The sequence below is a fragment of the Eretmochelys imbricata genome, chromosome 10, assembly GCF_965152235.1.
Source record: "Eretmochelys imbricata isolate rEreImb1 chromosome 10, rEreImb1.hap1, whole genome shotgun sequence".
Classification (NCBI taxonomy): domain Eukaryota; kingdom Metazoa; phylum Chordata; order Testudines; family Cheloniidae; genus Eretmochelys; species Eretmochelys imbricata.
In genome coordinates, this window is record NC_135581.1 from 50,768,167 (window position 1) to 50,912,203 (window position 144,037).

Below are 144,037 nucleotides of genomic sequence, written 5' to 3' on the forward strand. Positions count from 1 at the left end.
TACGCCCTGAATATATTTGGACATTGGACTATAACCTATGAACTATTTCTGAAAGAACTCTTTGCAACTCCAAAGCTCGCCATTTCTGCTATGAACCTGCACCTACATGAACTGAACTCATGTCTATATGTATTGTGATACAGTATGGCCAGAGGGCAGCAGGAGAGTGTTTTTTTTTTGTTTTTTTTGTTTTTTTTTAAAGCAGAAAAGAATTTTATTTGTGTAACACTTACAAGGAATCACCGAAAAGGATAAAGCAAAACTATGCAACAAAACAAAAGCAAACACAAGGTATAACACAGCAGCCTTCAGGAGGGAGAAGTATTCAGGCTAGCCTGGGCCCAAGCGGGGGGGCTTCCTCGACACTCGTGGTCTTCCACCGTCCTGAGTTACCTGGTGGCCTAGAGTGGGAGGGCTTCCTCGACACTCATGGTCTTCCACCGCCTCGAGTTACCTAGTGCTACGCCCAGTGTCACCGATTATCCCTCTCCTGAGAGTGCCCGACAAGATGGGCACGGCTGCGGGGTGGGCAGTTTGGAGGTGGGGGGGACGTACACCACGTGTGATAAGACCCCTCCTAGGTGACAGTGATGATGGTATCCACAGCGGCAACGGCTGGGGCTGGGGTCTCTCGCTCTTCCCCTCAATCAAAGGGTCAGATGGAGAGAACCGGATGGGGTCACTGAGCAGAGAACCTCGGACAGCGCCCACTGCTCCTCGAAGGTGTCAAGGGAGTCGGTGGACGCCGTCCAGAGGAACTCCGCCCGGATACGTGAATGTACTGAGGATCGGAAAATGGCCCTACAATCGCAGGACGCTTCATTAGCCAACCTCCTCTGTCTGGTTTTATAAATGGCTGTTTTAGCTAGGGCTAGGAGGAGGTTAACCAGGAGATCTCGCGATTTTGTGGGGCCACGGATGGGGAGTGTGTAGATAAAGAGGTGAGGGGAAAAGTGTAGCCAAAAGCGTAATAAAATATTCGTGAGGAGCCGGAAAAGGGGCTGCAGCCTGGCACACTCCAAATATACGTGCGCCAGGGTTTCCCTCACATTGCAAAATGGGCAAGTATCCGGGATGGGGGTGAACCGTTTCAAAAACACGCCCATGCTCACAGCTCCGTGAAGGAGCCACCAACTAATGTCCCCGACGGGCCTTGGGACCAAGGTGGAATACAGGCTGGCCCACCGGGGTTGCTCACCCTCTAAAGGTGGCAGGAGGTCCCGCCACTTTGTATCGGGGCGGGACACCAGGGTGTGGGCATGAAGAGTGTGAAGCGTGAGTGTGTATAGATATTTCCGTGGTGCGATTTGGAAGCTGACCGGCTGCAGTTCATGCAGCCGGCTCTCAGTGAAAGGGTGAGGGGTTTGTTGGGATCTACGGGGTAGGGGCCCAATTGAAAGGTCCGGCGGGCCTGGAGTAGAGGGTGGGCGGGGTGCACCCTCGCGCAGGACTCGGTTGAGATAAGCCCGAGCAGCGGGTGTCAAGGCGGCCTTCACCTCCTGAAGTACGTGCCTGGGGGTACGAGGTCTGGAGAGCCCCATGCGCCGAGCGAGCATCACGGGATCCAGCCAGTCTCCCTGGTCGTAGTCCAGGAGGTCTCCGACTCTCGTGACTTCCGCCAGGACCAAACTCTGGCGCACCAAGCGGGACTCTGCCGCCTGCACACGGAGCTGGGGGTTGTGTAGCAGGGGCTCCACGAGAAGATCTGCTCCCACGGTGGCCGCCACGGACCTGGCCATTGAAAACAGTTTCCAGGTCCGGAGGAGGTCCTGGTAGAAGACCGGCAGCCCGGAGAGGTCTCGCAGAAAACCTCTCAGACAAAGATAAAGGAGCCGCCGGTCGTATCGGAGCCCTTGGAAGCGGCGCAGGAAGGCGTGCGCCAATATGCTCCACGTCGAACTACCTGCACTATAAAGGAGCCTCTGCAGGGCCTGGAGGTGGAAGACACGGACCTGAGTGTGCAGACACTTCAGGCCCTGCCCTCTTTCCTTCAGGGGTAGATGAAGAACCTCAACAGGGGCCCAGTGCATTCCTGACCAAAGAACTGTATAATCGATGTCCGGAGGTCGGTCAGGAAACCTGGCGCTGGGACCAGGGTGTTGAGCCGTTACCAGAGTGTGGATAGGACTAGTTGGTTAAGCACCAGTGCTCTCCCTCGGAAGGGGAGACATTGGAGTTGCCTCGTCCATTTCCGGAGCCGCTCTATCACCCCGCCTTCTAAATTTTGCCAGTTCTCCGGCGGAGAAGGGTGCATGGCAGAAAGGTAAACGCCTAGGTAGAGCAGTGGGCCCGCGCTCCACCGGATGGTCTGAAGCGCGGGAGGGAGGGAGCTCACCTGCCGCCAGTCCCCCACCGCCAAGCCAGAGCTCTTGACCCAGTTGACACGGGCAGAGGAGGCTGCCAAATAGATGGCCTGGCAAGTCTCCACCCGCGCCAAGTCCCCCGGGTCCTGGACCATGAGGAGCACGTCATCGGCGTACGCTGACAGGACCAGCCACAGCTCCGGCTCCCTCAGCACCAACCCCGTCAACCTCCTGCGGAGGAGACAGAGGAAGGGCTCGATTGCCAGAGCGTACAGCTGGCCCGAGAGGGGGCACCCCTGCTGTACTCCTCGCCCAAAGCTGACCGGTTCGGTCAGGGTCCAGTTGAGCCTAACCAGACACTCCGTGGAAGCGTACAGCACCTGGAGAAAACTCAAACTGAGGTCTGAATCCAAACGCCTGCAGAGTGCCCAGGAGGTACCCATGGTCCACTCTATCGAACGTCTTCTCCTGATCAAGAGACAGGAGGGTGAACGACAAACCGTCTCTACGCCCGAGTTCCAAAAGATCTCGGACTAGAAATAGGTTGTCAAAAATGCTGTGATCCTGGACAGTATAGGTCTGGTCTGGGTGGATCATGTCCGCCATCACGGACCTTAGCCGCAGCGAGATTGCTTTCGCTATGATTTTGTAATCCGTGCTAAGGAGCGAGACGGGACGCCAGTTTCGTAAATCGTGGCACTCCCCCTTCTTCGGCACGAAAGGGGGAGGACCCTGCTCTGTAAAGACTCAGCCCAGACAGTGGCAAGGTCTGGGCCAAGGATGTCCCAGAACACGCGGTAGAACTCCACGGTCAGCCCGTCCATGCCCGGAGATTTATTGGTGGGCATGCGACAGAGGGCTTCCGAGAACTCGGCCAGGGTGAGAGGCAGCTCTAGCCGGTCTCGGTCGCTCACGCTGACCATGGGAAGTTTCTCCCAGAGCATCCTGCAAGTGCCAGGATCGGTCGGATCCGGGGAGAAAAGGCTTGTGTAGAAGTCACGGGCCCTCCCACACATCTCCACCGGATCCGTGAGGGGGGCGCCGTCTTCTGCTAGAAGGCAGGTGACGTGTTTCTTGGCCCCCCTCGTTTTCTCCAGGGTGTAGAAGAAACAGGAGCCGCGATCCATCTCCCGAAGGAGGCGGATGCAGGATCGAACAAAAGCACCTCGGGCCCGATGGTCCTCGAGGGCCCGGAGCTCCTCCCGCTTCTCCCAGCACACTCCGCAGAGGAACGGGTCCTCAGGGCTGGCGGCCAGACGCCTCTCCATCTCTAAGACCTCCCGTGTAGTCATGGCAGAAGAGCTTGGCGCGCACCTTCCCTAGATCCCACCATCGCCGCACCGAGGGAAAGGCATGCCGCTGCTCTCGCCAGGCCAGCCAAAACTCCCGGAAGGACGTCACAAAGTCCTCATCCTCCAACAGGCTGTTGTTAAAATGCCAATTGGCTGGCCCCGGCCTCTCTGCACGGAGAGAGGCTGTTATAGTGGCTAGATGATGGTCGGAGAATGGGATCGGCCGAATGTTGGAGGAGTGGGCCTGTGAAAGATGGAAACGGGATAAATAAATACGGTCCAACCGAGAGTGGTGTGACCGATGGGCCTCCATCCAGATAAAGGTGAACGTGGAAGTGTCATGTGGGTGGTGGTCACGCCAGACGTCTACTAGGGAGTGATGTTTGACTATTTCTCGGAGAATGTTCGCAGCGGCCGGGCTCAGCTTGGCCCCTGAGAGGTCCTGTTCCTCGAGGGTGGTGTTAAAGTCCCCTCCCAGGACTAAGCACTCGTGAGAATCAAGGGTGCTGAGGAAGTTGGACACCCGCTGATAGAATTGCGGCCGCTTCGGGCTCATTGCCGGGGCATAGATGTTGACGAGGTTGACCACGAGCCCTTCCATATGGACTTGGAGATGCAGCAGGTGGCCCGGCACGGCCTCAGTGACCCCTAGCACCTCGGGCCGTAGGTTGGGGGAGAACAGGGTCACCACTCCAGCTTGTCGAATCATGAAGTGGCTGAAGTAGACCCCGTCCCCCCACTCCAGCCGCCAGCTGTCCTCAGCGGTCAGATCCGTATGGGTCTCCTGCAGGAAAACCACAGAGTACCCCTCTTCCCGAAGGTAAGAGAGCACCTGGGACCTGCGGAGAGCCATCCTACAGCCCCTGGTGTTCAAAGTTGCAATAATGGGGGGCGTCATGCAGAAGGCGGGGGGGGTGGGGGTTCCTTGTTGGCGGGGGTGTTCGCAGCCCCCGGCGGGTCGCGCAACAATCCATGACCCATCCCGTAAGTGAGTCAATCGTCATGGAAGCTGCGGGCCCGCCCGTAGGCCGCGGCACCATGCCTTCCTTTCCCTTTACCCTCCTTTATAAGGGCCCTTGTGGCCTGGAGGATTTGATCAAAGTCCCCCCATAGCTGGAGAGCTAGCTGTACCCTGTTGCGGGAGCCACGGATGTCTTCTAAAAACTGTCGCAACGCTTTTCGCAGGTCCTGGGGGGGTGGGGTTGCGATTTCCGGGTTATTCCCTGGTGGGGCTCTTGGTGCAGCCTCGTGGTCCGCTGAGGCGGGCAGGCAGGGTGCAGACCACCGAAGGGGCGTCTGACAGGCTAAAGTTATTAGGTCCGTCTCAAGCCTTGGGGTAGAAGAGGATGGCGGAGGGAAAATTGCAGCTCCTAATGGGTCGCGGCAGGAAAATGCAAAGGCTGCTCCTTGTGGGGGGATCCGCAAAAAACAGAAAAGAAATAACCCCAGGGGCGGCAATAGCATTGCAGGAGGAGGTGGATTGGGCAGGGACAGGAGCGGGGGTGGGGGCGGGGGCGAGGCTCTGGGCTTTGGGAGGCAAGCAGCTAAGAGGTGGTGCCTCCCGAACAGATTCGAGGGTTAAGGGGGTGGGGAGGGGGCTCCCAGTGATGCTAGGCGCAGGCTCCGTGGTGGATTTGGCAGCCATGGCTTCAGGTGGTGGACCACCTTCTGCAGGGTGCTCGCCCAGGAAGGCGGTAGGGGGAGGGAGCATGGGGAAAGGGGGACTGGGGTAAGGTTGCCCAGATTGAGGCCAGCCGGCAGTAGGTCATTCTCTCCCTGGGTGACCGGGGTCAAACCTAGGGCCTCGATCTCCTCATACATGGAGGAAATGTCGTCTTCTGCCACCCCGGGGGACTCCCCTCTGGCGCCCGCTACGACGGTCGCTTTGGGGTTTGCGGGGGGTTCGGGTGATATTCGGGCAGAAGGGGCTTCCTCAGGGGTCTCGGAGGGGAGGGTCTCCCGTGGAGGAGAGATTCTACCTTCCAGGGCTATTTTGTCTTCCCCTCCTGACACCGGCGGATGGATCTCACTCGTGGGCATAGCAGAAGGCTCAGTGTCAGTGCCTCCCTTCCTGGTCTTCCGGGGGGTCGCCGCATCGGATGGGTGCAGCGGAGCTCGAGCCTTCCCCTGGTCTTGCTTTCCCTGGACTAGGGTCCAGCCCTCCATAGCATCGTCTGGGGGCTGGTTAGCAGGGGTCGTGTCTGGGGGCAGAGGCGATGGTTCACGGGCTCGGGGGGGTAACGGTGAGGCAACATGGGGGGGGGGTCTCCTTAGGGCGGGCCTTCTCCTATCCCCTGTAATATCTTTGCTGCACCCTCCTCCATAGGCTCTGCTGGATTGTTAACAGCAAGGGCGGGGCTCCCTCGCTCGTCTGGGTGTTGTAGGGGAGGTGTCTCTTGGGCTCGGGCAGGAGCAGCGGTGGATTGAGCAGGAGGAGAGGTGGTTTCAGATCTCGGGCAGACAGGGGCGTCGGCAACGACGGAGCCGATGTCCTGCCGGGTCTCGGGGGTCTCGGGTGCCCCTCCCCGCCGGGCCAAGGGGCAGTCTCTTCGGACATGCCCTGCTGATCGGCAGAGGTAGCACCGGGCCTCTCCTGTGGAATAGTGGACCCGATAGTGGGCTCCCTGGTCGGGGACTAGGAAGGACCCCTCGAGCGCCTCTCCATCACGTGCAGCCGGCGGTGGTAGAAGCTGCACTTGCCGGCAGAACGAAAGGACGTGACGGAGGGTGGGGTCCTTGCAACCCAACGGGAGAGGGCTGATGATGGAAACGGGTTTCCCCAGGGTGGAGAGAGCGGGTAACAGGGTGGCATTAGGTAGAAAAGGAGGGATGGAGGTCAGGACTAGGCAGACGCCCAGGTCTTCTAGCGGCTCCAGGGGGACAAACACCCCACTGGGCAGCAGCCTCCAATGCTAAGAAAAAGATGACCTTCCCGTACATTTTGGAGGCCGCCACAATGGCCGTGGGTCCTACCACCCTCGCCAACGCCTGCACGTATGTCTCCACGTGGGGCGAGGCAGGCACCAGGAGGCAACGGACGCCATGCTTCCTGGTCATGGTGGGAAAGGGGCCTTGGCCGCTATTGATGGTAGCGGAGGCGGTGGGTGGGCAAGATGACGAGGCGGCAGGCTGGGGAGAGGCTGCCACCGCCTGGGCATATGCCCTGGGGGCTGGGGGAGGGACACTTGCAGAGCTGGTGGAGGGGACAGCGGGGAGGGATGCCATGGTCGATGATGAGGCCACCGCGGTGGGGGCAGCCTCTGCCATGGAGGGCTTGGTGGTTGTGGCGGGACCCTTCCCCTTCTTCGCACCCTAGCCTTTCCGGCTAACTGGGGGGGCTTTCCTAGAATCTGGGGGGGCGGCGGGCGTAGCAGCGGTAATATTCGCCCCGGAGCCTCCGGCTGCTGATGCCTCAGCAGGGACGGTGGCAGGTGTTTTGGCAGCAGTGGTGGGGAGGGGGGCTTGAGGGTTTGGCAGGGGGTGGGTGGGGGAGAGGCAACTAAGGTTGTTAGAAGGGCCTCACCCCTCTCATTCCCCACCATCGTGAGCAGGGAGAGATGGGGAGACACCAGAAGGAGGAGGGGGGAGGGGGAAGCAGATTAACCACTTCTTCCTGTTGGGCTGCAAGCCGGGGTGGGGCAAATGGGTCGGACTGGACAGGGGAAGGAAACAGGAGTTGGGGTCGGGTAGTAGGGGCAAACTGTGGGGTGGGCAGTCTGGGGGTGTGTGGGGGGAACACGGACCCACGCGCGTTTATCCAAAGAATCTCGTTTGGTCGGCTGTTGTGTCTGGTCCGGATGATGGAATTCAAAGCAAGCAGTTGAGGCTAGACGCAGACGGCAGGTTGCCAGCAGGGACGGACGGCGGGGGGGCCGTGACGGTTGTAGTAGTGTTGGGGGGGGCACCGATGGATTGGGGGGCAGCTCCATGCCACACCCCCTGTGCCCCTACAAACGCAGTTAAGACACAGTCAACCTCCCCCCACATGAGAGTACAGTTCAAAAGTTACTCAGTCTTACGGCCCCCTCCACAATGATTTGCAGCTTCTCTGGGCGATGTCTCCGTCAGCTGTCTTCTCTCCCGGTCTTTGTGGAGCATTCCAAAAATGCCAAGCAAAGATAAGAAGATGATTAATTGCGCGTCCACAAACAAACAGCAAAACGGTTGGGTCTGGGGGCGTCCACTCCCCTCCTCCGGGGAGCAGGTTGGCAGTCCTCCCTCCCCTTCTCCAGGGGTTGCAGCTGAAGCAATAGCAGCGTCCGAGGGCAGGCGTGGGGGGGCTGGCAGGCGAGCTGGCAGCCAACCAGCACTCGAACGGCAGCAAAAAAAAAAAGAAAACAGCAAAAAAAAAAACAAAATGAAGAAAAAGCGTCTGGCCCGGTCACGGGGGGAGGGCGGGGACTGAAGCAGGGGCAAAAAGCAAGGAAAGCCCAGGCCAGAGGGCAGCAGGAGAGTGTAAGAAGGGAGCCTTCTTCCCTGGAGAGGGAAGAAAGTTTGCTATAGATTAATTAAAGCACCTGAAGCCCGTCACCCGGTAAAAACCCCCTGCTTCAATCAGACAGGAGGAGGAGTTGAAGCAGAGTGGATTGGCGTTGGAGCAAAGAGCAATTTGGAGGAGTTGAAACAGAGTGGGTTGGTGTTGGAGCAGAGAGAAGTTTGGAGAGAAGCAGAGGAGAGTTTGGAGAAGTGCTGCAGTGGGCTAAGAAAACCAAGACCCTAGGTAAAGGGACACCTGGTTTGTGCAGAGGGAGGGGCAGGAAGGCCCACAAGCTGAAGGGCAGGAGAGGGAAGTAGCCCAGAGGAAGGAACCACTAGTTCAATGCTATCCCTAGGGCCCCTGGGCTGGGACCCAGAGTAGAGGGCGGGCCCGGGTCCCTCCCTCTCCACTCCCCTTCTCTAGGACACTAGTGGGGCAGTGAATACCCCAGTTCAGGGGCAAGAAACAGTGCCCTGACCCCCCCGCACAAGAGGAGAAAGCGCAAGACTCATCATAGTGGTGCTGGCAATTTGCCACAGTATATTGATCTTTTAACCATACTCTCTTGTTTTTTAATTAATTTTAGCTTAGTTAATAAGAACTGCCTGTAGTGTGTATTTGGTGAAGATCTGAAATATTTAATAACCTGGGAGGTAATGTGTCCGATCCTTTGGGATTGGTAGAATCTTTTATTTTATATGATGAAATAAGATTTACAGAAATTGTCATCATACTTGATGTGGGTACCTGGATGGAGGCCTGAGGCTGGATCACTTTAAGGGAACTTCTGAGTAACCAGTAAAATAATAAAGAAGCTGTTTTATGCTGGCTTGGTAAATCTAAGTATTGGAATATCCACCAGCTTTAAGGGGATTGTCTGCCCCATTCTTTGCAGTTCACCCTATTGAGTGACCAGAGCTAGCTCCCCACTAAGACCCCCCTCACAGACATCATACATGAGTAGTTCATCATGGGTATGGAGTTTCCTAATTTTGTCAGTTATCAGATTCCTGAAAGGCTCTGAGTTCATTTCCTGGATGTTAACATACAGGCAGGAAGTATGGGTTTATGGAGATCAAATACCCTGTGTTGAATCCAGGGGATTTGGGAGATAGGGTTTCCTAAGCCCCTACAGACTACTTGTAACAGAACCTCGGGCAAGCTACTTAAGTCTCTCTCTGCCTGTTTCTGTTCTGTACAATGGGGATAACAGCACTTTCCTACCACCCAGGGGCATTAGGAGGACAACTACATTAAAGATCACGATACTGCAGTAACGGGGGCTACATACCTAACAGCCAGACTGAGGCACTTACAGGTTCATCCCCTTTTCTAAACTGACTGAAGACTCTGGGGACTCAAACGTCTGTTTCCTTAATTATCTTTCACCAGCCAGTTGGGGGCACAGATCAGCATTCACATCGCACTCCCTGTCAGTACCCAGCTCAGGCCGAGGAAGCTAACGATCCAACCAGCGGACCAAATTCAGTGATGAGTCCTGGTCATGTGCGACCTGAGGCATGTTGTGTGTACGCTAAAACCAGCCAGTTGTGATGTTGACAGCATAGAATATGGACTTAAGTGATTAATAATACGGTACTTGCCAGTAATCTTGAGCCTACTTGAGGCCCAAGTTTCTAAAAATGTTAGGCAGAATACAGAGCATTTTGCTGAGTAACCCGAACAAGCCAGAAGCTAACTAAGAGGGTAGGCAGATAAACCAGCCCCACTACTATGAGGTGATAAGCAGCACTATGGCTAACTTTTTTTTTCTTTCTTATCACGTGCTCAGTAATTGAGGGTCTATGTAACAAGCAGATTGTTACATTTGATACATCATTACCATTTGTATTAGCAGGTAAAAAGAGAGAATAAATATGATCCAGCTAGTAAGTGACCTACAATTGTGTCTTTTCACATTTGAGGAAGTTTAATTGCCAAAGCAACCTTAAATTACCATGTGTTACAAGTTGCTTGGACAATACCATTTTCAGTAGGAATGTGATCAAGGTCATATACTCAATGGATAATTAAAAGGTATTAAAATATATTTGTTTTATAGTTTTGTTACACTTTGCACATTAATACCCTGAGTTAAATTCATTTTTTAAACTTTATAAGCATCATTAATCATCTTTATTTTGCTTTCTGTTATTTCTTTTATTCTCAAATCTATTGTGGCTAATAAAACCTATACATATATAAATAATTTCACCAGTCTGAATTTTAGACTGAACTTGAAGGTAACTGGTTAATTAAAATTACGTAATCAACAAATCTCACACAATGTTGTTTGCAGGAATACACACACAGTCTCTCTCTCCCCCTCCCAGGAGGATGAAAAAAGGCTAAAAAATGTAGTCGGGATTTTAAAGAGTGCTCAACAAATCCCGCTGACTACAGTGGAAACAGTAATGCCAACACTGCGTGCTTGAAAATCATACCCTTTATGAACGAGGTTAACACAAGTCCCAGAGACAATTCTGTGAATTGGAATATGGTGTCCCTATAACAAATCTGAGGCATCTCGTATGGGATATGTCCTTTAGAGTGCCTAAGTGTTCCAATTCAGAGTACACATCTACTCTAGTTCACGTGACTGGTCATATTTGACCCCACTTATAGGTTTTATGAAAACAAGCTTTAACAATATTTTAAAATTTTACTCACATACCAGACTCTCTCCCTGAAGATGGGTATGTTTTTGCTTTTGAAATCTCAAAGAAATCTTAAATAAAATAAATATTCCCTGCAATGTGTATAACCTCAGTGTTGCAGCATTGAGATTGTGAGAAGAAAGTGAAGTTGATTAGAAACAAAAGTGAAAAGGACTCATAAGGAAAAATGCAACCCCCCCACCCCCCCAAATTAAGAGCATGAATTTTCTAAAGTAAACCAGATTTTAATAATTCTTTCTTTAGGTACTCTGAGGTGTTATTTCTAATGTTAAGGGCATTTATTTTAAAATGTGGTTTTTAATCTGAGTTCCCTCCCTTTAATTTAGGAGAAGGAAAGATGAATCTCAGAGGCATTTGCCATAAGAGAGGGAGGGAAGCAGTCCTTTGTTTATTTTTTACTACTTCTGAGCTGTTCAGTTCACTGCAGACAGAGTACTCCATACATGAAAGTTGCAGTTTGCATTTCCAGTGATTTAATGTATAATGGTTCCCAAATTTTGAGAGAAATATCCTTGCCTCCTTTTTATAAAGAATTATGCTGGCATTTTAAAAACATTTTATGTGATTTGTTTTAAAACAGATTGTTGCATACAAGTAGTGTGATACAATTTTCTTTATTAAAAATAATTTACAACATCAGTAACATTTTATGCACAGTTGTCAGCAAATGACCTTTGTCTCAAGATAATATTTCTATACAATACTTAACATTATTGAACTTAAAACTGTTATACTGTTTTGTTGGCTTTAAACAGCAGACACTGATTTGCAGTTGCTTAAATGTGTTTAATATACATTTTGTTTCATGTCCCTATATGTATGTGTAAAATTTATAAACATCAACACTATCCCAAAGTTCTGGGGGAAAAAATTATAAGTTAAATATGTCTAACACTTGGAGAGTCACTTTATTTTTTTCCTCTTATGCTTTAAAATACAGGAAAGAGAGCTTATTGAACATTGTATTTTATATGGTGAAAGCAGTCCTTTAATTGGACTGTATCCTGCCACTGCTTTGAGATGGATGTCATTTAATCAGGCTATCGCATCTCAAACTACTAGATCCTAGCACTATGTCAAAATTAATTTGTTTCCCCTGCTGCTGTGTTGAGAGGGGGTTATGTAATGCCTGTGATCACATGCACGTGACGGGGGGACAGGGGAAGACAGCCAAGCAAGTTCCTTCATTTCTACAGCAGTTTGCTAACTTGTGACAAGCAAAACAGATAGGTGCCATTTTCCTCAGCATTCACCATGCTTCAAACTTGTGGGCACTGGGGACCTGATCCAAAGTCAACTGAAGTCTAGGAAAAGATTCCCATTGACTTCAATGGGCTTTGGATCGGCCCATGTGAAATAGCAATGACAGGACCTCAACTATGAAAACAGAAGCTTACTTTGAGGTGTTCATAATATTCTTTCAGTGATTTTAAAGCATAAGAGCAGCAGAATTAAAGTAATCACTAGAGGAGAGACATTGGAATGCCTCAACAGAATTTACTGGTTTAATGTTGGAAAAATTGTAGGTTGATAAATGTCTTGTTAAATTGCATTTTCTCTCACAATATTGATTTACTTCTGATGTGTCTTATATCACTTCTCTTGAGTATTTTACTGTTGCAGCAACAAGTGTTTTATTGCAAGACTGCAGAAGTTGGGAGGTTGTGTGCTGAACTCAAGCAATGGTAGTCGGACAAGAGAGATGCTTAAACTAAACTCTTTCGTGCCAAATAACAGGATTTCCACTTACAGTAATCGGCTGGGGGGGACATCTTTATCGGTTAGCATAACTGTTTGCTCCCCAATAATGAACACACATTCCCCTTTACTTGAACCCAGAGAGAATATACCACTCAGCTGAAAAACAGAGTGAGATTAAGATAGGCCAGTTTTATACAATAAACAAGATTGGCTCCTCAATCACAACTGTCATTACAAACATCCAAGATAGAAATGGATCTTTGAATGCTTAATTCACACAGCAGTCATACAGCTGAGTAGTTTTTGTCTTAAATGTATTAAATTAATTTACTGAGCAGCGGCAATTGTCAATGGTTTTTATCTTTGCTAAAAGAAAGCACAGCTCAGCTGGTAAAATGTAGGAAAAGATTACACAGGATTTTGGAATTTGTGTAGAAAAACTTTCCTTCTTCAAAAAGCATATTACACACAAAGGTGTTTAAATGTCACTAGGGTTGTGACATAAAATGAAGTAGCCAAGGAATTCAAAGTTCAGTTTGACAGCTATGTTATCTCACATCATGAAAATTATTACCACCACCTGAAAGAGCTATAAATTTGCCAGTTTTAACCATGTCTTTTCAGGACTTTGTCAAAACTGTAACATGGTTTAAAACAGGATTTTTTAAAAATTACATTTTCATGTAAAAACTTGAAAGGTATTTTTATGCCCTATATTTTTTGACTGAAAGACCACTACAGTCTATTGCCTGAGTATAAGTTAGTAATTTATATTAAAATCCAACCCCCCATCATGCAATAAAGCTGAAATTGTTCTCTCAAGAGTTTAGATATACATGTTATTTGCAGTAGAAATCCTAACGCATAATTATGGAAATAATTTACTGGGCATGTGCAGAGGACTAGCTAATATTTAATGGTAATAAATGTTATTTCTCTCCCAAAGGGAACTATAAACATATAATAGATAATCACAAGCCGATTTTTAAAATGTACTTTGAAAAGAGCTTCAAGAGGGAAAAAAAAAATCAGAAATTGATTTATACAGGTGATTTAAAAATCATTAGTTGTAAAATGGTGTTTTAAACTAATGAAACCAAATAAGTTCCTGTGCTGAGACAGTATATTTCCAATTGTAAACTCATGGAAAACAGGCTTTTATCATGGAAGTGCTGACACCACCAAAACTACAGCAGCTCAAAAGGCAATGCAGTAACAGCTAGCTTTGGTTAGAAAGCGGGGATCTTAAGCAGAGTTCTAGTGTCATGAGAAGAGTATTCAGAGGACACATTAGAAGTTTTAAAAGACAATATGGTTATCTCAGCCTCGTAATGCGTTACAATGTAATTTAAGAGAAAGAAAACACAGTAATCGTAGGCCACACTTAAAAGCAAAGAAGAAAATCTAAAAGCCTAGTACATTTTTTAAAAGTAGGTTTTCACAACTCAGCTTGTCAGTACTTTGGTTAGCGACATTGCAAACAGGACACGTTAACTCCCAGGGTGACATAAGGGGGACAACCGTGCTGCTCCAGTTACAGCAAAGATGGGCAAGCTGCCCACTTGAGGGACACAGGAACTTGCCCCAAGTTTCAGAGCTGCATCTTCCATGAAACAGAATTTATTGCAGCCATCCTCATTTTAAATACAGAGGTGTGGCCCATGGAGACTTCATATCACCAGCATACAATATTTCATCTTACTCTGAGTGATGTTTGATCTGGATCAGACAGAGCACACCATCTCCACAGTGAAGGTAAAGAAAGCCACGGCCTATGTTTACAGAACTCTTTGGGCTTCGTGTGGACCTTCTTTTGGTCAACCCCCAATTTAAAGCATAATGAATTCAAACCTTCGGATCTGGATTCTTAGCTACTACCATGGAAGAATCCATCTCTCTTGCCTCTAACATTCCATATCATCTGCTACCTTTAAACCAACAAATAGCAGTACACAGATTTACAGGTGCAAAACTAAGTGAAAACAACTGCAGGAGGGATCGTCTTAAAGAATAATCTTCAGCACAATTCAGTTTTGGATTTCACATCCTTTATCTACAAAATGGTGTGATAAAATATCCCCCCCCATACTTACAGCTTTCTGCCACAAAACACGTATGTCGATTTTAGCAATGTTAATAGCACCATTTGAATATTATTTAAAATCAGGAAGGATCTTGTTGCGGTCACTACAATGATTCACAATCTTCTACATCCATGGACGAAATAACTTTGAGCGGACTAGGACTGTTGCAGTTCCATAGCATGGATTCCTGGGTTCACACAAGGCATTTTCAGAATTACCAGTTATGCAAGGTATCCATATAGTCAGTAGGTACTATAAGAATCTTCGAGCCACATAGTTTAGAATTCCACCATGTTTATATATTGTTGTTTCCACATCATTTTCAAACGAGGCAATCACCCTGAACACTTTGCCAGTGTTAGTCTTCAAAATAAAAAAGAACAATTAGTGTTAATTACTTTTAAAAACTTGTCTCCAATTTTTGAACTCATACTCTACCCACAAACAATAAATGAGACAGACAAAAACTCAAACTGCATATGCCAACCATTCCAGATGTTCACATTGCTAAGACCATGATTACGTTTTATATTAGTGCACAATTTTAGATAATTTTGGGGAGCATATTGTGCTGCATTCTCTGCTGGAAGTAGGAGTGATTTCCCTGTGGATGTGCAAAGTGTGTCATAGTTGGCATTGAATGCGATGTCTAGGTGGAAAGGAATCATGCAGACTGTTGCTTTAATCCCTTAGAAACAAGGAAATGGCAAGTTATGTGAGTGGGATTTGATTAAACTTTAACTGGCTTTTAACAAAGTTTCTGTGTTGGGGGAAAACTGAAGTGATTAGGGGCTGCACATGCAGACAAATAACGGAACAAGAAGGCAACTAAAATTATATGTACTTTCAAGATATTCTGGCAAATTATGTTCACTAGCAGTTTAAGCAAAAGGCAAGACTATGTTTGCTTTTTCAAGAAAATCAGCATATTACTTCATAATTCCAATGGTCTGCACCTTGAAATAGAGATGATATATTTTAGAAATACCTTAATATCCAATGTGATTCCTGGAAACAGCTCTTGAGGAAAAGATATAGAAAACTGTTCTTTGCCAGTGAGGCCCAAAACGTTTGCATTTTCCCCCGGAAGAAACTGAAGTGGAGCTATGCCAATTCCAATCAAATGACCTTTATGAATCTTTTCGTAGCTTTCAGCTATAACTGCCTTAACACCCTATAAAATGTAAATAAAATAATTGGTTTCCGATTTCAGCCAGCAGTCTGCATAATAATGAAGTTTAATGAAAATAACCATAAAAACTAACACCAAATATTTTTCTGATCAACACAGAGGCAGTGACCTCCAGACTCCTGTATCTTAAGCTGGTGGAAGTCTGGTTCATTGGACATGCCTCGTTATTGGCTCTGCAGTGTTAGCAGGGGTAAAATGCAGTAACAACTTATTTTTGGCAATAAAACAAGCAGATGGCAGTGAATAAACCAAGGAAGCAGACCAGTGCAATAAGGTGGTGTCATTTTTAGTTATTTTTCAGAACATTACTGAAACTGAAATCTATTAGCAATGCAGGACCGAACACTGTCCACCGAGGGCTTCAGAGTCTGTTGTTGTTTTGTAGTAATTAGGGGGATCTTTTGACGTTTGAAGGCAAAAGGAAACACTTCTCTGAGAGTTTTAAAAAAATGTTTATCTGAAGCTGCTGAGGTGGCATGGAATGCTAGATGCTTTCCCAGAGAGATGGAGAGTATAGATGGACAGGGAGCAAGTGACAGACAGAGGTATATGATAAATGCAGTTTATCAGAATAGTCTGCAATGTATCCCATGGCTGTCACCACCACATGCACAAACTAAACAGAGAAAATCTTCATCAAAAATGCAGAGCATTGGTAACGAGAGAGATTAGTTTGTCTGGATGTTTTCCTTTCTTGAGAAAGAGTTGCAGTTTTACAATACTCAGCTGAAAATTGGCAGTGATCTAGCTCACTAGTGAAAAATTCAACCCCAAATAATGGTGTGCAGCTTTTCCACTCACAAGACTGCGAAATGTGGATTGAATTTAAAATTGAAAATCAAACATTTAAAAAATATGAACATAATTTTTAAATAAAGCTTCCAGGGGGAAAAAAAAAAAGGCAGCAAGTTCCTCTTTTTGCTTAAAAAACATTAACAGAGACTAAAATGGGAGAGCAATGATTCTGGGGAAGTGACGGGAGAGAATGAAACTTTTAAAAGTTTAAACTAAATTTAAGAAACTACAAAGGTAAAGGATAATTAGTAGGCTAGCCAACTTCAACATACTTTTTACCCTAGTTACTTATACTGCAGCCAAAGCAAGCACACAAAAATAACTGACTGGCACTTACCTTAGCTACTACAAAGCCTGCCCTTCATTCCCCCTAACCCCTATAGGAGCTGGGGGTATACAGAGCACCCCCACAGGACTGGGGCCCTAGACCAATAGTGTATGTCATTTATCTAGCTAAGTCTAGAACCTCTTATGTTGGATCCCCATTTTGTGGGCCAAACTTGATAAATTATACATTTCTGAAATTTAATAAACTGGCCCTGTAACCACCTGTTCTCTTCTATGCAGATTCTACCAAGGAAAAACTACAGATTATACATTTTCAAGCAAACAATATTTTGCAAATATTTAAATTTAAACTGAAGGCAGTTCAACATGAATTGATGCTTAAAGACATCTTCTTAAAACAATACATTTGAAACTAACTTCATGAGAATATAACAGTACCAGTAAAAAAGGCCCCTTTGCAGTCCAGTCTCTTGAGTTACCCAGTCCATACTTCTTCCCTGCTAAAATAACCAAAGGAATGCCTTCTTTCTGGTACAACTCTGCTGCTTCAAACACATCTAGCTGCAAGAAAAAAGAAAGTGAAATCATTAGACAAGCTCTAATCCATAGCTCTTAGCTAATAGAGTCATTTGAACAAATACATGCTCACCATTTGTCCTGATGGGAAATGAACTGTTTTTGGAGCTGGTTTTCCTATGAATTTATTCAAAAGCTTCATATTTGCAAAGGTACCTCTGGTCATCACAGCATCATTACCTCTTCGAGCTCCATAAGAGTTGAATTCACGAGGTGTGAGGCTACAAATATCATAAGACAGTATTTACTATTCAACAGAAAGTCTACTGATATTGTTTTGGAGGGTTTTTACCATTAGGTGGTATAGAGCACTAGCTAATGAACATTACAACCGTAGCTGAACTGAAGTTTTAAGTGGCTTTTTGGTGACAATCTAGAGGACTAATTTTCTAACAAATGTTGGTTAAGCAGTCTGTAGAAAAAATCAACATGAGTAGTATCTACAAGTTCTAGTCTCATGAGTGAGATAGCTGAGCTGGCATTGAGGGTCAATTCATTTTTACTTCTAGAAAGTACCCTTAATTTAGATTGAGGGAGATAGTCATGGGTAAACAGTGGGCACCGGAAGCCATTATTTTGAGATATTCGGCTGATAAACTGGGGTTTGTTGGTGCAGTACCGTACAATTAGTCCGTGTAAAGTGCTACCAAATGGAAGGTCTGATTCTGTGAGGAGCTCTGCACCTCCTGTGAAAAGCTGGGTACCCTCAGACTTCACTGGGGGTTAAGGGTGTTTAACATCTCATTATATTGGGTCCAGAATTGTTGATTCATCTCTCAAATAAATCTACATCAAACCTTTATCTTTTTACAATGATCTATCTCATTGATGTGATCTTTTAAAATAGATTTCAGCTGTTCACAAGGCAAAAGAGATTTCAAATACATTTCTGGTGATGACCTACAATCACAGTAGTGACAGTTTACATGTTAGCCAGGACATACACAATTAATTTCTCTAATGCATAATGGCATTTACAGAACAAAACAATTTTTGATGATCAGTTGTTTATTTGGTAAATTAAGTTCCCCACTGAGACAAAAACTAAAGCAGATTCATTTGCTTCATAAAATATACGTAAGGCCCTTTGTTTTCAGCTTTTGTTTTTATTTAATTTTTCCTGGGAATTTATCAATGTTTATTACCACCACAACGAAAAAACAGGTGAAAAATCAGTGCAAAAAAATATTATTTTTCTGGGTAAATATAGGGGTTTATTTTGTTGGACAGAAAGACAGGGAAAAAGTATTCAGCAGAATAATTCTTTGAATTCCGTTCATCAGTGTGGTTTGCTGCAGAACTAGAACAGAACTCAAAACACAACTTCACCTCTGAGTTTAAGAAAATAATACATCTCTTATCCCCAAATAAAACTTTTCATTTGAATCAACAGTTTACTTTTGTAGAGTTAGAACTATTACCTATAAATATTTACATTTAATAATTGGGCCACACCATTTGCAGCGCACACACTCGACTTCTTTTCTCCTTTTGAATACTTCCTTGTGTTCTGAAATGTATTCTGACAGATTTTTGTTTTCTTCCCATTTTAGTGTGTCAAATCTTTAAACCATTATCTGCTACCAGCTTGAAATGTGTACGTGGTGGGCGTGAGACTCATCAGTACATTCAGATGCACACACACTTCAGAGCTTGCATGTGTGCCTGTTTGTTTATTATGTGTATCTTCTAGAGTAGACTAATACACAGCCTTACTTCAGTCAGCTTTGCATGTATATACGAACTAATGTATTATTGTAATACGTATATCTCATGCAAGGTATTGTATTTTCCTAATAAAACAAGGGTTTTAAAATATATTTGAAGGATACAAAAGTAGGATGAAAATCAGAAAAAAATGAATAATACTTTTTGTAAAACCCGGGAAATTTTTGGTAAAAATCAGTTAAAAAAATGAAAATGAAGGGGCTTAAATATACGTTACGATCCATACCCTTTGTTTGTCAGATACTTCGCAGCGGCGCTATTCCTTGCAATGCTTCCAGCAGGTGATATGTGATCTGTAGTTACAGAATCTCCCAAATATAGCAAGACATGGGCATTTTCAATTGGTTGTAGTGAAATTGGCTCTTTAGCCTATTAGGGGGGAAAAAAAGAAAAAAAAAATACATACTTTCCCCCCAGGATTCCTAGCACAAATCTTATTTAAACAGGTTTGTTCACGTCAAAAATGGAGCATCCGTCCATGAGCTCCAATCATTCCAATGGTGTGAACACCAGTTAGAGACAGTTAGACATGGTTAATGCTACACAACTTAATCAGATACAACCAAATCTTACTGAAATGCAACTTTCCCCTTACTTTAGTATTCAGCATTTCCCAAAATATTATTTTAGATGGAATCACTGTACTTACAAGCTTATCAAAAAAAGAAGGACATCGGATATATGTGGACTTCAAATCCCATGGAAACAAAACTGACTCTGGTGCTTCCAGAAAATTCCATCGCTTATTGCCTTTCTACAAAAGGAGAGTATATTAGCCAATTAGACTATCAGGGAAACTGATTTACAATTATCTTATACAGTCTTAAAGTTTTTTTTCTGAGGTTGTAATATACTGTGGGAGATACCATCGTAACGTACACTGTTTAAGAACCCCAGTGTAACAGAATACAGGTGGCCATATCTTCGTCACTTAATCTTAGTCATGGTATCAGAACCCTCCATAACGGCTGCTGTTTCAACCAGAAGATACAGCAAAGCTATACAGAAATGCACTGTCTTCTAAACTATTTAAAATGACAGACCTATCTTACCTCAATTTTTTCTTTCAGTTCTTTAAACATGGATGATATCACATACTCCTCCTCAACTTGCTGAAGTTCTTCTCGAGTAGGCCAAACATCATGCAGGTAGATATTTTTGCCATTAGGATCAATGCCTATGTAAAAGGTTTTTTGTAAGCAAAAACAAAAACAAACGAACAAAACCCTCCCACATATGTTGAGACTTTATTCAAAGATGCTACAGCTGATTCCAAAAAAGTAATCGGCTAAGTGATTTTTTATTTCTTTGCTGCTAGGAATGAAAAGCATGGTCATTCTTTGTCTAGTGCTGTAATAATGTAATGCTCTCTGCATGCTTAAATGCCAGTTAAATGAAACAAACGTTGTGAAAAACTGAGGAAATATGTAATTTCCCCCTTCTCTCATGAGACAAAATATCTGAGTATAAATAAAAGAAGAGATGAAGTGGTCTAAGGCTGATAGTCCTGTTTCAAAACAGAAAATGCAAAAGTTGCTGCCATTTAACAGGCAGACATTTTAAGCCAAAGCACCCAAAGAAAACCTGGTACTATTCTGAAATATGAGATATAAAGAAATAGTTACCTAAAGGCTCAGTCTGGAAATCTATATTAACAGTGCCTGCTATAGCATAAGCAACTACTAAAGGTGGAGAAGCAAGGTAGTTGGCACGGACACAATCACAGAGACGGCCTTCAAAGTTTTTGTTTCCCGACAAAACTCCACAAGCAACTAAATCACCCTGAAAGGTAGAAACAAATACATTTCTCAGCACTCCTTACGAACTTATAGGTGCATTAATGACAGTTTGCTTAGATTTCTGTTGTCTTAAAAAAAAAAAAAAAAGCTAAAGGCACCGTAAGTACTTATAGAAGCCCCTAAAAGGAAAGGTCATTTGCTCTCTACCACTACTATTCCCACTCTGTCTCCCCAGTCACAGAACTCCCTCATGTCTCCTCTTAGTCAGCTGGATTAGTTCTCCCCTCCTTTTTTCTCCTACTTCTCCATCACCTTTTCCCAGGCTGATGCCTCTATTACTCCCTCATTGCTAACAGCAGCCTTGAGGATTGAGCTGCTTTTAGCACTGACAAGGCTAAAGGCAGCTTATCATTTAGCTGTCTAAAACTGCTCACTCTCGTGATTTTTTTTTAATATTCCAAAAATCATTTGTGCTTTACAGAGTTACTAGATATACAATAAAGAAAGTATCAACCATTGGCTCATTTCTGTATCATTAACCTTATTTTGCCAATGACAAGAAAATAGCAGAAACTCAGGTTAGCATATGTATATATGATACACAATATGACTAACTCTTGCAAGAATACACAAACTTCATCTTACAGCTGAGATTTGTGTAGTATAAAGTTGTATTTACTATGACTTTATTATTATTTCAGACACCAAATTAGTCACTTTATATACTCCATGTGGCATGCAAAGATGCATCTCCAAATGCACTGCAAAATTCCAGCCAACGACAAAGTATATTATTTTATACAGATTCTTTTATTTCCTGACCATATGAGTAGAAAAGAATCTGCTACATTGTATATGCACTGTCAGAATCTTTAAGCTGTACCTGTTTTATCGCATTCCGAATGGCTTCTGGCAAGGGAGCAGTGTTTCCAACACATGTTGAACATCCATATCCAACAACCTCAAACCTGTATTGAAAAACTGGAGTAAGTAGCACATTCAATTATTTAAAATGAGTGTTGGTGAAATATTTGAAGCTGAGGGAATTTGTTTTGCTAACTGGGCATTTTTTATACTGAGTACACTGAAAAGAGATAATAATCTCATTACTTCTCACTTGTCTTGGTGAATTACAAAAAATAAGTCAGGTCTCCAGAATATCTCCTGATATATTGCCATTACTTAGTGAAACGTAAGCAAGGACAATAAAGTTCATGCATAAAACAAAGCTAATACACAGTGTGATTTGATTATGATTATGATTATTATTGCTACTGAGCAGTCAAAAGTATAGTAGGTGTCTCAGACAAGCAAGCCAGGGCCTGGTTCTTGTCCTGAAAAATTTACAATCCAAGCCACCAGTCCTGTGGAGCTCTGTTAAAGAAAACAGGCTTCTGCTCAGGCACAGGAGATCACCTGCACCTTGTAAATTGTATGTGCAAGGGCCAAGACCTGATCCAACATACACTTATGTGTATGATTAATTTTAAGCATGCAAGTTGTCCCAAAGTCAGTGGGACTATTCACATGCTTAAAGTTAGGCACCTTGCTGAACTGGGGCCATATCTAAGGACTATACATAAATCCACTTACACATGCACCACTTTTCCCTCTGTCAGCATGAATAAAGACGTTAAACTTACCCAAGTTTACTGAGGTATGGTAACACTCCACTTGAACTGAGGTAATGTGTAACCATCCCACTACCCGGAGATAAACTTGTTCTTATATAAGGTTTAACCATCAGTCCAGCTTCGACAGCTTTTCTGGCCAAAAGACCTAAAGAAAAACAAAACAATAGTTAAATAAGACTTGTGCATATTTATTGGAAGAGCAATTGAATTTATAACTACCAAGATGGTGTCAGGTAGGTAAATTACTGTGACGAGGGGAAAATAAGGGAAATCACCATTTACTCTCTCTTAAGGAAACTGTTTAAAAGGAGTATATATTTGTAATATTCCTTAGACAAGTAATATAACAAAGTTGCTTTATCAATAATAAGAAGTCATATTTGTTTTCTTATTCAGATCAAACATATCCATTTTCTTCCCCTTACCTGACAGAAAATCTCTTCTCCGTGTTTTAATGGATGGTCTAGTGGTCAGAGAATGGAAGGGTGGTCTGGTCTGGGTTTTATTTCAAGTTCTGTCACTGACTTTTCAATTCCTGCTGTTAAAGCTCAGCTAGTATCTGATTAAAGGCTAAATTTCACCCTTTCATTCAGGGATCAAAACCTCCTGACACTATCAATGGTTATGTTGATATCCATAGCCTTTTGAAAGGAGCTCTAAACAGACTGGTAATGTCGGATCATAAAGTAAACAAACACAAACTTATTAGACCTACCTTCATAGGCATCTAGTTTTTATAGATGTCTGATAAGGCCACAGAAACTTTGAAATTATACAGCACTATGTACAATAAAGGCCACTTCTCATTAACACAGTTCTCAATACATATAACAGGAATTCAGGCCTAAAAGTACAATGAACAGTCTAACTGAGTTAAAAGGTCTGGACACTGGGAATTCCCTGCACTGAGCATTTGCAGAATTGGACCAAAATTGACGAAGACCATGTAAACACCAGATTGCAATAGTAAACCAAAGTTAGTTGTCACCAGTCACAACATACCTGCGGCAAGCATGACAGATGGATTGCAGTTATTTGTACAACTGATTACTGCAGCAATGACAACAGATCCATGAGACAATCTGTACTCATTTCCTTCATACTCAACAGGCACAATGTCATTTTGTTTCTCAACAGCAATCTGAAACCCTTTAAAGCCAATCTAGATGACAAAATATATAACAAGTCAAGAACAGAAACAATTCAACAACTATAGATCACACTTAAAACAGATATGTACCTCATCATAGCATGATTATGTGAACCCTCACTTAAGACTCATGTACTCCATGAAAGTGCTTATCAGTCATATGAGTACATTGAAATATAATAGGTTTTCAAAGAAGTCTTCAGAGATGCGTGCAAGGACTCATTGCCCTCAAATGAACAGTGATGCGCTCATCCATATACCTTTATAACTGCCATTGTTAATAGTACAAAATGTGTGGCAATAAGTGCCTATGCATCAAAAGCAGGATCAAATCCCTAGAGTATTTTCCCCCTTCTTTTAGGTGAATTCCCTTATTTAAAGGAATAGGCATTCATTCAGGTATATGTAGTTTGCAAAATTAGAAATGTGTGTATCATGTGGCAAGGCTCAAGACTTTTAATATAAACCATAACTGGTCCATTAAAAACAACTCCTCCAGCATCACATACAAGATATTCTACTCACTATCAGGGGTGGGCAAACTATGGAACACGGGCTGGAGCCACTTTAAGCCAGCCCGCGAGCTCCTGCTGGGGAGCAGCGTCGGCGGCCGCACCACACGGCTTGGCCCCACTCCGGCTGGACCACGCAGCTTGGCCCCACTCCAGCCGGGGCGCTGGGTCAGGGCTCGGCCCCGTTCCAGCTCCTACGCACTCTAATACCCCCTCTGGCATGCCAATGGGAGCTGCAGGGACAGTGCCTGCAGATGAGGCAGTGTGCAGAGCCACCTGGCCACGCCTCCACGTAGGAGCCGGAGAAGGGACACGCCACTGCTTCCGGAAGCCGCCTGAGGTAATCACCGCTTGAAGCCTGCACCCCTGAGCCTCTCCCCACACTCCTGCCCCAGCCCGGATGCCCCTCCTCCTCTCCAAACCCCTTGATCCCAGCTCGGAGCACCCTCCTGCACCCCAAACCTCTCATCCCCAGCTGGAACCTGCACCCCTTCCTGCACCCCTGCCCCAGCCCTGATCCCTATCCTGCCCTCTGATCCCATCGGTCCCAGCCCAGAGCACCCTGTTACACCCCAAACTCCTCATCCCAAGCCCTACCCCAGAGCTCACACCCTGAACCCGAGAGCATTCATGGCCTGCCATAGAATTTCTATTCCCTGATGTGGCCCTTGGGCCAAAAAGTTTGCCCATCCCTGCACTAAACCTAATTAATTACATATATTTCTTCAGCACTATTTTATAACTGTCTGAAATATAATAAAGATGAGCTAATCAAACAGGAAGCTGTCAAACCAAGTTTGACTGGGAAAGGATTAAAGATAAACATGGTCTGGATTTGTAACATTTAATCTCCCAGAAGTCTTCATGGCCCACCCAGATACACCATTCCCAGTCAAACAGCTTCCCCGCAAACATCTCTTTTTTTCACTACCGAGTCTTTGATTTTTCTCCCACATAAGGCAAGCCTACCACAGCTGACTGCTACACACTATGGGTCTTATCCAAAGCCCACTGAAGCAGAAGACTCAGAGATTTCAATGGCCTTTGAATCAGACTCTATGCTACTTGCAATTCTACTTCTGACTCGGTGCTGTAACCAGCTCTTCTTGATCACTGAACTTAACAGTACATGTTAGGATTGAAAATTCAGCTCCCATTCAAAAGCATTGGAAATTGGAGGCTCATGGTTGTTAAAAAAAAAAAAACAAAAACAGAACGTGCCTTAAGTTTTGGATAATTTAACAATTGATTAAAATCAACGGTTATATTAAGCTGGACTAAACTGAATTTACCTCCCAACAACACTGAGAATCATCGTTTCAATTTCAAACAATGAAGCTGATTTGGAGGGATTTTTAACTCACTCATAAGAAATGGCACTGTACAATCATTTTTGCCCCACTGTTGTTTTAAAATAGAAATTCTCAAAAAAACCCACCCACTCATGTGCCTAACCAATTTAGCAATTTTAAAAATGACTTAAATGGACAAACTGTAGAAGTTTGGAACATCTGATTGCTTAACTTTTTCACTTTTCTGCTTAGTAGATTCTTAGGTCCATAATATGAATTGAGGCTTTTTGCAATTTTTATTCAAATTTTCTACTGTTTGAGGCCCAGTAACATTCCTGTGATGGTTAGCATACAGAGCTATGCCCAAGGGACACTCATTGAGGTAGTGAGTATTTGTAAAATAAATGCTTCAGATTATGGATTATGACTTTATAAACTATTGTGTTCAGTATGAAAGCCAAAAAATGAGTTACAATACATCTATCTACCAAACCACTAAAAGTAAAGTTGTACAAACCTTCTCATTTAAGCAGGCTTGGAAATCACTCTTCATATTAGTAATAGCCACTCTATCCTGTGGTCTCTTTGGGCCACTGACATATGGCGTTATAGAACTCAGATCTATTTGTATTATCTGGAAAAGAAAAAAAACCCAGTAACACATGCTAGGAAACATTGCCCAATAGGTAAGAGCACATTTAGCCCTAGTTTTTCAAGGCAACTGGGCCCATCTGGTTTAGTAATCTGAATAGTCTGTGGTGTTTTTCCATTAAAAAGTCAGGCTTTCATTTTCAAGATGGAGTATTACTAACAATGCTTTATCATGAACAATCCGTGAGCTTTGACGCCAGATGCCAAAATTTCTCATGAAGTCAGACTTATATGATACTCTGAAAGAGTTGGTTGACGAAAGGGATTCATCAGCCATTCCTACACTCCTACACTTATTATAGTGCTTAAGGTTGTCAGTGGCATAGCCAGGTGGAGAAAACAGGGGGAGCGGAGATTAAAAAAGGCACCGCCCGCTTGTACTCACCTGGCAGTGCTCCGGGTCTTTGGTATCGGGTCCTTCACTCACTCCAGGTCTTCGGTGGCACTTCGGCATTGGGTCCTTCACTCGCTCTGGTCTTTGGCGGCACTGAAGGACCCTCTGCCACCGGAGACCCCGGAGCGAATGAAGAACCCGACGCTGAAGGGCCGCTGAAGACCCGGAGAGCTGCCTGATCCGCTGCCGAAGATCCGGAGAGCCACCAGGTGAGTAAAAATTAAAAAGGCACCACTTCTGCTCAGTGGGAGAGCGGCCGCTGTCTCGCTCCCCACCCTAGCTATGCTACCGAAGGTTGTTGGGTTTTTTCGTGAAGTATCTAACTATCCAAAGCTATGAGTTAAGATATTCATGTACAAATGTCAATTAAAAAGTGGCAACAATTACAATGATAAAAAATAAGTTATGAATAATGAATACAAATAGTTGAAAAAGTAAAAGTCATTTTATAAATACCTGGGTATACTCAGGTTCCTCTGAAGAAATCTGATCATTTCGAAATAACTTCACAGCTTTAAGATATGCTTCCATGAACTCAAGCTTGGCCTTGTCAAAGCCTATGGAAAAAATTTCCAGACATGGGAAAAGGTATGCTACTGAAAAAGAGCATAACTTACTTGTAACTAGGGTTCTCAGAAATAAGTATTGTGACAAATTCACACAATCTGTGTGCCGCCCCATGGATTCCATGAATCAAGCACTATTGAAGTGCATGACAAATCTGACTTTGCACTTTAAGAACTGCCCTGAATATCAGTCTTCTTGCCATATAATTGTCCCTACACATTCTACCTCTGTCCTATTAGCAGTTTGTTGAACCCCCACAAAATCTAAAAGTGATATACTTCAATCTTTGAAACAAGGACTGACAAGCTACATAAACTGAATAGCTTGCTGAAAGCATATGTACTATTAGTTCATAATTAAGAGCTTTTTTCATTTTCATCTGATCACCTCACTGCAGTCTAAGATGGAACTCAGAAAAGGAACATCCATTCTGCAGGTACCCTTCTCATTATGACCTGATCTATGGGGAGCAACAGCAGAAACTTCTTGATCCTCTGAGCCAAATTAGGCAAGAGGAGCGACTGAATCTCACTTTCGTAGGAGGTGAAAAGGCAAAAACCAAAAGGTAACTCAAAAACCAAAGAAGCTGAGATGCACCAAAATAATCCTGCAGAAGACCATTCCCAGCAGCCACCAAACTCTGTCTGAACTTGTTTTCAAATTGTGATAAACCATTTTAAACATGGTTCTCTAACACTGTTTCAAACACTGGTTAGATGAAATAATGGTTTGTGAGGTCCGTAGTTACCAGGCAAATCACATTTAACCCATCCTGGCAGAAACCACTTTAAAAAATATGCTCACAATTTTTTTCCCATAATATAAAAAGAAGATTTCATTAATTGTCAAGAGGAACCACTTTACCATGTTGCCATTCCTGGCCTTATAGAATAACTCATGGGGGGCGGAAAATGGTCTGTCTTGACAAAGAAGACCTCTGCATGCTCAAGAATAAGCTGACCCTGAACAGTGATGGCAATGATCAGACTGATCACAGCAAACATAATATAAAGCTTGTACAGATTTGGTACAAGCTTCAGAGGCACGCCAGCTATTCATCTGTCAAGATTTATTTAAAAAAATTATTTTCTAGCTTAACTAGAAAAACAATAATTAATGAAATGTAGTGCCGTAAGGAAATTTACATGCTAATAAGCTCCAAGGCCCAATGGCCACTTCCACAGAAAAAGGTAGCTGATATTCATTAAAGCAATATAATTTTTATTAAATTTAAAATTCCATTGTGTCCATGAGGCTATTCATGGGCGGGATCTGCAAAGTAGCTCCCCACGACACAGAACGTTATTGCCAGCAGAACTCATTACATTATCTCCATCAAGCAGGTTATAATCCTGAAGAAAAATACTGTCCAAATGTAACGCATGATGCAATTTTAGATAAAAAATACTTTCCATGTGACTTTAAAATGCTAATATGCTGAATCATGTGTGTTACACCTTAATTTCATCCTTACCTGTATGCTTTAAGTGCTTTAGCGTCACATTATCAACAGGGAAAAAGCTCAGAATAGCACCATATTCAGGACACATATTTGCTATTGTGGTTCGGTCAGCTACAGACAGCTGGGAAACACCAGTTCCAAAAAACTCAACAAATTTTCCAGCCACTCCTGCTTGCCTGAGTTGCTATTAAAAATGAAATACAGAACTATAAAACATCCGGAATATAAGAAGATATACTACAAGGAATGTTTGGTTCAACAGTTTGAAATTAGTAACAATTACTAATTTTACAAAATGAAATACAGTGCAAAACTTCTTTATATCTAAATCATGTCCACAAACTTCAAACGTCAAAACTTTAACACTTAAACTGGACTCTGACAGAGGTAAAAACCCTCAAGATATGTCTCCCCACCCACTCAGTTCTGCATATTTTCAAGCAGTGACTGTACCATGCTTTTTAAAAAAAGAAAAGGAGTACTTGTGGCACCTTAGAGACTAACCAATTTATTTGAGCATAAGCTTTCGTGAGCTACAGCTCACTTCATCGGATGCGTGCATCCGATGAAGTGAGCTGTAGCTCACGAAAGCTTATGCTCAAATAAATTGGTTAGTCTCTAAGGTGCCCCAAGTACTCCTTTGCTTTTTGTGAATACAGACTAACATGGCTGTTACTCTGAAACATGCTTTTTAAAGTGTTGCTAGGAGGAGTCAGGAATTCACAAGGCAACAGTGTGGCTTTTCATTTGGTAATCAAGGTGACAAAGATTCAAAGGAAGGAATTTAAAGCTCTACTCTAAGCCCAGTGAGCTAGTGACGGTGCTTTGTACTATCACAAGGAAAGCCTAGTTAGACACTATTCCCTCTCTCTTGTTCCTCAAGGTACCCTAGCTGTGAAGTCAGTGAAATTTTAGAGAACAGCGGATGGCAATGAAAAGAAAGGGATAACTACTTGAAGGAAAAGATATTTGTAGAGGTCAGGATAAGAAGACAAATAAATATCTAAGCAGTAACATATGTCACTGGAACAACTTTTGAAAATAAAACCACCATACTGGAATTAACAGACAGTTAAGCAAAGTGACACTACTGGTTTGTTGGGTGTGGTCACTGAAACCTAAGTGCTGCTTTATCCCTGATGGTCCCCCAATTTCCCTGGAAAACCCCCATACATTCTGAGGCACTGTACACTGCCCCATTGATCCTTCCAGGATGCCTGCACCTGTCCTCCTTAGGCTAGCGTAGCTGCTGGTAAACAGTGTGAAAAATTACACTCTCATCTCTTGGAGCCAAGCAAGAAACCGGGAACAGAAATCTAACAAGACTTTTCTGTGTGATTGTGCAATCCACTGTAACTAGTTCACCGGGCTTAGAGAGTAGGGATTCATTGACATTTACCCCCTCTTACACCTTCTGTTTTATAAGGACAAAACTCCAAGTGCAGTGAAAAACTGAAAAATAGAAACTGATTAAATCTTGCTAAGGGTCTGAACAGAAAGGAAGCATTCACCATACTGACACAAATCACTCTGACACCATTTACCAGAGGCCCAGGAGTGGAGATCCAGAGAGACAGATATCCTCTCACTACATTTCTGTTACACTACTGTAACTACTGACTTCAGTAAAGTTACTCCTGATTTACCCCAGGTTGAGACCAAAAGCAGGGTTTTGTAGGAACACTTTGGAGCAAAGAGTCAAACAAGAGGGTTTTTCCACTGCAGAGACTGTAAGTGCTCTCACTAGGGAACACTGACATTAATTACATTTATAAAATGTCTGTAAATACATAGTTATATGTAAGGCCTCTAAGGGACCATTGGTAAAAAGAAAATAAATAGGACTTAAATGAGCAGTTGCGAACTTAGGCGGTTAATAGAGATGTTGCTGTTTCATATAGCTACAGTTAATGATGCCGCATCAGAGACTGCGAGTGTCATAGAATATCAGGGTTGGAAAGGACCTCAGGAGGTCATCTAGTCCAACCCCCTGCTCAAAGCAGGACCAATCCCCAACTAAATCATCCCAGCCAGGGCTTTGTCAAGCCTGACCTTAAAAATCTCAAAGGAAGGAGATTCCACCACCTCCCTAGGTAACCCATTTCAGTGCTTCACCACCCTCCTAGTGAAAAAGTTTTTCCTGATATCCAACCTAAACCTCCCCCAATGCAATTGGAGACCATTACTCCTTGTTCTGTCATCTGCTACCACTGAGAACAGTCTAGATCCATCCTCTTTGGAACCCCCTTTCAGGTAGTTGAAAGCAGCTATCAAATCCCCCCTCATTCTTCTCTTCTGCAGACTAAACAATCCCAGTTCCCTCAGCCTCTCCTCATAAGTCATGTGTTCCAGTCCCCTAATCATTTTTGTTGCCCTCCGCTGGTTGCTTTCCAATTTTTCCACATCCTTCTTGTAGTGTGGGGCCCAAAACTGGACACAGTACTCCAGATGAGGCCCCATCAATGTCGAATAGAGGGGAATGATCACGTCCCTCAATCTGCTGGCAATGCCCCTACTTATACAGCCCAAAATGCCGTTAGCTTTCTTGGGAACAAGGGCACACTGTTGACTCATATCCAGCTTTTATTTCACTTCCCAAGCATCTCTGGTAGAACTCCCACCATAACAAAGTCTGCTTGATTTAGGATAAACAGAATTCTGAATTACCTTAGTAATGCTTAGAACAACATCTATGGATGTAGCAAGTGGGCTGGCTAAGCCTGTCAGCTCACACCCAACTACCTCAGGCAAAGTGAGTGCAACTGGCATTCCCAGCATTACTGCTTCTGTTTCAATACCGCCAACACCTGGAGGTAGAATATTAAACTGTTTTTATTGTGCTAAGTAATTAACATAATAAACATTTTGAAGTTCATATTAAAGTCTAATGAAGTTCCTCCTATTGAAGCTAAAGGCCATAATAATCTGTACAATAACACATCCTTATTTGTATCTGACTCCAACTGAAAGACAATATGTTCAATATACGTGTCTTCTAATAAAAAGACGGACATGAAAGAATCTTGCAAAACTACTGCTCAAATTATCACATTTTAATCCTACTGGTGTACCATATCTACTACTGATTTTATATAAAGGTGTTAGATTGAAATTTTCTATTCATCCAGAGAACACATGCAGCATGGAAACTTCCTCACACTGCCATGCCAATGTGCATCGAACTACAGTAACAAGAGCTTTGCAATATTATGATTTCCTTCAAATCCCTTCTTAGGATACACAGTTCTTGACTGATTTCCAATGACAACATCAAAACACTCATCTATGCATTATATAAATGTCTTAAAAACCCCACGATTTAGGCTGTGAATCACTATTATCCTGGGAATGAAACTGGCCTTACTATATGGAATCTCTCTAGTTTCTTTTAGAACAAGGGTGGGCAAACTATGGCCTGCGGGCCAGATCTGGCCCCTCGGGGCTTTGGATCCGGCCTGCGGGATTTTCCTGTGGTGATGGAGACCCCCCGCCGCTCTCAGAAGCGACCTGCACCATGTCCCCGGGGGGCAGAGGGCTCAGTGCACTGCCCTTGCCTCCAGGCACCACCCCCACAGCTCCCATTGGCCAGGAACGGGGAACCGTGGCCAATGGGAGGTTCGGGGGAGGTACCTGGAGGCGTGGCAAGGGCAACGCACGGAGCCCTGTGCCCCCCCTCCCCCAGAGGCCGCGCAAGGACGTGGTTCCGGCAGCTTCCTGGAGCGGCACAGCGTGGGGCCAGGGCAGGCACACAGGGAGCCTGCCCTGGCCCCGGTGCGCACTGCTGCCACCCCGGAGCCGATTTAGGTAAGAGCCCAAACCCCTCCTGCACCCTGCCCCCCAACTCCCTGCCCTAAGCCCCCTGCCTGCACCTCGCACCCCAATCCTTGCCCTGAGCCCCATGGCACCCCACACCCAAACCCCCTGCCCTGAGCCCCTTCCCGCAGTCTGCACCCCTCCTGTACCCGCCAAGCCCCCTCCTGCACTCCGCACCCCTCTTTCACCCCAACCCCCTTCCCTGAGTCCCCCCCATACACCCCACACCCCTCCTATGCCCCAATCCTTTGCCCTGAGCCCGTTCCTGCACACCGCACCCCCTCCCACACCTTGCACCCCCCCCCCGCACCCCAACCCCCTGCCCTGCACACAATTTCCCCACCCAGATGTGGCCCTCGGCCCAGAAAGTTTGCCCACCCTTGTTTTAGAAGAACTGCAAACAATTTCAGTCCATTATTCGTATGTCATGAAACTATCTTCAAAATATGTTTCCCCTAAATAAAATTTCAAGTTCTGAAATGCTGTTAGGCTTGAAACAGAGAAATATCCAATATAAAGAAAGTATTAAATAGTAATTATTTTCCATTTATATAGTAAAAAAACCCTTACAATACAATTGAAATTAACAAGTCATGTACAGAATACTTACCCCATCCCAAGATCCCCAAACCATTTACCATAGTTGTATGAGAATCTGTGCCAACTACACTGTCGGGATATAGGAAATCTTTAACTTCAAAAACAACTCTTGATAAATATTCCAAGTTCATTTGATGTGCCATTCCCGTTCCAGGTGGAATTACAGCAACATTCCTAAAAACCTTTGAACCCCACTAAATTTTTTTTGAGAGAGAATAAAAAAAAGGTTATTGCGTTATATTTAAATCAACCAGGGTGTTTTGCATTTGTACAGAAGGTGTGCTAAACTGTGTTTAATGACATAAAGCCACATAACTTTTAAGAACACATAATAAAGAATTAAAAAAATGAACGTCATCATACTTGCTCTTCAGATATGATTGGCTGTTCAAGTAAATTGGGAAATATGCAATTTCAGCATTTATACATGGTTCTACTCTGAAAAGTGACTATGTAAAAATCCACAGATCTGTTTCCTGTGAGTACAGAAAGACATTTTCTGATATTCCTGGCTGTGGTTTTCACTCCTTCTGTTAGTACTGCAAAGTCATCACAGCTATGAGAGAATCAGCTGGAGTCTATTCCTTCTTGTTCATCAACAAAATTTACTAAATTTTTAATCACTTCTATGTACAAACCTAATGAAAGCAACGGGCTCACACAGATGTCACTGAACTGAGACAACGGAGAAGCACAAGTGTAACCAAGGGTAATACTTGGCCAGCAGAACCTTCAGTACTGATTATGTTTTATGAGATTGCAAAAAATACAGCTTGATTCTCACAAACTTGGCTGAGATTGCAAAGCTGACACTTAGAAAAACATCTTTTTACTAGGGCTGTCAAGTGATTAAAAAAATTAATCATGATTAATTGCGCTGTTAAACAATAACAGAATATCATTTAAATATTTTTTGATGTTTTCTACGTTCTCAAATATATTGATTTCAATTACAGCACAGAATACAAAGTGTACAGTGCTCACTTTATATTATTTATCACAAATATTTGCACTCTAAAAATAATAAATTAAAGAAATAGTATTTTTCAATTCAAGTTCTGTAGAGCAGTGGTCTCCAAAGTGGGGTGCACAAGACGATGGATTGGGGGGCGCAGCAGGAGGAGCACCGTCGGAGCAAAAGGGCGGTGTGGCAGGAGGAGCACCGCCGGAAGCGGGGGGAAAGGGGGGGCAGCCCCAAGTCCTCCAGCCTGTGGAGGAGCAGGGGCAGCCGCGCAGCCAGCAGCCGGAAAGAAGTGGCACTTTCCCCTTCAAAGCGGCTGGAGAGAAGCGGTGCTTTGAAGGGAAAGTGCGACTTCTCTCCGGCCGCTGGCTGCACGGCTGCCCCTGCTCCTCCTGAATCCTCCGGCTCGTGCTCACAGGGCCGCATTCCGAAAGGGGCTTTAGAGCTGCAGGCCAGGGCCCCGGGGCCCCCTTAGCCCAAGGCCTTGAAGCCCCTAAAGCCCTTGCGTTCCGGGTGGCCCTGCCTGCTGGGGGGGGTGGGGGTGTGTGGGGCGGCAGCTCCCAGAATCGCGGCCAGGGGGGTGGTGCTGCGCTTCGCAGGGCCACCTGCACACCCCCTGCACCAAACAGGAGCTGCCCCAGGTAAGTGCTCTGCACCTCCTCCCGCACCCTGGCCCTGAGCCTCCTCCCGCACCCTGGCCCTGAGCCTCCTCCCGCACCCTGGCCCTGAGCCTCCTCCCGCACCCTGGCCCTGAGCCTCCTCCCGCACCCTGGCCCTGAGCCTCCTCCCGCACCCTAACTCCCTCCCAGACCCCGCACCCCACGCTGAGCGCCTGCTGTATCACGAAGTGTTAAACCAAGATTTTCAAAAATAATAAAGCATATTCAATCACATTGCTCTCACTAAAATTATTATTAATAATTTTTTTAAAGTGAGAGCAAAAAGGGTTTTTGTACCGTTAATAAAATAAAAAATCTTAAAAATATATCATCTTTATCTCATCGTTTTTTAATTTCTATTTTTTGTGTATGGTTTATAATTTACACAATATATTAGTACAGTAGGACAGATATATAATTTATACATAAATAAATATACATATATTGGGGGGGTGTGCTCAAAAAAGTTTTACTGATAGGGATGCGCGCTCAAAAAAATTTGGAGGCCACTGCTGTAGAGCAATCCCTTCATATGCCCCTTCGTGCTTTGGATACCATTCCAGAGAACATGCTTCCACGCTGATGATACCCATTAAAAAAATGTGTTAATTAAATTTATGACTGAACTCCTTTGGGGGAGAACTGTACGTCTCCTGCTCTGTTTTTTACCCTCATTCTGCCATGTATTTCATGTTATAGCAGTCTTGGATGATGACCCAGCATGTTGTTCATTTTAAGAACACTTTCACAGCAGATTTGACAAAACGCAAAGAAAGTACCAATTTGAGATTTCTAAAGAAAGCTACAACACTTAACCCAAGGTTTAAGAATCTGAAGTGCCTTCCAAAATCTGAGAGGGACAAGGTGTGGAGCATGCTTTCAGAAGTCTTAAAAGAACACCACTCTGATGCGGAAACTACAGAACCCAAAACATTAAAAAAGAAAATCAACCTTCTGCTGGTGGCATCTGACTCAGATAATGAAAACGAACACGCATCAGTTTGCACTGTTTTGGATCGTTATCGAGTAGAACCAGTCATCAGTATGGACACATGTCCTCTGGAATGGTGGTTGCAGCGTGAAGGGACATATGAATCTTTAGCGTATCTGGTACATAAATATCTTGTGATGCCAGCTACAACAGTGTCGTGTGCACACCTATTCTCACTTTCAGGTGACATTGTAAACAAGAAGCGAGCAGCATTATTTCCTGCAAATGTAAACAAACTTGTATGTCTTCACAATTGGCTGAACAAGAAGTAGGACTAAGTGGATTTGTAGGCTCTAAAGTTTTACATTGTTTTGTTTTTGAGTGCAGTTATGTAACAAAAAAGTCTACATTTGTAAGTTGGACTTTCATAATAAAGAGATTCTACTACAGTACTTGTATGAGGTGAACTGAAAAATACTATTTCTTTTGTTTATCATTTTTGGAGTGCAAATATTTGTAATAAAAATAATATAAAGTGAGCACTTTATACTTTGTATTCTGTGTTGTAAATGAAATCAATATATTTGAAAATGCAGAAAAACATCCAAAATATTTAATAAATTTCAATGGTATTCTATTGCTTAGCAGTGCAATTAAAACTGCAATTAATCATGATTAATTTTTTTAATTGCGATTTTTTTTTTTTAGTTCATCGCGTGAGTTAACTGAGATTAATCGACAGCCTTATATTTTACTTGTAAACTCAGATCACAAACATGGAAACCCAATTTTCAGAGTCACTTTTCAGAGGAGAACTGCACTTTAATTGTTAATTTCTTTCTTTCTTTGTTGGTTGTGTTAAATTACAGTAAAAGCGGTTTTATCCAGCATGTTGGGGAAATGGGGGGTGCCAGTAAGTGAAAAATGTGGGTTAACTAAGAGCGAGGGAATTTGGGTGCGGGAGGGGGCTCGGGGCAGCAGGTTGGGGTGCAGGGTGCTGGATCTGGGGGGCGGTCACCTCCCCGCAAGCAGTGACCTGTCCTGGCTGCTCCTAGATGGAGGCGCAGTAGGAGGCTCTGCGCACTGCCTCCGTCCGCAGGCGGTTCCCAGACAACGGGAGCTGTGGAGCTTGTGCTTGGGGTGGGGCAGGGGCAGAGCACGGAGCCGCCTGCCATGCCTCCACCTGGAGTAGCTGGGACAGGTCGCCACTTGCAGGGAGCTGCTTAAGGTGACAGCCCCCCGGATCTGACATCCCTGCCTGCCAACCCGCTGCCCCGAACTCCTCCTGCACCCAAACTCCCTCCCCGAAAGCTCACCCTCCGCACCCCCTCCTGTGCCCCAGCCCAACCAGACTCTCAACCAGAATTTCAAAGAAGATTTTATAGAGCTTTCCGGTTGGTGAAGTGCCAGATAAAACAGCTTTCACTGTTATTATATGTAATGGTAATACAGAAGAAAAATGCCCTAGGCAATCAGCAACATACATAGTTAGGTATCCTGTCTGTTGATTGAATAGCAGCATATCATGCTGCCTTATAGTGATCAGAGTTCAGGTCATAAATTCCTAGACTAGCAGCAAGCACTACAGAAACGCACTGAATCAGAGGAAGGGAGAAATGACTTACATCAGTGAAGCAACCCCAAAACTACCAACTGGTAATCAGAGTGGCATTGACTTGTACCCAAATCCCATTCAGAAGTGGTCCCACTGATTTAAATGGGACTATTGTCTTAAACAAAGATTTGCAGGATCAGGGCTTTGTCTAGGGATAAGGCTGGTGCGAAACTCAGCTGTATTTAGGCTTTGAAATCTCTCATATATGGCACCTCTTTCCAATCCTCTTAAGGCTGAGGATTGTTGATTCAATAGACAGTACCAACTTTTAAGTATATGGGCTCTATTGTCTACCTACTAAAAATTCCTATGACACTTTAGATGAAAACAGTTTTGGACTGAGGAAGCAGTTAACCTGCAGAGATGCAGACAGATAATAATTCTGAGGTGCTGAGTGCTCTCAACGCACTTTCATTTCAATGGAAATTTAGGATGTTTGGCACCTCAAAGTATCAAGTCCTTAGTGTCTGGTCAGTTTCACTTTTGTTTCCAGTTAGCATCACTTCCGGTTCTCAGGTTTGAACACCATACTATTGATATTTGGGTTACAAACACTTGGGAAATGTTTAAATCCAAATAAATACACTGTTTCAGTTAATATTAGCTTATTTACTATTTCTATTAACATTTTGTACCCTTCCTCCTTTAAAAAACCCCCCACACCTTAATTAGGGTTCTACAATGCCTAAGAGTCATTAATTAATTGGGCATTCTTCCAAAAAATTGTATCATCATGTTATGCACTAATCAGCTGTACTAATATACACTCAAAAATTCTGACCTGAAAACCTGAAATTTTGAAAGGGATACAATAACTCCCCCACTACCATCATGAACTGCCAAGGCCATTTGAAAGATTGACAAAACATCAAATCAAATGAAAAATATAGTAAGAGGGCTGTAGAAAAAAAATGGCATACCTTAAAAAACTGAAGCCTCTCTCTATTTCTGCCAAATTCCACCTCTTGGTTTTTTAACACTGTTTCAGGCCTAGAAATTAATTAAAATTAATTGATAAACAACGGCATGTTTTGAATGATAAACAATGAGATTTGGGTTTTGCTTCTATTTGCTGGAACGCTGATTCGTTGCTGCAAATAGCAGAATTCTTTTAAATTCTTTTGGATAAGACTGAGGCAATTTCTTGCAAACAAGGAAGTGAGGAAAGGAGAAGATGCCCTCTGAAAACAGCAGAGAAAGGGACTGGTCTTCTCATCACATACAGCATAAATGAGAGTTTTTAGCTCTAGTTTGCCTGAACCAAGTAACCTCAAAAAACACCGATCAGAAAAAGATACCTCCCCAGCATGTGAGGGACTACAATAACTGCACTGTCAAACAAGAAAGGTATTTCTTCTAACTGATATTTGTAGGAGTTGCTTACCTCAAATAATTTGACGTTGAGAAAGAAATTAGGTGTCTGATTTATGTTATTGCTGGCAAGAGAATTGCTCATTTTCAACTCTGGTCCTCTAACTGCTGACTAGAACACCAATAAGATACTGTACAATCTATTTGTAAATATCTTCCAGGAACTGTATTCATTTACTTATGTATATGCGTTCATCACCACAGTGTCTAAATATAAATGCAGATGACTAACTTTCATATGTGTTTGTTATGAAAAGCATCATTTTATTAAATGAGTGAAATTCATTGCTGGATTGTGTTTTTATAGCTACTGCTTCTCTGGGAGCTTTTTTGTGAGAGAGAGTAATAAAAGCCCTTCTCTAAATGATATTTTAGGGCTGCATTTTACATCATGACCTTTCCCCCTTTCTCTTCTGCAATAGAGAGAGATCATATGGTGTATTGTTTTACAAAGCTCTAAGGGACAGTCAACACTCAAATTGCAGCTTAATGAATGCCACTGCTGGTAGAAAAGGGTGTACTGGTATCAGCAACATCCAGATTGCAGAAAACATTTAGCTTTTCTCATAACATTTCTATTTCTGTGTGGAAAAAGCAAAAGAGGATGGAAATAATTTTTTTAAAATAAAATTTGCAACACAATCAAAATACTGTATGGTTGTGAGTCTCCTCTTCAATATAGCACTGAAATTCTAGATATGTCAGCCATAGAAAGACAGAGATCTAGTCAATCTATCAGAGACAATAGGTGGCAGTTGAAAGATGAGGGTAATTACATGTAATTGTCATAGACAGAGTGCTGCAAAAGGACCTATACATAAATGAATCTTGGGAAAAGGCAAGCAGATGAGGCCTTTGTGGGGTGTCACATACAGCCAAGATGTAATGCTGCATTTCAACTCAGTGACAGATGAATTAGAGGTTATTTGTGGCCTGGGGGATGATACATAGACTGCTTTCTTAGCTGGTATGGGATGTCCAATTCTTATCAGGAAAGAAAAGAGTTTAAACCTTCTGTAAATCATTTAAATGAAATATAAAACAAGAGAGACTTTCAGATGTAAACCAAAGTTTCAGCAGTGCCTTATTACATTAACTAATTTACAGAGCACTGTTCCTATGTATCACTGCCCTTACAAGGAAATGAGGCAAGTCTCCAGCTCAGATTTAAAAAGACAATCAACCACCAGATAAATGACCCTCTACAGAACACCTTACCTAAGTTCTTCTCCTGTTTTAGATCAGTTCAAACACCTGTGGGGTTAGACATCATCCTAAATGCTCCGGCCTGTTTCTGGGTGGAGTGAACGAAGATGCAGAGAGGTACACATAGCATGGAGCAGCATCTCTGTCAGCTGTTGCAGACATTCTGGATGTCAACCAAGAGGCCCCTTCAGTGCAGCTTAAGGAGCATTGCCTGCTTTGCGGACGACAGACAGCTAGCTCACTTTTTTGTATTTTGGAGGCAACATTTAAATTTTACAATTAACTCCAAAAAGCTAGCTGTAATTAGCCAACAGGCTTTCACAAGGCAGGCCAACACTTTAAAAGCTGTACTGTTGCTCTGGGGACAAGCCTGCATCATCTGATAGCATAGTACAATTGTTCTGCTCCACCTTAAATTTAAACCAAAAGCACTGCAAACTAAAAGGAAGTGCTGAACTAGGAGACAGCACACAGAAAGAGCCTGAATTCCAGTCAGTAAAACACAACCATAATTCCCTCTAGCAAAAGACGGATTTGACAATTAAATGCTAAGCAATAAAAGCATTTCATACTCAGGCACTGGTTGAAGATGAAATGGACAGAGGATAGGGGTATTCTCAATCTGCGCAGAAAATTTTCCTGAGTTACGACTTGATTCTCCAGCATCACATGGCCCTTTGCAGCCAGTCTGGCCCCTGCAAGGTACCTTCCGAGGCTGCACTTTAAGTGGAGAAACCTTTGCCAACGGCCTCTGTAAGTCACCACCTCCAGGATTCGGAGCATTCTGTATTGCACTGTCATTTTAAACAGAAAATAAAACAAGTGCATAAAAACATTTTCCTACTGAAAAAACACCCCCAGCAAATGACCAACTGTATCTAAAAGGTCACCATTTTATTACAACCCTGCTGAAAGTAAAGTGTCACTGGGTAAATTTAGTTAATCAAAGAATACAGCACGGTGACCACACCAAAAGAAGTTGTACTGACCTTTTCTAAAAGGAACTATATTATCTGCCATATAAACTACTCACTCATCTGATTGGTCTGCAAAACACCACATTTATTAACAGGACACAGATGGTCCTTGCACTGTTTACTTAAGGTCTGAAGGGAAGGGAAGGGATGTGAGGAAAGTCTTGTCCCAGGGAAGGGCTGGGGATTGTGTTTGGTTTTATTCTCTACTGCAGCACTGTCGACATTTGTTAGATCCCTGGGGAATTGTCTCTTGCTACAGTTTACTCAAAGCAGCAGTTGTGATATTTTATATTTAACTGTGTTTCTGAAATAAGGGCTCAAGCAATAAACACATTTTATTACTACAAATATAAAATTATTATACTTCAGGCTCAAGAAAATAATGTAAGTACATACATAAAACACTGTAGGTAAACATTTTTAAAACCATCTACACGTTTACCATACTACACTCTATTTACACTACATTCAACCTTAACATGAACACACTGCAAAAACCCACTATGAAAGATGATTGACTTTTTACCTCTAATGGTTACATTCAGTAATTTGCCACAATGATAAATACGGCTATCAATGTTTCTGCTGCTCTAAAATAAAAAGAAACATTTCCATTGTCTAGTGGCAGGATACCATACCACCTCACAGGGTATTTTGTCTGAATCGAAGCTCAGTTCACAATCCCTCAGCTAGTGGGATTTGGAAGCTATGCAGAGGCAGTACATGCAGCACCTTAGGGAAGGGCCTCATATCACACTTTAGCAGATGCTGACAGACTCCTGTGGACTTGCCAACAGTGAGCTAGCAGAACTGGATCTATCAGTACAAAGCAGCATGTTGAGATCTCTTGCCAACATTTGGCCTTCCTGATAATTTCAGACTTAACTAATCACAATTTGGGCTTTTCCCTTCAAACAAGGGGAAGGGTAAAAAAAGAACTGGACTGCTGGAGAAGCAGTATCACAAAATAATCTTCATTTCACAGCTATACAGCGGAACCCTGATTATCCAGTCTAATTGGGCCCACAGCCAGACAGGATAACCAAAAAACTGGATAAACTGGAGAATGGGTGGCTGGGACTCAGGCTGACAGCAGGAGCCCCTGCCACTGTCAGCCTGGGGTGGCTGGTGGTTTGGTTAATACTGGAGAGCTGGATGATGGAGGCTCGGTTAACAGGGTTCTACTGTACTTTCTTGTTTTTCATTCTTCTAAATTACTACTGCCAAAATTGGAGTTGAGTATGTATTTAAAAGGTCCGTGCAAATACCAAATATGCACACAAGACTATCTTTCACAGCAGTTCTGAACTTTTTCAGTTCTCCAGAGACTGAAATCACTATTCCACATGTTACACCAGTCAATATGCCCTTTAGGAGGCTACATGCTTTGAAAGAAGAAAAGGAGCTGTAATCACTTAGGGTATGTCTACACAGCGAAATCTGTGCTTGGGCTAGCTTACCCAAGCTAGCTTCCATCCATCTAGCAGGGTGACAAAAGCAGTGAAGACTTCAGCATGGGTAGTACAAGCCTGGAAGGCCCCATGGTACGTACTCTGCTTGCTACCCTTCACAGTGATGTCTTCCCCACTATTGTTAGTCGTGCTAGCTAGACTCAAGCTAGCCTGAGTAGGCTAGCACATGAACAGCTTTTGCTGTGTAACATACCGTTACATGAGTGAGGCAAAAGGTAAGTGTAATTTAAAGATTTTCTTTTCCACACTGTCAAAACTTCCAGACATAAAGGAGAGCCCCAAATTGATCTCATGACATCACTGCCTCGGACCGCTTTTCTAGTCTCTCTGCATGCACCTCCTCAGGTATGAGGTCTTGTCCCTCAACCTGCCTGGGCTGGGATTCTGCCAATCTTATACCGGGCTACAGCCCTGCATACCAACGTGATTTTTCAGCAGGCCCAACTGGGCTCGGCACCTGCAAGTCTGCCCTTCAGGAGGTACGACCCCCAGTCAATACAGGACCAGACAGCTTTCTGAGGGACCAGACAGTATTTCTTCACACAATGAACAGTCAATCTGTGGAACTCTTTGCCATAGGATGTGAAGGCCAAGACTATAACAGGGTTCAAAAACAAATGAGGTAAGTTCATGGAGAATAGGGTCATCAGTGGCTACTAGCCAGGATGGGTAGGGATGCAAAACCATGCTCTGAAGCGTCCCTAGCCTCTGTTTGCCAAAAGCCAGGAATGGGCGCCAGGGGATGGATCATTTGGTGATTACCTGTTCTGTTCATTCCCTCTGAAGCACTGAGCATTGGCCACTGTCAGAAGACAGGATACTGGGCTAGATGGACCATTGGTCTGACCCAGTATGGCCGTTTGTATGTTCTTAAAACAAAGTACTGTTTAAACTTAACCATCACTTGGAAGCTTAAAAAGGTCCAATGGCTTCAGATGACCTCCTTAAAGGTATGTCTGTCAGCCTCTTGCTCCTGAACAGCTCCTGACATCTACTGTCCTCCTCACTTGAGAATGTCTTTTGTCCCCCAGGAAGCCCTTTGTCTTAGGTTTCCATGCATCTACAATCTGTGATCCCCACCCACCCAATAAACTGGTCCATGGAGCATGATATGGGTTTGAGTGGGGGGTTAGAAGCAAATGGGTCTAATATTGTCCCTCAAATGTAGGTAAATAGGTGGCTATCTCAGGCTATTGTCCTCTTTCCTACATATATGCAACTGACCCCTGTCTGAATTCACTTTATAATCATATAGCAAACCCTCTTACATCAAATGTGTAGAACATATGATATTTGTGAATTATTAAATAGTAACTCCATGACGGTTACATAGGCTACCTCTATGCTACCAAAGGAGCAGTGAACAAAGCACAATGGAGAATACTGACCACCCCCTGAAATTTAATTATTAAACAGAACTGGCTTTTGTAGATTACATACCATTTACTGAAGTCAATCTGCAAAGAATGGTCAACAGTGAGATCAGTTGGGCAGGCAGGATGGACTTTCATAGGATCTCCTCCAAGATTTTTCACTGCTTCCCTCATGGCGGCAAAATCCACCATTGCAGGAATTCCACTAACAAAGAACAAAGAAATAGCACTTTACATATATTATGATGCATTGACAATTCTCTAAAATAAAGCTAACTGTAGACGCTTGTTTTTAATTCACCCTCCATAGCAGCCTATTTGAATACCATCTCATAATGCTTGTTTTACTTTGTCTAACATGTTTTAAGGAATATTAAGTATTCATGTGCTGGGTTTGTTTAAATATGTCTAAATAAAAACTGTCTGCCATCCTAACCCCAAGCATAACCACCATCACATTTAAAGTCCGTGTCAACTAGGAATATGCAAAATCCTTGGCCAACTGACTACATTTGGTATTTGCCCTTTTGTCTTGGTATGCTCCTGAACTGTGAGGAAACCTTGGCATAATGCCCACTTCTGGATGTATGCTACTGTACACCACCACTTTGCTATACAAATGAACGTGTATGCTACTTATTCTACTACTACTTTTCAATTTGTATTTTTCACTTATATTATAACAGTATTCATTTCAGGATCTAAAAGTACTGTTATCCCCATTTTACAAATAAAAAACACCTTTAAGGACAACATACAAAACCAAAGGAAAGAATAAGAATACTGATATAAACTGAAATGTTATGAAAATCTTATGATTTGATTTGTTAACTAAGCACTTAAATCACTTCCATATATTTTTATAAAACTAGGATACTTCTTAGAGAGATAAGTTGGGTGAACTAATACCTTTTACTGGACCAGCTTCTGTTTGTCAGAGAGATGAGCTTTTGAATTTACAGAGTTCTTCTCTATTCTGCATGGCTACTTGACAAATAAATGATTGCCTAGCTTGGCAAAATTAAATGTGCCTAGTTTAATATTCTGTAGCTGCTTAATATTCCTTTTAGCCGCCTCACAGCCACAAATCTCAATAATCCATAGGTAACATTCTAATGGACAAATCCTGCTTTTCTTATTCATGAATGTAGTCCCATTGGCTTCAACAGGCTTATATGCACAAGTAAATCAAGCAGGATTTGACCTTAGGTTATCACAAGTAAGATTTCTAAATATTTCATTGCACCATCACACAATCCTACTACAGTTAAAGTGCCACCAAGCTGGTTCTTTGGCCCTTATTCTGCAAGTTACTCCACGCAGACAGAAACCTTCACCCACGTGGAGTCCCACTGAAGTTAGCGAAGTTCCATGTGGGCACAGGCATCTGCCTTCTTGGACCAACTTGCAGGATCAGAGGCTTTATTTACAATGTAGAAACATCACTGAAGGTGCACTAAGAAACAAAAACTATGATTTCCATTCATTAATGGAATGCTTAAACATCACAAGGGCCACCTCATTTTGTTTTCTTTCAGGCCTGATAAAAGATTGGTAACCTCACTAAGCACGGTGAACCAAGACAGATTTTGAAAACGTTGTTAGAAAAATGTAATTAAAAAAAAGAAAGTATCTCACTTACGTAAAGTCTTGAAGAAGAACTCTGGCAGGATAGAAGGGCACTTCAACATTGTTCTGTTTTGTTTTCCAGTCTAAAATATTCATAACATCTTCCTTTTTTACTAAGAAGCCATCACAGTTACGGACAGCAGTTTCCAACAGTACCCGTATGGAATAAGGCAGAGTATCTGGTTATGGGAAAGTAAATGAATTAATCAAGGAAACACTTTTAGCCTATACGTGTTTTAATTAATAGCACCTTACTATACTAAAGATATTTGACAAATTATGCAGGGAAATTCATTCCGACCCCATAAGAGCACAGGAATACAATAAAGTTACAAGAAAACACTAAATCAACGTGCATTTGCTCTCTATTATTATTTTATAGCATTCAGAAGGGTGCAACAGTGTTTCACAGAAGAGAGGAGGACCTGGTCCTTAGTATAAAAGCTTCTGAAAAAAATGGCCTTGATCGTACAATGAGCTTTGAATATGTGAATCCAGGCAGAGCCCCACTGAAGTCAAAGGGATACCACCCAAGTGTAGAGGTCCAATCATACAGAGCTCATTGCAGGGTCAGGACATTATTATAGATGGACCAAAATATGTGAGAGTGACTGTCAAGGTTCCTTTCCCACTCTGAACTCTAGGGTACAGATGTGGGGACCTGCATGAAAACCTCCTAAGCTTACTTTCACCAGCTTAGGTTAAAACTTCCCCAAGGTACAAATTAATTTTATCCTTTGCCCCTGGATTTCCACTGCCATCACCAAACTTTAACTGGGTTTACTGGGAAACGTAGTTTGGACACGTCTTTCCCCCCAAAATCCTCCCAACCCTTGCACCCCACTTCCTGGGGAAGGTTTGGTAAAAATCCTCACCAATTTGCATAGGTGACCACAGACCCAAACCCTTGGATCTTAGAACAATGAAAAAGCATTCAGTTTTCTTACAAGAAGACTTTTAATAGAAGTAAAGGAATCACCTCTGTAAAATCAGGATGGTAGATATCTTACAGGGTAATTAGATTCAAAAACATAGAGAATCCCTCTAGGCAAAACCTTAAGTCACAAAAAAGACACACAGACAGGAATAGTCATTCTATTCAGCACAGTTCTTTTCTCAGCCATTTAAAGAAATCATAATCTAACACATACCTAGCTAGATTACTTACTAAAAGTTCTAAGACTCCATTCCTGTTCTATCCCCGGCAAAAGCAGCATACAGACAGACACAGACCCTTTGTTTCTCTTCCTCCTCCCAGCTTTTGAAAGTATCTTGTCTCCTACTTGGTCATTTTGGTCAGGTGCCAGCGAGGTTACCTGTAGCTTCTTAACCCTTTACAGGTGAGAGGATTTTTCCTCTGGCCAGGAGGGATTTTAAAGGGGTTTACCCTTCCCTTTATATTTATGACAGTGACAAACAGTCAGTTAGGATGAGGGCTACAACAGTATGATTAGGAGTGAGCACATCTGGGAGGGTTGGGGATTTTGTTTTAAATATATAAAAACAAACACTGAATAGTGAGTCACTTATTGTAGGCACTAGAGAAGAGGAGTTTTTAAGAAGGATTTGAATGGAAGAGAATAAGGACTTGATTGAACACAGAAGCAATGATACCCCATGTATAGGATGAAAGAAAGAGAAGGCATGGAGAGACTGGTAGCAGAAATAACTGTAGGGAGTGCCAAAGCTGGTATCATTGACAAAGCAGAAGGTATGACACAATGAGACTATGCTGCTAACTATTAATACAGATAATTTTTAGAAGCCTAAACTTGACCATTTAATTACTTTGTGATATCAAGTCAGAACTGACTTTAATGACAGAATATGGATCGCTATGTGCAGTTTCCCCTTTGTTCACAGAAGGTGACAGTAAGACAAAAAATAATCTCAGTGTGGCTCCAAAAGTGGGAGAAATCTAGACCTAAACTGATTAATATAAAGTAACAGCAAAGCAAATATTGGGAGAAGCTCTCAAGGAAGGGAAAACGTGTGTGTGTGTGTGTGTGTGTGTGTGGGTGGGTGGGGGGGGGAATAGATTAAAAAAAAGAAAGGGCTGCCAGTCACCACTGAAGGCAGTAAAGGAGCTCTTAGGTACTAAATTAAGAGCACTCATTCGCTCACAAACATCATTCCATTCAGCAATAATTCAGGTGGTCAGATGAGAGTACAGTAATAGGGGCAAGTATAAAGGGTGCTAGGTAACTGGTCAAACAGGTTCATGTACTAGTGTTTCAGCTCTGGAGACCAAAGCTCAGATCTGAATAATGTTAACAAACAGATGAGTTTAGCAGTTTCAACCAAGTCCATGGACTTTGTCTTCCTATAAACTATTGCTTCAGGGTTTGGTGGCTTCTGTTACATGAGATACATTTTAAAGGGCAGTCACTGTAATTCTCTAATTAGATGATTCATATAAAAAGCAAATTGTACAGAAATCTGATTAAAATAAATGTGGTGTAATGTCAGCACTAAGTGTGTTTAATATTCAAATTACCAGAACAAAATGACCGTATATCCCTGTCAGTTGTGTTCTTCCCTTTAATGAAGAATAAAGTCATTCCAATGCACTACCACATATCTATATATACACACACACACATATATATATATATAGAGAGAGAGAGAGCGCTGACCAGAAAAGGTCTTTCAGTCTCAGTCACCTAGCTGCAATTTTTTTCATAACTGAATACCTCTGCTCCCACTTTAAATTTTAAGACAATCAGACTCTCTATAGCAATTTGGAACCAAAGAAATCAAATGAACCTTTAAACTGCAGGACAGAGGAGTCACAAAGGAGATCCAGGATGGATGACCTGGAAAGATGCAGGGGCTAGGATTCCTAACAGAATGCTGTCTCGGGGCCCTGCTTTGGAATTCTATCTTTCATAACAATCTCTGTCTGTTTTAATGCATGTTTGATAACTTTGAAGGCATCCATATTTGCTGGAAGAGAGGGTTTTCTCCCTCTCACAACCCAGCACTCTGACTGTTGGAGTCACTATTAGTCTACTCCTCCACAGTCTCCATTTACACAGTCTTTTGCCCTAAATAGCTCCAGTGATTTCTGCTGCTCTTCATAGCTTTCCAAAGCATCCAGACAGAAAGTGAAATAATTATGTTCAATTTCACGGCTGTCCTTAAGGTTCTGAAAAGAACAGGTGAAACTGACTGGTTTTCTTAATTCTACTCTACTGATGCTGCTTGAAAAGCTATGAGTAGAGGCAGAGGAGCAGTCTGTCTGCCATTCACATTTGGAAGATTCTCTTTGCTGCCAATCGAACTAGAGATATTTTTTTAAAGCATAAGTTTAAATACTGCATAAGTTGATGGTCTATGTCTCTCTACCGGGAAGTGAATTTTTTTCAAGCCCTGAAGCTATATTATACATAAACTTCAAACCAAAGAAAAGTAATTGCTTTACTGCTCCCAAACATATATATTGATTTAAATAAAACATCCATTTGAAACAGCGGCAAAGGAGTGCATTAATGGTCCAGTGAGCATATAAGTATAACCCACACCTCCCAAAAAAGTCCCAAAGAGCCTCAAACTCCTCTATTTACTCAGAATTTTGATTTGCCTGGGGAGATCATGATGGAGGTAACTTTTACTTAAATTTTATGGGGAAGTTTATTTCAAGTTGTCACTGATCAACAATATTCTGTATTGTATTTACATTGTGTAAGTGTATTTTTATTTAATTATGCTTCAAGGGGGACAGGCCTAATGGGTTCATTTTAGACATCTAAAAGTACACACAAATAAATATATTTATACAGTAATTTATCTGCTGAGATGAAATATTTGTCTACTTCACAAAAACTTCCATACAGTTCAGTTCAACTGAACCCTCTGCAGCAACTGCAATAGAAATTATGCCCTATCTAGCAACAGGTAGTAAACAGGGCATTTATCCATGGTTTGGAATTCCTGAAGAGGAGAGATATGGGATAGCAAGAAACAGTGCAAAAGAGATAAGGCTAACAGCAGTAGTCCTACTGAATAGAACTGGGCTTTAGGAAAGTCACCAGCAACCAAGACTATTGGACTAAGCCCACGCCCCTGACAAAGTTCACTCCACAAAATACATGAAACCCAAGTGATGTATGTGTAGTTTTCTACTTATTAGATGAACAGGCCGGTGAGCCACAGCTGGAGAGAAGTCAACTGTGTGTCAGGACAAAGGTGTATTTGAAGACCTCTACAAGAAAACTTTCATAAGGCCTCTCTGGCTCTAGCTAGTTTCATCATTTTCATGAACACCAAGTTCACCCAAAAAATTAAAATCAAGATGTGACACTTATGATCGTATTCTGCAATATCATGGACAAATCTTAGGGAATTAAACCTTACTGAACTACATTTAACACCTTTGGGATCCATTATATTGAAAATGCTAATGTTTGCGCACTAGCGTGGAATTGTATGGAAATTCTTTAGGAGGCAGAAGGAAGGATGAGTGCGATCTCCGGGAGATATTAGGAACTTCAAAGGACTTTTTGGAACAATACATGTGAAGTGGATTTCCTAAGAAATACTTGGGAGTGAGAGGACTGCAAATGACCCACTATGAATCCATCCTTTTGAAGCTAAGCCCTGGGGAGAGAAACCAATTGTCTACTGATTACCTGCTCCTGAAAACTTCAGTACAAAGACCTCCAAACTGTACAAAGAGGGCCTAAATTTTTCACGTGTGCACTAGTTTTGAGCTAAGGCTGTTATGAACTTGTGACCACAAAAGAAACCTCTTTGGAGGAGTGCTGAAGGACTCACTTGCCAGAGCCCATACTAAAGACAGCTGCGCTGATCTCTGGTAAGCTTATTAGCATGCATGTAGGTTCTTTTATTTCTTTAATGTTTTCTCTGTAATGTTTATACCCAAAGAATAAATATTCTTGCATAGGAAGTGCTGTTTGATAACTTATGACTGTGGCAACTGCACTGTAAACCATCTCTGAGGAAAAAGGCAAAGCAGGCAGTCTGACTTTGATGGTGAATTCACAGTATAATCAAGGAACTTTTCAGGCAGGAAATACTCGGTCAGGAGGGAGAGGTGGGTCTCCATCCAGGGAAGACAACAGCGAGGGAGCCAGAAGCCTGACAGCAGGTACTCTTGTTGGACCATGCATAGAAATACAGATGCTTTTGGCCCTAAACTGTGACACAAGGAAACCCTCAAAGAAATATGAGATTGTCATTAGAGTAAATGAGTCAATGATGCATAATTCTTCCGCATTTATGTGACCACCATGAATTCATTTCAGTACAAACATTTATTTACATGTAAGGTAACACAGAGTTTATGTTTTTGTCACCGCTTGTTAATTCCATAACAGAAGTGGTGATTTTCTGTAGTGGAAATGTTTTTTATTACTATATTGACTACTATGCCTGTAAAAGGCCAAGAAGTATCCCTCACTTTTCCTTTAGTAGAAAAGTTTGGTTAAGCATCGTTCCTTTAATCTCACTTTGAGCAAGCTATTAATCAATTTAATAAAACAGCATGTTTAGGGTAAAATTACACGCTTTCATACAAACCTACTAAAGACAATGTAGTCACTCCTCCTGCATCACACAACTGGTGCATATTTACTAGTGGAACCATACTACTAAAAAGCTATTAAAAAGTAGCATTACCATACTTAGTGCCTCCAAGTTTAGGGATATTGTAGAACTTCTTCTCTGGATTGTCATTTAATGTTTCAATTAAGTACTGGAACGGGCATTCTGAAAAATAATGCAGCAAAATATTAAGTGGAAAGAAAGGATGGTTCAGGCAGTAGGCTGGGGCTCAAACAAATGCAGTTCTAGTCCCTGTTTCACCACAGATATCCCTGTGTGACCTTGGACAAATCACTCAGGGCCAAATATTTAAAGATATTTAGGTGCCTAAAGATGCAGATAGGTACCTAGTGGGATTTTCAAAACCTCTTAGGGAGTCAGGCACTCAATGGGAGTTAGACACCCAGGAACTTTTGTAAGTCCCACGAGGTACCTAAATACCACTAAAAATCTGGCATCTAGTCTCAGTTCCACATCTGCAAAATGGTTGTTCCCTACCTCCCAGGGGAGTTGTGAGGATAAGTACATTAAAGATTGTGAAGTACTATGGCAATAGGGGCCATATAAGTACCTAAAGATAATAGACAGAAATGCACTTTAATACAGACCTTATTTAAAAAGTATCTGTAGAAAAGAACTGCATATTAATTTGAAATTATTTTCTGAAGTAATGGAATTTACAAAAAGAATATTTATTGCCACTCAAATACTATTAACCTAAATGAACAATGTCAGTAACATCTCTTAGGAAGGCCCAAAGAACTCAATATAGTGCATGTTTAAGAAATTCAAATTTGGTTTTAAAACAAAAGTTAAAACTGTGACACCACCCACTCCCAGTCCTACAAACATTTACAATGAAATTAATGGAACAACTCAGGTGAGTAAAGTTAAGTATATGCATGTTTGCAGGCAGAGGGCCTCTGTTGATTTTAAAAGACTGTATCAGCAATAAAAGCTTATCTTTTTTAGTAGGTTGCCTTGTTTTCATCTCCTACTTTGTTTACATTTTCATTGTAATGTAAATGCAGCATCATTGGTACTTTACAAATTATTTTGCATTTATGGTAAGGCCCTGAATCTGCAAACATGCTCAAGTAGTCCATTTATGCGCATAATGTTACTCATGTGCTTAAATGTTCGCAGGTTAACAAACTTAAAGAAGAACCAGAAATAGTCAACAAAAATAACTGAAGGATTTGGAGATACTAGTTTTAAAAAAGGGAGTGAGATACTGAGTGAGATAGGTTTCAGAGTAACAGCGTAACAGCCGTGTTAGTCTGTATTCGCAAAAAGGAGTAGTTATGGCACCTTAGAGACTAACCAATTTATTTGAGCATAAGCTTTCGTGAGCTACAGTAGCTCACGAAAGCTTATGCTCAAATAAATTGGTTAGTCTCTAAGATGCCACAAGTACTCCTTTTCTTTTTGAGTGAGATAGGGTATCTATTCACAAATATTTAAAGTGAGACAGCTTAATAAATAGTAACACCATAAACCTATGCCCTTCAACCTTCTGAAGTAATGAACTACATAAGCTCAATTATCTACATGGTGGGCTCTTGAATTAAAGGCTAAAAAACAAAGCCCTGTCTGCTCTGTGCCTATCTATTGTAAAAGGTACCCAAGAAGAGTACAAGTATGAGATCCATTGTTTTCAACCCATTTTTGATCCATGACTTGGAAAAGAGCCTACCAAAGATTGAGAGGCTTGGGTCACAGAAAGGTCTGTCCTGAGAAAATTTGGGGCCCACTACATCATGTTCGCTGGGACTCCACCATCCCATTTCACTTCACCTACACAGACATAACAGGTGTTTTGAGGCCCTTCCCAGCTCAGGGTCCGGTATAGCTGTCACCCCCCTCCACCCAAATCACAGGACAGTTTTTTTGGCCATTTTGCTGTGGGAGGCAGCTGCTGCGGGGCGGGGGCCCCCCCTTGGAAGCCCCGGGTCCCCTACCCGGCAGCTGAAAGGTGTGCAGACAACGGGGGGGGGGGGGGGGTGAAGGCTGAGCGCTACCCTGGGATGGGGTGCGGGGCATCAGCAGCAGGAGCCGCTACGCAGCACCGTTAGATCTATACGGAGCGTGCCAGGAGCGAGGGGGCAGCTGCTCTCCGTGCCGCTCAGTGGTGCCCACTGGCGGCTCTCCACGCCGCCTTAGGCTCGGCCTTGGGCCCTGCCCAGCGGACAAGGGATTCGCCCGGACTCGGCCGAGCCCCCGGCCCAGGGGCTGTGAACATGTCAGTGCAAGTCGGTGATACCGGAAAGGGGCTGAACAAAGGACGGCAGACAGTGAAGGCGGCTGCGGAGGGGGGGAAGCGACGGCTCGAAAGCGGAGCCGGTCCGGGGCGCGGGGGGAGGGATGATGAGGCGATAAAGACAGCGGGGGGGTGGGGGGAGATAAACCATCACTCCGGGGGCACCTGTCGCGGCCCCAAGCCAGGGGAGCTGGGGCCCAGGTACAAGCCAGGCCGCTAACTGCAAGGGGGAGGGTCGGCAGAAGCGGGGCCCTTCGGGAGCGGGATCGCCCCTCCCCTACCAAGCCCGGCTCGCACTGACCTGGCCTTGCAGGGTCCATCGCTGGCGACCATATTAACCCTACGTGGGGAGGGGGACGAGGAAGACTCGGGGAGGGGGCCGGGGGGGCGGAGCCAGCACCTAACATCGCGAGACTAGAAATGAGCTCCGCCCTTCCGATTAGCAGCCACAGTTCTCGCGAGATCTTGGGTCATGGCAATAAAGGAAAAATAGAGGGGATCTCGCGAGAATTAGCAGCCGTGCTGGGGGGAGGGTGGTGTGTGTGGCCGCTCTCGCGGCAGTTCCAGACTCAGTAAAGGAGGGGGTGGGGTGTTTGGGGGAAGTGTTTTTACTAGTCGCTGGGAGCCAGGTCGGGTCAGCCTCAGTCTGGGCGTGAGCTCAGCTTCCGGCGACTGTCTTGTTCCGTGCCCTGGGGTCCCCGCCGCACCGTGGTTGTGCGGGGCTCCGCGGGAGAAAGAGGCGGGCGGGAGCAGGCTGTGGGTGACTGGGACTGTCTCGCAGCGGGGCCCACAGGCGCTGGTTGCGAGGCTCGGCGTTGCAGGGCAGGGGCTGCGTGCCACCCCAGGCTGTGCCCCAGGCTGGGAGAGTTGGGGGCACAAGAGGTGGCTGGCCCGGTGGGCAGCACCCAGGTCCTATCTAGCTGAGCCATTCAGATGGGGCAGGGATTCAGATGGTGAAGCATTTCAGGCTTCACTGGGGAAATTGCGTTTTAGTGCCCCTTCGGTCCGGTTCTGATCAATATCGTCATCAATGATTTAGATAATGGTATAGAGAGTACACTCACAAAGTCTGTGACGGATACCAAGCTGGGAGGGGTTGTAAGTGCTTTGCAGGACAGGATTACAATTCAAAATGATCTGCACAAACTGGAGAAATGGTCTGAAGAAAGTAGGCTGACATTCAATAAGGACAGATGCAAAATACTCCATTTAGGAAAGCACAATCAGTTGCATACATACAAAATAGGAAATGACTGCCTAGGAAGGAGAACTGGAAAGAGATGTGGGGGTCATAATGGATCACAAGCTAAATATGAGTCAACAGTGTAACACTGTTGCAAAAAAAAAAAAAAAAACCCTGAAATATTCTGGGATGTTTTAGCAGGAGTGTTATAAGCAAGACACAAGAAGTAATTCTGCTCTACTCTGCATTGATTAGGCCTCAACTGTAATAGTTTACCCAGTTCTGGGTGCCAAATTTCAGGAAAGATGCGGAAAAACTGGAGAAGAGCAACAAAAATGATTAAAGGTCTAGGAAATATGACCTATGAAGGAAGATTGAAAACACTTTGTTTAATCTGGAGAAGAGAAGACTGAGGGGGTCATGATAACAGTTTTCAAGTACATAAAAGGTTCTTTCAAGGAAGACGGAGAAAAATTGTTCTTCCTAACCTCTGAGGATAGGGAAAAAAAGCAATTGGAGAATTGCAGCAAGGGCAGTTTAGGTTGGACATTAGGAGAAACTTCCTAATTGTCAGGGTGGTTAAACACTGGAATAAATTGCCTAGGGAGGTTGTGGAATCTCCGTCATTGGAAATTTTTAAGAGCAGGTTCGCAGGGGACTGGACTAGATGACCTCTCAGGGTCTCTTCCAGTCTTATGATTCTATGATTCCCTTGTCTCTCTGACTGGATGCTTTATTGTTCCTCCAGCACTGAGCATGTTAGCAAACCAAAGAGCTCTGTGCCCTGCTGTCATCTGCTTGAAGAGTGACGCACAAAGTATTGCAATGTGGTTCAAGCACCTGAGATCCCAGATCCGGAGCTGATGCTAAATACAAGTGAAATTGACTAGTCCATTCTCATTGGCCAAGCTGAATTGACTGCGAAAAGTAATCAGAATAGATAATAATTAGTAAATTAGGCTTCGTTAATTCTGTAATTTAATAAAGTGGATTAGTAATGCAGCAGAGGAGAGGGTTTTTTTAAATAAAGGGACACAGCTTGAAATCAAATCAATAAACAAATTTAAAGTAGTTGGTGGTGTTACTTGTAAGGCCAGTAAGAATTGAAATTCAGACTGAAGAGTTTCAGAGTAGCAGCTGTGTTAGTCTGTATTCGCAAAAAGAAAAGGAGGACTTGTGGCACCTTCGAGACTAACAAATTTATTTGAGCATAAGCTTTCTTGAGCTACAACTCACTTTATCCGATGAAGTGAGCTGTAGCTTACGAAAGCGTATGCTCAAATAAATTTGTTAGTCTCTAAGGTGCAGACTAAAGAGTGACATTTTAAAAAAAAGTTGATCATTCATGTCATGCCCACAGCTTCGCGATGTCCAAAATCAAATATTTGACCTAGGTAGAAAAGATTGGGACAGATCTGTTTTTCCTGGAATAGCAGATGTAAATTACACTTCCATGCAACCGCCTGTCCACTGTGCCCCAGCCAAAACTCAGGCAAAGGAGAGCAGGTCACTTGCACTGGTTGGGGTTTCCCTCAGTATATGTAAGTTTCTTTACTTTTCACTGAGGGTCCTACCGAAGTCCTAGCAGCATGTGCTGCAGTTAGGATACACCCTTAGCTACTCTAGTTATGCCCCTTACTAATCAACGTTGCCCATTTTTTGGACATCCTCCCTGACCAACATTGTCCCCTGGCCATTTTGGGTCCTCTGGAGTATGCAAGAGTGTGGGTTCTTTGCACCATTGAAATCTTCCCCAGTGAAATTTTTGTCAATGAAGTCCTTGCACCTGCAGTTATGGAAGGTGGCCCACAGGAGACTATGTACCAGCTACTCCATTGTTAGGCTGCTGAAAAAAATGACTCCTTGTGTTCCTTGTTTGCTGGGTTGTAGGGCACCCTGATGAAATGAACAGACACTTGCTTAAAAGACTTTGCCATCTCCACCCTACTCAGATTCATGTCTTTAGACATTTTATATCTTTAGGACCTCAGATGATTTGCTGCGGGCTTGAAATCCCATTACTGGCTTCTTATCAGAAGAAACACATGACCATTGCCTTTTAATCTTCTTGGTCAGAGTAATTTTGGAGTTTTAGCTCCCGAAGAACAGCAAATATGCTGTAGTAGCACAGACAAAAATGTGTTGCAACTAGGAACTCATCCTCTCCCCCCCTCCACCTTATTTTGACTATTGGGATTTATTTTTTTATTTTCTCTCCCTTTTTTGAACATATTACACAACATGGCTTTTGGTTGTATCTTTATTTCAGGTGTTAATATATGGATACAAGATAGGAATCAGACTCCTCTATTCACAATTTTTTCCCACCTTTTGTTTTCAGTACAAAACTTACTTTAAAAATAGATCTACCCTTGGTTGATAGGTTTGTATGCATTAAACTCCTCCTCCCTCACCTTCTGAAATGTCTGACACAGTTTGCAGAGTGCGGAATTATGTTCAGGAGAAGGGGTCCAAACAAAAGGGTCCCGCTTTTATAGCTCTTATAACTTGTATAGCCCCTTATTTATACTAGTGAATAGTAATTTATGTGAATAATTTCAGTGGAGTTCAAAGTCTGGCCTAAATAGCTGTTGGGAACAATGGAACTAATGTCATGAGTATAAAATACTCCTACATACATCCTATATAGGGCTATTCATCAGTGGATCTCAAAGGACAAAACCATTACCTGCATTTTTCGGAGGGGGAAACTAAGGCACAGAAAGGCATAGTGACTTGCCAAGGTCACCCATAAGGCAGTGGCAGAAATAGAACCTGGTCTCCTGCATCCAAGTCTAGTGCTCTGTCCATTGGGCAACATGGCCTCTCATCCATACTGCTACTTGAAGTTTGCAGTGTTATCCTGGAAAATCTCTTATTCCTGGACCCAAAGTGTGAAAAAACAAGTTCTCTCTACTGGTTACAAGTTTCTGGCAGAAACTTGTATAAGAATCAGTTTACTCAAAGCCATGTAGCTAGTTTGTGCTTTCTAACACAATTCGTCTTGGCACTTGTTCTGACTGCCTCTCAATTCCTCCACCTAACAAAGATTTTTTGTGACAGCCCAGGCTGTTCCAGATTCTGTCACCTGTCCTAAGGTAACACAAAGGCTGATGGTGTTTGTCCACTAAGCAGCCAGACAAATAAGGAGAGGTTTAACCAGAATAGAACGTAGCTGGGAGGGCTGACTACTGGTGGGAGATAAGTGAGATCATACTTTCACAACTCTGCATTCTCAATTTTTTCCAAAGTCTCCCATCACTGTGCTAGCAGCTCCACTGGTGGGAGCACTAGTGTAGATATGGGTCTAGAATTCACCAGCATCATTAAACGTTGGATCACTCGCAGAGCGTTAAAATGCTGGTGCCCAGTCTACACTAGTCCTCCCACCATTGCTTCTAGCACCAGTGGAGTTGCAGCAGTTAGTGCAACAGTGGTAGCCTTTATGGAAAATTCCAGTGCAAATACAGCCTTAGCCCTGGTCTACACTACGAGTTTAGGTCGAATTTAGCAGCGTTAGATCGATTTAACCCTGCACCCGTCCACACAACGAAGCCATTTTTGTCGACTTAAAGGGTTCTTAAAATTGATTTCTGTACTCCTCCCCGACTAGGGGATTAGCACTGAAATCGACATCGCCGGGTCGAATTTGGGGTAGTGTGGACACAATTTGACGGTATTGGCCTCCGGGAGCTATACCAGAGTGCTCCATTGTGACTGCTCTGGACAGCACTTTGAACTCCGATGCTCTAGTCAGGTACACAGGAAAATCCCCGGGAACTTTTGAATTTCATTTCCTGTTTGGTCAGCCTGGCAAACTCAGCAGCACAGGTGACCATGCAGTCCCCCCAGAATCGTAGAGCATAGAATGTTTCTCCGCTCCTCCTGTCATCTCCATCCCTGAGGTTATCGCAGATTAGAAGGCGAAAAAAACGCACTCGTGATGACATGTTTTCCGAGCTCATGCAGTCCTCCCGCACTGATAGGGCACAGCTTAATGCATGGAGACATTCAGTGGCAGAGGCCAGGAAAGAATTGCTGTGTTTGCTTAACAGCAAAAGTATCATGCCTCACTAGTGATCCTGCCCGAGCCAGGTCACTGTGTCACTGTGCACTCCACGCTGTGTCAGCCTTGGGCGGCGGCATGACCACTTTGCGAGCAGGAAGGCCATAGATATAGACATTGCATTGGGTAGCTTCTGTAGCTAGAGTAAACATTTCTGTGCATTCGGAAAGTCTGTGGCAAAAAAAGAGAAGCCCTGTGACATACCAAACTATTAATAATACACAACCACACGTTACATAAAGTATAATAGGGACCACGCGAGGGATACATTCAAGTTGGGTTTCTGTAGTGTAGTGGTTGTCACATTCACCTAACACATGAAAGATCCCCGGTTTGAAACTGGGTGGAAACAGGTCTCTGTTCCTTTTTCTGACTCCCCTTCTGCATTTTTAGTCTTAAAAGAGACCGCGCTGTGAAATTTTACTTTGAATTATATCAATTATGAGTTAAATAATATGGAAGCTCTCTCTAAGTTATAGTCCCGGGTTCCTTACCCTTTCAGCTGCTCTGATAAATTAACATTTTTGTTAGGGGTGGGGGGAAATTTTCATGAAGCCCTTTATAGGGACTAAATGCTATCTAGGACTCTAAAATAATCTTAACGTGGCCCATAGAGTGCAATCCTTCATTCTGGATTTGTCTTTCCACAAGTTGAACTGCTCCTTACTACTGTCCAGGCTTCATGAGCCATGGGAGCAAGGGGCAGGCTGGGGTAGGTGTGACCACACAGTGCTGCTGGCTGGGAGAGCAGCCTGAGGCAGAAGCCTCCAGCTTGCATGATATTCCAGGCAGGACTGAATCTCCATAAGACAAAACTTAAAGAAGAGAATGACCTGGAGTCACTCCCACTCGGTGCTCTAAGAGGAGGATAGCCATGTCTGTCCAGGCGCCTCTGATCGACCTCACCGAGGTCTGCCAGGAGCACCCAGGAGACATACGATGGCTATCAGTCCTACTGCACTGTCTTCTGCAAAGGCAAGGAGCTGCTGCTGTGTAGCAAAGCAGTACCGTGTCTGCCAGCAGCACCCAGGAGACGTACGGCGACGGTGAGCTGAGCAGGCTCCATGCTTGCTGTGGTATGGCAAGCATGGCAGCAGGCTGAGCAGGGCCGGTGGCCAGGACCCCAGCTGGCAGGAGCCGGCAGACGGAGCCCTAGACTGGCAGCGGGCTGAGCCACTCAGCCCGCTGCCGGTCTGGGGCTCCGTCCGCCAGCCCCGCTCAGCCCGCTGCCTGCCTGGGGTTCCAATCATCCAGGTAGGCAGGCAGGCAGCAGGCTGAGTGGGGCCAGCAGACAGGACCCAGGAAAAAAGGCGCAAAACGCTTGTCTGCCGTTGCTTTCACGGAGGGAGGGAGGGGGGCCTGATGACATGTACCCAAAACCACCCGTGACAAAGTTTTTACCCCATCAGGCATTGGGAGCTTAACCCAGAATTTACATGGGCAGCAGAGACTGCGGGAACTGTGGGATAGCTACCCACAATGCACCACTCTGCAAGTCGATGCTAGCCATGGTAGTGAGGACACACTCCGCTGACTTAATGTGCTTAGTGTGGACATACGCAATCGACTGTATAAAATCCAATTCTAAAAATCAACTTCTATAAAATCAACCTAATTTCGTAGTGTAGACATACCCTTAGGGCCTTACTGAGTATGTCTACACAACCTGAGGTAGTGAGCCTTCCAGCCCAGGTTGATAGACTTGGGCTAGTAGGACTCACGCTAGTGCTCGAAAAATAGTTGTATTGACAGCACTTCGAAATTGTGGCTCAGGCTGGAGCTCTGGCTCTGAAGCCAAGTCAAGGCTCCCTAGATTTCAGAGCATGAGCTGCAATAGGTCTACACTAGGGCTATCAAACAATTTAAAAAATTGATTGTGCGATTAATCGCACTGTTAAAACAATAAATAGAATACCATTTATTTAAATATTTTTGGATGTTTTCTACATTTTCAAATATATTGATTTCAATTACAATGCAGAATACAAAGTATACAGTGTTCACTTTATATTTATTTTTGATTACAAGTAGTTGCACTGGAAAAAAAATAGTATTTTTCAATTCACCTAATACAAGAACTGTAGTGCAATCACTTTATCATGAAAGTTGAACTTACAAATGTAGAATTATGTACAAAAATACTGCATTACAAATAAATTATAAAATTTTAGAGCCTACAAGTCCACTCAGTCGTACTTCTTGTTCAGCCAATCGCTCAGACAAACAAGTTTGTTTACATTTGCAGGAGATAATGCTGCCCGCTTCATGTTTACAATGTCACCTGAAAGTGAACAGGCATTCTTAGGGCACTGTTCTAGCCAGTATCGCAAGATATTTACGTGCCAGCTGTGCTAAAGATTCATGTCCTTTCATGCTTCAACCACCATTCCAGGGGACATGGATCCATGTTCTGCTCGATAACAATCCAAAGTAGTGCATACCAACGCATGTTCATTTTCATTATCTTGGGTCAGGTGCCACCAGCAGAAGGTTGATTTTCTTTTTTGGTGGTTTGGGTTTTGTAGTTTCCGCATCAGAGTATTGCTCTTTTAAGACTTCTGAAAGCATGGTCCACACCTCGTCCCTCTCAGATTTTGGAAGGCACTTCAGATTCTTAAACCTTGGGTCGAGTGTTGTAGCTATCTTTAGAAATCTCACATTGGTACCTTCTTTGCATTCTGTGAAATCTGCAGTGAAAGTGTTCTTAAAATGAACAAAATTTGCTGAGTCATCATCTGCTATAACATGAAATATATGGCAGAATGAGGGTAAAACAGAGCAGGGGACATACAATTGTCCCCCAAGGAGTTCAGTCACAAATTTAATTAATGCATTTTTTTTAAACAAGTGTCATCAGCATGGAAGCATGTCCTCTGGAAAGGTGGCCAAACCATGAAGGGGCATACGAATGTTTAGCATATCTGGCATGCAAATACCTTGCAATGCCAGCTACAAAAGTACCATGCAAATGCCTGTTCTCACTTTCTAGTGACATTGTAAATAAGAAGAGGGCAGTATTATATCCTGTAAATGTAAACACACTTGTTTGTCTTAAAGCAACTGGGTGAACAAGAAGTAGGACTGAGTAGACTTGTAGGCTCTGAAGTTTTACATTGTTTTGTTTTTGAGTGCAGTTATATAACAAAAAAACCTACATTTGTAAGTTGCACTTTCACAATAAAGAGATTGCACTACAGTACTTGTATGAGGTGAATTGAAAAATACTATTTCTTTTGTTTCTCACTTTTACAGTGCAAATATTTGTAATAAAAATAATACACACTTTGATTTCAATTACAACACAGAATACAATATATATGAAAAAATAGAAAAACATCCAAAATATTTAACACATTTTAATTGGTATTCTATTGTTTAAAATGAAAAGGAGTCCTTGTGGCACCTTAGAGACTAACCGATTTATTTGAGCATGAGCTTTCGTGAGCTACAGCTCACTTTGAAGTGAGCTGTAGCTCACGAAAGCTCATGCTCAAATAAATCGGTTAGTCTCTAAGGTGCCACAAGGACTCCTTTTCTTTTTGCGAATACAGACTAACACGGCTGTTACTCTGAAACCTATTGTTTAAAATGCTCGTGATTAATTTTTTTGAGTTAATCACGTGAGTTAACTGTGATTAATCAACAGCCCTAGTCTACACAGCTATTTTTAGCATGGTAGCATAAGCTTTGTGAGCCCAAGTCTATCGACCCGGGCTGGGAGGCTTGCTGCTAGGGGCTATGTAGGTGCATAGGCGCCAACTTTCCCCCAGCCCTCTCCTGGCCCCACCTCTGCACCGCCCTTGCCTCACCCCATCCCACCCCTTCCCCAAAGTCCCTGACCCCATTCCACCCCCTTCCCCCAAGTCCCCACCTCGCCTCTTCTCTGCCTCCTCCCCTGAGCGTGCTGCATCCCCGCTCCTCCCCCTCCCTCACGGAAAGTCCTAAGCACCACCAAACAGCTGTTAGGCGGTGGGAAGCACTGGGGGGAGGGGGAGGAGCGGGGACGTGGCACACTTGGGGAAGGTGGGGAGAGAAGGAGGCAAGGAGGGGGGAGCTTGGCTGCCAGTGGGTGCGGAGCACCCGCTAATTTTTCCCCATGGGTGCTCCACCCCTGGAGCACCCACGGAGTTGGCGCCTATGTGTATCTACACTGGCCTGCTTTTACCCTGTAAAGGAGAAGAGAGCACATTAATTCCTCCTGTGCAAACTGGTTATTTACCTGACTCATTAAAAGTGGCCCATCTGTCACCAGGATCAAAGGAATTGTAGAGGAACTCTTCTTCTCCACATCGGTGGGACCCACAGCTGCTAAGTGCTGGAGGCATTCTGCTCCTTTGAGTTGTTCTCTGCTGGGCTTGGTCTCCCTCTGTCCCCACGGTAAGCCCACAGGACTACAATAACCCTTGCAGAATATCTGTTAGAAAATGGTTTCAGGATGACTCCCTGGCTGTAATACTTGTCCCTGACTGTTTGTAATACTTGAAAATCAAACGGACAAAAAGCAGCGAGAAGGCATGAAAATTCAATAGTTTCTGTTCTTTATGCACGCACTTTGTAGTATACTCGTGAACAGGCACAGCACTTGACTCAGCCATCTTTGCTGAAAGGTTGTTGAAGTGGCAGGGTTTTACTTGAATTATAGGATTTGTGGAGTAGCAAAGTGTAAATTAGTAAGGGTCTAACCGTATTAAGCTGGCCACAAGAGGGAGTTCTGTGACTATAATATAAGTAATGTTAGGTTTCAGAGTAGCAGCCGTGTTAGTCTGTATCCGCAAAAAGAAAAGGAGTACTTGTGGCACCTTAGAGACTAACAAATTTATTTGAGCATAAGCTTTCATGAGCTACAGCTCACTTCATCGAATGCATGCAGTGGAAAATAGAGTGGGGAGATTTTATATACACCGAGAACATGAACCAATGGGTGTTACCATGCACACTATAACGAGAGTGATCAGGTAAGGTGAGCTATTACCAGCAGGAGAGAAAAAAAACCTTTTGTAGTGATAATCAAGGTGGGCCATTTCCAGCAGTTGACAAGAACGTCTGAGGAACACTGGGCGGGGGGCGGGGGAGGAGGAGGAGGGAGAATAAACATGGGGAAATAGTTTTACTTTGTGTAATGGCCCATCCACTCCCAGTCTCTATTCAAGCCTAAGTTAATTGTATCCAGTTTGCAAATTAATTCCAATTCAGTAGTCTCTTGCTGGAGTCTGGTTCTGAAGTCTTTTTGTTGTAATATTGCAACCTTTAGGTCTGAAATCGAGTGACCAGAGAGATTGAAGTGTTCTCCGACTGGTTTTTGAATGTTATAATTCTTGACATCTGATTTGTGTCCATTTATTCTTTTACGTAGAGTCTGGTTTGGCCAATGTACATGACAGAGGGGCATTGCTGGCACATGATAGCATATATCACATTGGTAGATGTGCAGGTGAACGAGCCTCTGATAGTTGGCTGATGTGATTAGGCCCTATGATGGTGTCCCCTGAATAGATATGTGGACATGGTTGGCAACGGGCTTTGTTGCAAGGATAGGTTCCTGGGTTAGTGTTCTTGTTGCTTGGTGTGTGGTTGCTGGTGAGTATTTGCTTCAGGTTGGGGGGCTGTCTGTAAGCAAGGACTGGCCTGTCTCCCAAGATCTGAGAGAGTGAGGGATCGTCCTTCAGGATAGGTTGTAGATCCTTGATGATGCGCTTGAGAGGTTTTAGTTGGGGGCTGAAGGTGATGGCTAGTGGCGTTCTGTTATTTTCTTTGTTGGGCCTGTCCTGTAGTAGGTAACTTCTGGGTACTCTTCTGGCTCTGTCAGTCTGTTTCTTCACTTCAGCAGGTGGGTATTGTAGTTGTAAGAATGCTTGATAGAGATCTTGTAGGTGTTTGTCTCTGTCTGAGGGGTTGGAGCAAATGCGGTTGTATCGTAAAGCTTGGCTGTAGACAATGGATCATGTGATGTGGTCTGGATGAAAGCTGGAGGCATGTAGGTAAGTATAGCGGTCAGTAGGTTTCCAGTATAGGGTGGTGTTTATATGACCATCGCTTATTAGCACTGTAGTGTCCAGGAAGTGGATCTCTTGTGTGGACTGGTCCCGGCTGAGGTTGACGGTGGGATGTTGTAGCCGTTTAGAGACACAGGCTGGGTAAGGTAACTTCTAAGTTGGTCCAATAAAAGATTTTACCTCACCCACCTTGTCTCTATAAGCAAACTGACAGTGATCAAATAATAGACAATGACCAGCACAAATGAATGCTGAAACATCGCTAAGTTTCAGAGACTTCAAAGTGCTTTCTTTAGTTCGTAAGAAACTTCATATCTATGTGTACAGAAATCATAAATAATTGATTCTCTTATGTTTCTTCAAATAAAAGCACTAGTAGAAGGAAAGAAAACTGGCTAAATTTTTGTCCAGAAACTTGCACAGCTTTGAAATTAGTTTGTTATATGTAATGTCAGAGTTGGGTTGTATTCAATCATAAGGACTGATTACGATACATAGCAAGGTCTATGTATGACTGCAGCCCCACTTAAGTGCTTAACATAGGGTTTAAAAATTGCACCGAGGTGAGATTTACCCAGTCTCTAGACATGTATACAGTACGAGCGGTAAAAATATCCAGTGTGTTTCCAGCAAACCTACATTAGTTAACCAAACCACCACTCCTCCAATCCAGAAAACAATAAATGGAAGTAAGTATACCCCTTTCCCATAGAGAAACCACTCCAGAGCCTGTCTGTGAGAGTGCCCAGCTAATGTGTGGCTCCTTTAGCACAGCACCCTGGAATTCCCCTTACCTTCAGTGCTGCATGCAGTGATTCTCAGTGTTCTTTCTACACTTGTCTATTGTCACCGCCATGGCTCTCACTGGTAAACAATAGCATCTAGGGAGAGGGTCATGTAATGGCAAACCTCTTTGGGAGGCAGAGTGCTGAAAAAGCCTCAGAGACAATTCCTGATGTGGCTTTCAGAATGGGGGCATGCGGAGTAAGCATTAGCTATACAAATGGTTAGATCGCATGTTCCACAGTTCATCCTCTAGTGTCATTGCTGTTGGGAAGAAAGATTTGCACTCATCGTCATCATTCATCAGAGCTGTTGACATCTTTTAAGTGAGTTTAGTTCCAGTGGAAGATGCTGTACTGACAGCCCTGAGACCGATGACCTTTTTTTGTCCTCAAAACAGGAACAATCAAGTATAAGAAAGTCATTAATTAAGCATGTACAAAGAGGGAAAGTTTATCATACATAATATATTATATAGGGATCTATTTTTGTCATCAGTTCTATTGGGCACTCAATGAATATTCTGAAACATATTGGGTGATATCCTGGCTCCACCGAAGGCAATAGCATAACTCCCAGTGACTTCACTGAGGCCAGGATTTTACCATTATGTTCGTTACCTGAAACTGGGCCAGCTAGTAAGCTTAGGGAGATCTAATGACCTACCAGCGTTTGGCAGAAAGCAGCATGTTTATTATACTGATAGCTAAGCTCAAAAGAAAGGGGGAAGGGGTCACACTCATATACTCGTGCTCCCAGAACAGGCATGGCACTGGAGGTGTCAGGATCCTTCAAGGTAAGTGTCCCACAGCGCAGCGATGGACGGTGCGATGAAGGTAAGTCTTCCCGAGGCACGATGGAATGCAATGCGACAAACCACTGGCCAGGCGGTCTGGGCGAAGGGCCTTCACGGGAGGTACAGTCTTGTGAGTGCACTGCCGAGCACATGGCCCCTTCCCCTTTTAAGGACCTGCTCCTCATGGCCTGCAATTAGAGATGACTTGGCCGCATCAGGTTGGTCACACTCCACCTCCGACAGTGTCCATGCATTGGGTGTGTGATCACTGCCTAATTAGCGTTCCAGACACCTGGTCTACCTGGGAGCTCTTCTGATCTTCCAGCTACTCAAGCAGCCCATTCATTCCACAAGCATTCCAGGAAGGAGGGGGAAAGCCACTTCACAGGTATTCAAAGAGGGAGAGGAGACAAAAGGGGGGTGGGAGGAGGTGTAACAGATCTTTTGAACATACAGGTTATACAGAGCATACAGATCACTGCTGCTCCTACAGCAATGTTTATATATCATTTAAGATTGACAGGGTAGTGTAGATGAAACAATGTGCCTCAACTGTGGTTTGAAGGAGCCATTCTTCAATTCTCTGCTGAGAGTGCTGGTTGTGATGCTGGTTTTTGAAGTATGGACACCTGCCCATGAAAAGCTGAATTGAGACCAGAAATTCATTTCACCAAGGCCTCCAAACCCCTAAGAGTAGCCATTTGCAATCACTGTAATTGTGGGCAGGATTCAAACTGACACCTTACAGCAAAATGCTCAGGTGAGCAGGTACCATTCCCAACCTGCTCTCAAACACAATCCCAGGTCAGCTGACATGGGCCAGCCGCAGGTTTTTTTATTCCTGTGTCGGTGTGCCCAGAGAGATCTAGGCTGCCCACATGTCAGACTGGTCAAAGCCATGTCTCTTTTTTGTATATATTGGCTGTATGCAGTGTCCTGTCCATTGCCTTCACACTGACTGGCTCACTGTGGTAGCTTTTTCTAATAAGCCTCCTCCGAGCATTGTGTGCTGCAGCCAAATAACCTGGGGCAGAGGGTAGGTTATCGCCTTCTGCTCCCTCCATCACACAGGGCAATGTGACACATGCCAGCTAGAAGCAATTTGCTCCAGGAAGTGTCTAGAAGGAGATCCCAGTGTTGATGAAGTGCTGTGTAAATGCTTGGCTGGTGGATGTTACAGAGGTAGTTGCGGACATTCTTTCTAAGTGACAGGTGAGATGTGTCTTCAGAGAGATCCTTTCCTTTCACTCCTAGGTTTCAGAGTAGCAGCCGTATTAGTCTGTATTCGCAAAAAGAAAAGGAGTACTTGTGGCACCTTACAGACGAACAAATTTATTTGAGCATAAGCTTTCGTGAGCTACATCTCCCTTCATCGGATGCATCCGATGAAGGGAGCTGTAGCTCACGAAAGCTCATGCTCAAATAAATTTGTTAGTCTCTAAGGTGCCACAAGTCCTCCTTTTCTTTTCACTCCTAGGAGGTTCTTGCTGACCCTTTTGTTTTGTTTTTCTTTTCTGAAGAAGGCCTAAGGGGCCTCCAGAAGGACAATGTCAGCGTGACTTCTGGTGATCATCTCCGGTTGGCTGAAGGCTGGCTGTGGTGGATGAGGCAAAATGAGTCAGAGGAATTTGTATATGTTTATTTTAAATCTTTTTAGGCCACTTATTTAAATGTTTTTCCAGTGTCACAGAACCTCTGGTTTTCTAATACCCATCACCTAAACAAACAGGCAGTTTTTAAAACCACAAACATCCACATTTTTAACAAGCTGTTTGGGCAGGATAAGGCGTATGGGCTCTTGATGTTAACTCAGGTTGAAAACCTTTCTATTGGTTTGCATAGTAGTTTCCTCCTATTCCGCAGTTCTGCCCTGTGGTTTTCAATGGTTCTATCAGAATCCGAAAGGAGCCTTAGAAATAAATTAATGGATACCTATAGCATGTCTGTATAACGGTCTGAGCATGGTTTGCTGCCTTCAGAGTTCTTCCTAGCTTCCCAGCTAGAGTCCAGTGTCCTAGAGGAAGTTAAATTCAAGGGAGAGTTTACCATGAAGAAAAAGCAAGGTCAGTTGCTTCTGCTTTGTAATCAGAACTGACAGAAGCCCACTGAAGTGTCTCGGTGAAACACAGAAAGCAAAGGCAGGCACTCCAGGGTGCTTGTGCAAAAGCCTGAGTAAGGCTATTACTGTATCTAAATCAATCTAAGGGATTTTAAGAGTACCATTCACCATAGTTTCTAAGTCCCAGACAAGAAGCACAGTTATTACTGGATAAGACTGGGCCACATTACGCCCTCAGGTCTCTGCTCCAAAGAGCTTACACTGTAAATAACGGGGGAAGGGAGAGCAGGGCAGTATGTGAGACTTTTTAACTGTTGCCTATTTGCTCTGGCTGATGAAAGAGTATGGCGTTACCAACCAATCCCTGCATAAAACCACATCCTCCCCTTATAGTCTTCGGAGAGAAAGCATGGCCTAGGACTTAAAGCATAGGACTGTGAGTTGAAGTCCATGTTCTAATCTGGACTGCAGAGACTCCTTGTGTGATCTTGGGGTGCTTAGGTCTCCAATCCAGCACTCCCTCCTTTTACAGCCATCCCATTTAAGTCACTGGGATATCTAAGTGTGGAGTGCTTGCAGAATTGAGCCCTTAACTCTGCGTACCTCGGTTTCCTCATCTATAAAATGGGGGCAATAGGTAAGTATTATTATTCACACAGGGGTCATTGGGAGAGGTATTTCAAGCATGTTTAAGTGTTTTGAGATCCATGAATGGAATGTGCTGTAGGAAGTGCAAAGTATTACTAATAAACATCAGGAAAGATTCCCTCAATTTGAGCTGTATTTTAAAGGAAACCATGTAGCACAGTGGGGTCCTGGTCCCTGAGTGGGGTTTCTAGGCACTACGAAAATACAAATAGTAGTAGTATCTGTGTATCCAGAAGATTATCGATAGTCACTCTTGGGAAATGGCAAAAGCTCCAGTGCTTGAGCCCCATAAAACAAGACTGGACCAAGAACTGGAGAACATGCTATAGAAACCTATCCGCCAATAGTTCCCTGCATAAGGACAAGATGGGACCGAATCACTCTCTTCTATTTCTATTCTTTAGCGACAGTACAGAAATAAAGCAACTGACCTTTTTTTCCACTCACAAGTGAAGTCTGAGAATAAAGGATGACACAGCTTTAAAAACCTTCTGTAGAACATTTATGTAAGAAATTAAGGTCAGTCTAATCTAGCAATGGTCCATCTAAGGCACATGAGCAAATCTACAGAGACAGGCAGGACCAGTAATGTGTGTTTAGAGAAACAATGACACAGACATTGCTCAAAGACATGCTAGTTTAAAAAAGAAGGAAGAGCCGATTTGACAGTGACAGTTAGCCATCAGTAAGATGATCAAGAGTTTTAAGACTCATGTCATTGGACAATAGTAGGAAGAATTAAAGAAAATGAACATGAATGTTCTCTTTGACACTATTGTATGTATTATCTAGTGTGAGGGCAGCTACACAGGTTTAACATTCCCAGTGACATCAGGAAGGCTTCAGAGAGGTTGATTTGAGCCCTTCCCCCCTGCTCCAGGTTGTATAGCTTGTCACATGCTTTCTTTCTCTGTTGTGGGGGAGGGGGGAAGATTAGCCAGGAGTGAAAGATACAGGGGGCTAAATGTGTTTCTGGAAAGAAAAAGCATATTGAAACTGTTGGGATTTTGTGGTCCCCAATAACAACCAAATGAGTCAGATGCTCAGCAGAATCAAGGGTCTTCGATTCAATTCAACAAGACTTTATTCAATGTGCACAAACGGAGAGCCCCGGTACAAAAATCAGCCAGAGTCTCTCCAGCAAGCAGCCCCTCCCACTGCTATTTTATAGCATGTGGCAGTTGCATAACAAATTACATAACACAAACCTCTAACCAATCATATTTAACCTTTCTATATAGGATTTGTTCATCACATGCTTATACTTCTCCACTCCACATGTTGAACCCCTCCCTTTGGCCTTTTCTAGAATGTTCCTAGGGTGGTGAGCCACATCATGCTTTTTATGCTTAAGTACCTTCGAAATCACATTTTGTTTAAAATGAACACAAGCAGACCCTTCAAAACTGTTTGCTAAGTAATATCCAGGAGAAAAGAACACTTAGAATCTAGATGTCCCTCTTCCTGTAACCAATATGTAAAAGAGGGAATTAAGACCCCAGTTAGAAATAACATTTATGACAATTCTGTAGTGTTCTTATTATTGATTAGTTTTATTAACATAGTGCTTGGGGACCTAGTCATAGATCAGGACTCCATTGCACTGGGTGCTATACAAACAGAATAGAAAGATGGTCCCTGCCCCAAGAGCTTTCTCATCCTGTATCTCAGATATCTGTTCCAGGCTTTATTGCTTTGGGTTCAAGTTTAGTACCTGGTTTACTAATAACCTTTCTAGTTATCTTTTTGAACAAAAATATCCAAGGTGTTATTTGGAGGAAAATTCTGTAAAGCATATTCTACCCTGTCCTGATGGTGACCCTTCGTTCAGCAAGTGTACATGATATTTTACAGAGGCTAGAGATGACAGTATTAAAACTGTCCCAGCACACATGGGTGTCTTTGTAAAACATAGAATGGATTCTTGCAGATGGCCCCTTCAGTTGTTCCAAAGTTCTGGTCAGGCATATGCAGGAGATCCAGCCATCTAGGAGACTTTTCTTCACAGCCTCATTTTGGGACTCAGGACATTTTACCTCTTCTCTGCACATAGTAACCACCTCATCCTTAATTTTTTTTTTAAGACAGTTAAATGGGAGGGAAAGCTTGGTGCAGAGAATCTTGCTCAGTCTAGGTCCTAAGAGGGAAGACCAGGGGGGAACACCCCCCCACACACACACCAAGGGATATACAGAGAGACCTTAACTAGTCATTTCTTGGTTTTCGGATGTGTGAGTCTGTGGTTGTGAAGTCCCCCATAATGGAAGGGTACCAGAGGCAGAAGGCACTGATGTGTGCCAAACAAAACTCCACCTTAACAAAGTTTAATCCAGCAATACCCCCTGGCTTTCTTTCCCCAATCCAAAATAGGCTAGGGAAAATACTAATTCTGTTAATGCTGTAAATTTGTTCTCTACAATTTGTCTGAGGCTGAAACCTGAACAGCAGGATGCTGAGTGCCCACTGGTTTATATAGTGGTGAAACAGACAAATCTTCTAATGGATGTGATGAAACTAAAGACTGGAGGGGGTCCTGAAAGAACAGGGTTATGCTGAGACCATGAGGATTCTTACCTGAAATGCCTATAAGTTTTACATAGAGGAGATTGAAGCTGGGTGTCCTTGGGTGAGTCACTGTTTCCCGTCCCAATCTTTGTCTAGTCACCTATTGAGAATGTGAGCTCTGGAGAGCAGTGACTGATTTACTACATTTGTACAATTTCTAGCATATTGGGTCTCTGATCTTGTTTGGAGCCTCTAGGTGTTACTGTCATACAAATAACTGGGCCTGTCACTATCAACATAGGTAGACACTGGATCACTGTGATAGGCAGGGCACACTCAGATTGCAGTAGTCAAGCCAATGCTCCATATTCAAAGCAATACATTTGTTAGACCAAAATTCCATAGCTACTCAGAGGAGCAGATCTTAGAGATGAATGGAAGGGCTAGCATATAAAAGCAAAGCTGGCTTGGATGGAGAGACTGTTCTCTTCTGGGATACTGGAGATTATGGGGGCTGTTGGCAACTACATTACAGAATTAAGATAAAACCAGATGAATTCTCACCTGTAATTAGTGTGTTACTGATCAGACAAATATGTTCCCTAGGAGTAAGCCAAGAGCAAACAACACAATGGCAGCCAAGAGCAGCAGTCAGTCAATCTGTAGAAGATGACAGTTTTATGAGTTAAACCTTAGTAAGGAAGAATATCAGCCCTGCCATTTAAGGACAAGCAGATGAAATATCCACTGCTGATGACTATGGCTCCCATTCATGGTCAGAAAGACTGAAGCCAAGACACAGGGTCTCAGTGAGGAACATTGCCAGGTGGAAGGGGAGTTCTTTAGTGCAGCAGAAGCAAGGAAGAGGACACCTTCCTCTCTGGGGCATTCTAAATCTCTCTTCTCAGGATACAGAAGTGGCCTGGCTGATCTCAACTAAGGAGCCCCTGAGCTCCCTCCTCAGCTCTCTAAGATGCCTCAACACGAGGTTGGTTCTCCACTTGGTCTTCCTGGAGAAATTAATCCCTCAGCACTAGGGTATGTTGAATTTTAATCCCAAAAGTTTTTGTAAGAGAAAAGAACGGTCCCTGGAACCGGCCCCCAAACATGTTAAATACAAAGAGCTCAGGCCATGTGTTATCATTTAATTATCATGTACCTTAAATATGGTACCTTTCATCCTGGAGGACCCGCAGGGGCCTGAACAATCTGATACAGGATGTCCAGAATTTACATTCAGAATGGATGAAATACTCAAGAATATTCCACAAAGAATTGCATTGCATTGCAGCCCAGATGTCATGGAAATGGACCAAATCTCCAACGTCCATGATTCTGTGGCAGTGGGATCTTTTGCCTTCCATGCAAATGCAACCACCTTTTAACTAGTCATTCTGGAGCAGTGACATTCCACAACAGATTGTAACAAAACATCAAGGGAGTGGGGAAGGCGACAGAGCAGCCAGGAAGGAGGAAGGTATGAGATGGGCAAAGGGAGAACTGAGAAAGCCAAGGAAGCAGAAGAGAAGGGATCACAGCTTCACTTACCCTGCCCCCTGTTGGAGAGGATGCCAGCTGATTCACACAGCCTCTCAAGAAAGTTTCACATTTAATCACTAACATGAAATGCCTTCACTCTCTATCTCTCCATAGTTTTAGAATTTCACTCACTTTGTCAGTATGACAAGGAACAATGCAGATATTGTCAGTAATAAAACAGTAGCCAGTCCAGATGCACTAGACTGTTTAGAAGACTACAAGTACTATAGAGAGTATTGATAGATTTTTGTATATACAAGAGAATCTGGCAAACCTTTCCAAATGTCTCAGGTTGCTCAAAAGCAACCAAGTACTGCTCACACCCCCACCTCCTAGCAAGCACTGGGCAAGCTAGAGGCTTTCTGGCCTTACATTCAGGTGTAAGACAAAGGTAGGTAAATGGGTTAGCCCCACTATGACATCACTGCTGCACTGTTGGGACTGTGAGGTGGGGAAGGCAATTTATCTGGGGGGGCTGGTATTTATAAATACTAAAGTGAGAGAACCCCTGAATTCTAGAATTTCCAAAGAAGAGTAATTAATAAACCAGAAAAAATCTCTGGAAAACCTTAAAGGCAGAGACCCATTCCTCAGTAGCAGAAGACCCCATCATGGAAAAGGGCAAAGCAATCCTTCTGTCCCACTCTCAACCAGCATGTTTATGTAGAGAAACCTTTCAGGGAGATGTTGGACCAAGACCAAAATTGATCATTCTCTCAAGAGGGCTTCTTATATTCCAAGGTTCTACAATGACTGAATTTTAATCAGCCTTTGATGGAGGGGTTGGGGGAGGAAGACATCTTGCTGCCCAGTTCTGTGTGTAGCCAAACCTTCATCTCTCTACACAAGAGCGTGGGACAGGCTGAATCAGTCTCAGCCTTGTAATTCAGACCCATCTCCAGGTTTAATAAATTCAACTAGAACTTAAATAACCATCTCAATTATATAAAAACCCAGGGTCAGCTACAATGGGACAGCGGCAAACTGTCTTGATATCATGAACTGCACATATATCCTCTTCTGAAGGTGATCACTGAGGTGGGGGTGGGGATCTTGTTGTTCATAGGACAATAATCTAGGGTGTAAGTCTCTGCACCTTGGGTTGTCCCTTACACTCACTTTGTGGAGGTGTAAAGTGCTATTACTCTGATTCAGTAGTGTTTCACCCTCACTATTGTACAAGGTGTAAGGCTGTGGAGAATCAGGCCCTGAGTGTTTGGTCTCTGGAGTCACAAGTCATTATTACATACACATCTCATTTCAGCAGGTGGCACTGCTCTTCTGTGTAAGAAGGAAGAACCACATGGCTCTGGAAATACCATTATAAAATCTCACTCTGATGAATTCAAATAAAAGAGCAAGAGACAATTCCACCTTGGTCATTTTTCTTTAGAGGCTTCACAATCCCCACTTCCTAAGAATTGGATTGATCCAAACTCCTGAACATTGAAAGACAGTCCCAGGAACTCCAGGAAAGGTTGAGATCACTCTGAGACTGCCCAGCACTGACATCTCTCTGCTGGAAATGTCAAATCCGCTCTCCTCTCTGCTTGGGTAGCAGCCTGTGCTTAGACACTGAGCTTCATATTGTTTTGCATCAAATGCTAGTTGGAGAGAACTCTCATTTTGGAGAGGGCACTAAAGATGCCACTCACACCCCCTGCATGCAAAGGAAAATAAGTCCCAATTTCCTGTAGTAACTCAGCACATTCGCTTTGTGTTATCACTACTACAACTATGATTGCCATCCTTGTCTCTCTTGTACTTAGATCACAAAGTAATCTTAAATGACTTTGCCCCTGTATATATTGTTCACTTCTGCCTCCTATTATGCTATTATCCTTGTTGCAATCGTCATCTACATTTGAGATGACTTCTAGGCTTAGTTCATTTTCAGGCTCTTTTGGTTCTTCATTATTTTCTTGACATTTTCTGGAAAGAGTCTGGCTCTATTATCTGCTGCCATATCTGGAATAATTTTTGGAAGGTACATTAAAGTGCTTGTTTTTATGCATGGGTTTTTGAGGCACCTTCCCACATGAATACTTGGCTTTACGCAAATCCAGAGCCTACCCTTTCATTTACTGAAATGCCAAGAGCCCTCAGTTCCATCTGATATCATTGGGAGCTTTGTAGAATTAGGATTCTGAATCTGTTTACCCTGATGTGAGTTGTTTTTTTTTTCTTTTGCAGCTTCATGGCTCACTCTATTTCCAGTGCATCTGTGTCACAGCTAGCAAACAAATGGTTTTTAGGCAAATGTAGCTCCAAGTATTTATTGTGCTGAATTATTCTACTTTCCCAGATTTGTAAACTCTAATAGCATTACTGTGTATCGTCTTTTGGCTCACAGTCATGGTTTCAGAGGATCTTTGCTTGTTTCAAATGAAGGGAGGAGTTAAATGTTCCACACTGTTGAAACTGGAAAAAAAAAAAGCATAAAAACAAGAGTGAGCTATGATATTCAGTAAAGCACATACCTCTAATTACAATACACTTTTTATTAGATGCTCTCCTGCCTGGTGACATGAAGCAACCCAGTTTTTCCACCTCTGTCTAGTGCCACATTTCTTGCTCCACTGTGTCTGTGAACATGACAGTGACATCTCTCTCAATAGTTTTCTTATGTGTCATCTGTTGTCCTCTTTTCCATTTTCCACCAATTGATACCCAGTTAAGGCTTGTCTAGGAATACTTTTTTGACATCCGTACAAAATGCCCAAACCACTTCAGCCTTCTTTTTCAGATCATTACCCCTACAGTCTGTTGGCCAGTCCTAACGCACCAGCATTAGTGTGTTACATTTCCTATTATGGGTGTCTAGCATTGGCCAAGTTTCAGAAGCATGTAACAAAGTGGGGATCTCAATAATATTGTGAAACTTTATTTTGGTTGTTGTATGAGTCTCATTTTTCCAGATATTTGCCAGTATTGAAACTGCATGAGCTGAAGTGTAGATCTTCTGGTACCAGCACATATTTTATCTGTGCAACTGCAAGGTTATTGTTTAGACACATGCACATTTGGGTTTATCTGGTCACCTTTCCTTCAACTCAGTTACTCATCAGTCAAAGAATGATGAAGGGTTGAGTCAGCTCTGCTGGAGTACAAACTTAGACTCCCAGGGAGTCTAAGTGTTTCAAGCCTGACGCTTAGACTCTGAACCCTACCCCCTCTCCAAACATCTGTCTGATGTATTCCCTTTTGCCTTCAGTTTCTCCCTCAGATAGACTCCCTCCCTGGCTGTGACCTAGATTGTGTTCCCATAATATTATTAGCAAATGGTTTCTCATGACATTTCAGCAGAAACTAATCTAGAGCCTAACCTGTGGCCAGACTGACCTTAGTTTCCACTCATCCCCCAGCTCCTTGATCTGTGCATGAGTGATTCTATTTCTGCCTTGCATGTGTGTCTGTCTTTGAACAGACAACTAATTACTTGTTCTTAGAGACAGACTCATGTGCAAGGCAGAAATCGTGGAGATGAGCCATAATATTCATAGGTCCTTTCTTTCTCCAAGATCATATCTGCCACTGGCTGCAGAGCCATAGATGTATACATGGCTCTTCCAGATTTCCAGAATTTTAAAACATAAATATTGAACCTGCAAGTAGAAAATAAAAATCACAAATACCTGCAAAAACATTACATAGATTGTTAATCATGCCTCAGCAATTACCATGTACCCCAGTTTTACTATGCTAACCAATATGCCAATCCAACCACATATTCTGTGTGGAATGACATATAGTCAATAATAAACCAACCATGCAGAATACAAAATACATGCATTAGTCTCTTCCTTTGAGTTACTTGATGATGATATGGTGGGGAAAAAACATATATAGAAAGAGCCTCAGATTATAAAAAGAAAAGGAGTACTTCTGGCACCTTAGAGACTAACTAATTTATTTGAGCATAAGCTTTCGTGAGCTACAGCTCACTTCATCGGATGCACACAAGTACTCCTTTTCTTTTTGCGAATACAGACTAACACGGGTGCTACTCTGAAATCAGATTATAAAACCATTTTAACCTGATGCAGTCCGTTAGATTTATTCATGGAAATAATGATCTTGAAACAGCCTTTTGGGAAGAACGTGCAGGTATTTAACACAGCTAAATATAGTACTTATACACAGCTATAAGCCACACCTAACATGCCTGGCAATTTGTGCTTTTTGTTTATTCATTTCTCCAAACCAACCCCTCTCCTCACCTATCTAGTGTCCCTCCCAATCAGCTCTGCCACAGTGAGCCCAAAGCCTTTCCTCCCAGCCCTCCACAGCAGTCGTTCCCCTCCTTTAAAGAATGAGCAGAGATTCCCGACATCAGAATTTTCAGTTTGCAAAGTCTCAGACCCTTAATCTCATCAGAAAATGGCTCAATTAAAGACTTGCTGGTACATCTGGGCTCACAAGAGCTATCACCCCATTCCTTGAACCTCTCCAGAGAGAATACAGTTGAACATGGATTTGGAAAACAGCACTCCTACCCATGGGTTAGTAAAGAGAAACATTTCTGTACACCCTACTCCAGGCAGTTCTGCAGGTACATACAAATTCAAAGGTATGTGACACCTCCAAGAGCACAAAAGGTGTATGTTAGTACTATAAAGAAAAAACTAGCATCCAGATCATCTGCTTGTGAGTTCATTGGGTTTATTGCTGCAGAGTAACTTATTCTAGGAGAAAGCTCAATGCAACTCACTAAAGCTAAGGCACAGGGAAACCAACAACAGTAACAATTAGAGCCATTGGGCAGGCGGGGGGGCAGGGAGGGGGGAGCAGCAGAAGCGATAAGCTTCCTTCCAGGGACATCTGGCCATTGACTCTCCTGGGACCAGGGTTTTCAGGTCATTTCATTACAGCCAATAGGCTGTAGAGAAGGGAATCCTAACTTGATGCAGCAGTGTCTTAATCACACCTTTTGGGACTTAAATGTTGGTAGGTATTGATTGAGGTAAGACCGTGATCCTTTCTCTAGCCAGCTGCCCTCACCTTTCATATGGGGGTTGAGGTCCATGGAGACCACAGATTCTAACATGTAATGTTCCATATTGATTCACATGGCCTGGCAATTAAAGATCCCCAATTATTGCTTTAGGCCATTTGCTTTCCACTACATGAAGTGTATCAGGCCTGGCCAGCCAGCCTGGCCACGCAGAAAGGTGGATGCACTCAGCCATACCTTCAGATTAAAGCTGAGTATGGATCCATTCCATGCAAATTAGGTGCTGTCCTCAGACTCCAATCAATCAATCGCATGGAATGGGCCAGGTCTGGGCACCTCTGGACTGAGCCACATCTGTTGAACCCAATAAAGTGAAAGTGGTGTGGAATGGGCCAGAGTCCCAGCTCCACATGAAAAGTTGAGAAGGGAGGCACTGAAATAGTGGGGATGATGAAACTGGTTGTCTCATTGTTGGTTGCAGTTTAGTGCGTGGCTGGGGAGGAGTATTTATAAGATACCCATTGCTCAGCAAGCTCTGTGAGGAATGGACCATTTTCCCTAGGACAGAAATTGTTGTTTCAGGAAAACCACACCCTGTCCTAGATTTGCAGCAACTGGAAGCTTGGGAAATTCACATGCACCCATCAGTTCTGTGGCTCAGAACTGATGCCAGTTTCCCAACCAGGAAATGTACATGTTTCATATAAGCAGGCAGGATTTCTCCCCTGCTCCAAAATATACACTGCTACCCCCACTGTCTTGCAAGGAGGTTTGTTTTTTCAACAAAAGAGAGCAAACAATAAAATAGTCTTAACTCAGTCCTTACTTTCAAATTTCCCCTCAGCTCAGGGGCTTCTAGCATGTTCCCAGCTCTTCTTCCTCTCTAAGGCAGCAACCTCAGGACTGTGTCCTGGAGCATCTAGCCCACTGCTTGAGGGGACCCTCCCCACCACCTGTTTCACTCTATCTCTCCTCTTCCTACCCCCAGCAGCCTTTTATAGGCCTAGGTGTTGCCCAGCCCTTTTTAATTGGTTGGATTGGACACACCTGTTCTGGTCCAGGGCTGCTAGGCCTAGTCTATGAACAGGGACCAGCTAACCTATGACATTTTCCTTCCTCTATTTTCTGTGGTTTGTATTATTCACTGAATATCTGACAACGCTCTCTTTATCTCAGCTGTGAGACTTTTCTATGGCTTCCCCTCAACTCTAGGAATTTCAGAAATAAATCACCCTATTCCCCAAACAATCTGAAGAGAAAAACTAATCCTTTGTTTTCATAGCTACATTCTCAGTAATAGTTATGATTACTTAGTTTATCGTGGTCATGGATGACCAGACAACTGAACAAGACATCCAGATTCCAAGTATTTCCAGAAACAATAGTGTACTGTACTTCATCACATGCTACAGACAATACAAAGTCTGTGTGGCAGGTTTCTTGCAGACTCCAATCAATGCCTTCTGGCTACTGTTGCCACATCCAGAATTGGAGGGAAGCATTTATTATGCAAACATAAGGCAAATATTGTTATTAAAGTCATACACACTTAGCACATTATATTATTATTATTTATTTATTTATTTCTATTACCCCATAGCACTTAGGATTGTTTGTTAATTTTATATGCAATGTTGTTGTAGCTGAGTGGGTCCTAGGATATTGGAGAGACAAGGTGGGTGAGGCAATATCTTTGATTGGATCAATCTCTGTTGGTGAGAGAAATGAGCTTTCAAGCTGTACAGAGATCAAGAAGAGCTCTGTGTAGCTTGAAGGCTCATCTCTCTCACCAGCAGAAGTTGGTCCACTAGAAGAGATTGCCTTACCTACCTTGTCTCTCTGTTACTTTTACAGTCAGACATGTGCATGGCACTTTACAGATATTAGAGATGGATTCTTAACAGACAGATCCCCCCACCCCCATAATATAATGGCCTCATTGTGCAACACTTACTCACTTTGAGTGGCACTTAAGCAAGTTGCCCTAATGTCTTCTGTGGGACTTCTTGTGTGAATAAGTAGTACCCATTGTAAGGGCTGCAGGAAGGAGGCCTTAGTTGGATGGTAATAAACAGGATGCTTGAGAAAAGGATCTAACAAAATTATTACAACAGAACATAGAAATCAATAACCATTTGTTCAAAATAGATTGTCAGGTTTTAGTGGATACACCATGGCACTTGTCAAAAAGGAAGGAGATGCATGAAATTCTCAGCCAGTGACAGGTTTCAGAGTAACAGCCGTGTTAGTCTGTATTCACTGATGAAGTGAGCTGTGGCTCACGAAAGCTCATGCTCAAATAAATTGGTTAGTCTCTAAGGTGCCACAAGTCCTCCTTTTCTTTCAGCCAGTGAGCCTCAGGATATTTCCAGGTTCTCACCCTTTTCTCTAAACAGCAGGCTGATCTCATCTGTTTATGGCCAGCTGATGTGAATTGTCCCGTTTACCAGACATATGCTAGTGAGCTACCATGAGACAGTCATGCTCCATTCCACATGAAAGAATTGCTCCCAACCATTCCAAAGTATCATTTGGTGCTTCTGCTTCTGGTCACCCAGCCGCAGTGAGAACTCTTCAACCATCTCTTTATTTAATCAGCTCCAGGAATTTATTTCATTCACTATTTGCCTGTTGATAAATGTTTTCTAATTCTTATCCCCAAATCCTCTCCTTTCCCAAAATATATCTGGATATTTCTCCCCTAGACATTTCCTTTCACCTTTGGTTTGCAGTAGCACACAAATAAAAACTGGCTAAGTGGTACCTTAATTACTTCAGCATCCCAACAACAAGCTTCAGGCAAAAAGATCATAATTACTTATTCAAAAGTATTCATAAAATTAACATATCCTGAATGAATTCAAACTTCATTTAACAGGCCACTGCACTTATTATGAGCATTTAGTACATGTCATTATTTAAACTTAGTTGAGAGCAACTTGCTCTTTCATAAGATATCAGGGTCAAAAGTAGATGAAGCAGCAGTTCGCCCTAACAAGAGGAAATGTCAAATGGTTTAGGGAGCTATACAGCAATCTGGTCACATGTATGTAATTTTAAGGCAGTCAATGAAGCCATTTCTCAGGCCTTTAATTTATTGCACAGAATTCTAACTGCTCCTAAAACGCTGTTTCTCACCTAATATTTATCAAGAAGGAAAAAAAATCCTGAGGGAAGAAATTATGAACTGTTCTTTTGTGGAGCTGATTAGGGGCTTTGTTCACAAGCAAGACCCTTCTGTGTTTCCAGATATCTGCAGTACCAAATGCACTTAATTCCCACTGTGGCTGTTATTTGGGGAGCGGTATGTATGGATTTTTTTGCACAGAATTGAAGCATATAAAACTGCTTTACAACAATGTTGGTTTTCACAGCCAAATTTAAATGTTTTATGAAAATTACGGGATTACTTGTACATTTCGGCAGTGCTATCCATTGTTAAAATCTGCTGGGCTGTACAGTATTCCACTCTGTTAACAAAATGGTGTCTGTCACAAATCTCTCATCATATTCTTAACTCTTCAGACAGCCAACAATGTGTTGGTAAAATGTACTATGTCAGTGAGGCAGGGACATGCTGGTGCAAGACCTGTTTCAAGGTGATTGCTAGAATCCATTTTAAAGGGAACAAAACTAGTTTGTGGGTGATCTCCCTGGTGAACCATGAAACTAACAAAAAGAAAAGGAGTGCTTGTGGCACCATAGAGACTAACCAATTTATTTGAGCATAAGCTTTCGTGAGCTACAGCTCACTTCATCGGATGCATTCAGTGGAAAAATGGAAACTAACATGAGGCCAGCACAAAGAAAGCTCAATTATAGTTCCATCTATCTCTGGGTATGTCTACACAGCAACAAAACACCCATGTCAGAGACTCTCATGGCCTAGGTCAGCTGACTTGGCCTCATGCTATGGAGCTAAAAATTATAGTTGATCTCCTAGACCAGTGGTGGGGAACCTGCAGCCAGTGGGCCGCATGTGGCCCATCAGGGTGATCCGCTAGCGGGCCACGAGACATTTTGCTGATGTTGACTATCCACAGGCATGGCCCCCTGCCGCCCCACACAGCTCCCCTGGCCGCAGTTCGCCGTTCCTGGCCAATGGGCGCTGCGGGAAGCAGCGGGCCGCAGAGATATGCTGGCCATTGCTTCCCACAGCTCCTGCTGGCTGGGAACAGTGAACAGGGGTCACTGAGAGCTGCGGGGGGTGGTGCCTGCGGACAGTCAACGTCAGCAAAATGTCTCATGGCCCGCAATCAGATTACCCTGATGGGCCGCATGTGGCCCACAGGCTACCCACCACTGTCCTAGATCCTCTCCCCTCTCTGGATCTCAGAGCCTGGTCTCCAGCCTGAGCCTGGATATCTACTCTGCTGTTTTTAGCCCTGCAACATGAGCCCATGACTTGGGCTCTAAGAGTCGCTGCTGTGAGTTATTTGTTTGTTGTGTAGACATACCCTAAAGTGATTATATGGCCTTATTACCATAGTGTCTGAGTGCCTCACAATCTTTAGTGTGCTTATCCTCACAACACTGTGAGGCAGGGCAGTGCTATTCCCCCTCATTTTGCCGATGGGGAACTGAGACACTAAGTAACTTGCCTAAGGTCACAGAAGATGTCTGTGGCAGAGCAGGGAATTCAACCTAAATTTCTTAAATCCCAGTCTGGTGCCTGAACCATCGAACCACCCTTTCTCTACATCTACACTACAAATACTTGTCAGAAACTAGAGACACTACAGGAAGCCCATGAACCTCCTACTCAAAACCACCCTTCCTCTGTTTCCTGTCTGTTACCTTCTTGGAGAAAAGCTCACTGGCCCTGCTACCCCAAACTTGCTCCCTCCTTTGGTGTTTTCATGGAGCATCTTCTCCTCTCAAACACCCCTTAATGTTCCTCACGGTCATGTCCTTCTGCCACCTTTAATGGGTCTCCTCTGCTCTCCCTTCATTGCACACTTTCTCCTCCATTGCTTTGAGGTTCTCCCTTTTCCTGTATTCTCCCACCCACAGTGCAGGGTTTCCTCTTCCCCATCACTGTGGATTTTCCTTCCTACATATCCCTCCTTGCTGTGGGTTCCCCTTTCTCCTCAGTCACAGTAACATTCCCCTTTCTTCTCCGTTTCCTCCCTCTCTATGGAGTTCCCCCTTCCCCTCATTGCTATGCGGTTCCCCATTTCACTTGTGCCCATCCCATCCTCTCCCCAACCCCCCAATGTGCAGTTCCCTTTCCCCTTTTCACTACAGCTGCAATTTAAAGGTCTGTTCTCCGCGTACCTCAGTGCATTTGAGTAGGACTTGTGATGGCCTGATTTCCTCCTAGCCCCTTTGCTGGGCCTATGTGTGACAGCAACCGTGTCAGGTTGAGGCCACCTCACCGTGCTGCGGGAGGGGCTGTCCGGGTGTCTGCTTTTCCACAGCAGGAGCTGGGCCTCTGGTGCCATGTTGCGGAGAGGGAGGTGGCAGCACTTTGGCCAGCTGGCAGTGGCTACAAAAGCAGCTAAGAGTGACCCCCTCCCCCCCCATGTTGGGCCTCCTGCCCAGCCGTAGAGGGTGCTGTGTGGGGCCTGGATGCAGCCAGCTGCAGGCAGTGGAGCAGAGGAGCCGGACAACTCGCAGACACAGCCCTGCCCTCCTCTGCTGGGGATTCTCAGGTATTTTACCCAGCAGAGTGAACTACCAGGAACTATTCACTCTTCTGATACTTCCTACAGTTATTCAAACAATAACATGAAAGAATAGGGCTGTCCATGTAAGTGGTCCATGTACGGCACTCTTAGCATTCCAATGGCTGGACTATATCATGGCCTGTTTTGAAGATTCTAACAGCTGTTGCATGAAGCCATCAACCACAAGGTTTCTGTGGTAATCTGTCCTAAGGGGCCAGTTGCAGACTTTTATTATCCTTCGTGCCGGCACTAAACTGTTGACATCAAATTAGTTACTGGAATTAGGAAGTAAATGACATTTCAGAGGTTATCGTGCCAATCAGCTCCAGATGATTCCAATTTATTTCACTAAACCACAACGTTTTATGTAAGCACGTTGTCTGCTGGCGTGCCTGGAAAGGACTTGGCCTTCAGGCTCTATAATACCTGCAATATGTCCAAGTCCTCCGGCAATGTCCTGCTAAAGAGAGTTTGAACTCAGTGTTAAAACCGATGAAACTAAAATTATTAGATACTCACATTGAATATGTGCAGTCCTGGCTTAAGCAGAAGTGTCATTTAGATCACTGCGAGTTTCATGTGATTATGGGCTGCAAAGTTATGTGCAACTTATCTAATTGTTTGCGAATTGCCCTATTGTAGTCTGATTCACTAATTGTCACTGTGGCACAGTACATATTCTGCACAGATGTTCACACACAGAACATTTTAAAAGTTCCTAAATATAGCAAAAGAAATGGCTTCAATAACCAGCAACCTCCTGGTAATATGAACATCTCTGCATTGACACTGGCAATAAAATACTGGCTAAAGATTGCTATAAGGAATTGCCACTGTAAATCATTTTGTCTTCAGAGGTAGCATGCTAGAGGCAGTGTGATCTAGTGGATACTGGACTGGGCCTCGGAAGACCTAAGTTCTATTTCCACCTCTGCTTATAGCCTGCTGGATGACCTAGTGCAAGTCACGTCCCCTCTCTGTGCATCAGTTTCCCCATATGTGAAATGGGGAAATGATACTGAGCTCAGTTGTAAAGTCCTTTGAGCTATACTGATGAAAAGCACTATATAAGAACTGGATATTATTATTAGATCATAATCCCATTCGTGCAAGGGTGGGCAAACTATGGCCTGTGGGCTGGATCCAGACCACGAGCCGTTTTAAGCCGGCCCCTGACCCATAGCATGCGGCTCGGCCCCGCTGTGGTGCTCTGGCCGGGGCGCTGGGTTGGGGGCCACACCACATGACTCCTGGAAGCCGCGGCATGGCCCTGCTCTGGCTCCTATGCGCTCCAATGGGAGCTGCAGGGACGGTGCCTGTGGATGGGGTGGCATGCAGAGCTGCCTGGCAGCGCCTCCGCATAGGAGCCGGAAAAAGGATATGCTACTGTTTGCGGGAGCCACTTGAGGTAAGTGCCGCTCGGAGCCTGCACCCCCTGAGTCTCTCCACACGCCTGACCCCACTGCTCCAGCCCTGATCCCCCTCCCCAGCGCCAAACCCTTTGATCCCAGCCCAGAGCACCCTCCTGCATCCCAAACCTCTCATCCCCAGCCCCACCCCAGAGCCCACACCCCCTCCTCCACCCCAACCCCAATTTTGTGAGCATTCATGGCCCACCCCTGCATTAAAAAGTTTGTCTGCATTAAAATTTTGCCCACCCCTGCATTAGTGCATGTTTTGGGCCTTCATTGTAATGGAAGAATGAAATCTCAACATGCAAAGAGCATCAGGCCTGTTTTGCTGTTTATTTCACTTATATAAAACTTCACTGACTTCAGTGCTGCTTTCTGTTCTCTAATGCAAAGCCTTGGGAAACTGCCTACAGGAGATTAGAAAGAAAAGCCTTCTCTCTCCCTCAATTCAGCAGCTTGGTTTGGAGATCCTACACAGCTGCTCTTCAGCTAATGCAGCCCCTGGGGATTGTCAGCCAAGTTGAGGGTGGGAAAAGAATGCACCAAATGCACAGGAAGGAGTTGGAGAACTTTTCGGGAGCAGGGAACTCATGTAAATGAGCAGCACTATGTGTATTCTCAACCGGCGTCCTGCTGTACTGTATGCTGTATAAAATGGGCAATCCTGTGAGATCACTTGATATCTGTCATTATTTTATCACCTTTCAGCAATGTAATTTACTGGGGCATGAAAACTCCAGCCCTGGGAAAACTTACTGCAAGATCATCAGACCTGTCCTCCAATCTGTATTCTCCAGTGAATACACACTGAGGTCAAGATCTTGGTCCTTATCTTCAAGGCTCTTAACAATTTGGGTCCAAAGAACCGAAAAGATTATCTCGAGCTTCAAGATCACAAAGAGTGGTATAAAAACCTATGTAGACTAGAATGGAACTGCCAAAGTCAATCCCATTCCTCTAGCACCATGGAGTTGTCTACAGCCAGGGTACTACTCTGTGCAGGAGATGCAAGAGCTGGTCCAAGACTGTGAAACTCACTGGTACAGAACCTAAGAACCACCCCGAACATGCAGTTGGACAGTTTGGCTTCTGTCCAATAGTGGGCGAAAATGCGGTTACTTGTACGCTAACCCAGCGGTTCTCAAACTTTTAGCAACCCGAGGACCTCTCATTTTGATTTAAAATTTTTCACAGAACCCCAAGCTGGCTTCTAATTTTCCCTCGGCGTGCTCAACCCATGCTCAGCCCCAGTCCCTGGCCCCCATGCCACTCCTTCCCCCAATGCCCCCCCACCTCTTCCCACCCCCGCCCCTCCTCTTCCATGTCTTTTTCTGCCCCTTCCCGAGCGCACCCCATCCCCATTCCCCTCCCCCTCCCCCCCCCCGCATCTCCTGTATGTCACTGAACAGCTGTTCTGCGGTGTGCAGGAGGCACTGGGAGGAAGGGGGAGGAATTGGTCAGCGGGGTCAGCAGCCCTGGACATGACTTGCGGATCCCCTGGAGTCAGACATGACTTATGGACTGCCAGAGGTTTGCAGAGCCAGTTTGAGAACTGCTGCACTAACCAATTCATTACAATATCACATCTCTGGCTGAGCTGTTCCTTTTCTCTTTTTGCTTTCCCAGTGTGAATTAGTTTGAATCCAACATCATTGCCTGTTCTGTTTATTGGCTTGTCTTTCTTTGTTTTTGCTGGAGAAAAGAAAACAAAAGTTTTATGAGAACAGCATTATAACAACCAAGTGTAGTGAAATCAGAGAAATATTCCCAATCTGAATTCTTCTCGTCCTGGGGCAGATGATGTGGCCTGATATCCCAGTGTGTCCCAGCCACCTAAGGGTTGAATCATGCAGAACAGATTTTTTGTTGTTGTTGAAGTTACACAAGTTAACTGGAGATCTCTGTAAAGATCAGGATAACCCTTTATAGATGCCTTTATAGCATGTCATTCTCAGTATTCCATGCAATGAGCATGGTGGGCCCAAATGTACAAATATTTACTTGACTCAATGAGTAGTGCCAATGAAATCAGTAGAAGACAGTGTGATGGGTTCGGTCACAGAGACTCCTTTGGGACTGTCACCTTACATGCTGGAATTACCTCTGAGCCTGTCTTCCCTGCCAGCTTGGGACTCCAGAACCCTGTCTTGTTGAGCCAGACATGCAAGCCTGCTGAAACACAGACCCAGGGTCCGAACCATGCCCCCAAAGCTGCAGACTTAACTGAAAACAGCTTAGCAAGTACTCCTGTCTCCAGCACCCAAACCCCAATGGGATCCAAACCCCAAATGAATCTATTTTACTTTGTATAGAGCTTATACAGGGTAAACTCATAAATTGTCTGCCCTCTATAACACTGATAGAGAGATATACACAGCTGTTTTCTCCCCCAGGTATTAATCACTTACTCTGGGTTCAATAATAAACAAAAGTGATTTTATTAAGAATAAGAAGTAGGATTAAAATGGTTCCAAGTAATAACAGACAGAACAAAGTAAGTCACCAAGTAAAATAAAGCAAAAACTCGCAAGTCTAAGCCTAATACATTAAGAAACTGAATACAGGTAAAATCTCACCCTCAGAGATATTCCAATAATCTTATTTCACAGACTAGACTCCTTCCTAGTCTGGGCCCAATCCTTTCCCCTGGTACAGTTCTTGTTAGTTTCAGCTCAGGTGGTAACTAGGGGTTTCTCATGACTGCAGCCTCCTTTGTTCTGTTCCACCCCCTTTTATAGCTTTGGCCCAAGGTGGGAATCCTTTGTCTCTGTGGGTTCCCATCCCTCCTTCTAAATGGAAAAGCATCAGGTTTAAGATGGATTCCAGTATCAGGTGACATGGTCACATGTCACTGTAAGATATTATTCTTCATTACCCACAGGCTGGTTCCCACGTCCACAAGGAGGCTTATAGGTAAATAAACCATCTACAGTAACTCCTCACTTAACATTTAGTTATGTTCCTAAAAAATGCGACCCTAAGCAAAACGATGTTAAGCGAATCCAATTTCCCCATAAGAATGAATGTAAATAGGGGGGTTAGGTTCCAGGAATTTTTTTTTACCAGCAAAAAGGCATTATATACATTTTAAACAATTTTAAACAAGCAATTTAATACAGCTATTAAACAGGCTGGCAGCCCCCCTATCAGCTCCCCTACACACCCCCCCCCAGCACCTCTGGCCCACTGGTGGATGCCGCAGATCAGCACCTTCTGCCTGCTCCCCCTGCCTCCTGCCCACGGCAATCAGCTGCCTTGTGGCATTCAGGAGGCTGGGGGGGAGGAGTGAGGAGGCACTGGGGGGGGGGGGGCGGCAATGTAGTGGGGCTGCAAGCCATGGACAAAGCAGGTGGCCAAACAACGTTATAGGGGAGCATTGCACAACTTTAAACGAGCATGTTCTATAATGGAGCAGGGACGTAACATCGAACGAATGTTAAGCAAGAGGATGTTAAGTGGGGAATTACTGTACGGCCAATTGTCCTAGTCAATGGATGCCATCAAGATTCTAAATCACCATTAATGGCCCACACCTTGCATAATTATAATAGGACCTCAGAGTTAACGTCATGTTTCTAGTTTTAGATAGAAGAATGAGACATTCATACAAATAGGATGAACAAACTCAGTAGATTATAAGATTTGTAACGATACCTTACAAGAGACCTTTCGCATAAAGCATATTCCAGTTACATCATATTCACGTTCCAAGCATCTTTTCATAAAGCATGTGGAGTTCAACATCACAGACTGGTCAAGTGTTTGGAGGATCAGGCCCTTAGATTGCAAGCTCCCCAGGCAGGGATTTTGTCTTTCAGACATGTTTAGGGAACACCTCATTCTCTCTTGGCCCTGTATAAGCAATTCTTATTCAGTAGTAACACCCTAAGTTTGTGTCATCATCAGATGTGACAACTCATGGGAGATTGTTTCCCTCGCACATTCACTTGCATTGTCAGACATTTCCTAGCTACACAAGCAGAAAGCCACTTGGCAACAGGCACTGGTCATCAGATGAGAAGTAGGACTGCCTCAGGCTGAGGTGGATTGGTAAGACAGCAGACACGTCATGAACAGTTATGCTTATTGCAATCATTCAGCCACCAATGTGTCCAGATGGCAGTGGCAAACTGCATGTTTCACCTCAAGTGCTACTAACCCCTTTGACACTCCCTGCCTGCAGAATATAGCTTGGTGATGGCAAAAGTAGCTTCTGCTTTGCAGGAGGGGCATGGCCTGCTGGCTAAAGCACTGAACTGCCTCCTGGTTCTGTCACAGCCTTGCTGTGTGCCTTTGGGCACATCCCTGGGGCCCTGAGCCAAAGCCTATGGAAGTCAGAGTAAATAGAGTCCTTTTGATCTCAGTGGGCTTTGGATCAGACCCTTAATAATGATGCTCTGTAAAGCTGCGATAACGATACCCTCCTGCCTTCACTCACAGAGATGTTCTGAAGGACGTCATTCACTGATGTTTGTACAGCACGCTGAGCTGGAACGTGCCAAAGATATGCAGGTTATTTGTAACTGCTACACTGAAATTGTATAATTCCTAAAAGTGGCCTAACTGCAGCAAATAAAAAAAGCCAGAAGTCTTTTTCCAAGGTTTTTGGCCAATGGTCATTCAAAATCCCTTGCAATTAGATTTAGAATATTGCTGTATTGTAAAGAGTCAGGGGACTCACTAGTGCTGTTTGACTTTTGTGATCTTCCAACTGTTTGTTGTAAGAATAAAACAAACGCCTTGGGTCAGAAGGTACATCTGCACTGCAATCAGAGGTGTGATCTCAACATGGCAGCATGGGCTAGCCACCTGACTCCATACCCAGGACCCCACGTGGGTGTGTATAGCCCATGCTGACACTTGTGCTACTGCAACTTCCCTGCTATTGGTATTTGAGCTGGCTAGAGCAAAGCTAGCTTGGGGATTTGCTGCCGTCGCACCTCTGATTGGAGTGTAGCCAGAGTCTGCTCTCAATTTACACCGGCATAAATCTAATGCAATGCCACACAATAGGATTGTCAACTCTCCAGGATTGTCCTGGAGCCTCCAGGAATTAAAGATTAATCTTTAATTAAAGATTATGTCATGTGATGAAACTTCCAAGAATATGTCCAACCAAAATTGGCAACCCTAAATCGATAAGGTTGCAAAGCTGCTGTGACAGCACTAAGAGAGTAGGGAACTGCTGCAATGTTAAGCTTCAGGCAAAACTTCATTTCTGTGGCTGGTTTCCAGCACTAAAGCAGATAAATTTCCTGTTACACAAAACGATCCCTGTCTCAAGAATCTGCTTTTAATCATAACCTCACAACTCAGATTTATGGCTCGTGCTTTGCTACAGAGCAATTGCCAACTGGATGGATATCTGACCATTTTTGACAATCAACATGAAAACTCTCAAAAGGATAGTTGCTGGAACAGCAGAGTCATTTAGCACTATCCTTTCTAGTCACATGGCTTCCATTAAATACATTCACTTGTTGTAGGAAACGTTAGAGCGATGGCCCTGATCCTTCAGCTGGATCCAATGGCTGGCACCCTGCCCTGGGGAGCAACCCCAGTGGCATAGCTGAGTGCAGGACTAGGAGGTCATGGTTACTCTTCAGATGCATCTATAATGGACCACATTTAAAAACAATTAAGAAGCTCTGGATAAAATATGCCAATTGTCATAATCAACCTCGGGTTCTGCTCTCCCTTCCAGACAAGTGTGTGACTTTTCCATCTGAGCCAAAACGTGCTGGGCCACATTCTGCTGGGCTACATACTGTGGCCACATTTTGTGTGGAGAGAGAGAAAAACGGTCTCTTACAAGGTAGATTCCATTCTGTTCAGGTGTAGGTAGTGTGAGACAAGTCTGGTAAAGGCACCAGAAGACGGACGATCAGGGCCTGGTCTACATTCAAAGCTTTTCCTGGGATAGTAATGTTAGTTAGGGATGCGATTTTGTTTATGCAACATTTCTACTCTGGCAAAAGCCCTAGGCCAAGATCTTCACCCGTGTTTAAGTGCCTAACTCCCCCGATTTAAGCAACGATCTGGGCCCTAACATAGACACAGCTATAACACAAAAAAGTGCTTTTGCCAGTATTGCTTATTTCATTCGTGGGACTCGTATAAGCTAAATCGGCAAAAGCTCCCCTTTTCAGGTATAAGCTGCGTGTACACTGGGAAGGTTCACTGGTATAGCTATACAGGCAAACATTTTCTGGTGCAGATTAGGTCCAAATGTTTCAGATACTGATGGTCTGCCTGTATAAATCTTCTCTCTTATCTTTATGGACCTCTCTATCTGTTTTGCCCCATCACCACAGTATCTAGGTCCCTCACAACACCCTGGTGAACTAGGGCAGCATATTTCCCATTCTACAGATCTAAGGCACTGAGAAATTGGTGGCTTGAGTTTCAAATGTGCCAATCTCTTGGAGCTCCCCCTAGTGACTTCAGCTGGAGACAGGGTGCTCAACATGTCTGAAAAAATCAGATCATGAGTGACTTGCCCAAAAATTCTCACAGCACATCCATGGCAGAACTAGGAATTGAACTCAGCTCTCCTGAATCCTACCCCAGTGCCTTAAAGCCAAGACTATTCTTTCTCCTATGGATTACTGTTGGAATGGACATTGTAGTGGACTAATGCAATTCTTAAAAAATATTTTTTCCCCTCAACAATTTTTCCTCAGCTAAGCAAATTTTCTATTCAGCTTGTAACAGCCCCATGCTGGTAGGATTGTTCTTGCTTGTTATTATTATTAAGCTTATTATAGGCCTGCATCCCCAGTAATTCAAGCCAGTTCAGAACAGCAAGTAAGTGGATGTGCTGTTCTTCACTTCCTGTCTAAGCGGTGTGTATTATTGTCAAAAAAGCCGCGTTTTGATAATTATTACATTGAGGGCAAATGTTTGTTCCATGTAACTGTAAAATGCATTCTCTCCATGTTGCAGGAAGAAAGTTACTCATGCTGCAGTTCATATTATTAGTGAACCTGAAGGAGGATCTTCACAGACAGAGTACCCAGGGATTCCTCATTCAGATACCAGAGGACCATTGAGGACATGGGAGATTCTGTACAGATAGACAGATATTTTTAACCTGGCACATTGTGGGATGCTCTGAAAGCCACACAAGACATGCAAGATTTGCAGCGGTATGTAGCTCTGTACATTTTTGTGGGTATTGGTTGTAGCAGGGTTTACCCACAGATGCATTTCTAAAAGCTACTAATTTTCTTATCCCCATCAGAAAAACACCACGCTAATTAACAGTGTTGGCAGTTTGTTCGCAAGAACTCCCTGGGATAGAAATAGCCAGTTTTTCTATTCCATTTTCCTGGACACTTCATTATATATGTTTTAAAGGGAAAGAGCAACATTTGGTGTGGTAATACCGGAGGGGGAGACTGTGAAGAAAACAGGAGTGCCTGGCTCATTTACATCTTAGTGCCCTGAAGATACTTCCAGCTTGGATCTAAACCGTAACAGTGCTGGTGTCTGAGCTCCACTCAGTAGGCATGGAGATACTTTCCGTGGTTCTCAAGCTATGGTCCACCAAGCCCTTTCTGGCTCTTCACAGGTTGAAATACTGAGTCACACGTAGTGAGCGGGAAGGGGGTGCTGAGAGATGCCGTGGGTCCACAAGAAATTCTCAGCATTATAAGTGACCCACAAAAGGAAAAGTTCAGTGGGGGTGGGGGTCTCAGTAGGCTTTCCTCCGCTCTACCCTTTAAGGATAGTAGGCAAGGTGTGTTGGGTCTGACTGCTCTCTGGGCAGATCCAAGATGTCCTGGTGTGACAGCAATCACTGTGAGAAATTATGAAAACATTGTTTGCCTTTAAATTAAGCTGGGGGTCTTACTGTGAGTGGCTAATGGCTGTCACCACTGGGGAAGGTTGACTGATGCCAGTGTGAAAAGGGTAGTTCCTGCCTAGCTCTATTGTGGAAATGTAGTGGGATGAGCTTTCCCCACACCGCATGGCTTGCAACAGAACGGCAGTCCCTCCACTCAAAGCAGCATAGAGATTGTTCCCTCATAGTGCCCTAGAGGGGGTGTGGAGGGGTAGAGAGTAAGCAGAGCCATGGCTCTGCGGGAGCATGCTGCATCCCTTAAAAAGGGGGAGCAGTTGTGCACTCCCCTTACACATTGGGGAGCTCTGGAAGGCATGCAGAGAGCCTCCAGCACTTCCCAGGGTCAGTGGGACGGTGCACTGCCCCTACATGGGGCTGTGTCCAGTTGGCCCATACTAGCCCTAGATGTTTTGTTGGGCTTTCAATCCAGAACAACTAACAAAACAGCTGTGAGTTATGCCCAATAAATTTAATAACTGATACAAATTTGTAACTACAAAATACAAAGTAGACAGAAAAGTGACGGCATAAGAGTCAAAAGGAACAATGTTTGTTATGCAAAACAAAATCAAAATACACTTAACAGCAGATAGGGATTCTGATATGACACACTTGGTCACATACAACGCTGCATTAGTAACAGTACACATAGATATTCATTATGCAGGATTTCTCACAACGGCTGCCTCTTAATCCTCCACTCCATCCCAGATGACAAGTCAATTGGTGTTCTTCATTCTCTTACATAAATTCTTGTGCACACAACATCATCGGCACCAAAAGTCTTGAAAAGAAACAGAAATCAATTAGCAGAGAGGTAATAGGCAAAAATTACATACAATTTTTCAGGAGTATGTTAATTTTACCATAGTAGCTAGTGGTATAGCAGACATTAAATTGTAACTTTGCCGAAGCAAAGACGTAAGTTTTGAAAGGGTAATATACTGAAGGTGGTTCTCTTTCCCAGACACGAAGTTTGTCAGAGAGATAAATAGCCTGGAACCTCATAATTTTTCTACAGTTTCTTGGCATGCATTTGTGAATGGCAAGAGAAGTTGGAATGTACTAGGCTTTTATATTTGAAAACAGTCACAATCTTTGAATGGCTTTGTCTGAATTAAGGGTGTTTAGGGTGGGATTCAGATCAGATTGACTGCACGTACAAGACTGACTGCTTAGCTGTCCAGTTCCTCAGCTGGTGTAAATCAGTGTAGCACCAGTGCGATCAATGGAGCAATGCTGATTTACACCAGCTGAAGATCTGGTCCATATATACCACTATATATATAAAACCTGTAATTGGATAATGCTGCTGCAAGATGTTGACGTGACAGACCTACAGACTGAAATCCTCTTTTTCCAGCTATAGTGTAGACAGCATCAATGTGAGTATCCCCACACTGCTCTGACGGGGAGTCCTGACCCTGACCTGGAGCTTTCTCCTTTGGGAGTGAGAGGGTAGCTTAGTCTCCTTGCAATGCCCATTCGATCCTCGGCCCCTCTGCTGAGTCTACCAATAAACTTGCCAATTCTGCTGATGTTTTCTGACATGGACACTTATCGACTCGGAATCTGTCTGAGGCAAACTCATTCCCTGCAAATGAGCAGTTAAAGGATTCAACCAGTTCCCCACAGCCATATAATCCAGCATTGCACACTAATACCCCACCAGATTTACCCCACTTTAACATGGCTTCCTGACAACATTTGCAAAAATATGCACACATGCCAGATAACTTAAGCAGGAGCTATGCCAGAAAAAGGAGTGTAGGAATGGTACCCCGAAGGAGTTTTATTACTGTGATGTTTTTAAGCAATTTTATTTTGATTATAAGAGTTTTGAGGCAGGGATTGTCTTTTTATTATGTTTGTACAGTGCCCAACACAATGGGGGTTGGGCCTTTAGGTGCTACTAGAATAAAAATAATACTAATAGAAATAAAACAAAATAAAACTGACTTTGTGCACACATTCTCTGCAAGAGGTAGGGGACAAAAGTCCTATAGACTTCTTCCCTAGCTACACATGCAAAGAGATCAAACACGTTTGCACAGGATTTAGAAGACTACTTGCTAATAGTCACCTATCAGGTGCCATTGACATGACCCTTCAAACAGAGCTAGACATTGTTCCTTTCCTGAAGAGCCAGTCTAGATTATGTGGTTTCTCAGATGCTATAGGAATGTGTTGCATTTTTTAGCTCTGATGTTTTATATTTTATAGGTAAAGTTCATATTTTTAAAACTTGTGTACCTAAAGCTAGCCACCTAAATCCACAGTTGGACACCTAAATAAGTGGTCTGATTTCCAGCCCCTTTGAAAGTAGAGCTACTTATTTAGGTGCCTAAAGTGGATTTAAGTTGTTAACTTTAGGCACCCATGTTGGAAAATTTTGAAAAGCCTAAAAGTTTAGCATAGTAGCATTATTAGTGAAATGGCATTAAAACATATTGTTGAGCAGAGAAAGTTATGTGTTGGAGGGACATGTACTCATACTTTCTGCACTCCTTTTCTTTAAAGTTACACATGACTTTGCTTCACAGATACATGTTAAGGACACAGTTGTACACCTCATACATTGGTGAGCATCTAGTCTTGTGAGAAGTCCCATTAAAATCAACAGGACTGATCATATAAGTGGTCCCCTTCATAAGAATGGCACAATCAAGCCTTAAATCAATTTAACATTCCACTCTAAACTACCAAGAAACTCAGATCTTGAAGCCCTTCCCTACATGTAACGCCCATTGAGTTCTGCACAGTGCTGGTCCATGAGAACAGTTCCTAGACAGAGGAAAATAAACTTTAATGGAGACTCAGAAGAGCTCTGACTAGACTTCTGCACAGTATAGATCCAGACCCACAGATTAGGTACAGATAGATTGAGGGATTGTAATCTCACAACCCCCTGCCCTAAAATTCATTGGATTTAGGGATGGGGAGTGGTTTGAGGAGACAGGAGAGTCTCTCCGTCTGAATCTGCCCCTAAGGTTTTGGTTCTAGTTTGGAAGAGATGTGGAAGAAATCTCATCAGCACAGCAGATCTCATAAGAATGCCATTATGCAAGGGGGTAGAAATCGAGACAGACAGTCCAGCCTGTCTTGGGCTGAAATCTCCAAAAAGCATCTTGGAAGAGTCCAGCACTGTCAAATCTGAAACCAATGCTAATGACAAAGGTGGGATTTTCAAAAGGGCCCATGTGAACATGGCACCTAACACGCATTGTAATCAATGGGAACTGGGCACACAATTCCCTTAGATGTTTTTGATATTCCCATCCTTTCTCATAAACTTCAAACCTAAATTTTCATCTAAACTTAATCTGGATCCAAACCCAAATAATTGCCTTTTAACCAGTCTCTTGCTTCTGTCTAGCAAGTACAAATTTAAAGGAGAGCTATCCTGTGAAACATAGGAATCCAGGAATCAGCTCTGTCGAGACATAACAGCATAATAGGTGGAATTCAAGACTTTGTTTATATAAATATATTCTGCCACTAGCTCACTGTATAACCTGCAAACAGTCATGAGCCTTTTTCTGTCTCATTTTCCCCATCTGTACAATAGGGATAAAACTCGCCTTACAAGGGTGCAGTGAGGCTGAATGTTTGTAAAGTGCTGGGGGAGGTGCTGTATCTAAGTGTAAATTATTATAGTGTCTTAAATTTATTATTTCAGAAATTACAACATAGCCCTGCCAGCCAATCAGATGGAATGGCCAATCAGGCAGCCTGCTGCTGGCCAGCTCTAGTGATGAGGCTGCTTGGAGCCTGGCTCTGCTGCAGGCCCTGATTCCTGCAGAATGAGATAATCCATCAATTCACACTCTGCAATTTCACCCAGGACCTGATCCAGTGCACATCAAAGTCCATGAACGGGCTCCCATTGACATCAGTGGACATTAGCTCAGGTCCCCAGTACTTGAATAGAGAGACTTCCACAGCTTTTTCATAGATTCCAAGGCCAGAAGGGACCATTGTACTCATTTAGTCTGCCCTCCTGCATAACGTGGGCTGTAGAACGTCCCCAGCACAATTTCTGTTTGAACTAGAGCATATCTTTTATAAAACATTCAATTTTGATTTAAAAATGGCCAGTGATGGAGGTTCCAGCACAGCCATTAGTAGATTGTTCTAATGGTTAATTACTCCCACAGTTAAAAATATATAGCTGATTTACGGTCTGAATTTGTCTAGCTTCAGCTTCCAACCACTGGATCTTGTTATATCTTTGATAATGGGCTCTTCCCTCTAGCAGACAAATAGTTTTCCCCAAGAAGGTACTTACAGACTGTGATCACATCACCCCATAATCTCCTCTTTGTTAAGATAAATAGATTGAGCTCCTGGAGTCTATGACTGTGTCACTAACATTAGTTTCTAATCCTTTGATCATTTTTGTGGCTCTTCTCTGAACCCTCTCCAATTTAGCAACGTCCTTTTTGAACTGTGGACACCAGAACCGGACATAGTATTCCAGCAGAGGCTACACCAGTGCCAAATACAAAGATAAAATAACTTCTCTACTCCTACTCAAGATTCCCCTGTTTATGCATCCAAGGATCACATGAGCCCTTTTGACCTGAGCATCACACTGCGAGCTCAAGTTCAGCTGATTATCCACCATGACCTCCAAATATTTTTCAGAGCCACTGCTTCCCAAGACAGAGTCCCCCGCCATGTAAGTATGACCTACATTCTTTGTTCCTAGATATATGCATCTACACTCACCTGTATTAAAAGACATATTATTTGCTTGTTACCAGCTTATCAAGTGAGTCAGATTGCTCTGTATCAGTGACCTGTCCTCTTTACCATTTATAGTGCCCATCAAAGTCAATGCTCAGTACCTCTCAAAATCAGGCCACTTATTTGGGTGCCTAAGTTTAGAATACCCAAGTTTGAAAATTGTTGGCTTGTCCAGTGTCACACAGGAAGTGACAAAGGCAAGAATAGAAGCCAGATCTCCTGACTTGCAGTCCAATGGTCTATCCAATGGATAACTCTATCTCCTAACTTATATGATTAAATACCTGTATCAGTCAGTCAGCTGTATTACAAATGGTATTACAACAGGATGCATATTCAAATAATGCTTTAGGTATCTCCAGTACTTAAACATGGATGGGTACTGGATTCTGGGCTTGATCTTGCTTTTATTGAGGTGAATGGCAAAACCCGCATTGACTTCAGTGGGAGAAGCAATGTTTAATTTGTAATGAAAGAGGTGCTGGGGCTAAAGCAATCTTTTTTACATTCATAACTGATGCAGCAAGCCCAGAGTTGCCGGAGCTATGAACTGCCAAGCCTAGAGGTAGGGGCTCAGCACTGGCAAGCCCCAGCAAAAATTAAGCCCTGGGGAGCAGACCCTCCACTTGATTACTTAAGATCAGACTTTTTTAAAATATAGGAAGCATTAAACCTTTAAGTGGTTTAATTCCAAGGCTTAAACCCACACAGACACACTTTGGCACTCAGCTGTGCGATCTCTCTCCAATCTGGGTTGGACCATCTTACCTGCCATGTTTAATTTCAGAATCCAGAAATATCATTTAAAAAATGTTCAATCATTCATCTATGCTTCACAGTTCACCAGTTTTAATCAACTATAGCATGAATTTTCCAGGGAGAGGAAAGGGAATAGAAACAATGCTTCAGACCCCTCAAACTTCTGATCTTTGACCCTTGCTAAAATTGATTCTGAGAACCCCTGTGTGACATGTGAACTGTGCAAAATTTGGTTTGAAGCTGTTTTTTAAAGCCATGCTTCAGAAATCATCTACTATACAGCATTTGCGATACAGATAAGGGGCTGAGCAGTCATGAAAGAAGCAACACAGAAAAGATAGAAGATAAATTATTTAATTTGAACCGCTAATATTTGAAGGCAGCAACCTTTAATTTTGGGTAAGAGCAGACCCTTTGTCCCTCCTAATTTGCATGAGTGATTGACAGCTCATTAAGGTCACAGAAAAGCGCAATAACAGCAAAAAACAATAGACTCACAATTAGGAAGTAAGGAAAAAAGACCTTATTTTAAAATAACCTCAACCATAAATCTTCATTTTTAGACCTGTACATGAAATACATATGCTGGGTCAGACTCTGGTCCTGATTACACTGATATAAATTCAAAATAACTCTAGTGAATAGTGTTCTCGTGCAAATAAGATCAGAATCTGGCCCTGTATCTGTAGTCTAATTTAAAGTTAAGGATAGTTAAGGATACTCTCCAGGTAAGAAATCTGAACTTTGACAAGTTCCCTCCTCACCTCCCTTTTTGTTTGCACATCCCATGTAATCCTTTATATCCATTTTTATTCAAAAGTATTTAAAATCCAAGTTTTCAATACTTAAAAAACCCAAAACCAAAGAACCCCCCCATGTTAACATTTCTGAGAAACCCTGTACTAATAAGTCTGTGATATAGAATAATAATGCTATTAAATATGAAGGCTCCATTGCCACATTTCCAATGGGATTACTATAAATAATACTGGAGAAAGCATCTTTTAAAAAAGAGTTTTAAAGTGTTAACGTGACCTTTTGCAAAACAGGGGGTTGATCCTGCCTCCATAGACCATCAGGCCTTAGACGAACAAGATTTATTTTTGACGTACCAATAACACCTTTCCCAAGTTAAGATGAACAAAGAGCAAAGATCATTTTTGGGAACACAAAACACAGATGTAAAAGAAAATTCACCTTGGTGTGAAATGTATGATGCTATACCTGAAAAAACTCAGAACTGTGTCTTCTCAAAGGATCAGGCACCAGCCCTGCATGGCTTATACACTACAGCACAGGTTCTGCTCCATGCAAGGCAGCTATCCCAGCTGCAGAGACCCCCAAGGCGCACAGGAATGGGGCTCCCTCCAGCTCTGCTAGAAGGGAGCTGGGATAAACTGACTGGGGAGCTATGGGAAGGATTATAGGAGAAGGGGGTGTTGAAGAGGAGGGAGGCCTGAGAAGAAGGTTGGAGCTGGGATACATTAAGCTTTAAACCGCTGCTTGCAGAAAATTGCACCAGGGCGAATTTCAGCTCCCAGTCATTATGGTTCAAGCAAAAACCTTCAAGAGAGAAAGCCTTTTTAAATCAAGATTGGATATTTTTCTAAAAAATATGCTCTAATTCAGTGGTTTTCAACCTGTGGTCTGCGGACCCCTGGGGGCCTGCAGACTATGTCTAAGATTTCCAAAGGGGTCCGCACCTCCATTTGAAAATTTTTAGGGGTCTGCAAATGAAAAAAGGTTGAAAAACACTGCTCTAGTTGAAACAGGAATTAATTCTGGGGAGTCCTATGGCCTCTGGTTATAGAGGAGGTTAGACTAGCTGAATACAATGGTTCCTTCTAGCCTTATATTCTATGAGTCCATATTGTGTTTCTTAACCTCACTCTCCTTTCCCAGTTGGGTCAGTTTGTGTCGTGGCTGCAGAAGGTGACAGCATTACAATCGGATCTCCTGCTTGTACTGTAAGAGTTGGCCTTGGTTTTGCAAATGCCTCGTGAGTAGGTTGCTTAGATGACAAAATCCAAAAATGCTTTGTTAGAGAGTTGGAAAAATGACAGTTGGAAATAAATTCTGTTTGTATCAGTTAAAAAAAAAGGGAAAAAAAGGTATGAAACAGAGGGTAGAACTCCCCGCTTCCTAAGCTATCTGGGTAACATAAAGGCTTACTAGAGTTGAACAAACAGAAGGATCTGGATATTCATATTTATGGAAACCAGTGTGATTTCACTAATAACATCCACCCCATTCCTAGAAACACTGTTCCTCACTATCTGAAATAACAACTTTAACATTCTAAAAGCTTCTTGTCTACACAGGGTCAGATCTGTTGTTGTTGTTTTTTTCCCCTTTCAGATGAAATCTTAAAAAACAGAGCTTCTGTCTGGATTACATGAAGGTTAGATTGTATTGATATCTTTCGTAAGAGCAGAGGTATGCCCCAGTGTTCTGGACTAAAAATCCCCTCCCCATTGTTGTATGTGCTATAAGTCAGTTGACTGCCTCCATCCCAGACAGCATGTCCTCCAGACACTCTATTCCCTGGCTGAGGTACTGTTCTCTCTATCTAAGATACTTATATAGTCCCCATCACTGTAGTATCTGAGTACCTTACAATCTTTAATGTATATATCCTCACAGCACTCCTGTGAGATAGGGCACTGCTATTAGCCCCATTTTACAGATAGCAAACTGAGGCATAGAGAGGCTAATTGATTTGCCCATGGCTGCACAGGATGTCTGTGTCAGAGCAAGAACTGACCTTGGATCTCCCACAGCGGAGACTAGTGCTCTAACCACTGGACCATCCTTGGGATAGCTTACTGGATTTACCCAGAATGCACTGATACAAACAGGCAATGCAGTGACTCTGGATGTGCAAACTGCTGTTGTGGGGGAAAGGCTACTGTGTGGGCACAAGTTTAACTGTGATACTTGTAATCAAGTTGAAGTGACCATGTCTCTAGCCAGTTACAGATCACAGCTGCAGTTGTAGCAGGGCTGGGCACTGAGGTGAGATTCAGAGAAGGGATATCAGTACCAAGATGACAACTGTAGGAGAAGTAAATAGACTGAATCTGACTGCGGGTACATCTACACCGTACTGCAAGGGTGGAAGGTCCCAGGGCTCAGGCTCGAGCCCGAGCTTGAACATTTACACAGCAATTTTTAACCCCACAGCCTGAGCCCCGCGAATCTAAGTCAGCTGACCCAGTCCAGTTGTGGCTGTGCCTCGGGTCTTTGATGTATCCTATGTAGATGTATCCTCACTGGCTCAGGTGGAGGGATCCAGTTCCAGATACATGAGGCAGAACTGCTGACCTGCTCCTGCCTGAGTGTGGAGTGTTATGTAGGAGTGGACAGAGGGAACACAAGGACTGAAGAAGCAGATTGATTGGAGCTGGACATAGTTGAGCTCAGACATAAGAAAGAGCGATTCCAGGAATCTTGAAAATAGAGGGCAATTCTGAATGGAGTTCAGAGATGAGCAGGGAGTCAGAGGTGATAGAGGATGTGGTGACATATTCCTACTTATCGGAGGGAGGTTATATAGTGCTAACAGTATGCCAGGCACTCCTTTGTCATATACCATGTGATAAGAAGCATGTAATAACACATGTACCAAAAAAAGGAGAAGGAAAAGGATAGATTTCCAGGTAAATCAAAGCAGGCAGTTCTCCAGAAATTAGGTCAAATTCTCTGCTCTCACTTACGTTGATTAAATCTGCAATTACAACTGAAATTACTGGAGTTACTTTGCATTTATAGAATTGGATTTAGCACATTATGGTTATTTTACCACTAAGTGTTTAGAGGCAGTTAAAACAGAAGAACATGATATAATTTGGTAAGTTATCTGAGAACAATGATTTAAAAAAAGTCATTGTGTGTGAATTGCACTAAAGAGGGTTAGGAGCATCCTGGCCTTTCAAATGCATTTAATATAAAGCAGCGTGTTTCACAATAATTAATGGAAAAAAGTAACAGTCCGATTACATAGCAACAAAACCTATTAGTACAATGTATGCACTGGAAGGGTGAAAGGGTCTTACCAAAATCAGCTCATCGTTAGCTAATTCCCGAGTCCAATATGTTTTAGGACCCTCTCCCCCAATAAGAGTTTGTTTGCAATAGATCTTGTTTTCATTCTCCCAAGTGGCTAAACTCTGCAGGCAAGAAAACCATTAGTAACATTAATTATATTCCCTGGCAGCATGAGGGAGAGACACAACAATGAACACTACAGAGAATAATTGCTGCAGTAAAAGAGCAACACATGGTAGATAATAGCAAGGGAGAAAGGCATATCAACAGAAAGCAGTAAAATCAAAACAAAGGTTGGGGATGGATGTTTTGGAGATATATACATATAATTAACAAGAATAATTTCAAATATGACTTCTCAACGTAACTCTGTGTTTATTTCCGTGCATCCAAATTAAGAAGTCCTTTAATTCTCATAAAAATTTTAATGGTGAGAACTGAGAAGCTTCATTTATTAACATGTAATAACTTAGCATCTTTGTAAAGATCTGGCATGAGCTGACATGTTATTTACCACCTCATGGCATAAAAGCAGCTAGAATCAAATGTAACATTTTGGAATAATAAATAATGCAGTACTTGCCACTTATAATCTTTATTCTATATGGCACTGTTCCAGGTTACTTGTATGTTTAACATATAGTTCTAACAAGCAGGGTACACAGCAACTAAATTAAAGTAGTCGCACTAGAATTTGGATATTTTGGGGTTTTTTAAAAATTAATATGGGGGAGGGTCTGAAAACTGAAATACACTAGGACATTTTTTCAGAGCACTTGGAATTATTACTATAAAGCTATTTTGAGGTGAGAAATCATGGCATTTCATACTGTTTAACAAGCAGGCAAGCACAGGTTCTCCACTGCTTTTCCTCCTAGTGTTGAATTATTATTCCACAATGCAGTGGAACAGCTGTGCAGAAGGATGCCCCATAATGAATGTACAAGTAATCGCTTTACAACTAGCACATGGGAGATATTCATTAGTCTGTGATGATAAAAAAAATTAAAGTCAACATTTCCTTGACTTTCCAAAGGAAAAAGCTTTTCTTTTATATAAAAATTCGCTATTTCTTTTATATAAAGAACAATGATTCTTTCAAAATTATAGCCTTTTAAAACCAATATGGCAGAGTTATACATGTTATGCTTTTCATTCCAACTATCCTGAATCCTTATTTGTTTGTGTGAAAAATAGATCAAGTCAGACTGCAGAATAAGACCCTCTTTTCCTGTAAAGTGTTTCAGGATCTATAAACATTCAGCTATTTTGTCGGGTATTGCAAACTATATTATGATGTTATTTTTCTGTCAATTTCTGTATCATAGCCACAGCTCAATTTTCTACTGAGCTCAGCAATATAATTCACTCATATAATTTCACACATGGAAAACATTTTACTGAAAACTACATTTTAAAAATTTGCCCACTTTCAAAGCAATAATTATTGTTTTTCCATATGTAGCAATAAAACTTTCATTTAAAATGGAGTCAAATATTTGTGTGTTCTGGATGATCAAATTCCATTTTACTTTCACCAAGAGAAAGAAATTAACAAAACCAGTGAGATATTTCTTGATAGTTTTGTTCATCCTAGAGATTCAATGGGAGTTGCGGGTGCTCAAGATCTCCCAGGATCAGGCTCCCAGTTACACCAGTTTAAATCCATAGTAATTGTACTAAACTTGATGAAGTTACTCTAGATTTACATCAATGCAAATGAACTCAGAAGCTGGTCCTGGGATGATCAGAAATATTTTGCTACTATTTTGCCTTTTTAAAATATTACTTTGGGAAGGGGGGGGGGGCTAGATTCTGATATCCTTTACTTGCGCTGAGTTGCATCTTACTTTGAAAGTAGTTCCATTGATATCAATGACACTACTCACACTGAGTAGCACTTTCATTGGTGAGTAGTGTCATTGACATCAGTGGAACTACTTGGGAAACAAGATGCTACTCAGTGAGAGTAAAGGACATCAGAACCTGGTCCTGTGTGAACTTTTTTCATACAACCCCCTCCTGCCACCACAGAGGTACCAATTCTCTATTTCCTTATGTCTTGTGTATTCATATAAGTGTAAATTGGATGTAAGCTGCAACTAAATCAGAATGTAGTATTATACACCCACTTTGCACAAGTGTAAATGACTATACAAGGTACAAAGCAATGGAAACATCAGGCCCAGAGTTTCTCATCAGAGTAAAGTGTAGTAACCAAACCAAAACAAACAGATGAGGCATCTCAAAGATAACGCTGAACAAAGAAAGTGGTGTAATAACAATTGACAGCCGTTGAAGTTTACATAAAATTAAGTATCACGATACAATATTAGATCAAAGATACAAGCAATTAATATCTATCCAAAAAATTAAGATATATGTTTGAACTATGATAAAAGAATGTCCGGAAAAAGCTAAAAATATCCTGCAATTCTTATTTGAGACCTAGCCTGTTTTGTTTTAGGATAAAAGTTATGAGCAAGTTTGTGCCACTAAATCCTGCACAGCACTCAAGGCAGAGATCTTAGTTGCTCATCCACAGTGTGTTGTTATGGTAACAGACAGACATCAAGAAATCTCTTTCACCACTAGGGACATGTTAAAATAGAGAGAAGGAAAAGCAATCAGAAAAATTTCTGCATGCAAGGGTTAGGGAGAAGAATTGCGTAAAATCATCTTGAGCTCCTTACTTCAGGACCTGATATTTTTTGCTGCTTTTAATTTTAAACTGCCCTCCCTGAGGAACAATGCCAGATTGAGGCCAAAAACCAAACAGTTCAGATTAGGGATGGAGGAGGCAGAGAAGACCGAGTAAAGTCGGCAATGCCATTGTCTTGAGCCAGTGGAAATGTATCTATCTGCCGCATATAAAAATTACCGAGATCTCAGATAAATCCACCCTGGGAGAGCAAAGGGCTTTTCCTAGGACACAGGGGAAGCTGTCTCGTTGCTGGATCATACCTCTGGTCTGTTGTGTTCTATTCAGACTCTTACTCCACTCCCATTACCAGGGTAGGTGAGTGGGGTTCTGTTGGGAAAACACCATCAGCCAAGGCTGTATACACACACACACACACACACACACAGTTCTCCCTCGCCCTTACCCTGCATTTTCTGCCATCCACAGTCTCCTCTTCGAAGCTCTCCCCTACTTTGAAGTTGATCTCAGTGGTGCGGACGGTGGTAGACGTTTTGATGTAGAACTGGTCCCCGTCCTGGCGGATCTCCACATGCGGTTTGGAGGCGGCTGCCACCGCCACTCTCCTGAGCATCGCATTGACACCTGGGCAGAGGGGGAGACCAGGAAGCGGAGCATTAACCTAACCGTGCGCCTCCAGCACCGCTCGCCGCGCTGCGGTAGGGCATGGTGCGCTGTTCACCGCTCTAGCGCTGTTATTAAGAGCATTGCATTGCATTTCGTAGCGGGATCGCTAGTGAAACGGTGGCCCTAGTAATTATGAACGTGGCATTAATCAGTGGGACGAATAGGTCTGCCCCGGCTCCTCGGGTTCAGGAACGTGACGGCGTTTAGCAGCAGGCTTGGCAGGAATGGCTTGGCGTTCGGCACAGCCCTGCAGGTGCGTTAATCACTCCGACCCCGGACAGGTTGGCACGGCCCATGACGGCAATGCCTGGGGCGCGAGGCTGGGCGGAGCGGCTCGCCATGGGCCGGGCGGGCTGGTAGCCACCTGCCGGCGGCACGTCGCTTCCCAGGCTAGCACCTCGGACGGCCGCTCCGTGCGGCGAGGTCTCCGCAGCCCCGCGCCCCGCGGCTGCGGGGAGAAGGCAGCCGGCACTCGGGGCCGAGCCACGCGGCTGCAGACTGGCTGACTGGGCTGCTAACTCCCCGGGGGCAGCGGGCTGCGTCCCTGTCCCGCCGGCGCAGCCCCCAGCCCGTGTCCCGGCTGCCGGCGCCGGGCAGACGCGCGCCCCGCCCGCTCCTTACCCAGCGCTTTCAGGAGCTCGTCGAAGTTCTCGCTGCTCTTCATTTTCCAGGTGCCGGCGAAGTTGGGCATGTCGGAGGCGGCGGGGCGTGCGCGGCGGCGGGGCAGGACGGAGCGACCCGGGCTCTGGCTGCTCTCAGCTCCGGCACCTTGTGAGCGGGGCGGGCTGAAGCGCTGGCTGTGTGAGTCACTCCCCCCCCCCTCCACCTCTCCTCCCGTGGGACTCGGCAGCATCCATCCATCCATCAGCCCGCCCTGCCTTCAGCCAGCTAGCCACCTCCTGGGGCTCCCCAAAGGGAGACCCCAACTGTCACTCGCCCTGCAGCTGGGAGCCGGCTAGAGATTCACCAGCTATTGAAAGGAGAAGAGGCAGAGGGGGATCCGCAGAGGAACAGTGCCCAGGATGGACTTTAACTGGGGCATTGTCCAGGGAGGCAGGCAGGGTATAGCCAGAATGACACATTACTTCCTCCAGTGCCAGCTCCTCAGCCTCCCAAAGGGGGAAAGGTCCCTTTAGAATCCTGCAATCTTGCAGGCACATGGGCCAAACACATGCTGGTGTAAGGGGATGAACCTGACCAAATATTTCTGGTCCAGAAAACCTAGACACGGAAATGGGCCTTGACTCAGAAATGTAGCTAATTACAAACAAACAAGGAAAGGGTGAAACACACCTCAGAAAAACCCAAAACACCAAACACAAACCAATTTTCCCCGGTTTTTTGTTTCAGTGAGAACTAAAGAAATTCAGTTTCAGTTCAAAACAAACCAACAATTTCTTTTTCCAGATTTTTCAGTTGGTCCCTAAATTGAAAAAATCCATTATTCCCTCCGGTCTAAATAAATCCCCATCCCATCCATGAGACTCCATACAATCAAGCATCAAATCACTCTTACTCACCTAGGGTAAGTTAGCCCAGGGTAGTAACAGAAATTAATCCACTACTCACTGCCAAAGTGTCTCCCCTTCCCATGTGTCTTCATGCAGTGTTGGAAACGGCAGGGCAAGATCTGAAGAACTGGAAATTATTCCAGCTGCATCAGAAACTGCAGCGCCCATTGCAGAATCACACATTTTGAAAAAGCATCACAACAGGCTATTTCCCATGTATTTGAAAGAGAGATGAGTTTGGTAAAGTGTATCTATACAGTATTCAGGAGATAAGTATTGTCTGAGGTCTTTCATGCTTCCTTCTCCATAGCTGCTGCTTTTAATCCCTCCATTTCCTAGGTATCAGAAGAGCAAAAGAAGATTTCTCTCTCTCATACCAGGCCCAAGCCTGCTCACCTTATAAGTGTAATGGGACTACTCACATGAGTAAAATGTTGCACTGTTGTTGTAACTGTGTTGGTCCAAGGATATTATCGAGAAAAGGTAGGTGAGGTAATATCTTCTATTGAGCCAACTTCTGTTGGTGAAAGAGACAAGCTTTGGAGCTTACACAGAGCCCACACCTGAAGAAGAGTGCTGTGTAAGCTCCAAAGCTTGTCTCTTTCACCAACAGAAGTTGATCCAATAAAAGATATTACCTCACCCACCTTGTCTTATAAGTAAAATGAGCAAGATTTGACTGCATGCTGTTATTTACAGACCTCCTTCCCATAAGAATACATTTTAATGATGCAGAAAGGACACTTGAGTTTGACCCACAACTGTGCCTGATGCAATTTTACTATGCAAACCACTTGGCTGAGCCCGTTTCATAGCACACTCACAGCTACTCTTCCCTTGTTTGGTTGATTCTGGAAAATTCAGAATAATAATTTGGTTATTTGGAGTATTTAAAAGCAAGTGTCCACAACTGGACAAATGTCTAGAAATGGGGAGTCACCAGTCACAGACTGGGCTGATCCTCCAGGCCCTCCACAGGTGAAACTGATGGGGAACTTTGCCCAAGTAAGGACTGCAGGAGGGGGCTGAATATATGTCTGCATTTGGTCACTTTTCTACAGATATTTGCCTTCTAGATGTAGTTTCTTCGAAGGGAAATCAATAGAACTAGTTGACGCTTTTTGTCCACAACATTTTTTTCAAAGAATAATGTGGTGATTTTTTTCCCAATCAGGATGGAAGTTTGTGTGAGCAATGTCCATTTGTGATTACATTTTTCATCTTCTGTCAAAAACATTTTTTTCCAGTTTTTGGTAACAACCAAGATTTTGGCCAAAACCTGAAAAATGTCAGCATTTATTTTTTTTTTCAATGAAAATGAAAACTGAAGAAAACCATTTTCATTTTTGTCTTCTTTTTGTGAGAGGGGAAGGGGAAGAGACACAAAGCATTTCCAGAGCAGCTCTAGCAGGCAGGTTTTGCCCCTTTGTGGGAAAGGTTGCACAGTCCACTAGGCAATCTAGCAGTTCCCCAGGAACCTGTGCAGGAGAGCCTCCCTCATCCCTTAACTTCAGCACCCTGGCTGCATGGCTCCATTGTAATGTGACACAGCCTTGCATCCAGGATTCAGAATCACACAGCCACATATGAGAACTTTGAGATAAGTCACATTTCTCACTGTTTGCAGGACTGGGGCCTTAGCTGTCTAAGATAACTGTCACGTGTAGCTCCCACCCAAGCAGATGGGAATCAGCCACATGTATCAGAGAGCAGAAACTGGCCAAGAGATTTTTTTGGGGAAGGGAAGGAGGGAAGAGGCGGCAGAGGGAGTCTTTTTCTTTAGAGGGGAGTTTAGTTTCCATGCCCATTCATTCCTTTGCTCCTGTGCTGAGACTGCCAACAAGGGTTTCAATTGATGCTAGTTGTGAGTGTTCTGGGGATGTGGTATTTGTCTACTAGATAATATACTGAAGCCATCAACCCGTGTCATGAAGACCACAAAACAGCCTTCAGAGCGTCATGACTTTTAGAGATTGGAACAGTATTGAAAGAACAAGTGGCTTAGAAGTTAAAGGCTCCATTTTGCATTAGCAACACATGAAGATGTCAATCCTTCTGGATAAATTACACTTTTATGATGGGATAACACGATTTTGGTAATTAATTGATCTTTAAATATTCATGGTAAATAGGCCTAATGGCCTGTGATGGGATGTTAGACGGGGTGGGATCTGAGTTACTACAGAAAATTCTTTCCTGGGTATCTGGCTGGTGAATCTTGCCAATATGCTCAGGGTTTAGCTGATTGCCATATTTGGGGTCGGGAAGGAATTTACCTCCAGGGCAGATTGGAAGAGGCCCTGGAGGTTTTTCGCCTTCCTCTGTAGCATGGAGCACGGGTCAATTGCTGGAGGATTCTCTGCTCCTTGAAGTCTTCAAACCATGATTTGAGGACTTCAATAGCTCAGACATAGGTGAGAGGTTTTTCACAGGAGTGAGTGGGTGAGATTGTGTGGCCTGTGTTGTGCACGAGGTCGGACTAGATGATCATAATGGTCCCTTCTGACCTTAGTATCTATGAATCATGCCCAAAGGCTGCTGGGTGCCTATGCATTTATATAGTGTCCTTCATAAAACAAAAGCCCAGATATACGATCTAATCAGCTTTGTCTGGCAATATATACACATTCCAAGGCAAGCATCTCATTTGTACAAAAGGCCCCATTTCCTTGAAGTACTGTACGATGTGGGATCAACAACTCTGTAGAATTAAGCCAAAAGATCCAGACATCCTATGAATTGTCCAGATTTGAGAATGAAGAGGCTTTGTTCATAGCACAGAGAGGGAGACAGACAGGCATCAGCATTTCCAAAGCAAATTTCATCCTCCTCCTCAAATATTCTCCAAGTGGAGGGGACACTGAAATCAAATGCTGCCTGGCATTTTCCCTTGCCTTCTTGCTTTTTGTTTTGCTTTGCTTCTTTCGTGCTTTTTTCCTTTCCCTTTTAATTCCTTTACTTCCTCCCTTTCTCTCTTATTCTCTTTTCTAATCTCCTTCTCCTCACATTCCACTGTCTTCACTGATTCACTTCAGAGTCAATAGGAGTAGTATTCATGTAAATGAGGACAGAATGTGGCCCCAAATCTACAAGTACAGTTATTTCATTCTAACAAAATGCCCTTCAAGCAATACAATGCTTTTACCACGTTCGAAAGTCCACAATATGGCTGAGCCTTGCTGAGAAAAATGGTCCTTTGCCTTTTCCTCCCTGTTATTTAGATGCTCCAGAAGTTGATCCCATTATGCTGCAGAGTACATGGAGCCCAGCTTATACTGGCCAAGCTATGCAGTTAGCTATTACTTAAGTTGCAGCAAATTTTATGTATTTTGCATTCAGCTCATGCTAAATAAGGTGTATACACATGGATCTTGATCAGTTTACAAGCCAACTTGAATATATTTGACAGCTAATGGCTCAGATCCTCAGCTGATGCGAACTGGGGGTAGCTCCAAGGACAATAGTAGAGCTATGCTGACATACAGCTGAGAATATGGCCCATGTACTCTAACCATGTGCACAGATCCTTACCCTAGCACAGCGTCTATAAGAGGCATTTATCATGCTGGTGTTAAAATGACCCAGATTAAGAAGCAGGTTTATTTTTCTTTCAATCTATATAGATATATTTCCCCATTAACGTCGTGGAAAATAGCTTTGATTTTCGAAGTGTCTCCTTCAGCAGTTCTTCCCCTTGGCATTTATTTTAGATACCTGAATCCCTAAGGCTGATCTTTCCTTGCAGATGAACCTAATTAATCTTCCCAAAAGTGCCCCTAAGACAAAAGAAAGTAATATATGTACAGATGGGACAAGGTACTCCATCATCCATCCAAATAAGTGACCAATAATGTGACCAAAACTATCCCCCTGTGGTTATTGACCGACCACTGCAAAGTCACATAAGGCTCAGTGGAAACAATAAATTTTATTTACTAAGGTGGTACCAGAAAAAAAGATTGGTCTGAGGGAATATATAATAAATTATTTCGGACATGAATAAATTATACATCTGGAAGGCAAATTGCTGTCGTAAATTTATCTGCCAAATTAATTTACAATGGGGCTCCCAGCGTGACAATAGATGAAATGTAATATAAATGTATGCGGAATAAAAAGCATTTCTGCAGTTCTGCCTTGTATTGTCTATTACACTCTCATTAAAATGTCACTGCATCATTAGTTTTGTGTTTAGCATCAGCTGACAGGATACCCACTGTTCCCTGAGCTAAAACACTGGAGAGATTCCCCCCACCCCCAATGTAATTCTTATTGCAGCAAGGTGGATGGATCCCTGCACTGCTAGAGTTTGAACGGTAAAAAGTCCATCAGTTTAAAATACTATTATAAGCCTACACTATGAATGGAAAAATAAATGTGATTATGTACACTCATGGCTATGATCTTCCCAGTATTCTCCCCATGTCACCTCCTCCCCCAACAGGAATGCAGTTGACCCCTATTCTCTCCCAAAGTCAGGCCTCAAACTGGCCACCTGCTCCTTCTGTCTCCTCCCTTTCCTGCCAGGGGAATACAATGAAATTGCATATGTTTTTATAAAATAAAATACAATGTACTGCCCTTACTATATTATGTCTTTCAACCTTAAGAACAGGGACCCTGATTTTCTTCTCACTTGGTGCTCAGTCTCACAAGAGCCTGAGCATTCTGGCCCTGATCCAGCAAAGCACTTAAGCACATGCTTAACTTTAAGCATGAATTGTCCTAGGGAGCTGCTCATGCACTTATGTGCTTTGCCGGATCAGCACCAGAGTAAATCAGTTGAAGGCAATTGATTTACAGTAGTGTAAAACAAGTGAGAGGAAAATCAGGACCAGTCCCCTTCCCAGACTAGCAATTTGCAGGAGTCTTTCCATGAAGTTCACAATCTAGGAGAAACAACTACAAATTGCTGAGTTGCTTTGGAGAGGGAGCTGATGCAGAGTCATAGTAATATATGACCAACATCTAATAATTTTTAGCAGGAATCCTGTTTAACAAACGTGCACAGAAAACCACTGAGACCATAGACTGCTGGGCTCCAAAGGAGCTGTCTCTCTGTCTGTCTATCAGGCCAACAATCCTTGGGTTAAACAAAGCAAAAGTTAACAAGGCAGAATAGAATGATTTTGAAGGAGCATTTACAGTCTGTCAGTTTTAAAAGATGATTTTGTAAGACTAAGGAAACCTATTTACATAATTAAATAGAGCTGTTATGGTCTGCTGGGTAAATAATGTGCTTAAAAAAGGGGAGGGGGTGGTTAGTGAATTTCAGAGTCCAAGATAGTAAAGGGCTGATAGCACTGGTTAGAGCTAGCTTAACGCTTGCAGGCATAGTACAAGCTTCCTCTGCCAGCTCTCTTCATGCACATCGGCACGGAGATGCAGCACCGCTGCTCTTCCAGGGGGCAGCCAGAACACCAGCGCTGAGTTGGGTGTCCTTGAGTTAGAGGTTGGGTTGGTTAGCATGAACAAAGACACCGACCTCTAAGGGCTACGGGCTTGTTGTAGGGGAGCATGTGGGGGAGCAGAATTCTGTGGAACTGCTGAGATATTTCATTTAGTCAAACTGCTGATGCAGAACCATAATTATTGCTTTATGACCAACATCTAAATAAAGATTTTCAGTAGACAGCCCTTTTAAAGCTTATGTCAGTAGACCACTGAGATCAGACTCACCGGGTTCCAAATGAGCTGTTTCTGTCTATCTGGCCAACAAAGGAAGCTGAAGTGCTACTTGTAAGTGCACCCCCATATTTGTAAGTGCGCCTCCAGCCCACAAGGGAAAGAGCCTCCCTTCCCATATCCTTATTCAGGAATGGCTGGAGGGTGAAAGTCATCCCTGTAGAGAGCCAGCACAAGGCTTGTTCACCACTTATTGGGGTTATGTGGGTCTGAAGTGGTGCATGTGCTGACTGTCTACCCAGTGGTGAATTTCTCCCTAGATGAATACCTAGGCCATGCAGCATGCCGGAGAGTCCGTAAAACATAGATTTCATCAGACCATCAGATGAGTCTCTATTCTCCAAATCTGTCCCCCATCACACCCCTAACTCAAGGAAGCCCCATGAAAGACTCTGCATGATACTGACATATGGATTTATTTTATTTCCTAGAAACTTATCTGAGTTGGATAAACTGCTGCAGAAGTATCTAATGGCCAGTGGCCAAGTGGCTGTTCCCCAATCAGAGGACTTTTAATAAATACATAGTCAAGTGTTTTTAAATAGAAACCTGGTTGTGTGTCCTTGAGTCAGAGGAGCTGGAGATATACAACGAATTAGCCCTTGAAAACCATCCCTTTCCTTTGGGCAAAGTGCAGTGAATTCACTGAGTGAGCTCACGTAAGTCATCTGATATCATCACTGTGGGTAACTTACCTTATATGATCCTGGAGGAAGTGAGACTTCCTGCTTTGGGTGTTTATAGAACCCTGAGCTAAGGCTGTGGCATTGAGATTTCTGTCTATGGTCACCAAGACAGAAAAAAGTGGTTTTTTTTGTAATGGTGATAACTGTTACAATAGAAAGTAGAGATTTTTACATTTCGAGGTTTCTATGGAGTCACCTCACTTCATCTGTCTTACTCAAAAGAAACGGTTGAACAAATAGCATTACTAAAACTGGAGCTGTCAATGTAAGAATAATCAAACCATGTCAACTTCTCTCTGAAGAGGCCCCATATCTGTTAAGATTCACTTGCCCAAGAAGATGGATACAAATTTACTGACTTTCTTAGTTACTGGAACTCTCAAAAGATCTTGGTCTCCACAGATGAAAGGATCACATGACTTCTTCTAGCAGACCAGAAAAAGAGTGAGAACCCAAAGGAAGATACCCTTGCTTCAGTAATGGAGTCAGTGGAAAGACTCCAACTGGCTTCAATGGGACCTGAGGGAGGCTGTGAATCTACAGAGGCCCAAACCATTTGCACAAACCTAGAAGGTTTTCCTTTTCCACCTGTTCCTTGCTGTGAATATACCAGATTTAAAAGCTTCACACTACCACTGAGAGACCAAGAGAAAATGTTTGTTTTTAATTTCCGGACAATATTGAGTACTTTGGCATTCCATATAAATTGGAACCGATAAACAGGAATCCCATCCTTTAATTTAATTTACAGAGTTATAAATGCTCCTTAGAACACTGCTCATCATCCTAACTCAAAGCACTAATAAGTTTAAGATGTAAGGACCCAATCCTCAGCTCGTATAAATTAATTAGTGTAGCTCTGCCAAATTCAAGGGAACTATTCCGATTTATACCGGCTGAGGATACAGCCCTAGGTATCTCCAGGTTGGTGGTGTCCTGCCTATTCACTCTTCTCCATCTTTGCATTGCCATGATTTCATGATTGCTCAGAAAATGGCCTGGAGAAAAACAGCTCCTTCCATTGTTAACTCTCTGACCTTCTAAACTAACATCCTTTGCTCTTTCTATTAGGAAAAGTTTCTGGGTCTTATTAACTAAACAGACTGAGTGACCATTTCCAACTGAAATCAGAGTCTCCAACAAGGAAGTCATGGTTTCCCAAGCTTCCTTCCCTCAGTACTGGGTTGGCAGATTTCAGATTGAAATAGAATAAGGCAGCATTCTTTGTTTAAGAGTTATCTTGATGCTCTCCAGATAATGCAAGCCACTTCCTTGTCTCTTGGTTTTGAAGAGCCATTCTTAAAGGCCCAAATGATTATGGCCACAAGTTTCAAGCGTGGATGCCTAAAGTTACTTAACAAAAGCCTACAGTTAGGCACCTAAATGAAAGGGGACCAATTTTTAAAAGGTACTGAACACCTGTAGCTCCCTTGGATGTCAGCAGAAGTTAAGGATGCTCAGCACCTCTGAAAAAATCAGACCACTTTTATTTAGGAGTCTACCTTTACAGTTAGGTGACTAATTTTAGGCACTCAAGTTTGAAAATTTTGGCCAAGATCTCCAGCCAAGATTTTAAAAAGTAGGACCCTAAAATCAGGCTCCTAAATCCATAGTTTGAAACCTGCCTGATTTTCAAAGGTGCTGAACATCCAGCAAATCCACCTCTAACTGTAAACACTTATTTTCAAAAAACCTTGGCCCTCATCAGTGGTGCCAATTAGGGGAGGGCAAATGCCCCTCTTTCCCCCAAGGTTTCTGCACTTGCTCAAAGTTCCACAGGCCTTAGAGTTGGGTGGCAGGGGGTGTGGGGTGAGAGATTACTTTTAAGCAGCAGTCCCATACTGAATTGATATGGCTGCTGCCAAAGTGGTCCATATCACTGTATGGTTACACCACCACTGAAATTTGACCCAGTTGCCCCTCTGTACAGGGTTCCCGCAGGGGGATGATTGGAATTATCTCTTCCCTCCCCCACTCCCACTCCAAGAAATATCTGAATTGGCACCACTGGCCCTCAGTTTTAGCTAAGGGATCACAAAGACCCAACAAGTCAAATCAGAATAGGGACTTTTGCCTTACATACCCTAGAACAGCAGAACACTCCGTCCAAGACAAGGGAACACACTAAGGGTTTTTCATCCCCCATAGAACAGTACACCTATATTCTGAAACTCAGGCAGCCACTTAGTGGATGGAAGCCACACTCCAAAGAGGGCCTCATTTTTATCAAAAGCCCCTTCCTCAAAAGAATCCACCCAAAGTTTAAGTACTGCATTATTCATATCTCAATCCATCCTACTTCAAAATGCCCCTGGACCACTTTCATTGTAAAGGTTTCAGAGTACCAGCCGTGTTAGTCTGTATTCGCAAAAAGAAAAGGAGTACTTGTGGCACCTTAGAGACTAACCAATTTATTTGAGCATAAGCTTTCGTGAGCTACAGCTCACTTCATCGGATGCATACTGTGGAAAGTGTAGAAGATCGTTTATACACACAAAGCATGAAAAAATACCTCCCCCACCCCACTCTCCTGCTGGCAATAGCTTATCTAAAGTGACCACTCTCTTTACAATGTGTATGATAATCAAGGTGGGCCATTTCCAGCACAAATCCAGGGTTTAACAAGAACGTCTGGGGGGGGGGGGGGGTTGTGTGTGTGTGTGAGGGGGGTGAGAAAACCTGGATTTGTGCTGGAAATGGCCCAACTTGATTATCACATACATTGTAAGGAGAGTGATCACTTTAGACAAGCTATTGCCAGCAGGAGATTGGGGTGGGGGGGGGGAGGTATTTTTTCATGCTTTGTGTGTATAAAAGATCTTCTACGCTTTCCACAGTATGCATCCGATGAAGTGAGCTGTAGCTCATGAAAGCTTATGCTCAAATAAACTGGTTAGTCTCTAAGGTGCCACAAGTACTCCTTTTCTTTTTTCATTGTAAAGTGCATCTTTTGTAGGTGACTGACTTTCTTAATTACTGGAACTCTCAAAAGATCTTTGTCTCCACAGACAAAAGGGTCACATGACTTCTTCCAGCTGACCAGAAAAAGAGAGTGAGAACCCAAAGGAAGATATCTTTGCTTAGGTAATGGAGTCAGTGGAAAGACTCCAACTGACTTCAATGGGAGCTGAAGGAGGCTGTGAATCTACAGTGGTGCAAACCACTTTCATGGGAGAGTGAAGAGAAACTAGTACTGTGCAATTTCAATGGGTAAGTAAAATCTATTAGGTAAAGACATCAGCTCTAGCTGTAGGAAGATGTGAGATTTTGTATTGACTCTGGGAGGGTATTTGCAACACAACTGGAGAGAACCACATGAGAAGACTAAGTGGTTATTTTACTGTAATGCTGTAATTGTACTAATCAGAACTAGCAGGAAAATGGATTTTCCATCCCATGAAAAATTTCACTGGAGATGGAAAAGCCAAAATTTCAGCATACACTAAATGAAATTCAGAAAAAAAAATTGTTTGGAGTTGTTTTTAAAAGTGTTTAAATAAAATTAAATTTCAAAACCAAAAATCATTTAGAAACAACAACAAAAAAATCAAAAAATTTTCTCCAGTTTTTTTAAAACGAAACTGCGCTGATATGATTTCACAAGAAATTTCTGGAGCTTCCCAGACCATGCAACAGAGTCTGCTCCTCTGGTCATAGAATCAAGGCAATGTGAATGTTGTATAGGATAGACTGTTTGATTGTTTAGTACATTTACTATCTTGTTTGTGGCTTTAGAAATCAATTTTAAAAGAGGAATCTGAATAATCTGAACATTTTAAAAGCCAAATCCCTTCTTTACCAGAGAATAATAGTTAAATACTGTTGTACATCAATCAAGCATACTTCCACACGAAGGACACTTTTGGCCTATCGACAGATACAGTGTTAACCCTAAATGCTGTTTCTTATTCACATTAGAGTCTCATCCAGGGGCCCAGTCAGGATCAGGGCCCTTTTGTGCTAGGTGCTATACAAACATCTCTCTGCCATTTTGCATCCACAAATAATAGCAAGTACTATTTTGTCAGCACAAGCAAATCCATGTACACATCTAAAACTAATTGCACCTGCCTCTGTCTTCTCCATACCCTCCTTTGCATCTGTGACAGTTTGGGGATAGGTCTGTGCCAAATTAGGAATTCCATTTTGTTTTATGAACACCATTTATGACCTTCCTTGTGATTAGAGCATCAGTTTTGTAGCAGAGACTTGACTACGTGGATCCACTGTCCGAGAAGCTGTGACCGAGCAATCAAGGGTCATCAGCATTGAATGGTTCTTTCCTACTGGAACAATAGGGGTTCCCCTAGCAGTGCTATTGATTTTGAATGGACTCGCTCTACATAGAAACCTGTCTCTGAAGGGGTGTGGGGGTGGTGGAGTGTTGGTATCCCCCAGTCAGAGCACATGGCTGGGAGACATGCAGTGGCCCAGATTGACTAAAAGAGAGACTTTAATTTAAGGAGGCTGCTTCTTAGAGGACAGGAGGAACCCATTCTACCTCCAGAAGCAAGATGGCCAAGCCAAGAAGGACAGAAGGGCTGCCTGGTCTAAGGACTTGGCCCAAACCACAGATGCACAGGTATGACAACAGCAGATCCAGGGGGTTGCATTCAGGAGCTTCTTGTTTTCCACAGATCTGTAATTCTCTCGTGCTTTTTAAAGAGTCAAGTATTTGTGAATAAAAAGTTGTTTTGATAAGCGTGTGTTCCTTGCTTTATTGCCAGTTTTCTAGTTACACCCTTCAGGGACAGAGCTCCCACATCCAGGTGGATTCTCGGGGAAACATGTCTAAGCAATTTGGGGTTTGGGAGGGCTGTGGTATTGGTTCTGGGCTCTAGGTGCAGAGTGCAGGGCCTCACTACCCAAGAAGGGTGTCAGACACAGGGTCTGCACCTGGAAGTGTGCTTGGGAAGCCCAGACTAGGAACAGTGACCAGTCACTGCCCAGACCCAGGGGGTTTAGAACCACGTGGGAGCCAGCTGTTGGATCCACTCACAACAGATTGGTGTCCATCCAGAGAGTGGGATTGGGCCAGGCTGTGAAAACACCCAGAATTATTTTTGACCACTGTTGTTCATGGGAGAAGTCTGCTGGCACAAAAGTGAACCCCATACCTGCCTTGTGTGAAAATGGAACTAGCCCTAATAGCATTCCACAAACAAGGCTTGCCCCTAGGAAGCTGGTTGGCTGAACATCACATCCCAATACTGAACATTTGCATTGGCTAATTATAACTATTCCTGCCTACTGAAAAATATACAATCCACCATTACTGTCAGGGTGACTTGTAAACATACAAACTCCTCATGACTCACTATTAGATTGGATTTGCATTACACTGATATAGTCGTCGCTTCAGACAACTGTGCCTTCGGCTACAATAGGACAGTTTGTACTTTTCACAATAACCTCCAAGGCATTCCCTGTATTAATATTCTAATGATTGTGGCAAGCAGGTTTACTGCTGGCCAAAGGTTCAGAATTCTGTCCTTTTTTAACAGTTATAAAGGACCTGATTCTGCCTCATCTGGAGTAGCACCTTACTCTGTGGGTAGTCACACTGATTGGAGTCAAGGGGACTAGCACACAGTAAGGTCCTACCCAATGTGAGTGAGAGCAGAAAAACAGAGTCCAATATGACTGAAATGAGACACAGTTCCAAGTGAACTGGCACACACGTTGCATGGAGTTCCTGACCTTGGAGGAAGCAAGGAAAGGGTGCAGGTACAATGGCAAGCATCTGATGTGGCATGTTGGATCTCCAACATTCTGGGAGGTGGAGGCAACCAACACAACTAAGTACCTAGTGGCATTTCTTCCAGCAAGCATTTTTATGTCAGGGGAAAGTGTACTACCATGGTGGAATTCAGACGGATTGAAATGGAAGGAAAGGAAAGGTAAGAATGAGAGGAGAGGAGAGGAGAGGAGTGAGGGGGCAGAATGGAGGGAAGAGGGACATGCTGAAAGGGAAAGGTTAGACAGCTGAAGATCCAAGTAAAGCCTGCACCCAACTAGTACCAATGGAATCACTCGAAGTTAATGACTGTGCTCAGCACATTTGAGTGGGAGTCGGGGTGCTCAGCACCTGGCAGGATTTGTGACTAATGATTTGGCTTGGGTCTTGCATTATAAAAAGACTGATCATTGCACCAATAAGTCAGCCATGGTCTAGCAATTCTGAATGTGTATACAACATGGAATATAAACAGTGTATAAAGCTACCTGGGGCGTCACCATGGATTTAAGTGTATTATAGGTCTGAATATTGTATTTAAAAGACTGTTTGCTGCTGCTGTAGCGGTCCAATAGCAGAGCAGCAGATGCACATCAACACCCAGGTTTGAGAATAGATTCAAACCTTTCATTTCCTGGCCCTGAACACTGACAGCAACAGAAAAGGGAAGGTCATTTAATCTTGATATGGCAGCTTGCTATGAAGCAACTCTGCTTGACTGACTCTTTGTAATCTCTAGACATCATGTGGCGTGGTAGCAGGTGATAAGTCAGACAGGCTTTGTGTGTGTGTAGAAAGAGTGTGAAAGAGTTGGAAACAATTGTTGTACAAACTAGCCTACAAACTTTCCTATTGGAGCAATTTTTGAATCTGTGTTATTTTTCCTCAGTCCTGTCGTCTCATTCTTGGGAGGAGTCAATATTTAGATTTTTATAAAAATAATATAAATAGAACCTGATCTCTTATCCTGAATCATAAAGATTGTTGCTATTATAAGGATCTAGTGTTTAATTTCTTATTTCAATTTTGTGTTCATATTAAAATGCTACACTTTAAAGGGCACCATCAATTAAAAAAAAAAAAAAAGAATCACACTATCTGATTTTTAGTTATCAAGTAAGTAAACACTTATTACTGTAACTGAAAGGAGTTGGAGAAAAAAAATATTCTTCTGATATTTTTACAGTTTTACTCTGTGCATTTTACTCTATGGTCAATTTAATAGTTTCTCCTAGCTTGTCCTTTAGGCCCCAATCCTGCAATTAGATTGGTATGAGCAGACCCTGGCTCTTGGGTGGAGACCCAATGACTTTAGTGGGGCTCTGCATGGGCACAAGGGTCACTCACAGGGATCCATTTGCATGATCATGGCCTCAATTATTCAGCTTCTTCCACTGCGTCTTTCACTCAATAGTGGGGGGAGAAAACCAATTAGGAAAATGTGATTGTGAAACCACAAAAACAGAGGCAGGGAGACCCCAGGACAAGTGAAACATCTGAAACGGTTTTAACTCATTTTAAGAAATTGATATGGTTTCAAACCAACTATGTCTCTTTATTATACATATTCAAGAGGATGCTATTTGCCGAGAAAATTATCAACACAAAAATCTTACTTTTACAGTAGGTGCTAGACTCTGAATTTGATAGAGAGGAGGGGGACATTTGGAGACAGAATTTCAGAAATAAGTATAATTCCATCATCCCTGCAGAAGGCATGTTGACAGAATGAGCCTTGGGTCAGATAGGAGAAGAAAATAAAAAAAGACAGGGACTATCCCATTTTAATATCGCCAAATGCCAGCAGCACAAAATACTTGAGATGTAATGTGTCAAAAATGAATTTTTCACCTCATATACTAGTCTGTTTTGCTTTTCTAGGAAGCCATTGATTTTTTTTTTTTTTTGGAACAGTATTACCAAGATCAGCTCATTTCAGACAGATGTGCCACTGCATCAGTATCTACTAAATTTCTCCATCATAAAATACAGGTGGAAATCTTCATCCACAAAATTCTCTGTCTCTCTAATTTTCTCTTTTCCCTGATTTACACAATCATGTAATCCCAGGTGGAATAATAATAAATTTCCCATGTAACTGTGATTTGCTTGATAAAGCAGCATTCATATTTCCAACAATTTATTTGAATGTTATGAAAACTGGCCAACTTTACATCATTTCCAGTAAGTGCATATCAAATTTCATAAAATACAAATCAAATAAATATATTTTTCCACCAATTTAAGAAGGCAGCCATTAGTGAATGAACTTCTAACACAGCCAGAATGGGGGAATATTCTTAAAGGACAAAAATCAGAATGAGTGGGTAGTTATTTACCTATAGCCTTTCAACAGAGTCCAAGAACATGAGCCTTTTTGCACCACAGATTCTACATGCACAGGTCTTTCACCCCACGTTACTAGAAAGCTAACTCTTCAAGAACCACAATTATAAGTAAACTTTAATGATCTATCATCTTTACACACTATCCTTCTCCACACAAGCCGATGTTGAAAGTCTAATATAGATAGTACCAACAGAAACAGATCTTCATCACAACCAAATGTGCAAACAATAAGAACAAAAACTAGCACAGCTCTCTCTTACCATACAGAGATTCAGAACAATGCATTTCAGCTGCTACTCTAGAAAGATCCCAAATCATGGATTCTATGGAATTTTTTTTGTTCAGTAAAACTGCTACTTTCAATCATCTCTCAACATTTGTTTGCTTCGCTGGGGCCACAATGATTGCTTCTAATTCACTTAATTGCACTTAAGTGCTCATTTTTTGAAACTGCTCTATCATTATCATGAACAACTACTACTAGCAACTGCAAATAGGGTATCGCTGGGGTAAGGTGGAAAGAGGAGAGAACAAAGAATAATAAAACCAGTGTATAGGTCCAACAATACTCCACTTAGTTCTCTCTAGATCTGGCTTTGAATGTACAATGAAGCAGCTACAGAGAAATATTGCAATTCTCTCTAAACATAATCAAATAAACTCAAATATAATTTGTCTACCTGATAATTTTCTGAACCAAGTTATTAGGAAACAGGAGGAAATACATATGTTAGTAGTCAAGACTTCTATCCACTGGCTCTTTCCAATACACTTGATTCATAGCAGATGTTAATAAGTCGACACGTCTGTTCCTGTTACTTTGTTCTGAAAGAGTAGACTGGGCTGAGAACAGTCCCACTGAAGTCATCTGGAGAGGATTTTTAAATATAATAATAGAGGGCGAGATTCTCCCACCCATACTGACGGTGGATAGTAAATACCCAGTTCCCCAAGTATTCCCATTGAAATCAACAGGACTACTTGAGGACTAATGTACTACTTTATGTGATTAAGAGAGGTAGAATCTAGCACAGAATTATTAATTACTAATTATTATTATTTGTATTATCATAAGGCCTGTGAGCCCCAGTCATGAACAGGACCCCATTGTACTAGATGCTGTACAAACACAGAAGCAAAAGATGGTCCCTGGCCCAAAGAGCTCACAAGTATAAGACAAGAGACAGATACAGACAGATAGATGGGGGAATGCAAGGAAACAATAAGACAATGCTGGTCACTACGATGGCTACGTACTGTTATTATTAAAGGGATTGAATACTGCAAGACATTAAAAGAGTCAGAGCAGGTAAACAGAGAGAAAAGCCATTTGAAATCATGAAAAGTCCAAAGACAATTACACAATGAGCTGAATATTAAAGGAAACCGTAGACACAAAGGAAATACAGGAAAAATCTTTCACCCATACACAGGGGAGTTAGTGGAAGGGATGAGGTAAAAACAAATACTGAAGTAGAGGATTGTTCACAAGAGCTAAACAGCTATTTAAGAGCAAACAATGTATTACTGTATATAGCCATTAGTTAGGTACCTAGATCAAACTCATGAGCTTCCTTTCAGCCAAAAATGGTTCTTTCTTCCTAGATATGCTATGATTATACATGGCACTTGTTGATAATGTGTATAGTCAATTGGTTGACCACACTCTGGTTCATTATGAAACATATTCAGAAGACCAAATAATGTCAGCCAGGTTTATTAATATGTACAGGAAAAGAGGTTCTAAACAATGCTAGTCTCCAAGAAGCTGTCCCATGCAGTGGGTACATTCACTGTTCGCAGGTGAGTGCCTCAAGTTATACACTTTAGCTAGTATTATTTATATGACGATTCTTGTTAGGGAATTCCTTTCTTCCTTCTCTTTGGTTTGGATATTAGCATTGCAGGTACTGGTCCAGGAAGGTACTTCCTAGCTTGTAGTAAGACACAGAAGAAATCTATCTTGATGTTGACAAGTTTCCTCTCTGCTTATGCCAAATGATTACTTCAGCAAATGCAAGGAGTTATGGGATACTTAGCATAAGTGAACAGGATTACGGTATAGGCCAGTTTATGCTATATCATGATTATAGTATTTGTGCTTAATGTTACTGGTCCTTAATACATACTAATTTTATATATATAGCAGATAATATATATTATTAATATGATATATTTATATACTAGCCAGCATATATTAGTCAACACATTTATGAATCCAGTTGTGCACTCTCTAGTCTGGGAAGACACCTGCTAAAGCAAATGAGAATTTTGTGTAGAGTCCTGATCCTCTGACTGTATCAACCCACATGAATCCCATTGATTTCCACAGAATTAGGTTTTTTGTTAGAGGATCCCTTTCAGGATCAGTGCCGAAGTAATGGGGTACAGGATAGGCCCATGATCACACTTTCTGTCACAACATCTACATGAGATCTGTAAGTAAATACTATTTTCCCCTTTTTACACATAGGAAAATTGGTGCCCTCAGAAAGTAAGGCAAAAATTTTCCAACCTGCGTGCCTAAAGTTAGGCTCTTTAATCCTTAGGTAGGCCCTAAATGAAAGTGCCCTGATTTTCAGAATGCTCAGCACTTGCAAATACCCTTGATACAGGGGAATGCAGTGCCTTATAGATGATGCTCTGCACCTTTCAGCATCAGGCCCTAAAAAATTACACATGGCAGCTCGTCCTCCAATTGCCATTACCTAACAAGCTAGCACCTCTGCATATATAAACCTCACATCATACGCTTACAGCCCTTACCTGAAAAGAACAAAAGATAGTGTGCTGCTAATCACCACACCTGCTACTGAAAACAGTCGTATGTAAAACAGATTGTAAATTCATGGTGCACATTTTCTATACTCAAAGCAAAGGGAAGAGAAGTTGATAGGCAGGCATTGCTATAGGGGTAGAGTTAAGATTATTTTGGTGGATCATCTGAAGTACAACTTTAATTCAGCATTCCTGAGTTTCCAATATTTGTAAGGGGGGGATAATTCCATCATTGTTGAAAGGTAACATGCACCCAAACCGCAAATAATGTGGATGCAACCTTAACTTCACCTTAAGAATATATTACAATAATATTAATATTTTAAACATCTTAACCCTAAAATAAATAGCTCTCTGATTAGATCTCATTACGTGGTAGATCTGTCTTGTTGGGTTGAGTCATGGCACTACTATGTTGGGATTGCTTCCGAGACTTTATTTTACTCGGCTTTCCAAGAACAGTTTGATTCCAAACTTCATCATGCAGGTATTTTTATTTGGCATACAGCAATGCTATGCTGAACTGATTAGACTTAAATGCAGGGCGTAGATGCAGGATACATTACAGATCTAAAGTTACACAGAAATCCTCTCCCTTTACATACATTTACACATCATATTGCATTCTACATTTTAGGACTGACTTGATTACTTTATAGGAACCAATCCCTGTACAGCATACTCTGTCTATGCACTGTCCGTGTTTGACTTACTCTTTACTTCATTTTTACGTTTCCGACTTATTTTGTCCATTTTAACTTGTTCTTTGTAAAAGGTTTTCTGGGTGTTAGTTAGTTCAAAGACATTCTGTCTTTTAGTTCACTGACCCATTTACCTAGTTAGCACAAACATTTTGTTTTCAGTCTGTTAATCTATTTATCTCCTTAATCCTGTCTTTTAAAATATAAAGCCTCCCCCATGTTTAAAAATTATTCATGTCAATCCAGGCCTACATGTCTCAATTACTGCATATAGAATATGGAATTCATTTTCCCCAGAGGAAGGTGTACCATGGCCATTCCACTTAGGGCAGGGTTATGATTGGTTCTTGCCTGGGCCCACAGGGTGTAGGGGACAGAAGTTTCCTGGTCTTGCCTGTCCTGCCCAAAGGCAGGGCACAGTAACAGTCCCGCTGAGCAGGAAGTGCTCACCACTTTGTCCCTTGACAAGCAAATTGCCTGAAAGGGATTGGAGAGGATCAGGAAAGATGGGAGGCCATGACTCCAACACCCTCTATACCAGCTTGTGGAGTGGGGGAAGTGTACCAGGACAGCAATCTGCACCATCCTAATGGATGGCAGAGAGTACACTCCTTCCCCACCCCCTCGCTATGTGTACAAAGCATCGAAAAGATATTTTTCTTGAGGCACAATCTCTGTGTGTGCTCTCTGAGGTGGTGCTGCTACACCTTGCTCCCTATACAGGACTCTCTGCAAATTGCACAATCCAGCCCCCGCCATAGATGAAAAGGAGAAGAAGAAAGGGTAATGTGGTAGCACGGAAGACAATCCAAATGAAGAGGTTGTATGTGCCTTCTATTGCGTGTAACAGTCTGAGAAGATTTGGATCCCCACATGGAAAGGGTATTTTTCCCACCCTATCAGAGTGCATCTCAGATCCCTACCCATCTCCCCACTTTGCTTGTTGACTGCCCTGCAGATCCTACTTACAAGTCAAAACACTGTCCAATTATCTTTCCAGCATTTTGCTGAGAAGTCGCATTTGGAAAGATACAAGAATACATTTTCCAAGAGATTTAATTCCTTTAAGGGAAGAGCCTCCTTTTGCCACTCGATGGAGAGAACTGTCACATTGGATTTCATTACAGAGACTTAATACAACATGACTTTATAAGGCAGAAGAAAATGACCCAATCCATATGAAAAACAACTTGGTCAGATACCCACACGAAACACAGGAAAAAAGTTTGCAATTCAAAACAGAACATCTTTGCTTGACAAGATTAGATTTTCTTTATGTGGATACAAGCTGTAAAATAAATATTCAGACTCACATTCTTTCCGTTAACAATTGACTTTCACATATTTTCTCCAGCAGAGAATCTGGTCCTCAGATCCAACATCTTGGTCACTACAACTGATAAGGCCAAATCCTGAAGTGTATACTCAGTTTTTATTTGGTCTTTACCCAGGCAAGACTTTCCACTGAAGTGAATAAGAAAGGACTTCAGAATTTACCCCATTGTTAGGGGCAACTTTGCCTGCAGTTGCCTTAATATATTTTCATTAACAAAAGTAATTAATCTAGGAACTGCACCTACTGGACCAGACTCTCATTTACACCATTCTCAATCCTGAGTAACTCCAGGGATGTGAGAGAAGAATTTGGCCTCCTGTGTGTTGCACAGAAGAGTCCTTTGCAACTGCAGATTACATGGGGAAGTGGTTGGGAATGCTGAAGGCAATGTACTTCCACAGTGGAACTAGACAAGGCTCACACTGCACAAGGGAGGAGCAGTAGGCTGTTTGCTGCTCCTGTACTTCTAGGACCTGGAGGTAGATGACTATGGGCTAGCTATACAGGACTCAAGGTCCTAAGCATATGTCAGGCAAGCCCCCTTTGTGCGTTAGCACCTGTGGAAGTATAACATTGTATAAGGGGACATGCTGGATACATTGTATATGAGAGGGCATGCCAAAAACATGTTACAAAGTATCTGAGGGAGCACACATAGGGACAGTTAGCTTTTGAATGGAGAAGCAATTAAGATAGAGCCAGCACGTCTAAGAAGCAGGCATCAGAATGGAAGGTGTGAAGGGCAATTAGTTAAGTTAACTGGAAGCTGTTAAAGGAGATTGTTAAGGGTGGCAGGTAATTGAAGATATGTGACTGGTCTCAGGGATCTCGAAAGGTGGTGACTAAAATCTTTTTCTTCTTTTGTCTGTAACTTCTCTGTAACTTGTTCTCCAAAAAACTGTATAAATTAAGAGACACAAGCCCCATTCGGGGGGGCTCACTTCTAAATGTATTAGCAGAGCAGCTTTGCTAATAAAACAGAGTGGTCTGATAAATTGTGAATCTGAGTCAAACTTTGACAATTTGGAGGTTCCACCGAGATGGCAAGCGGCTTCACTGAGGCTGTGTGATCCCTGACTGCCTTGCAGGATGATCGTGGTAGCCGGCGCCTGGATGCTTAGTCCAAGCGATCCTCCACAAGACAGAAAGGTACACAGCAGCAGCGCAGTCTACGCCATTGAACTTGTTGGTTCCCACTCTGTTCGGGTAGGGGGTCTTTGGATCCAGCTTCTGGAATCAGACGTCTCAGGTAATTATTATTTTTGTGCTTTAACCGGTTTGAGGACTGTCTTGTCTTTGTGTCTATCCGTCTTCCCGTGGTGTATGTGTGAATCTGGGAGCCATCTCTGTCCGGAGACTGGCTGACCAAGGGGTCCCTGTCCCCACAGTCTGAATAAGTGGAATCTGCACAGCTGCAGCCGCACCACGCCTTGGGTATAACCCTTGGTGTGAAAGCAAGGGCAGTTGAGGCAGTAGCCTGTGGGCTCCTTTCTGTGTGTTGCACTGGGTACCGCTCTGCTGAGCCCAAATTTCCTTCTTGTGTGAGTGCTGTGTGAAGTCCTCCTGGATGGGTAATCAGAAGTCTAAAGTAGAACAGTTCCCTAAGGGAACTCCAGCTTATTTTATGTATTTTAGGAGGGGTCCGGACTCTTGTAGGTTTCTTGAAAAATGGTCCAAATTAGCTCTAGAGAACCCCAAATTACAGTGGCCACTGTTAGGTTCTTGGGACAAGGATCGAGTGGACGCTTTAAAAAGCAAACTCGTCCTCCCAAAAACCAAATTGGAGAGAGGAGAAGTAGACTGCTTCATGCAGTGGTGGGAAGAGGCAAATCGTAGATGGACTGAGTCAAAACTCACCTCTCTTAAAAATTCTATCAAAAAACTAACAGTTCAATTGGATGCAGTCTCTCCCACCACTAGTCTGAGCGCTCCCCTTTGCCCAGTCCTGTGCAATGATCCGGATCAAACCCGCCCCCACCATACTCCTGCACAAATAAGAAATCAGAAAAGAAAAAATCTTCAGTGACTACAGATAATGAAAGTGAAGAAGATACCCTCATTGGCCTCACAGCTCTGCAAAATATTATGAAGAAGAAATCCAAAGCAGACTGCAAAGATTCTCTTGACATCTCTTCTTGGAAAAGAGAACCTGATGGGAGGTTAATGAGAGACTCTGATCAAACTATTGTGGCACCCTTACGAGTCCTTAAGATGGGAGAAAGTGAGTCCATATGGGATTATAAGCCCTGGACTCATACGGAACTTTTATCTATAGTTAAAAGTTTTCCCAAACCACAGGAAAACTCTGTCAAATTTGCTGAGGAGTTTCTGTTAATCTGTGAAACCTATGAACCCTCTGAGACAGATCTCCTCCAACTGTGTAAATTGTTATCTCCTGCCAGTTATTATGAAAAATGGTTGGCTGCCGCAGACTGGCCAGCTGAGGCACGCCACTCAACCATAAAAAGTACTGGCCCAGATTCGGCATACAGAGACCGGTGTATGGCTCTTTGGAAGCGCTTGTATCAAGCCATTCCCAAAGTGTGGTCTCCTAAAACAAACTGGACAGCAATACGTTGCTGTAAGCAAGGGCAAGGAGAAAGCCCAGGCGACTATAGGTCCCGGCTAACTGATATTTTCCTACAACATTCAGGGATACAATAGCCTGATGTAAATGGGCAGGGGGCCTTGGCACATGCATTTGTTGATGGTCTTCTCCCTGCCACAGGCAGCATGTTAAAACGAATAAGTGTGGGATAGGAGACTGAAACCATGGACAAATTGCTGGCAGTAGCAGAGCATTGCCACCGCACTTTAAAAGGAAAGGAGGAACAGTCCTCCCAAAAGTTAATGGCTCTGCAGATACAGCATTATTCAGGACTAAGCAGACCACACCGGGGACAGGGACAGGGTTGCGGAAGGGGGTGGGGGGCTGGATTAACTGGGGTTTGTAACTACTGTAAACAGCCTGGACACTGGAAAAAAAAAGAGAGTGTCCAAGACGACCTAATAATTGTATGGGAAATCAAGTGAACCCCCCGCTGGTTCCTCCAGCTGATCCCCAACCCTATTTTTCACCCCAACAATGACGGGATGCTGGGGAACCTCACAAAGTTTTAGCTCCCTTATTACCTCTGTCCCCTACTGGAGAATGTGTCCTGACTGTAAATGATCTCTCTCTCTCCCTTTCCTTACTGGAGCTTCTCTTTCTACAATCCGCACCACTGACTTGCCTGAGGTTCCCCGATCTGGAAAATCTGTGTCTGCTGTTGGCATTACAGGGATCCCTACCTCTTTTCCCCTCTCAAAACCTTTGTCTGTTCAGGTCGGTCCCCTCTCTGAGGAGCATGCATTCCTCCTCTCTGATTCCACCCCTGCAAACCTTCTGGGACGGGACTTGCTATGCAAACTTGGCTGTTCTATTTACTGCTCACCTCTCCTCTGCTCGCCTCACTAGGTATGAACTTTTGCTGCTTTCAGCCTCACATATCACTATTAAGCGCTGCTTCCGGTTAAACCCTGCTACCCTCCTTTCTTTACCTAGTGATGGTGAACCCCATGACTGCCTTGCAACTGTCTCCGCTATCACTGTCCCGCGCCCCGACCTTTCAGATGTACCTCTCCCTAACTCTGACCTGGTATTATTCACTGATGGGTCCTGTTATAGAAATGACCAAGGCCACCTTCTTGCAGGGTACGCTGTGGTCTCTCTCTGAGACCATAGAAGCTGCGCCCCTACCCTCTGTGACCTCTGCCCAGGTGGCTGAACTGATTGCTCTAACCCATGCCTGCTTTCTAGCCGAGGGGCTCTCTGCCACTATTTTTACTGATTCTCGGTATGCCTTTGGGGTTGTGCATGACTTTGGCACCCACTGGCAGGCTCGAGGTTTTCTTACCTCTACTGGTACCCCTATCAAGAATGGCCCCTACATTGCCGCCCTCCTGTATGCAGTTTTACTACTGTCTGCCTTGGCAATTGTTAAGTGTACTGGCCACTCAGCGGCAGACACCAAGGTGGCAAAAGGTAATGCACTTGCTGATGCTGCTGCAAAACATGCCGCCACTATAAAACCTTCACCAGAAGCGTTTCTTGGTCCCCTCTCTGTCTCTGTAACGCCACCATCCCTGTCTCATCTCGCTCAGCTCCAGGATTCTGCCCCAGAAACAGAGAAAGACTCCTGGAGTGCTTTGGGTTGCTCTTTGCATTCTGATTCCCTTTGGCGATCGCCCACCGGTACCTTTGTAGCCCCCCTCTCACTCTACCCGTCTCTAGCCGTCCTGCTACATGGTGTTTTGCATGTCGGCAAGGAGGGGATGGTCTCTGCTATGAGTAAGACGGGGTGGTGGGCTCCCCATTTCAGCTCCTTTGCAACCCGCCACTGTGCTGCTTGTGTTACTTGTCAAAGCCACAATGTAGGCAAATCTGTAAAAGTAACACAAGGGTTCCGGGGTTTGCCTCAAGCACCTTTCCTACACTGGCAACTTGATTTTGTACAAATGCCAAAGTGTCAGAAATATGAATTCATTTTAGTTATAATATGTCTGTTTTCGGGTTGGATTGAAGCCTTTCCCTGTCGCAAAACTGATTCATTGTCCGTTGCAAAATGTCTGTTAAATCACATTATCCCTACCAAGGGAATTCCTGCCACTTTGTCTAGTGACCGGGGAACACATTTTACTGGAAAAATTGTTCAACATCTAAACCAGGTATTACATGTCACCCACTTGTTGCACTGCCCTTACCATCCACAGAGTGCAGGGGCAGTTGAAAGGCGAAATGGTGTGCTTAAAAATAAGCTGGCAAAAATCTGTAGTTCCACAGGGTTAAACTGGCCAGCTGCTTTACCACTGGCCCTTATGGAAATTCGGTCATCCCCATCCCAGAGACACAAATTGAGTCCATTTGCAATCATCATGGGACGCCCTATGCGAACAATGGCTACTATTACCCCAGCCCCAGACCTAAACCTAGCTCACAGCACGCTCCTCCAGTACTGCAAAGGGTTAATGCAAGCTGTGAGCTCCTTCCATTCGCAGGTGCGAGCAGCTTGGCCGACGGAACCCACCTCTGCTGCCTGTCACACTCTTGAGCCTGGTGATTGGGTCTACCTGCGGCACCACCTTCGGAAGCATGCCTTGGAACCCCGGTGGAAGGGTCCATACCAGGTACTGCTCACCACCCAGACAGCAGTGAAATTATCTGGCATCGCTGCATGGATCCACGCCTCACAGTGTAAGCCAGCGCCACCTCAAGGGGACCAAGCACCTCTGCAAGACCACGCAGAACCAGCTTCAACCCCAGAAGACAAAGAGGAACAGCCTGCAATACCTTACAATCTGCGCTCTCGTAAGGGTTGCCAGAAGCAGAGGGTAAGCAGACAGCAGGACCCAACAAACAAGAAGCAGTAGTGAGCCTAGCGCCTGCTGGACGTAAAACCGTGACAGCGGTTCCCTCGAAAGGGGTTGTCGGAACCATAAAGGGTCCTGCTTCCAACATGTGTCCTTTGAGAAGCTTAATCCTCAGCTACTGTGTCCTGAGGGTCTGTGGAATCCAGAGTGCAAATCTAATGTTGTTAAATGTCACCAGTGAAAGTAATGAAAAAGAACGATTGATGTATGGAATCCAGTAAGTCATTGGTCATGTGTGTAGCCTTGACCAAAAGGGGGGATTGTGGAAGTATAACATTGTATAAGGGGACATGCTGGATACATTGTATATGAGAGGGCATGCCAAAAACATGTTACAAAGTATCTGAGGGAGCACACTGTAGGGACAGTTAGCTTTTGAATGGAGAAGCAATTAAGATAGAGCCAGCACGTCTACGAAGCAGGCATCAGAATGGAAGGTGTGAAGGGCAATTAGTTAAGTTAACTGGAAGCTGTTAAAGGAGATTGTTAAGGGTGGCAGGTAATTGAAGATATGTGACTGGTCTCAGGGATCTTGAAGGGTGGTGACTAAAATCTTTTTCTTCTTTTGTCTGTAACTTCTCTGTAACTTGTTCTCCAAAAAACTGTATAAATTAAGAGACACAAGCCCCACTCGGGGTGCTCACTTCTAAATGTATTAGCAGAGCAGCTTTGCTAATAAAACAGAGTGGTCTGATAAACTGTGAGTCTGAGTCAAACTTTGACACACCTTAACCTCAGAGCAAAGCCCTTCTACTGGGGCCCTGCTCCATTTCTCAGGAGAAGACCAGATATAAAAAGTAGCATAAGGAAATGAGAATTGACTGGTGTTTATTTTTTATGTTGGGAAATCTTTCATTTTTTTTTTTATTTTAAATCATTCCAATTCTAAACATGTGTTGGAAAAGCTGCTTTTCAAAATCTAAAGCTGCTGCACAAACCAAAGCTTACATGCCAGTTGTTGAACCATCAAGCTGCTAGGGTTGCATTTTCCATTCCCTCTTCTAATGTACGACAGGGCACCTTTAACGCACCAAAATATAACAAATCATATCTAAGAGCCAAACAGCCAAACCTTGTTGCCCTAAATCAAAACTCCAAATGACTTCAGTGGGAGGCTCTCCTGAGTAGGGCTGGCAAAATCTGGTCCTATGTAAACTGCCAGCAATCCATAGTCATTTATGGCAAGTTCAGTAAAACCTCATTCCACATGGAGTACAGCCAGGCATGTCCCCTCAAATTGACTCTTCAGGGCTTGAGCAATCTTCTGCACTGAGAAACATGGATGTAGCTTTTATTAACTTCAGCTCTTGTTATTAAAGCCCAGATGCAGCAAAGCACTTGGACACATGCTTAATAATCCCACTGACTTCAATGGGGCTACGCACATAGTTAGCACATTTTTAGGTGCTTTGCTGGATCAGGCCAACTCCTCTACATGCAGGTGTGCTAGTTTTTTCTGATAGTTTAAAAAGACAAAGCAAAAACACAACCGACCAACCCTACTTAATTCCAGCATGCTCTTAATTTGAACATCAGATAGTGACTGGTTCCTTTGCAAAAATCCCCACCTAGAATATTTGTCCTGGACTCTACTTCTCTTTCCATTGTTTTCATAATGAACACGTGTGCGTCAGAAATAGCAGCTCTCTCTTTTCTAACACTCTATGGATATTGGCAAAAATCAGACCCTTATTTCTCCAATATAGTAGCAATAGTGGAAGCTGTATTGTAACTGGGCTTCAACATTTTCCCCTCCATGTTGCCTAACTTTGCTCTGGTAGTTAAGTGGCTACAGTATAGGTTCCACGATTGCTACCACTGCTGGAGTTGCACCAGTGTTGAAATATGTGGTTGGGGTTTCCACAGTATAGACAAAGGCTCTTCCCAAATTCATCCGACGATGTCACTTCAGGGATTGAGACATCTCTGTTATTTCCCTGGCAAAAGAGGCATCTCAAACACTGCGCTGATACATCACAGGGGTGAAATTCAATCTGTGCACTAAGGCTATGTCTATACAGTACTGCAATAAAAGACCGGCAGTGCCAAGTCTCAGAGCCTGGGTCTATTGATGGGCTTGTGGGGCTCTGGCAGTTGGTCTAGAAATAGCAGTGTAGACATTCTGGCTCAGGCTGGAGCCAGGCTCAAATCCTGGCAAGAACGGAGGGTCTCGGCGCCTGGGCTCCAGCCTGAGTGGGAACATCTACACTGCTATTTTTAGCCCCACACTCCAAGCCCAGAAAGATTGAGTCAGTTGACCCAGCCTCTGAGACTCGGCGCTGTGGGTTTTCTTTGCAGTGTAGATGTACCTAGAGGGGCCAGCACAAGGGTTATGCACACCTTAAGCTCTGTTTTGAATGTTTAAGTGGGACTTAGGTGGTGCCTAGGACTTGCCCTGGCCCCTCTGCAAATCAACAAATTTCACTCCAAGCAGTTAATTAGAAAGAAAGCAGCTTCTGTCTGAAGACTAATGTCTTGGGTATGGGACCAATCCTGCACTCTTCATCAGACACAGCTCCTAGTCTACTCACTGAGAGATTTGCAAATGTAAGGAGTGTAGTATCAGGCCCCCTATCAGTAAAGGTAGTAAGGGAAGTAGGGAATGAACTAAGGCTGGTAAACTGGGTTTAGTGACCTAGTGAACTTTGCAAAGTTTGATGGCATGTGGTGGGGGCCTTAAAGGTTACTCTTCATTTCCAATCTCAGAAGTGTTGGGGTCAATGAGTCATGCTTTTCATGCAGAACCAACATTGGCCTGATGTTTTTGATGACTTGCTCTTCCATATCCCCAGGTGTCATTACAGAAATGTCTTGCATGACTTCCTTCCATTACTAAGTTCTGGGAAGCTGCGGCTGAGCTAACTGGGGTATGAATACAAATATGGTGTTAAAATTCCCTAGCCTGCTCAGACACAGACTCTTACATTTTTCTCTTTCAAATAACTTCTGAAAGTCACTAAGCCCAAGTACTGTATTTGGGGATCCTGCTCATATCTTTCAAGCAGCAACATCATAAATATATTTAGTGAGTCTCCGAGGCACAAAAGCTACCTTACCCAGTCATCTTTGTTCTATCTAGACAGTGGAAGCAGCAGTGCCCAAACCCCATGGTAAAAGCTGTCCTCAGGGCATTTTCAGCCCACCCAAAAGCAGAAAATGCTAATAATATTACAAGATAGCCTGTTCCAATAGGTTTTCCCATGCTATTTTGTAGACCTGCATGTCCTATTAGGAGGATCGTCTGAACTTCTGAGTGTATGCCAAGCCAAACTCCAAGTTTAGAGTTCTCCCACCCCTAGTTTGGAATTCCCTGTCACCACCCAATATACTAACTCAGACGCTGCACTGTTCAGAAAATGAGCTTTCCCATAGGAGCATTCACAGGACCAAATCCTGCCTTTTGATAAAACAGGAGGTGCAATGTTCATTGATGCCAAACTCTGGAGTGTCTTTGTGCTGCTGGCAAGAGCTGTCCACTCACTAGTGCTAATCCAAAGCCCAATGAAGTCAATGGCACTCTTTCCATTGACTTCAATAGGCTTTGGATCAAGCCCATAGAGCGCAGGGACCCATGTACAAGAACTGCAATCTCTTTACACCTTCTCTCTCCCTAGCACACAGGGCTAGCCACCAACTGGCCCAGAACACACAAAGCCATCACTTTCTTCAAGGTCAGGTATTTTATTAATTTTATAAACCTAAAAGCAAACAGCTGTGGCCACCACGCTACTGGGGATGATTGAAGTGATCCTGGCAGGAACTCACATTAGTGGGGACAAGTGTAAAACACACCAATATGCAGTATTTTAGGCAGAGATTCAACACAGCATTTAAACATTTAAATGAGATGTAATTGCATGCTTTGCCTCACTGGGATGGTTTGCTGAATCAGGGCTTTAAACAGTGCTTCCTGTCTCCACAGCCAGAGAAGGATGCCATAGGCATGTATTATCCCTGTAATAATATGCTTTGACGCAAGCACCTCCTATGAAGGCAGCTTAACATGATGGTATGTCAATGTGCTGTGCTCAATCTTGTTCCTGTTGAAGTCAATGGGAGCTTTGCCACCGACTTCAATGGGAACCAGAGCAGGCACTGCATTGGCGTTTATCCTGAAGGGTAGCTCCTCTGTGCAAGTTTAATACTGTCAATAACATTCACAAAGATGTGCAAGCCAGATAAACAAACTGGAGAAGAATGAGCCTCACTCACTTGGGGATGAGTACATGGAAGTGGTGGTTGCCCAGTAAAGTTATCAAAGCAGACAGCATGCATGAGACAGTGTTGATGGAGACAAAAGTGGCATTGAAGGCTGCAATAATAAAGCAGTGCAGTGACACAGAGTTAAGTGGCAGAGAAACTGACTGGTCGAGCCAAGTGTGTGTCTTTATATTCAGCCGGCAAGCAACTTACAAAAATGGACATTAGGCATTAAGGCTTCCTAGATTCTATTTACTCTAGAAATAACCAAAGTGTTGGCACAGAATACCGAGTATACCAAATAAAACTGGGAGGCTTTTGATAGTGGCTGAGCTAATTATTGCAGTCTACCTTTGCACTCACTGTCAATCAGTGAAGGGCTCTAATTGAGTTTTTCTACACAGATCTTGATGTATGGCATGTGCTGTGTGTCTTGGGCTGCTGAAGAGCTATGTACTCTGGGCACTGCGCACAGAAAGTCCACTGAAGTCAATGAGATGCCATGTTGGTGGTCAGATTCTGGCCCCCACCTCAGCTGCTTTATACAAGAGACATGATCACATGCATTAAGTCACCTATTACAGGTTACAGGAGAGTGTTTTATGAAAGGGAATCCCCAAGTGGCAGAGAGCTAGCGTAGCTGCTCTTATGCTAGGAACTGGCCCCAGCACCCAGGAACTGTGAAGGTGGCAGAAAGCTACTTTTGTCTTTGTTTCCATTCCTGTGCTGAGTGCAGCTTGGCTAGACAGAGAATCTGGCTCAGGGTGGTTACGGGACTGCCCCAGATCCAGTCTAGTATTTTAAAACGTATACTTGCAGAGGTCAGGCAATAATTCTCTCTCTCTCTCCCTGACCTCACCAGGGCCCTACACATACAGGACCATGAGACCAGCCTGGCACAATGGTCCTGGGGGTAAGGTAATAGATTCAGAGTCAAGACTGCTGGGTTCTATCCCTATGTCTACCACTGACTGTGTCTGACTTCAGGCAACTCACTGAATCTCTCAGTTCCCCAACTGTAAAATGGGGATAACACTTTACCTCAGATGGCTGCTGAGAAGACATCATGTAAGAAGCCAACATACTACCTTCTGAAACATGAAAGTTCCTGTAATGTCAATGCACAGAAGACTCATCAAAATGTGGGGATGTTTCATTATTGGTTTTGGATCATGGGCTAACATCTTGTGCCTTCTAAGAGCAAGTCACAGACACATTCACAACATTTTCTTCTTCTAATCCTGACAAATAAACACCAGATGTTTCTTTGAGAACTATTGCATTTTGCAGCAGTTCAGCATTTCAGAGCTAGGGGAATATTTTAAAAACCTTCTCCAAACCCCTTCTGTAAAAGTGGCTTTAAGTGAGAACAAAACCAATTACACCCCCCTACAAGAAAGGACCATTCCTATCAAAAGCGATGAACAACGGAGGGAAGGTAAGAACAGAGGAATTCTCCTTCCAGAAACCAATATTAGAAGGAGAGAGAAGCTGGGGAGAGAATGTTAGCTGGGCTTAGTTATCAGTAAGCATAGACTAATAGCTGGAAAGTATCTCACAAAGAGGAATGCTGCTCTTGGTACTTTTTGATCCTCTTCCAAAACAATTCAGCTCTTAAAGGCTCCCTGTGACCTACAAAGGCCATTAAACAGGAGAATGAAAGGCTTGCAATTCTGTCTGACCCTTTTGTTCTCCCTGTAGGAAATATTGGGGATGTGAATGCTTCCAGTGGAGGATGGAGTTTAGTTTCTAGGATTTATTTGTTTAATTAACTGTTTTATTTTCCTCTTTTCTTCCCAGAACAAGCTGTTCAGTCACTCCAATTCCACTGCCCACATCAGCCCCTCTGATGGAAGGGACTCTACAAGCAAGTTCTTCTCAGAGTTGCACCTCATGCAACCACACTGCAGCTGGATTGCACACAATGCCAGTCAGAGAATGATTTTTCTCAAGTGCCAAATACTGCATTATTGTTGTCATCATTAGACACAGCTATCAATTTGTAGAGGAGAATGGTGGCGGTGGGGGGGAGAGAAATGGGGAGAGAGGGCTAGAACAAAACTGTATCCAGCCCCAAATTCCTGGGTTCAGGGGTCCAAATATTTTATGCCTTACTAAACAGGGTTCCCGTCTCAATAAAGTTTTCTGATATTATCGTTTGCTAAGTATATTATAACATGCTCTTCATGCAGCTTCAGAACTTCTGGATATTGGCATCCTAGCTTCACCCACAAAATAAACCTCACTAATACTTTCCTTCCCCTGCCTCAGTTCCACCACCTGTAAAATGGGGATAATGGTATGAAAAGTGCTTTGAGATCTGCTGATGAAAAGCACCATGTAAGAGTTAGATATTATTATTATTGTCTTGCTTCTGCCAGTCTCAGCCTCTGGGAGGTTCATTTTCTTCTTAATTGCTGTCTGCCCTCTGTACTGTACTTGTAACTGCTTATTAATTGAATGGGAGGCAGGATTTGTCCACTGGATGGAATCCCAATTCAGTAATCACTTAAAAAAACCTCCCAAAAATATGCTTAAAGTTAAGCACATGCATAAGTGCTTTGCTGAATCAGGGCCTAGAGCAGGAGACTGAGAAAAAAAAAAAAAAGACTCCTAGATTCTACTCTTGGCACTGTCACTGACTCACTTTGTGACCCTGGGTATATCTGGAGTTCTACGGGCCTCAGTTTTCCTAATCTGTAAAATGAAGATAATGATACTTCCCTACCTCACAGAGTGAGGAGGCTGCATTGACATTTGTAATGTTGTTTCAGATTTGTGGAGGAAAGGTTTCTATTATATCATCCTCCTGTTTGCCTGTGCCAGTACTTGAAATCTGAGAGTGAAAATGGCTGTGATTTCAAATTGGATCCCCTTGTATCCCATAATATCTGTTACAACTGGACCAGGCACCACCATATGGAAGGTGTAGCAGCTTTGGCTAGTTTTAAGGGTCTTGTGGGCAGTCACGGGGTTTGGAAAAAGCAAGAGATGGGCTCAGAGCAAAACCCTAGTTCTGAACCTCCTTGAGCTTTAGAAAACTTCAGATTTGAACCTGGATGCCAACTTTGTAACTCGGGACTAGCTCTAAGTAAAATCCTATAATAAAATGGCCTGGGAATTTTGAATGGACAAGGAGGGAGGGAAAAGAGTACAAGAGAAAAAAAAGGAAAGGAAGGAAGGCAAAAGAAGTGAGCAAAGAAAGAAACAGGAAACAAAGCCGCAGAAAAAACTGATGTTCTTTTACCTCATGTCTGTCCCAACCAGCACATTTCAAAAGAGGAGCACTGGAGATTATGTCTGCATCCACAAAGATCTTCCTATTATCTTCATTTCCCTTGCTTCCCAAGTTTGTTGCAATGCTGCTGGCATTATGCTTATACTATACTTGTCAAGAAAGACAGATGCTCTGTGTGTGACTATCCAGTCCTTGGATGAGACTTGCGTGAAAGGGATAGATACCACTGAAATGAATGAGAAAGCAGTGCTAAATGTTGCCTCAATTCATTCCCAAGATGACAGCAGAGGATTCTTTCCACCTGCCACAACTGGTCACAGTCTGCTTCTCCACTGCCAGAACAAGGACAGTCTCGGAGTGATTAATGTTTCATTGTGAGGGCTGCATGTGTGTTACCAGGGACAGGCTGAGAATCTTGACAGTGCTGCGTTTAGGAACCCTTTGTCACTGCGGTGGCTGCAGGTGCTACAGTTTCTGTCAATGGTCCCTTTCTGGTACACCAAGCTCTCTTTAGGTAGGGAAATTGAAGCTGAAACTGCTGGAATAGTTCATTGATTTTCATTGTCCAAGCTGACAGGAATGCAAGAAAACTCACTTCACTCTGCTCACGTGTTTATACCCTTTCTCTCACCCCCCGCCAAAAAAAAATCACAACAAAACCAACTTTTCTGTCTTATCTATTTAGATTCTAAGCTCTTCAGGACAGGGACTGTCTGCTGCTTTTTTGTACAGAACCTAGCACAATGGGATCCTGTCCTAGACTGGTCCTTAGGCAATACCATAGCAACATGATTAATAATAATAGTAATCAAACAAAACGCATACAAAATGAAATTGGATTTTAAGTTTCTCTCTCTTTTAACGTATTTAAGGTGTTAGTCATGTAGGTTAAAATTCTTTATCTACAACAAAAAACATTTTTTATTTAGTGTCCCTTTTTGGTTGCTACTTTAACATCAGGGCTTCCTGCATCCAGGTTGTTTTCCCCACCTGGGCTGCGTAAGGGGAAGGCAGCAGAGCAGCAGCTCCTGCTGCTTGCCTCACAGCACATCCAAGGTGGGGAAAGTGACCTGGCGGTACAGAGCGCTTGGTGTTGTTCCTCGCTCCCTTCCTCACAGCCCCCTAGGGGGCTGCAGAAGAATGTCGGTGTGTGTGTGTGTGAGCAGTATCTGTATATCAACACTGCTACCCCCCCCACCCCCACCAGGAGGAAGCAGGGAGAAATCCGGCACCCCCGCATGCAGCACTCCCCTGCCAGCCGGGAGCAGTTTGATTCTACACTGGCAGCGCGCACCTCTGTGCTGCTGCACAGCGCCCCCTTGACCATGGCTTCCCTGGGCAGTTGGCTGGGTGGCTCACCCCTAAGGCCGGCCTTGCTCATGCCCATTTACTCTCCATTGTATCTCTATTACGGGCTACGCATTCACACAACCCACCACTCACTCTTCCTGGCCCACAGACTATCCTCTAGTTCACCTGCCCATTATTGCCAATATAGCTCACCTTTTACCTTTTGCAGAAGAACCAGACTTGGGCCTGCCCAATCCCAGCTGCTGGTGCTGGTCAAGACGCTGGAAAGCTCCCCCAGTGGTGGATCTATATATAGCAAGTTACAGGGTATTCTTATACACTGTTCTTTGCATTTGTTAATACAACTTGTTCTAGTTCTGTGTGTCCCACAGACATATATACCTACCTCACACTGCAGTTCTCCCCACAGAAGCCTAAGGATACCCCAAAGCTCAAAACATATTTTGCACATGCAGCCCCAAACCAAAACTGTTCCCTAGCTACGCTCCTATGACCAGAATTTTCAGAAGAGCTGTGCTCCTATTAAGGCACCAAAATAAACAACCAAATTTTCAAAACACTTCAGCACATTGGGTGCAGAGCTCCTTTGAAAATCTGGTCCTTATTTTTAGGTGCCTTAGCGGGCCCAGAGTTGTTCTGAAAATCTGGCCCCCCCGTGCATGCTGAGCACCTGAAAATTTGCCCCTACCTGGACCAGATTCCCAACTCTACCTTTCATATTCACCATCCTGATAAACCAGAGACCGTGCCTTTCCGATACAAATCACATGCCCACTTCCAAGCAACCCACACGGAGCTTCAAGCACTATGTACCCCGGTCAGCAAACCCCTTCACTAAACTACTTACTATGGAGGAGAGAAAGGAGTTGACATGTCAGCTGAGTGGCTCTGCAGGGGTTGAGTTTGAGTCCTGTGCAGCTCAAGCAACCCTCAGAGCTGAAACTCCTGATTATTGAATCTGCTGATTTTATAACGATTTCAAACACCTCCAAGACCTTAATAAATCAAAGTTACCTGCACATTTGCCATCTGATAAAGGCTAGGAAGGTAATTGTGATTGCTGCTCCTGTGTAGCGAAGAACTGCACATATCCTATTGTTTTTGAGTGGTAGCCATATTAGTCTGTATCAGCAAAAATAACGAGGAGTCCTTGTGGCACCTGAGAGACGAACAAATTTATTTGGGCATAAGCTTTCGTGGGCTAAAACTCACTTCATCAGATGCATGGAGTGAAAAATACAGCAAGAAGAATATATATTATAGCACATGAAAAGATGGAAGTTGCCTTACCAAGTGGAGGGTCAGTGCTAACGACACAATTCAATTAAGGTGGAAGTGGCCTGATCTCAACATTTGACAAGAAGGGGTGAATACCAAGGGAAGGAAAATTACTTTTGTAGTGCTAACAAAGCCAGTGCAATCAAGGTGCCCCATTTCCAGCAGCTGACAAGTAGTTACCATCATGTGCCAACAACGCCCCTCTGCCATGTACATTGGCCAAACTGAACAGTCTCTACACAAAAGAATAAATGGACACAAATCAGACATCAAGAATTGTAACTTTCAAAAACCAGCAGGAGAGCACTTCAATCTCCCCGGACACTCAATAACAGACTTAAAAGTGGCAATTTTTCAATAATAAAAACTTCAAAAACAGACACCAGCGAGAAACTGCAGAACTGGAATTAATTTGCAAACTGGATACCATCAAATTAGGCCTGAATAAATACTGGGAGTGAATGGGTCACTACAAAAACTAAAAACTAATTTCCCCATACTAATTTTCCCCTACTATTACTCACAACTTCTTGTCAACTGTTTGAAATGAGCCACCTGATTACCACTACAAAAGTGATTTTTCATCCTGTTGATAATAGCTTACTTTAATTGAATTGTCTCATTAGAACTGACCCCCCCCCCACTGGGTAAGGCAACTCCCATCTTTTCATGTACTGTTTTTTATATATATATATATATATATATATATATATATCTTCCTACTGTATTCTCCATGCATCTGATGAAGTGGGTTTTAGTCCATGAAAGCTTATGCCCAAATACATTTGTTAGTCTCTAAAGTGCCACAAGTAATCCTTGTTTTTTTTTGTTTTGTTTTGTTTTACAAGTTCATCTAAGGATTTCCAGATCCTTAATTTAATTACCAACCTTTTCTTGTCTTAATCACCCAATTTCTGTTCGTAAACAAAACACTGACTCCCTGTCCCAGGGACACAAGCTAGGAGAAGCACCTCTCTGCAGAACTCACATTCCACACTAATGCTGCAGTTAAGAGCTCCGCCTGGGAGTGCACCTCCTGTATGAAACTTGGTGGGGGGTAGCTCCCTTTTTGGTAGGCCCCTAATTAGCACCTTGTAGCTAGTGTGTACTTTTAAAATTCAATCAGTACAGAGGTATCTCTTAAAAATCAGTCTACAAATAATCAGGATACCACAGAATTGTGAAATTATACTAAATAATATTTTCTAGATTTTCATTCTTTTACTGCAGTATTGTGTTGGGACAAATGCAAAGGTCCCATCTCTGTTTTTACTTTGCTTACTCAGGCAAATTTTGACAAGTAAAGACTGATTACAAATTCTAGAATGCCTTCTGAATCACATCCAGGGGTTTTAACTTAATGTCCCAGTATCATTTAATTTGGACAGCTTTCCCACAATCTTAACGCATGCGTGAGTTAGTAAATGAAATTTGGAAATGATCCAGTTTGCTGGAAAGAGTAGCCTACCTCTTCTGTATGATCATAGATGGTTACCAAGGAAACTTCCTCTTCCTTCAGTAAAGAAGCTACAGTATTTTCCTTGGAGGAGCTGTCAGGTGCATGGATCCCACTACCAGAACATTTTCAAGAGTACGTGGAGTCTCTATTACACAGAATAATCAAGGACAAGAAGAATTTTCTGGACAAGTTCTTCCCTAACCATGACAAAAGGCAGCCAGGTACAACTCACAGCCAGCAATTCCCTAAACTGCCCAGTCAGCCTCTTAAGAAGCCACTCCCAAATCCTGCCAATTATGTCCTAATGAGGTTTAATTTTTTGCTACTATTTATTATTAATTATAGTAACAAAAATAATTAGTTACTTTATTTGGAGCCCAAAATGTGCGAAGGGCTTTACGGTCAAATATGAGGGCAAGGTCTCTGCCCCAAGGAAGTTACAATCTGAATGGCAATATTTCACAGGAGGATGGGGGAAGGGATGTGGTGCACAGCAAGCGACTGAGCAGTGTGATTCAGCAGGAGTGTGGGTAGTACCACCAGTTTCACTATCATTTTTTGGAGAGGGTTTTTGGCCCCACTGAAGAAATGTTTTGAGGGGGAACTTGACCAAGGAAAAGGTGGAGGCCAGGCCAGGGAGAGAGGCCAGGAACGGGGCAGCCATAGAGGCAGCAGGTGCAGAGAGGAAAGGGGTGCAGTGGTGGCAGCTAGCTAAGGGACTGGTGAATGGCTGGAGGGAGCAGGCTGCTCGGCAGGTGCTATGTGGGCAGGAGGCCAGGAGCAGGCGTCCGGCTGTGAAGTAGAGGCGAGGAGCTGGGATTGGTGAGGGGCGGGAATGTGGCTGGGGAGGACTTTCACGGCAGCATTTTGGCTAGACAGCGGGCTGAAGTGATGGGACTTTCCTAACTGGCCACAGCCCTGCGTGGGCCTGGCTGGGCCTGTGCGCAGAGGCACTTGCCTGGCACCCTGGATGCCCACCCACTGCGCCCTGCAGGCCAGGCCAGCCCCACCCCGCCTGGCTGCACGTGGCCCTGGGCTCGGTGGAGTCGCGCTCGGGGCGAACAGGGCCCGTGCGC

At 43.4% G+C, this 144,037-nt stretch overlaps 2 protein-coding genes across 3 annotated transcripts; both read right to left on the reverse strand.

The window, feature by feature from the left end:
* Nucleotides 1-11,348: 11,348 nt before the first annotated feature.
* IREB2 (iron responsive element binding protein 2) lies at nt 11,349-53,354 on the reverse strand. 2 transcript variants are annotated; one of them, XM_077829031.1, is made up of 22 exons: nt 53,249-53,354; nt 50,763-50,852; nt 45,136-45,301; nt 43,561-43,698; nt 40,244-40,465; nt 38,015-38,084; nt 32,939-33,122; nt 31,183-31,322; nt 28,528-28,699; nt 26,943-27,043; nt 25,959-26,075; nt 23,490-23,649; nt 22,497-22,632; nt 21,737-21,821; nt 20,740-20,896; nt 20,167-20,291; nt 19,764-19,868; nt 19,341-19,483; nt 17,460-17,607; nt 17,249-17,371; nt 15,524-15,709; nt 11,349-14,898 (listed from the first exon to the last, which is right to left on the reverse strand). In XM_077829031.1, the coding sequence occupies exons 1-22, from the start codon at nt 53,352-53,354 to the stop codon at nt 14,788-14,790; spliced, it is 2,985 nt and encodes a 994-aa protein (XP_077685157.1). In that variant the 3' UTR covers nt 11,349-14,787. The 2 variants fall into 2 exon arrangements, with proteins under 2 accessions (XP_077685157.1, XP_077685158.1); XM_077829032.1 differs by lacking the exons at nt 38,015-38,084; nt 43,561-43,698; nt 45,136-45,301; nt 50,763-50,852; nt 53,249-53,354 and having other exon boundaries at nt 40,244-40,340.
* A 39,779-nt stretch (nt 53,355-93,133) lies between these two features.
* CRABP1 (cellular retinoic acid binding protein 1) lies at nt 93,134-106,148 on the reverse strand. Its single transcript, XM_077828747.1, has 4 exons — nt 105,905-106,148; nt 105,063-105,241; nt 101,964-102,077; nt 93,134-93,184 (listed from the first exon to the last, which is right to left on the reverse strand). The coding sequence occupies exons 1-4, from the start codon at nt 106,146-106,148 to the stop codon at nt 93,134-93,136; spliced, it is 588 nt and encodes a 195-aa protein (XP_077684873.1).
* Nucleotides 106,149-144,037: the final 37,889 nt, after the last annotated feature.

Bases quoted from the DNA above. Each gene is read 5' to 3' on its own strand.
- IREB2 (XM_077829031.1), bottom strand. From the start codon at position 53,354: ATGTTAGGTGCTGGCTCCGCCCCCCCGGCCCCCTCCCCGAGTCTTCCT. The intron at 28,700-31,182 runs GTAATTCAGAAT...CATTTTTAATAG, and splicing joins TTGTTCTAAGCATTACTAAG to CAACTCAGGCAAGCAGGAGT. The intron at 26,076-26,942 runs GTATTTATAAAA...TTTCTTTTCCAG, and splicing joins AGGAACCTGAGTATACCCAG to ATAATACAAATAGATCTGAG.
- CRABP1 (XM_077828747.1), bottom strand. From the start codon at position 106,148: ATGGATGGATGGATGCTGCCGAGTCCCACGGGAGGAGAGGTGGAGGGG. The intron at 102,078-105,062 runs GTAAGGGCGAGG...TCTTGCCTGCAG, and splicing joins TGGATGGCAGAAAATGCAGG to AGTTTAGCCACTTGGGAGAA. The intron at 93,185-101,963 runs GTAAGACCCTTT...TTTCTTTTCAAG, and splicing joins CTAACGATGAGCTGATTTTG to ACTTTTGGTGCCGATGATGT.